Source organism: Carassius auratus, unplaced genomic scaffold, assembly GCF_003368295.1.
Source record: "Carassius auratus strain Wakin unplaced genomic scaffold, ASM336829v1 scaf_tig00217119, whole genome shotgun sequence".
NCBI classification, from domain to species: domain Eukaryota; kingdom Metazoa; phylum Chordata; class Actinopteri; order Cypriniformes; family Cyprinidae; genus Carassius; species Carassius auratus.
The window spans coordinates 1-119,588 of NW_020528903.1; the positions used below are offsets into that span (position 1 = coordinate 1).

General features: G+C 40.5%; 1 protein-coding gene across 2 annotated transcripts; it reads right to left on the reverse strand.

Moving 5' to 3' along the window:
• Positions 1-42,708: 42,708 nt before the first annotated feature.
• Positions 42,709-82,334, reverse strand: nol11 (nucleolar protein 11). 2 transcript variants are annotated; one of them, XM_026264899.1, is made up of 18 exons: positions 82,157-82,334; positions 81,841-81,954; positions 81,700-81,756; positions 76,893-77,041; positions 62,717-62,774; positions 62,473-62,614; positions 62,176-62,376; positions 59,339-59,415; positions 59,110-59,233; positions 58,896-58,984; positions 48,258-48,305; positions 47,537-47,721; positions 47,321-47,446; positions 43,653-43,883; positions 43,471-43,549; positions 43,213-43,305; positions 43,007-43,114; positions 42,709-42,919 (listed from the first exon to the last, which is right to left on the reverse strand). In XM_026264899.1, exons 1-18 carry the CDS (start codon positions 82,301-82,303, stop codon positions 42,806-42,808), a joined length of 2,142 nt encoding a protein of 713 aa, XP_026120684.1. In that variant the 5' UTR covers positions 82,304-82,334; the 3' UTR covers positions 42,709-42,805. The 2 variants fall into 2 exon arrangements, with proteins under 2 accessions (XP_026120684.1, XP_026120683.1); XM_026264898.1 differs by having other exon boundaries at positions 58,896-58,987.
• Positions 82,335-119,588: the final 37,254 nt, after the last annotated feature.

A 119,588-nucleotide genomic window follows, 5' to 3' on the forward strand; every position in this document is an offset into this window, starting at 1 on the left:
CATGAAATCGATGATCTGCATATCCGTTACACACTCCCCCTTTCGTCAGATGAAGTCCCTGTGTGGACATCATCGGACGGCAATCATCAGGATGGGCAGATGACAAGTGAATCGTGATGGTCATGCAGCAGGTGGGTCATGATGACAGGTGGTTCCTGAAGCTGAGGATTCAGCTTGATGAGGTTCGGGTATTGTCTTTGACTTTGCGTCCCTTTTCCGGGGATTCCATCGGAGACCTCCAGCCACAGTTGTCGTGAGTTTGGCTGTAGAGGTTTGCATCTCGTTGAGTATCCTGTATAGGATGAAGTCACGCCAAGAGTCAGGGCGGGACCAATGACGGTGGAGATGCACCGTGCAGTGTCGGCAGCATCCAGGCTAGGACCGCAGATGACTGGTTCAGAATGGGCTGTCGAGACAGTGCTTTGAGGGCTGTGTCGACAGGAGTAATGTCAATGTGTTGGGTGGTACCTTTCATACTTGGTCCCAGCAGGTTGGCACGGGTGGCGGTGTCATGCTGGTCGTAGGTCAGTGTAGCTGAGCGCACAGGAGTGTTGACGAGCCATCTGTTACCCACAATCTCTGCTTTGCGTTTCTGTGACTTGTGTACGAGGCTTGGCTTCGGCAGGGCAGCGGGTATCGCTGACCCAGGGTTGCAGCTCGCAGATTCCTTCAGATTGTGTCTGAGGAAGGGTTTGCTAAGGCAGAGATATGAATGTCTTTGGTTAAAGTACACATGTGCAATGTTTGGGCCAGGTACAGCTGTGTGTTGCTGTCGTGGTAGGCCACCACATTTGGAATGTGTGTTTTGGTGTGGGTGTTGCTCTTCCACATCCTGACACTGACAATGTCTTTAGGTCTGTAGACTTGGTTTGACTCGTTGATGAGTTGGTTTCAGGAGGCACGTTCACTTCTCTCTGTTTGGGGTTTGCGTGCCGTAGGAAGGCACTATCCAGAGAGTTGGCCAGGTGCATTCGTAGCAGGTCAGCTGGCATGGTGATGTGTAAGACAACCCAGTTAACACAGGCTTAAGGTATCATGTATGGTGGGGTTTTACTCGTGGTTAGGCTGTCATTGGAGGAGCTACCTCCCACAGCATGTCTGTTGTTAACGCTGTAAGCAGCTGAGTCTGGGTAAAGTTCTTCTGGAAGACAGTAAACAGTGGTTTCAAGGAGTTTACAGTCTGGTTCGCTGCATTGACACTGGACATAACAATGTTAAACATTCTGGCGGCAGCAGCGGCTCTAAGCAAAGCTCCCGGGAATTGTTTGGAGCGGTGGTGGTGTCCACCTAACTACATTTGTGTAACCGTCAATTTCTCATGTTGGCTGAACAGGTGTTTGACATCGGCCTCAGTGTGAAGTGAGGGAGTCCTCTCTCCATCGGAACCTTGTACAGCTGTATTCGGTTACAGTGCTGGGGTAGTGTGCCCTGTCATCGGTAGTCAGGAGTCTCAGCGGTTTTCTCGGTGGCAGCTGTCCTCTCTTTGGCTGACAGCACGGCACGGCAAACCACAGCAGCATCCTGGTACAGATAATAGGGAGAGAGAGAGAGAAAGGGGAGAAAGAAACAAACAAGGCCTGTCTTTGGTTGGACAGGACAGTCTCTTTGCTTCGTGGGTGGCGACTGGGTTTAGCTCGCCCTCGCCCATGTTTTGCCACATCTTGCTGCTGGCATGATGCTTGCTTCAGTGTTTTGTCAGTGGCTCTGGTTGCTGCGTGGTGCAGCACATGCTGCGTCATGGAAATATATTGGCAGTATCCCCCTTTTGCTCCGTGGCATTACACGCCCTGGCATTGTGATGTCAGACGGTGCACAACCCACAATATTGTTCTGTGGACGCAGCATGGTTTGTGTATCATGCAGTGGTCTGGGGCTTTGGTTGTCAGTGACTGTAGACTGGTTGCCAGGGTGGATGGAGGGGTCTGAGAGGTGGTAAAGCAAAGTCATTATCAAGGTTTCAGAAGCCCGCATGTCTGCTATGTTGGTCTGTGTAGACAACGGAGCCTGCGTAAGCGATTCTGAGGTAGGCAGTTTAGCTAGTAAAGTTCTTGTGCTGTGTGTAATCACTTCAACCTTGAATGTGGGTGGGTGGGTTGGGAGTGACCACAGAATGTTGTTTAGTGTGCCAGTTTTGGCAAGGGTGTCAGTGTGATCTTTAAAGTCCTCGTCTAGACTTGGTAACTTCGAGTGTTCTTTTACCTTCTTCCAGTACACGATCACATTGTGTGTTTTTGTGATGTTATCACATTGCTGGAACAGGTGTTGGTGTTTGACATGCTTGTTGTTTGCAAGTGTGAGTCCGAGTTCCACACATTCAGGTGAGGATTGGAAGAAACCCAGCGTGTGGTGTAAGGTTTGACCACCTTGCAGGTTGAGCCGAACAGCGACCCCTTTGGTGTAAGCTGGTACCACCGTACCCTGTTTGTTGACTAAGGTACAGAGGCTTGAACTTGGGCCTGTTGTTAGGGCGTTGTACTCATGGCTGGCTGCTGGGGTTCCCGTGACCTCTGTGACCTGACCGTCTGGCTCTGTGGGAGTTCCCATGACCTCTGCGACCTGACAGTCTGGCTCTAGCAACCTGTGTGGCTGGAGAGAAAGAGGTTCTCGCACTTGAGCAAAGTCTTTTAGCTGTTTGAAGTTCAGAAAAGGGTCAAAGTGTTCTAGCAGGTCTTTGTCGATGAGCAATGTATGTGTGTTCATTGGTGGGACATACATGGGATGTATTAGACTCATCGGAACGAATGTCAGGGGAATGGAAACAACCTGTTCAAACTGGATGTCATCCTGTCTGTACACCTGTACATTCAGTTCATAAGTTTGAGGTGTAAGAGTTCGATCTTGTCTCTTAGCTTCAAATTGGAGTCTTTTGAAAAGGTAAGATGAGATCACCGTCAGGTTTAATCCTGTGTCGATCAGGTCTTCCCTGTTGACTCCTTTTCGGCCCACCCCCTTTTTGACAGGGCTGCCCAGGAATGTTGGCATCAGGGCAGGTGGGACGATCGGTGGGTGGTGAGGACCGGTCTTGTGTAGCTCGCTGCGAAGGCAGGTAGTCAAAACAGCATTTTCTGGTACCTTGTGTTTGTGGTACCTGGCGTGAGGACCTGTGCTGTCTCGTTCAGGGTGTGCAGCTGTTGACTGTGGAGCTTGGGTGTTGCTGTCACCTTGTGCTGTGACAGTTAGCTCTGCGGTCTGTAGATGACGGGCAGTGTTCTGGGTGCTTGGCTCATCTTCCTTGTGAGTTTTCATGTGAAGAAGCACTTTCAGCACCCTCAGGATCTCTGCTGTCTCAGACGTGGCTGCACTGTGTTGCCCTCTGCTGGCTTGGAATGGTATTGACTCTCTGTAAAAATGTCTGTGACTGTGGTGTTGTAGGGCGCCATCTAGGGTTAACTCCAAGCAGTGCTCAGAGACAGAGACTTTGGGGTATTTCACAGTCTTTTCACAAATAGTCTTTTGCTTGGTGCAAGCTTTGTGGGCTAAGTTCCGTAACTCTTGTGTAGTCCTGTTACGGGGACACGCTGGGACTCTGAGATGAAAACTCCAACTGGCATGTAGGTTTAGGAGGAACAGAGTTTTTAAGTTGAAATCCTGTTCCATACCTGGTTCGTTGCATGCTCCGAAGTAGGTGTTTCGTAGCTGACTACAGAAAGTCTGTGGGTTTTCAAATCGGCCCTGTTTGAGGTCCATAGCAATAAGGAGCCCATGGTCTGAGTTTGGATCAGAGAATTCAAGAATCAAAGTCTGTAGCAGTTGCTGGTAGTACGCTTTGACAGTCTCTGGTTGACGATCCAGAAAGCAATGCACATCACGGCTGGCCTAGCGGTAGCCTAGCGGGTCGTGTGATGACACCGGCTGCTGGTGGTCGCTCTACTATTTAACTTCGTTGGTGGCTCCCAGGTTACTGTCTCTATGTGAAATGAAAGAAACAAATCACAACAGAACAGAGGGTAGAAAAAGATCAAAGTGAAACACAACACTTGAAATGAGATGAAAACAATAGAAACACAATGTGTTAGTGAGAATAAGGAGGCCTGAGCCTACTGCTAGGTTTTAAGATAGGGCCAACAGGTGAGTGGGCTATCTGGGTAGGAAACCTAGAAATATGGTGTGGCTTATAGAAGCAAAAGGGTTAAACACTTAAAACATATCCGGGGGAATATCTAATATTCTGTGGCTTATAATAAGTGGATAGGTTTTATCACTTTTGGTTCACCTGGTTGAATTGAAGTCATTCAGGTGGGAACCAGTGGCTTGGTCAACCTCCCCGGTGCTCCCCAAACACTGAACCGCAGTGTCCCCGGTCCTCCGTTACTCTGGCGTGGCGCCGTCTCGAACGGCTTGTGACTTTTAGCACAACCTTTGGAGTGCCAAAATTGCTGATGTCTCTTGGGACAAGAGGAACCGAGTTTCACTCGCAGCTAGTATCGGTAACACCGGTCGGGCAGCCTTGCTCACTGGAAACCTGAGATGACTGTCCAATCACCGAGGGAGTTCTACAATCAAATACACAAAGGATGAACAAAGGAAACTTAAAGTTAATTAAGGTTTGGTTTGTTTAACATCAATTGAGTAACTATATATAGAGAGGAAAGGTAACAGCTTTACCTAATCATGATAAAACAAAACAAAGGAATTATGATAATGATGGTAATTATCAAAATAACCTAAGTCAAAAGAGAGAAGCAAAATAATAATCATCAAATAAAAAAAAAAAAAAAAAAACAGGAATGAAACAAGAGAGAAGGAGTAGCTGGTTTTCACCACAAGGGGGGGGGGGGGTACTGCTTCTCTGTCTTTAACCTGCTGAGCAGAAAACTTAATTCAAATTAAAAATTCAAAACTGGTTTAAATCTAAATTTAAAATAAGCATGTATGAATTAAAAGGAAAATCTGAATAATATCCTACAATAACCATTGATAGCTTGTAAGTTATCATTAATGATCATGAAATTAATCAAACAGTGTGAGATTAATCAAAGAGGGTAAAAGTGGACATGCAATTCAAACAGAATGGAAAAGACAGAGGTCTGTTAGTCGATTTAACAGGAGACTGCCACTAGATGGCTTACCTTCTAAGTGGGTCAAACCTTAGTTGACCTGACACATCTAGATTTCCACTATTAAAACAATTACATTTTAATTCAAATCATGTTTGAACTAAACTCAAAGTAAATGTAAACAGTCAAAGGCAGGGAACATTCTTTTATTTCCCTGTAATAATATTCGCACGAGCAAAGCTGTAAATGCAAATAATTATCGAGAATTTAGACATCCAATTCAAATATACATCACAGGGGATTATAAATTAGCAATCAGAGCGCATTATCTGAAATGGCCACAGGTTGGCAGCTTTGCACTCATGCAAGCTGGAATCAGAAAGCAGGGTGTACCCTGAAATTTCTAACCCACACGTTCCCTCTGGTGTTTAGATAGCGGAACTACAATTTCAATATGACTTAGAAATTATCTGATCGTTTGTCAGGCTGATTTTCTGCATCAAAAATCACAAGTAACAAACCAAAGGTTTTAATCTCTGAGGTGCTATATTAACATAGGTTGAAGAAGGATCCGTTCACTTCCAAAACACAACTGTAATAAAAACAGGAATTTTCCAACTGTTGACTCCAATAAACATTTATCAAAATAGCACTTATGATTTAAATGTTTTAGGTTTAAAAATCGGGTAGCTAAGCCAATTTTAGACCAGGAGTTTTTATCGTTTTATTTTTTAATATTATTGTGGTTTACCACGAATTCGATAACGATATTTTAATAAGCAAGGCCTTTTTAACTGAATCAGAGGAACATCGCTCAGGTTCAGATTTACATGTTGCAACTATTAAAAGATTTCTTTATCTTTTAATTATTCATATTAAAATGTTTTCACTGTAAAACGATTTTGGTCTTTCTTAACAGGATACTTTTAACATTATACTGCAGTTTACTTTTATCAAAAATAACAGTGACTGTACTGTTAAGTTTCTACAAATACCTAGCGCGCTGACTGACCAGCTTTTTGCCTCAGTCAGTAGTGAGTTCGCGTCTTGCGACTTATCTCACAAGTAACATTACATAATTTCATACCGCACGTGCAGAAATTATTAAAAACCATATACATAGATTGATTGCTCACAAAACGAAGTTTGAAATGCCCCGGCATCTCCACCATAATGTAACAACAATGAGTTTTACATAGTAATTAACTCAAATGATATATAGGGAATTTGAATAATTAATCAGGAATTTGATTAATTTATATCTCAGATGACAGTTACATTAAATTTGATTGATTATGAAAAATAGCTCAATTGCCTATAACAATAAATAATCACAGGGCACTGTAACTTACTCATTAATATGTCAATATTACATTCTTCATATCAATTATTGTGATATCTCTTACTGTAAATTACTGCAAATCAAACCGTGGTATGTCCAGCAAACCACTGTAGACCTATCAATTTTCAATAAAGTTATCACACCTTATAATTCAAGGAAAAGTATTCTCTGGCCATGAAAATATTATCCTATCCTTATGATAAATTTAGTTTCTAAATTTAGAGCTTGTAGCTATAGATCAGACACATCTCAGTGACTCGTAATGTGAGTGGGGTGGAGTCCAAGCCAATCGTCAGTATATGGGTTTTTAATAATTAAACTAGTAATACATCAAACTACAAATCACACAGAGTAAATATGCGTACGACAATACAAACAGTAAGCTTTATACAATACATAACGAATCCAAATAAAAGAGAGAAAGAGAGAGAGAGAGAGAGAGAGAGAGAGAGAGAGAGAGAGAGAGAGAGAAAATAGAATGAGATCACATAAGGAGCTCAGGTATGAAAATCATAGTCAGTAACTTTTGGAGCCAACAACAAATCAGATCATAACAACACTTTAAACCAGCATTTAAATCTCCATAGAAAAGTGATACTTGCATGGCCCAGCGTGTGAGCGTGGTCTTTTTGTGAAGCTTTGTGCGCTTGTCCTTTTGAAAACAGCGTGCGTGTGCCGGAGGCCATGTGACGTGCGTGCATGCTTCGCTGGATCTTTGCGTGAGCGTGGAGCACGTGGTCCTTTGTTCTGTCCTCGCGCGGTATTTGAAAGGTTCAACAAACAATGTCCCAGAATTCGTCTTCCTTGCGTGGAGAGGCGAATAGTTGAATAAACTTAGTAAAGAAAAGAAACGAACGAAACGAAAGCTTCTAAAGGAGCCATTAAAATGGCTTTTTCTCTCAGCCCCTGTGCTGAGGGGGTTTGCGCTATGAGCGCGGCCTACGGCCGCGTGGAGGGTCGCACAGGAGAGCAGCGTGTCCGTGAACCAAGAACGAGAAGAAGAGGAAGAAGAAGAGAGGCGGACCTTGTTCGGTCGTTCTTATGGCTTGAAATGGTTCACGCCCCTTTTTCGCGTAAACAGCCAATGAAAGTCCGCGATCTGAAACGGAGGGAAAAGTTCCTTTGTCTCTGTGAAGACAGCCCCCCCCCCCCCCCTGGAGATCTAGGGCTTGTCCAAATTCCAGGGATTATTCTAGCAAGTTTGTAATTCAGGTAACATACATATTTCATTACTTTGCTCTAGATAAATGGGTCTGTCAGAGCATGACGATAAGAACAAGACTAAACATAATAGATATATGTGATCAAAACATGAAGTTACATTCAAATGTAGAATTAAACATTTAAAGATTTGCTTAAAACATGATAACACTGCAGATGTTGGGAAACATCTAAATGTACCAAAAGGGAATACGTAATACATTTATACAACATAAAAACTAACAGGTAACGAATTCATTCCATAGAATGCATTGGGGAGAAGATTTGGCTTCTCTCCTCTCCAGTGTGGTCGTAAAGTTTTACGACCTGCAAAGATGGGGGTTGCAGAAACGTGGCTCTCTTTGAGGAGGTTAAAGTGAGGAGAGACATTTCCTAAAGTATGAGCTTGCAACTTACTCTTCACATAACAAGGATTAACCATTTTATGCAATCCATAAACATAATTAAAATACATATTAATAATAAAATGAAAGTGAGGAACTTATACGAAAAGTTCCTTTGTCTCCAGTGTTGGAATGTGGTTGGGGGGTTTTCATTTCTTCTTTGAAGCTCGCATGGGCATCGTAAATAATTTAAGTCCAGCCAGGCTGGCGCCAGGCCAGGCACTTGGTGCAAAAAGAGTTTCATTTGGAAAATCTGAATTAAACACATGAATCGATGATCTGCATATCTGTTACACCACAATGAGACGGGTGACCACACCATCTCTTGGAAGAACTGCTGGGTGCTTCGTGTCTAGAGGTAGGAAAGCTTTCTTCAATCGTCCTCCCACCCTGAGAACACCATCTTGCAGTACTGGGTCAAGTTGAAACAAAGGGTGACTATTTGACAATTTGCCTTGTTTAAATTTTTGTATCTCATCTTTGAAGGCATCCCTTTGTGCCAATTTTACAAGCCTGATGCTGGCATTTCTCATGTCTTCAACATGTATGGGTTTAACTGCCTTGTGTCTCGCTAACTGCTGAATTCGAGCAACAACTTTCAATGCAGTGTGCCATTCTGAAAACCTACTGAAACGCTCCAAAAAATTTTCATCATTTGCTACCTTTGTTTGTAGCACTTGCGTTGCCATGATTTCAGGATCACCAATCAGAAGCTCTGGAGTGGTCTCTGATGTGATAATTTCTCTTTCCCAGAGAAACTTAGGTCCAGTGAGCCAATTCGAATTTATCAACTCCGACACCTTGAGGCCCCTGGAAGCGTGATCTGCAGGATTTTGTTCAGAGTCTATATAATGCCACTGTTCAGGGTCAGTTGTTTCTCTAATTCTTTGGACTCGATTCGCTACGAAAACGTGAAACCTATGGGCTTCATTGTTATTGTAGCCTAAGACTACTTTTGAATCAGTCCAAAAATATTCTTGATCAATTTTGAGCTCCAACTCCTCCTTTAACATTCTGCTGACTGCTGAAGAGATCACCGCAGCAGTTAACTCAAGCCTGGGTATGGTCACGACTTTTGTGGGTGCAACCCTTGCCTTGCCAATAACAAAGGAGCAGTGCACTTTGTCTTCACTCAATACTCGAATATATGAGCATTGACCACAGCCATAGCTACTCACATCTGAAAAGTGATGGAGTTCGATCCTCTGGACAGTCCCTAGATAGTCAGGAACAAAACATCTTGCAATGTGGAGATTGTGCAGATCCTTCAATTCATTTAGCCAGCTAGTCCATTGTGGCATTAACTCTTTGGGGAGTGGATCATCCCATTCAATGCCCCTTTGACACATCTCCTGTAGTACTTTCTTTCCTAATAGGAGAAAGGGAGCCAGGAAGCCTAATGGATCAAACACAGATGCGACTGTTGAGAGGATTCCTCGCCGCGTTGCTGGTTTCTTATCCAGGGCTACTTTAAAGGAAAAGGTGTCACTATTTACACTCCATTTAACTCCCAACACCGTCTGGACTGGAAATCTTGAACACCGCTGGCTTGCTCACTGACAGGTATAGAATCCATGACCTATTTGTCATTTGAGATGAACTTGTGTAGATGCAATTTCCCATTTGCACACACATTTCGGGCGTCCACATTTTCCACACTAATGAGCCCATCATCAACGTAGAAATTACTTGGAGATAAGTAATCTCTGTCTTCCTGGCTTACATGGAACCTGTGGAACATTCTTTCTACATCACAGATAATTGTTATTGGATATTTGCGAAACCTGCAAAATACCCCTGTTAGCCCGTTAGTGAGATCAGGCCCAGTTAACAAGTGATCATTTAATGCGGTGCCATCATATTTGGCAGAGCAATCGAACACAACTTTTATCTTCTCTGGCTTTCTAGGGTGATATACTCCCTGGTGAGGAATGTACCAGACATTTCCTTCTTTAGGTTGGAGTTCAGCTCTCTCCGCATTACCATCCTTGAAGGCGGAGCATCCACGCACTTTGGAGGGCCCTTCGTGCACTTCGGAGACCGGTCATCGAAGTCCGTGTCCTTCGAAGTGCGTACACTCAACTTTGGGACACAGCTTATATTTCTTCGCGGCTCGGTGAAACACACCCATTTGAAAAACTAACGGAACGCATAGTCGATATAAAAAACTGGATGACGAGTAATTTCTTACTGCTAAATTCTGAAAAAACAGAGGTGTTAATTATAGGACCTAAAAACTCTGCTTGTAATAACCTAGAACACTGTCTAAGACTTGATGGTTGCTCTGTCAATTCTTCGTCATCAGTTAGGAACCTAGGTGTGCTACTTGATCGCAATCTTTCCTTAGAAAGCCAGGAATCTAGCATTTGTAAAGCTGCATTGTTCCATCTCAAAAATATATCAAAATTACAGCCTATGCTCTCAATGTCAAATGCAGAAATGTTAATCCATGCATTTATGACCTCAAGTTAGATTATTGTAATGCTTTATTGGGTGGGTGTTCTGCACACTTAGTAACAAACTACAGCTAGTCCAAAATGCAGCAGCAAGAGTTCTTACTAGAACCAGGAAGTATGACCATATTAGCCCGGTCCTGTCAACGCTGCACTGGCTCTCTATCAAACATCGTATAGATTTTAAAATATTGCTTATTACTTATAAAGCCCTGAATGGTTTAGCACCTCAGTATTTGAATGAGCTCCTTTTACAGTATAATCCTCTAACATCCGCTACATTCTCAAAACTCAGGTAATTTGATAATACCTAGAATCAACTGCGGGCGGCAGATCCTTTTCCTATTTGGCGCCTAAACTCTGGAATAACCTACCTAACATTGTTCGTGAGGCAGGCACACTCTTGCAGTTTAAATCTAGATTAAAGACCCATCTCTTTAACCTGCCTTACACATAACATACTAATATGCTTTTAATATCCAAATCCGTTAAAGGATTTTAAGGCTGCATTAATTAGGTAAACCGGAAACACTTCCCATAACACCCTATGTACTTCGACGCTAATATTTGTCTTTTTCTCTCTTATTCAGAGGTCACCGTAGCCACCAGATCCAGTCTGTATCCAAATCAGAGGGTCACTGCAGTCACCCGGATCCAGTACGTATCCAGACCAGATGGTTGGATCAGCACCTAGAAAGGACCTCTACAGCCCTGAAAGACAGCGGAGACCAGGACAACTAAAGTCCCAGATACAGATCCCCTGTAAAGACCTTGTCTCAGAGGAGCACCAGGACAAGACCACAGGAAACAGATGATTCTTCCTCACAATCTGACTTTGCTGCAGCCTGGAATTGAACTACTAGTTTCGTCTGGTCAGAGGAGAACTGGCCCCTCAACTGAGCCTGGTTTCTCCCAAGGTTTTTTTCTCCATTCTGTCACCGATGGAGTTTCGGTTCCTTGCCGCTGTCGCCTCTGGCTTGTTTAGTTGCTTTGAAGCAATGCATTTTGTTTAAAGCGCTATATAAATAAAGGTGACTTGACTTGACTTGAGGTAAAATACCACCAGTATGTAGACAAGATGAAGCATGAGTTGAAGAGTGCATATCAACTGGCAACCTCGGCAGCTATTAAGAACCATCAGAGGAACAAGAGACTTCAAGATGCTAGGGTCAGAAATCAAAATCTTGAAGTGAATGATAGAGTGTTAATACGTAACTTAGGGATCCGGGGCAAACACAAACTAAAAGACAGGTGGATCCTTTACCTTACCAGGTGATTGGGAAACTTCCCAACTTGCCTGTGTATCGTGTAAAGCCAGAACAGGGTCCAGGTGTTGTAAAGACCATGCACCGTGACCACCTTTTGCCCATTGGTTACATGGTGAGATTGCCGATGATAAGCCAGGGACCAACTAAGAGACAAAGACCAATGACACAAGCATCTCAGGTTAAAAGGATTGAAGAGACAAATGAAAGCGGTCAGTCTCCGAATGTACAAAACATTTGTGAGGGCTGGGCCTCTGAATCGGATGATGAGGATCGTTGTACTTTGCCTCACTTTATTTTCCCTTCTTCTAGTATCATGGATGGGGATGGGGATGGGGAATCTGTGTTCTATGTTCCAAAAATACTCCTTCTGGTTTGTCACAAGTTTCGGCAAGTTTTTTTCGAGTATGGGTCTGTGTGACGTTAGATGGAGCAGAATTTCCTTATATGGGTCCTAAGGGCACTTCTGCCGGAAGAGCGGGCGCTCCCGTAGAGCAGAGCACTGAGAGCAGAGACATTCACTGATCAGAGCAAGAGCGAAATGTCACAAAAGACGTGTGTTTTTGGTTGTCAGGGCAAGACAACCCTGCACAGATTACCCCCCAAAAAAACAGCATTAAGGGACCAGTGGATGGAGTTTATTTTTACAGAGCATCAACGGAGTTGTGCAAGTGTTTTTGTTTGTTCCCTGCATTTCGAAGATGCTTGTTTTACAAACAAGGCCCAGTTTGACACCGGATTTTCATATCGTATATTTCTTAAGGATAATGCAGTCCCAGCTAAAAAGGGTCACGATCGTGTGTTGGAACCGCAGGCGGTGAGTAAAACTGCTTCAAATATCTCTGTGTTGTTAACTTCGCTATCGGTGCGTAAGCACATCAAGTAAACAACATGCGATGTTGTCATCAAACTGCACTTTCCACATGTACACCTTAAAAAAAAAATAAACGACATAGAGTGGAACTTAGTCATTTTCCAAAACCGCTAAGCAAATATATACAGTTTCAATACATACCACATAGAGACGTCGTTGCTGCTGCTCTTGTTAAATTTCAGCCTCTGGATCTGATTCTGGACCATAAATATACGGCTGAATCTGACTGTTAGCCATGGTTTGTTTTGGATGATGTTTTTTTCCTCACGGTAATGTCACAGCTTCCAAATGCTCTCAACGCAAAAGCCTACTCGCGCTCGTGATTCTTTAGCTCCGCCCACACGTCACGCCTCCAGGCGCTCGTGTTTTTCCGGGAAAAAACGGTACAGACTATCTTTCTCTTGTAAATATAATAAAACTAAAGACTTTTTGGAGTTATGAAGGATGCAGTACTACTCTATAGGTACTCAAGATTAACAGTATATTGAGTGAAAACGAGCATTTCACCCCCCCCCCCCCCCTCTTTAAATTATAGCAAAGTCTGATGGGGACATCCAGAGCTTTTAGGAGGGGGAGGATGTAGCCCTGGTTGGTAAAATTAACAATATTAGCAAAAACTTGGCTTCAATGCATGTTTATCTAACTTGATGTTTTCACCTGTGTTCAGCTCGAAGCCTGATTTGTGTTGTAACATGCCTATCTTCTGAGAGGAAAATGTGATTTTTTTGGAACGTTCGAGAGAGAAAAAAAAGATCCGCTGAGATGTGCACACTGAGTGTTGCTCACAGTTTCTTTTAGTTATGCTTTTGTTTAAAGTGTAGTTTACTCTCGTCACTATTAAGTATCGAGGGACTGTCGAGATCGCACGCCATTATATGCGTTTAATGGATCAATTCAATTCAAGTTTATTTGTATAGCGCTTTTTCCAATACAAATGGTTACAAAGCAACTTTACAGAAAATTATGTTTCTACAATATTTAGTAGTAGCTAGTAGTTTGTGCACGTTTGGCAGGATTTTAGAAAAAAAAAAAATAATAATAATAATAATAGTCAGCTAGACGATGAACTATCAATATTATTAATTAATAGTTATTATATGATGCAGTCACACATGTAGCAAGAATTGTTAGTTCTGTTTGTTGATTCAAGGTTAGCATCATCTGGGGTCCTCTGAGGGTCAGCATCATCTCATCTCAGGTGTTCTGGATCCGGACTGGAGCTTGTGTAAATCCTAGTTAATGTAAATCCCGTGGCAAAACATAGAAACAAAATAGAGACATCATTAGCATAGCTGCTGATCCAACAAAGTAAAATTAGTTTAACCCAAGCTAATGAATAAGAATGCACATTTGATCAGATGCAACTACACTCACAATTTAAAAGATACATTATTCGTATGCTTGGCGAAAGAGATGTGTTTTTAATCTAGATTTAAACAGAGAGAGTGTGTCTGAACCCCGAACATTATCAGGAAGGCTATTCCAGAGTTTGGGAGCCAAATGTGAAAAAGCTCTACCTCCTTTAGTGGACTTTGCTATCCTAGGAACTACGAACAGTCCAGTGTTTTGTGACCTTAGGGAGCGTGATGGGTTGTAGTGTGGTAGAAGGCTAGTTAAGGACCGCAGAAGCTAAACCATTTAGGGCCTTATAGGTAAGTAATGATAATTTGTAACTGATACGGAACTTAATAGGTAGCCAGTGCAGAGACTGTAAAATTGGGGTAATATGATCATATTTTCTTGACCTCGTAATGACTCTAGCTGCTGCATTTTGGACCACCTGTAGCTTGTTTATTGATGAAGCAGGACAACCACCTAGAAGTGCATTACAATAGTCCAGTCTAGAGGTCATAAATGCATGAACTAGCTTTTCTGCATCAGAAACAGATAACATGTTTCGTAGCTTGGCAATGTTTCTAAGATGGAAGAATGCAGTTTTTGTAACATTGGAAATATGGTTTTCAAAAGACAAATTTCTGTCTAATATAACACCCAGATTTCTGACTGTAGATGAAGTAGCAGTACATCCATCTAGTTGCAGATTGTAATCTACAATATTCTGTGTAGTGTTTTTAGGTCCAATAATTAATATCTCTGTCTTATCCGAATTTAATTGGAGAAAATTATTTGTCATCCAATCTTTTACATTTTTAACACACTCTGTTAGCTTAGATAATTGGGAAGTTTCATCTGGTCTCGTTGAGATATATAGCTGAGTATCATCAGCATAACAGTGGAAGCTAATTGCGTATTTTCTAATAATATTACCAAGGGGCAACATGTATATTGAAAATAGAAGGGGACCTAGGACGGATCCTTATGGCACTCCATATTTTACTGATGATAAATGAGATGACACCCCATTTAAGTAAACAAAATGGTAGCGATCGGACAGGTAGGATCTAAACCATCTTAGAGCCTGCCCTTGAATACCTGTATAGTTTTGTAATCGATCTATGAGTATGTCATGATCTATGGTGTCGAACGCAACACTAAGATCAAGTAAGACTAGAAATGAGATGCAGCCTTGATCTGACGCAAGGAGCAGGTCATTTGTAATTTTAACAAGTGCAGTTTCTGTGCTATGGTGGGGCCTAAAACCTGACTGAAATTCTTCATACAGATCATTTTTATGCAGGAAGGTGCTCAATTGAGCAGACACAACTTTTTCTAAAATTTTAGACATAAATGGAAGATTTGAAATAGGCCTATAATTTGCCAGTACACTAGTATCTAGATTTGGTTTCTTAATAAGAGGCTTGATAACGGCCAGATTGAATGGTTTTGGGATTTGACCTAAAGATAACGACGAGTTAATGATATTGAGAAGTGGTTCTTCGGCTACAGGTAACAGCTCTTTCAGTAATTTAGTGGGTACAGGATCTAATAAACATGTTGTTGGTTTAGATACAGTGATAAGTTTATTTAGCTCTTCCTGTCCTATAGTTGTAAAGCACTGCAGTTTATCTTTGGGTGCGATGGATGAAACTGAAGTGTTAGACGCTTTAGAATCTACATTCGCTATTGTATTTCTAATGTTATCTATTTTATCAGTAAAGAAATTCATAAAGTCATTACTATTTAACGTTGGTGGAATATTTGAATCAGGTGGCGTCTGGTAATTTGTTAACTTAGCCACTGTGCTAAATAAAAACCTTGGATTTTTTTGGTTATTTTCAATGAGTTTGTGTATATGCTCTGCCCTAGCAGTTTTTAGAGCCTGTCTATAGCTGGACATACTGTTTTTCCATGCAATTCTAAAAACTTCTAAGTTCGTTTTTCTCCATTTCCGTTCAAGACTACGAGTTTCTCTCTTGAGAGAGTGAGTATTACTGTTATACCATGGCACAGTACGTATTTCTCTAACCTTTTTCAATTTGATGGGGGCAACAGCTTCTAATGTATTAGAGAAAATAGTGCCCATGTTGTCAGTAATTTCGTCTAATTCATGTGTATTTTTGGGTACAAATAGCAGTTGAGATAGATCAGGTAGGATATTTGCGAATCTTTCTTTGGTGGCTGGAACAATAGTTCTGCCCAGACGGTATCGCTGAGACATATAGTTATTATCAGTTATATGCAGCATGCACGATACAAGGAAATGGTCTGTAACATCATCACTTTGAGGTACAATATCTATAGCAGTAAGATTGATTCCATGCGATATAATTAAATCTAGTGTATGATTAAAACGATGAGTGGGCCCGGTGACATTTTGCTTGACTCCAAAGGAGTTTATTAGGTCAGTAATACATTAGTGATACATTAGATTTCTTTTGCATGTCTGACAGTGTAACATTTAGCAGAAATATTTCAAAAGAGTTATACCTGTATCCTGTTTTCTGGGTAACATTGAGAATATCACTATATATTGTTGCAAAACCTCCGCCACGACCAGTCTGACGTGGCTCATGCTTATAACAGTAGTTTGGTGGAGTAGACTCATTTAGACCAAAATAATCATTTGGTTTTAGCCAGGTTTCAGTCAAGCAGAGTACATCAAAACTATTATCTGTGATCATTTCATTTACAATAACTGCTTTGGGTGTGAGTGATCTAATATTTATGAGCCCATACTTTAAAGATTGTTTTTGTTCATTTACTTTACATTTTTCTGGTTTAATCACGATAAGATTTTTTCTAGATCCTACATTATATTTATATTTTGACCTCACTATTCGGGGAACAGACACAGTCTTAATAGTTTTTACAGTGCAAGTACTTTTATCATTTAAGCGGGTGGAACAAAACTCATCATAATAGTTATTTGAGAATTGTCTTACTAGTCACAAGGAGCGAAGTGTCCTGGAGATGTTGTCAGAGAGAAGCTCCGTTCTGATTTTGCTGGGGTATAATCCATCAGCGCAAAACAGCCTAGGACGCTCCCAGAAAAGATTCCAGTTATTAACAAATAGCAGTTTCTGTTCTTTACACCATGACAACAACCATTCATTTAAAGCAAAAAGTCTACTGAACCTTTCGTGTCCTCGTCGATACGTGGGCAGTGGTCCTGACACGACGATCGTCGCCGCGGGCGTCGTGCTGCGAACCGTCTCGATCAGGCTGCTGAAGTCCCTCTTCAGCGTCTCCGTCTGCCGCAGCGTGGTGTCGTTAACCCCGGCGTGAAGCACGACCGCTCTGGGGCTCTCGTCGGCCTTCAGGATCGCGGGTATCTGCGCAGAAACATCGAGAACACGAGCACCAGGCAAACAATGAGTGTACCTTCGGCTTACGTAGCACTTACGTGTCAGACGATGGAATCTCCGATGATCACAGCATCGCGTCCTGTCTCGCGGAGGAGAGCGAAGGCAGGAGGGGGAGAAGTCGTAGCCCGCTGTGGATGCAACCAGGGTCCGTGGTGTCCCGGCGTCGCAGTGAAGGACATCTGGGAAGATCGCGTCCTGGGTGCACCGGGCCTGTGCAGAGAAACACACGGAGTAGACGTGGTGGGACTGTTAACAGCACGCTGTATACTTACCCCGGACTTGTGAGCGTCAGCTGGGCCTGCCTTACCTCCAGGTCGCGAATCTGCTTCCCCACGGCCTCGAGCTCGAGCTGCACAGAGTGGAGACATTCATCCGCCATTAAAGCAAGTAACAGTGAGTACAGCAGTGGTAATGTGTGTGAATAGAGTATTAGCAATGTAAGCGCAGTTAGCAGCAACCACACTTGCTGATGCTTACGGGCTAAAAGCTAATAGCGGACCCGGGAGATCAAAATAAAACTAGTGATAGCAAGGCGCTCTGATTGTTTTTGTTGTACAATAGAGGATATATTCACATGTTATATAAACAGAAACGATGATGTATAAAATTGATTTTTAAGTTAAAAATAGTCAATGAAAAGAATATAGTGACGGAGCTCAAACGCAGTACAGCCGCCAACAACAAACAGGAAGCACAACACAGCACAGCAGGATCAAGTTACTCTCAGTTTGTGTGCAGCGTTTGTTCATCGCGGGAGGATGGATCAATAACCAGAGTTTGAGGCCCTTGGACAATGCTAGATTTCCTCATAGTCATGTTCCTAAGACGCTCGCCGTTTCTGCTGACAACGTTGGAGAAGCATTCTCATCCATCTTCTCATCTGCTCCGTTCTCATCTGCTCCGTTCTCATCTGCTCCGTTCTCTTCTGCTCCTCGCGGATCAATCAGACTGAGTAACACTGAAGGATCGCTACAGGTTCGTAAGTACACTGTTTATAATTGCTCATCAGAGTGAAGGGGCATTTTGTTTAAAGCCACAAATTCCCAAGCACCGTCCAGGCCTGCAACCAGGTGTTTGTTAGTTTTTTTTGCCGGCTTAGGTTGACATTGAATCTGGGCCCAGTGAATACCGTTACTGAACATTGAACGAGCATGGTATTGAATTAAGAGAAAACACTCACTTAATGTTTGTGTTTGAACTATGGGGTAAACATTGTGCCAATGAGTGTTTAAAACTATGAATATTGAGTGAATACCACGGTCGAATATTTGATTGAATAGTAAATCAATCAATCAATCACCTTTATTTATATAGCGCTTTAAACAAAATACATTGCGTCAAAGCACTGAACAACATTCATTTGGAAAACAGTGTCTCAATAATGCAAAATGATAGTTAAAGGCAGTTCATCATTGAATTCAGTTTCCAGAATTCAGCCATCTCTGTTCAGTTTAAATAGTGTCTGTGAATTTATTTGCAATCAAGTCAATGATATCGCTGTAGATGAAGTGACCCCAAACTAAGCAAGCCAGAGGCAACAACGGCAAGGAACCGAAACTCCATCGGTGACAGAATGGAGAAAAAAACCTTGGGAGAAACCAGGCTCAGTTGGGGGGCCAGTTCTCCTCTGACCAGACGAAACCAGTAGTTCAATTCCAGGCTGCAGCAAAGTCAGATTGTGCAGAAGAATCATCTGTTTCCTGTGGTCTTGTCCTGGTGGTCCTCTGAGACAAGGTCTTTACAGGGGATCTGTATCTAGGGCTCTAGTTGTCCTGGTCTCCGCTGTCTTTCAGGGCAGTAGAGGTCCTTTCTAGGTGCTGATCCACCATCATGTCTGGATACGTACTGGATCCGGGTGACTGCAGTGACCCTCTGATCTGGATACAGACTGGATCTGGTGGCCACAGTGACCTCGGAACAAGAGAGAAACAGACAAATATTAGCGTAGATGCCATTCTTCTAATGATGTAGAAAGTACATAGGGTGTTATGTGAAGTGTTTCCGGTTCCGGTTCCGGTTTACCTAATTAATGCAGCCTAAAAATCCTTTAACAGATTTGGATATTAAAAGCATATTAGTATGTTATGTGTATGCCAGGTTAAAGAGATGGGTCTTTAATCTAGATTTAAACTGCAAGAGCGTGTCTGCCTCCCGAACAATGTTAGGTAGGTTATTCCAGAGTTTAGGCGCCAAATGGGAAAAGGATCTGCTGCCCGCAGTTGATTTGGATATTCTAGGTATTATCAAATTGCCTGAGTTTTGAGAACGTGGCGGACGTAGAGTTGTATAATGTAAAAGGAGCTCATTCAAATACTGAGGTGCTAAACCATTCAGGGCTTTATAAGTAATAAGCAATATTTTAAAATCTATACGATGTTTGATAGGGAGCCCCAGCAGCGATGACAGGACCGGGCTAATATGGTCATACTTCCTGGTTCTAGTAAGAACGCTTGCTGCTGCATTTTGGACTAGCTGTAGTTTGTTTACTAAGCGTGCAGAACAACCAACCAATAAAGCATTACAATAATCTAACCTGGAGGTCATAAGTGCATGGATTAACATTTCTGCATTTGACATTGAGAGCATAGGACGTAATTTAGATATATTTTTGAGATGGAAAAATGCAGTTTTACAAATGCTAGAAACGTGGCTTTCTAACAAAGATTGCGATCAAATAGCACACCTAGGTTCCTAACTGATGACGAAGAATTGACAGAGCAACCATCAAGTCTTAGACAGTGTTCTAGGTTATTACAAGCAGAGTTTTTAGGTCCTATAATTAACACCTCTGTTTTTTCAGAATTTAGCAGTAAGAAATTACTCGTCATCCAATTTTTTCTTTCGACTATGCATTCCATTAGTTTTTCAAATTGGTGTTTTTCACCGGGCCGTGAAGAAATATAGAGCTGAGTATCATCAGCATAACAGTGAAAGCTAACACCATGTTTCCTGATGATATCTCCCAAGGGTAACATATAAAGAGTGAAGAGTAGCGGCCCTAGTACTGAGCCTTGAGGTACTCCATACTGCACTTGTGATCAATATGATCTTCATTCACTTCTACGAACTGATGGCGGTCATATAAATACGATTTAAACCATGCCAATGCACTTCCACTGATGCCAACAAAGTGTTCAAGTCTATGCAAAAGAATGCTGTGGTCAATTGTGTCAAACGCAGCACTAAGATCCAATAAAACTAATAGAGAGATACACCCACAATCAGATGATAAGAGCAGATCATTTGTAACTCTAAGGAGAGCAGTCTCAGTACTATGATACGGTCTAAATCCTGACTGGAAATCCTCACATATACCATTTTTCTCTAAGAAGGAATATAATTGTGAGGATACCACCTTTTCTAGTATCTTGGACAGAAAAGGGAGATTCAAGATTGGTCTATAATTAACTAGTTCTTTGGGGTCAAGTTGTGGTTTTTTATGAGAGGCTTAATAGCCAGTTTGAAGGTTTTGGGGACATATCCTAATGACAATGAGGAATTAATTATAGTCAGAAGAGGACCTATGAATTCTGGAAGCACCTCTTTTAGGAGCTTAGATGGTATAGGGTCTAACATACATGTTGTTGGTTTAGATCAGGGATTCCCAAAGTGTGGTGCGCGCACCCCCAGGGGTACGCGAGCTGCCACCAGGGGGTGCGCGAGAGGAAAAATGTAATGGCGGTCTGTTGAGTGGGATTTTCCATACAATAAAAACATGAGCCGTAAACATTTCCTTTGTAATCACTTTTATTTTAAATAAAAAACTATAATTTATTAGTTTTCGATGGAAACGTAGAAGACAGATGCTGTCTTCTACGCACTCTTCTTCTTTTATGTACTGCAGACTAATTTGCGTGCCAACTCGTTTCATTCATTCCATAATAACGTTATATGGTATTATAAATATGCTTAACTGGCTGAAATCAGGGAAACTGTCAAGTCAGATATCTTATGATAAAGTTGTTAGTCAGGAGGAGAGGGGCCAAGAGAGAGTAGGGATTTGGAGGCAACATAGATTAGAGTGTGGATCGTCTGTAACTTCATTGCAATTTAATTCAATGTACTGTCGTTCTAATTTCCATAACCATTGTGTTATAGTGGGTCTCAACCTTTTTTTCCACTGGGCCGCACTATGGTCCAAGTGCAAGCGGATTGCACAGGTTCGAGTAGCAATGGGCTTCTTCACACTGCCTCCACATGTGCAATTGTGCTTTTGAAGCCTACTGACCACGTGCACCTGTCCGCGCGATCATAAAAAAATCGGAGGTAACGTTACGCGTTCGTCCTCTCAGAGTCTCCGCACACACTCTCCCAATGACGATGTTTACGTCACGCCTACCTAGCGGTCCAGAACGGTCTCCCCGCAGACGCGGAGAGTTTAACATAGGCTTAGACGCGCACAGGAGCATGATCCTGATGCGTGACATTGCAGAAAATGTGCGTTCACGAATGTAGCCTATGTTGATCCAAATATGGAAAGCACATTCGAATTTATTAATATGAGGTTCTCTCCAGAGATGTTTTGCCACATTTCTTCAATTAACGATGATTGCTATGTAATATATGGTGTTTCCATTTGCCTGAGCTCCTTCAAGTAAAATGCGGGGCAAACCGAAAATCCAGCACTCTCCTTCACTACTGATAATGCAACTATTATTTTTTCTATGTGTTCATTCACTGGCATTTTTCCCATTTCTTTTTTTTTCTCCCTTAAAAACAAAATTGTCCATTCTGATGCTCAATTTTACCGAACTAATGGCTGTTGATGGCTATTTGAATTGAATTCTGCCAAAGTGAGCACTTGTATGTGTTCGTTAAATACGTAATGTTATGTGAGTAGGTCTGCTCATGTCTGAAAATAATATATGATACACAAAATAATTAAACATAAAAAACATTAGGCTATAGCTTATATTTCTTAAGTTCTTGTTCTGGTTATTTGTGCACGATTAAACATGATTCTTTATATGGCGATAAAATACAGCTTTGTTGCATTTTTTTTTTTTTAAGTTGGGATTGGGGGTGCGCCAACCCGGTTGGGACATAGAAGGGGGTGCGCAGGACAAAAGGTTTGGGAACCGCTGGTTTAGATGATTTAACAAGTTTTTACAATTCTTCCTCTCCTAGAGAATGAGTGGAACTGTTCTTCAGGGGGTCTATAGTGCACTGTCTGATGTGATACTGTAGCTGACGGCTGAATGGTTGCAATTGTATCTCTAATAGTATTGATTTTAGAAGTTAAATTGTTAACCTTAAATTGGTTTGGACGTTTTTTGTATTTTCTAGTTCGGGGAACAGACTCAGTCTATATAGTGTGATATCTAGGTGAAAGAGTCTCTATGTGCTGAGAATTAGCTGACCTCTGTGACGGGAGGCATCTAGCAGACGGTCGGTTTAGCCAGTCTGTCTGCTTCCTGACCTGGGCCCCAGTTAGTCAAGTATGAAATCTAAGACTATTTGCCATATTTCTAGAGAGAAGAGTGGCGCCACCTCAGGAGGGATGAAGACCATCTCTTTTAAACAGGTCAGGTCTGCCCCAAAAGCTCGTCCAATTGTCTATGAAACCTATGTTATGCTGTAGGCACCACTAAGACATCCAGCCATTGAGTGATGCCAATCAGCTATGCATCTCATCACCACGGTAAGCAGGGATGGGACCAGAGCATATTACAGTGTCTGACATCGTGCTTGCAAGTTCACACACCTCTTTAAAGTTATTTTTAGTGATCTCCGACTGGCGAAGTCGAACATCATTAGTGCGGGCATGAATAACAGTCTTACTGTATTTACGTTTAGCATTTGCCAGCACTTTTAAATTTGCCAAGATGTCAGGCGCTCTGGCTCCCGGTAAACATTTGACTATGGTGGCTGGTATCTCTATATTCACGTTCCATACAATAGAATCACCAATAACTAGAGCACTTTCATCAGGTTTCTCAGTGGGTGCATCACTGAGTGGGGAGAACCAGTTTAATGTTTTGATCGGAACAGAAGAGCGGTGTTTTGACCCACGACTACGCTGCCTCACCGTCAAACAGTTGCCCTGCTGCAGGGGCTCTGTTTCCGGAACCAAACAATGTACAGGAATCCCTGAGCTAGACATATCCAAAGTCATATCTAGAGCCCTAACATTCTTACTGTCCTCAATTAAAGTTTGGATGTGTGTCTCTAATTCTGAAATCTTCTCTGTCAGCCTAACTATTTCCCTGCATTTATCACATGTGAATCCCTCATCAGCGACAGAGATAGATAAACTGTACATGTGGCAAGAGGTGCAAATAACGATAGCAGGCGAAGCCATTACTCACCGTGCTTGATGAAATATTCTTACTGCGGATGTTTGATGAACTTGTGAAAAACTGGAGCAAGAGAGGGGAGAAAAGAAAACGCTAATGACAAGCTAATGAGTGCTAACGCTTTGCAGGTGTACTGCACTCACGGAAAAGTGACCGATCAAAGTTAATCTGATAAAAGATTGATCGATAATATCAGAAATATGGTGTGAATTAAGTTATATTTTACCACTTTTAAAAAAAACAGACAGTGATAGTAAGATAAAGATTCTAGAGAAAAAATTAAATAAAAACAGCTACACGGAGCTACGATTAGCTACAGAAGGCCAACAGGAAGTAGAGAAAACACTCAAATGTAAACACATTTAAGTGAATTATTTTTTATCCTTTTTTTTTCCATATTTGAATACTGTAGGAAAAATCATTAGAGTTGTGAGGTTTTCCCACACAATCGGTCTTGTGTATATTTCTGGAAAGCTTAGTTGTTTTACTTCTTTTTATGTTTAAGAGCTAATGTATACATCTACAGGGTTAGATTGTTAATTGAAATAAGACCAGTAAATTCACAATTTGAAGAATGTAATTTTATTTTCATTGAATTCATACTGATGTAAGTTTTCCTCACATTTATTTAAATTTATCACATTTCATTAGGCTAAAAGAAAATTAAAGGATCCATTTTGTTAATTTTCAGTGTTGTTGTGTGTTTAATTACAGATCACAGAGACAGGTGAAGATCTATCCATAGAGCTGGTTGAAACTACATCAGTTTATAGAGATATTCTACGAACCCAGAGCCCTCTTCCTCTGTAAAGTGAAGAGAGTGCTACACTCAGATGTTAACTGTAAGGGCTGTGAGTGCTTAACTTCCCCAGTAATGTTCAACAAAGATGAAAGATCCTTTGTAAATAAAACTACAGGAAGGTGACTGTCACTTCCTTTCATTGAGAGAACGTTAAGTACACTCACAGCCTTCAAAGCTATACTAAAGCCCACTCCAGTCACTCCTATTCTTTTTGGGTTATGATGTCTTGTTATGACTGATGTTTCATAAGAGGATGGAGATGTCACACAGTAAAGTTCGCACACCAACTACAGAGACAGACTAGGACACACACAGACCAGTGAGGAGCCCAGGGAAGAACCAAAATGCAACAGGCCTCAGGGGCCAACCCTGTGGTGAAGACTTCCTAATAGGTTTCACTGGTCCATAGGTGTCAAATTACTTAAAAGTAGGTTGAGAAAAACACTATACGATCACCAGACTTAAAACCACTATACCATCTACAGAGGTCTAAAAATGTCTAGGCATGAATACTGCTGGTCTGCTGTATCTTTGTTTTCTTGTGTTGCAGGTATGTGTGTATGAGAAGTCATTTCCATATGTGACACCCTGGTGTAAAGCATCACTTCAGACATCCATGAACAAGCTTCATGAGGACAAAGAGTCATCTGAGTGAATCTACGTGGGAAATGGACTACAGAAAACAGACTTCACAGCTATTCGGACGCCATGGACTTCAAGACTTCCATTCTTATGCTACATGATTTTTTCTGTGTCATCATGTAGTTTGTACAACGTGTTACCATCCATGCCATATGTGTCAACAGTTATGGTTCTAAAAATACACCTAAGTAAATCTAGGACAAGACACAGAATAAGTTATACATGTCTGTAAGCTTTTCAAGTTACATGACTGAAGATGGGGCTTATGTTAACAGACATAGGCCATAGAATGAACTTATGAAAGTTTAAATTTGTATTATGTGAGAGTTATTAGAACTCTCAATGGGAGGATTGTGGGATTACAAATTTGTACTATGTTAAATCTATATTCCAATGTAATAGTATGTACTTTGAGTTTTTACATTCTTACGTTAAGATTATGACATTCTGAGATGATCAAATCAAGCAGACCAGGTTCCTGAGACATTAACCTTTTGTCTTCATGCACATCCTGAATATAGGGCAAGGTCCCAACATAAAGGTGCCTGCTAAACTCAAGGCACAGCTGTGCCTTTGTTTCTATGATAATGTGATAGTAATGGTAATGTTTCTGGGTTCCCAACATTAGCAAAAATCAAATAAAAACATAGTGAAATAAATGAGGCTTTAAACTTCATAAGCTGTACTAGGCTAACTTATTTGATGACAAATCTAAGTATAAATGCTAATTGTAAAGAATTGCATTCTAAAAATCAATAAATACAAAAGTCAGAGGCAAAAATTCAGGATCTTCAGTCAGAGCTAGATAAATGACTAGCTGAACAGTTAGCTCTGAGCAAAATGTAAAAATCACAGGGGCACCATTGCAGATCTCAAGGCTAAGCTAAATGCATAAGAGTTCATGTCTCCTAAAATGGTTAACAGCAACGGGTTTAAAAAGCATTTTCACTTCTTGGAAGAGTTCAGAGGAAGCATGTGCCACTGCTCAAAAAAGCATATTAATGGCGCAGAGTTGTGGACCAGAATGACTAGTGTAGAAAAAAATCATGTCATGGAAATCCTCAAACTTCAGGAGAACACTGTAAACACACTCCCCAACAAATAAAAGTTCTCCTGACAAGATTTTCCAAAAAATTTCACTATGAACATTCACTTTTTTTTTTTTCAAAACACATTCCAACTCTCAATTAGTGTAGTAGGACAGGTGCACAATTGCACATGTGGAGGCAGTGTGAAGAAGCTCATTGCTACTCGAACCTTTGCAATCCATCAATAAAAGAATGTAAAGACAACCAGATGTGCAATAATTCTGGGCAACTGTTTGTTCACATGTTTGTTGCAGAGCGGACCTTCAGTGTGCGCTTTCGGAAGTATAAATGGAGGAAGTCTGTGTCCGCGCTGGCCGCTTCCGCATCTGGATTGTTCATGGGGAAATATAACACAGGCTTTACAATTGCAACTTCATTATGCTGTTACTCCTTTCGAGCTGAATCTCACATAAGCTCCCGACAGCATCAGGTGTTTTATTTATATGGGGAGTAGAATTATTTATTTTAATGAATGTAATCGATTAGATATCATAATATTTATGCTATAATATTATAAATCAGGTTGGTTTGTATTGGTGACGTAATATGTAAATGATATGCGTGCGGCCCGCGAGACTTGCACTTGGACCATAGTGCGGCCCCGTGGAAAAAAAGGTTGAGAACCACTATAACACAACGGTTATGGAAATTAGAACGACAGTACATTGAATTAAATTGCAATGAAGTTACAAACGACAGGCTACACATCATTAAAGAGAATGAGCTCCGAAATAGATAAAATAAATACTAGCATTAATCTGGAATAAATAGTGTTATAACTCAGGCATAAAATGTCCGATCTTCCCCAAACCCCACATGTTCGATAAGAGTCCTGGCCTGAACACATCTGAAGGCCAATATTCCATTATAATGATAGCGCCAACTGCTGGCAACAGGAAGACTGATACATATAAATGATTTTGACATATTCCACTTCTATTTCCGACTTTAAATGCATATTTCTCGCCGTTTGCCAATTTACTAAAGCCGCTCGCTGACGGTGAGCCTGGGTGCGAGGGCCTGTTCATAGCTGCTTGCAGCTTTAATTTGGGCCCGAGCACCGATGGTGTGAGGACCCTATTGTATCTGCTCTGTTTATTATTATTATTCTGGTTCTTCTTCTCCAAAATTAATCACATTTTTGAGGGCTCAACATGCTCAAAAAGTCATGAAACTTTACACACGCGTCAAACCTGGTGAAAACTTTCGTCTAATATAGGATTCAGAAGAGGGTGTGGCAAAATGGCTGGACAGCGCCACCTATACTAAGAAAATAAACAGCCTTCCAGCTATGTTTCAGGTACATGCACGAAAATTGGCACACACATGTAACACACCAATACCTTCAAAAAAGACTCTTGGAGCAAAATTCTAAACCCAACAGTAAGTCAGTTATTTTTTTGTATTTTATTAATACATGAGAATTCAAATTGTGTTACTCTCAGGCCCTTGGTGCATACAGATAACACTAACAGTAGAACATGAAATACAATAAATACAGCTTCCTGACAGCCAGATGAATAAAGCTGTCTTTCAGTCTGCTGGTCCTGGCCTGGAGGCTCTGCAGTATCCTCCCTGATGTCAGCAGAAGCTGTGTGACAGGTGTGTGGGATCACCTGCAATGCAGAGGGCTTTACGAGTGAGAAGGGTGCCATCAATGTCCTGGAGGGAGGGGAGAGAGACACCAACTTTCTTCTCAGCTGGTCTCACTGTGTGTTAAGTCAAGTCACCTTTATTTATATAGCACTTTAAACAAAATACTTTGCGTCAAAGCAACTGAACAACATTCATTAGGAAAACAGTGTGTCAATAATGCAAAATGATAGTTATGGCAGCTCATCACTGAATTGAGTGATGTCATCTCTGTTCAGTTAAATACTGTCTGTGTATTTATTTGCAATCAAGTCAACGATATCACTGTAGATGAAGTGACCCCAACTAAGCAAGCCAGAGGCGACAGTGGCAAGGAACTGAAACTCCATCGGTGACAGAATGGAGAAACAAAAACCTTGGGAGAAACCAGGCTCCGTTGGGGAGCCAGTTCTCCTCTGACCAGACAAAACCAGTAGTTCAATTCCAGGCTACAGCAAAGTCAGATTGTGCAGAAGAATCATCTGTTTCCTGTGGTCTTGTCCTGGTGCTCCTCTGAGACTAGGTCTTTACAGGGGATCTGTATCTGGGGCTCTAGTTGTCCTGCTCTCCGCTGTCTTTCAGGGCAGTAGAGGTCCTTTCTAGGTGCTGATCCACCATCTGGTCTGGATACGTACTGGATCCGGGTGACTGCAGTGACCCTCTGATCTGGATACCGACTGGATCTGGTGGCTATGGTGACCTCGGAATAAGAGAGAAACAGACAAATAGTAGCGTAGATGCCATTTTTCTAATGATGTAGCAAGTACATAGGGTGTTATGGGAAGTGTTCCCGGTTCACCTAATTAATGCAGCCTAAAAATCCTTTAATGGATTTGGATATTAAAATCATATTAGTATGTTATGTGTAAGCCAGGTTAAAGAGATGGGTCTTTAATCTAGATTTAAACTGCAAGAGTGTGTCTGCCTCCCGAACAATGTTAGGTAGGTTATTCCAGAGTTAAGGCGCCAAATGAAAAGGATCTGCCGCCCGCAGTTGATTTGGATATTCTATTTATTATCAAATTGCCTGAGTTTTGAGAACATAGTGGACGTAGATTATAATGTAAAAGGAGCTCATTCAAATACTGAGGTGCTAAACCATTCAGGGGTGCGTTTCCCAAAAGCATCGTTAGCCAACTATGGTCGCAAGTTCCGTCGTTACCAACGTAGTTCAATGATTCGGTGTTTCCCGAAACCATAGTTCAAACAAACATTCGCAAACTGCATCACAAACTTGTGTCGTTGGAACGACAGCTCTCCACCTGTAGTTAGAGGCATAGTTCGTCGTTAGTTTGCTGTGTCGACGTCACTGATTGTGCCGCACCTGGGCTGTGTTCAGAGTTATCGACCCTGTGCCCTATTCCTTTAAAAGATTTCACCATCCACTTTTTTGATTTAAAAGACTTAAAGTTGTGGTTTAAGTTTATCACATAAATCGCCTTTTTATTTTTATTACAAATTCAGTTTGAAACTATATGGCAGCGTGGCCCTCGCTATTATTCTCCCTTCGAAGTGCCCTCTGAAAGCATTAATCTTGCAGATTAGAACGCAGCCATTGTTTCGTTTGTGTGAAGAAACGGTGAGTTTGTCAAGTGAGTTATCTTTGTTTAATTTTAATTTAAAGAGCCACACAGATGGGAAATCAAAAATTACCTGTATTACAGTGTATGATGTAGCTGTCTATCAGTGTAAGCAACGTGCAAAGTAATAAAACCAAAAAGTAAACAATTTATAAAGTTATTGGCTTCTAAAGTAAGGAGTCCACTGAATCGCTGAAACGAGTCGTTATAGATTTCTAATCTTTTGCCCATCTCTATGTACGTCACTAGAACACTTTGCATAATAATCTCCGCCTACCGTCTTGGGAGAAACGGAACTCTGACCTGCCCCACCCCCCCACACAGACGCTCTGGTTGGTGTGATAGCGTCATGTCGAGGAGACCGTGTGTTTTTAATTGTAAAGGCAAGTTTGTTTTATTTTCACTGCCAAAGAATGAAGATCAGAAGAACCAATGGCTAAAATTCATTTTTACCACAATACCAGAGCGGTACAACAAATCCTTGTTGTGTTCACAACATTTCACTGATGACTGCTTTTCTAATATCGGTGAGTTCAAGGTGGGATTTTCAAAGCGTTTGGCCATAAAAGAGGGTTCATTACCAACTTTATTTAGACCAACGAGCATCTCCGAATCACAACGCGAAGTATGATTATGATCAACGAAGAGACATTAGAGAGATATCTATAGAAAGCTTGACATGTCTACTTTAAAACTAAACAAGTGCTGCCGAGAACAGATATTCTGTGATAAAGTAATCCATATGAAAACAACGCGATGTCTGTTTTTCATGTCTCCCTTCGTTGTACCTAATGTGACCACACCCCGCGATGAACGCGCTATTCAGATTCAAACTGAAGCGCGCGGTTTGAATACGCACACACAGAAGAAAAAGCAGCGAGACTGTTCAAGTTTTTTATTTTACTGTTTGCTTCGCGGTGAGAGGAATAAGACATAATTCACCACAAACAGATGCTTACGCATTGTTTACCATGAAGTTGTGTGCGGAACAACCAATCAAAACTATGTCAGTTGACCAATCAGAACACAGTATGCAACCGAAAGGTGGGGTTTAAGGAAACTGAATCTTTTGAACAGCTTCGAAGCTTAGAATTTTCATCTTACTGGCTCTTTAAAAACAGTCCAAAATACATATGTCTCATATAACAATATTGGTAAAAGAGTGTGTTAGAGGTTTTCACTTATATAAAATGTTAACACACTTAAATTACAGTATTTTTATAGTAAATTAATTTTTAAAATTAAATAAATTTTAAATGAATGTAAAGTAACAAAAAATGTATAAAGTGAGTGATTTTGTTGTTTTTACAGAATTAGAACATAGAATACTCTCTACAAATGTGTTTGTGTGTGAATACATATATAGAGAGAGGGAGAGAGACGGTATACACTGTTTGCAAAAGTTTTTTTATGTTTTTAAGTGTTCATTTAATACATATCGGCAAATAAACCAAATATTTAACAGAAATTAATGTCAGATTTAACAAATGTTTTAAACAGCTCGATGCTGCAGGTGACAGGACCTATGGGCGAAGAGGACATGTCTCCAGCAGCCAGCTATCACCAAAGCCGTGCACCCTCTTCAGCCATCTGCAAACTGCAGAATTGTCCCACACAAAAGAATCATGTGTGCTTCCATCACCCACCCATTAGGCCATCACCCACCTCCATAAATTTCCAACAGCATAATAATCCAGTCTAGCTAACAACTGAATTTAAAGCGTTTCTTCTTATTGCCCTCTGAAGATGTGAAACCTAATGTTGAAGGGCCAGACTGGAGAGGGCCTGATGTTGGAGGCCTGGACTTTGAAGGCAAAAGCTTGGTTGATGCACATGTATCCATATCTCCAATGATCTTTCCACTGCAACAGGCCCCAGGATGGCCAAAACTATCTCTTCCTCTGTAGGGACAGGAGGAACTGAACTGATACCCCATCAGTCTTGTTTGCTTCCCTCTTACGTGCCACAGCCCTCTGTTTTGTCAAACTTGCAAAGTCCCTCCACTTATTCCTGACTTTGTCTGGGCTCTGTCCATATCCATAGCCAGCATCATTTATTTTTTTGAGTGATTTCTGCCCAGATTTTATTTTTGTCAGCATTTGTAATGCTATTTTTCAGCTTTGAAAATAGCTGGACTTTACTATTTTCCACCACCTTCTCGAAAATAACTGCAATTTCAAGCATTGAAATTTGGGGTTTTCGTGTCATTTTCATTAACACGTCAGAATAGCAAGGATACATAAATAGCAAAGATTGAGCAAAAAAAGCAATCCACAACAGTACATCACAGTTTTTCAAAACCAATCTTTTTCAATTGTGGTTAAGTAGCCTATCAATATTACATAAGAAATAGTATTTATCTGAAATTGTGAAATTATTGACATTGGGATCAGAAGAGAACAAATTGTTAACTTTCAACTTTTTTTAACGTGTGTGTATAATGTATTGCAGAACAAACGAATGATTTGTTATTGCTTGACTCCTACGTAACGTCATTTCAAAAGCGTAATTCGAGTCGAAGAAAAGAGAAAATAAAACCAAATTACTGTAGGTGGCGGTATGTGCTCGTCTCCAGTCAGCCATTAGATCGAAGAAAAGAACGACGGCTCAAACCAAGGTAGTTTGAACTATTGATCTGCGACATAGGTACCAAGGTTTCGGGAAACAGTCGTGACTAGGTCGTTCGTTTTCATAAAGATGCAGTAATAAGCAATGTTTTAAAATCTATACGATGTTTGATAGGGAGCCAGTGCAGTGTTGACAGGACCGGGCTAATATGGTCATACTTCCTGGTTCTAGTAAGAACTCTTGCTGCTGCATTTTGGACTAGCTGTAGTTTGTTTACAAAGCGTGCAGAACAACCACCCAATAAAGCATTACAATAATCTAACCTTGAGGTCATAAATGCATGGATTAACATTTCTGCATTTGACATTGAGAGAATAGGCCGTAATTTAGATATATTTTTGAGATGGAAAAATGCAGTTTTACAAATGCTAGAAACGTGGCTATCTAAGGAAAGATTGCGAACAAATAGCACACCTGGGTTCCTAACTGATGACGAAGAATTGACAGAGCAACCATCAAGTCTTAGACAGTGTTCTAGGTTATTAAAAGCAGAGTTTTTAAGTCCTATAATTAACACTTGTTTTTTCAGAATTAAGCAGTAAGAAATTACTCGTCATCCAGTTTTTTATATCGACTATGCATTCCATTAGTTTATCAAATTGGTGTGTTTCACCGGGCCGCAAAGAAATATAGAGCTGTGTATCATCTGCATAACATTGAAAGTTAACACCATGTTCCCTGATGAGATCTCCCAAGGGTAACACAAAGTTTGAAGAGTAGCGGCCCTAGTACTGAGCCTTGAGGTACTCCATACTACTCTTGTAATCGATATGATACATCTTCATTCACTGCTACGAACTGATGGCGGTCATTTAAGTATGATTTAAACCATGCTAATGCAGTTCCACTGATGCCAACAAGTGTTCAAGTCTATGCAAAATAATGTTGTGGTCAATTGTGTCAAACGCAGCACTAAGATCCAATAAAACTAATAGAGAGATACACCCACGATCAGATGATAAGAGCAGATCATTTGTAACTAAGGAGAGCAGTCTCAGTACTATGATATGGTCTAAATCCTGACTGGAAATCCTCACATATACCATTTTTCTCTAAGAAGGAATATAATTGTGAGGATACCACCTTTTCTAGTATCTTGGACAGGGAAGGGAGATTCGAGATTGGTCTATAACTAGTTCTTTGGGGTCAAGTTGTGGTTTTTTGATGAGAGGCTTAATAACAGCCAGTTTCAAGGTTTTGGGGACATATCCTAACGACAATGAGGAATTAATAATAGTCAGAAGAGGATCTATGACTTTTGGAAGCACCTCTTTTAGGAGCTTAGATGGTAAAGGGTCTAACATACATGTTGTTGGTTTAGATGATTTAACAAGTTTATACAATTCTTCCTCTCCTATAGTAGAGAATGAGTGGAACTGTTCCTCAGGGGGTCTATAGTACACTTTTTTTTGCGATACTGTAGCTTGACGGCTGAATGGTTGCAATTTTATCTCTAATAGTATCGATTTTAGAAGTAGTTCTTAAAGTCATTACTGCTGTGGTGTTGGGAAATGTCAACACTTGTTGAGGCTTTATTTTTCGTTAATTTAGCCACTGTATTGAATAAATACCTGGGGTTATGTTTGTTTTCTTCTAAAAGAAAAGTAATCGGATCTAGTAGCTTTTAATGCTTTTCTGTAGGATAGGTTACTTTCCCGCCAAGCAATACAAAATACCTGTAGTTTTGTTTTGTTTTCCTCCAGCTGCGCTCCATTTTTCGGGCTGCTCCTTTTAGGGTGCAAGTATGCTCATTATACCATGGTGTCAAACTGTTTTCCTTAAAGAGCCAGTAAGATGAAAATTCTAAGCTTCCTATCACTGTTTATAAGTCCTGTACATTAGGTTTAAATCCATCCAAGGTTAAAAAACATTGTCATTTTGTCAAAATATCATTTTAAAATTACCTCAATTCTCAGAGATCCCCAAACGGTTCGCGCGAAGCTGTTCAAAAGATTCAGTTTCCTTAAACCCCACCTTTCGGTTGCATACTGTGTTCTGATTGGTCAACTGACATAGTTTTGATTGGTTGTTCCGCACACAACTTCACGGTAAACAATGTGTAAGCATCTGTTTGGGGTGAATTATGTCTTATTCCTCTCACCGCGAAGCAAACCGTAAAATAAAAAACTTGAACAGTCTCACTGCTTTTTCTTCTGTGTGCGTATTCAAACCGCGCGCTTCAGTTTGAATCTGAATAGCGCGTTCAGCGCGGGGGTGTGGTCACATTAGGTACAACGAAGGGAGACATGAAAAACAGACATCGCGTTGTTTTCATATGGATTACTTTATCACAGAATATCTGTTCTCGGCAGCACTTGTTTAGTTTTAAAGTAGAAATGTCAAGCTTTCTATAGATATCTCTCTCATGTCTCTTCGTTGAGTATTCACGTAGTTACACTTCATTTTAATGATGTTTTTGTAAATGAAGATCAGCGCAGACAGGCTGCAGACAGCACACATACTGATAAGACGCTCGGGAGAAAACAAACACATAACTTCATAATCATACTTCGCGTTGTGATTCGGAGATGCTCGTTGGTCTAAATAAAGTTGGTAATGAACCCTCTTTTATGGCCAAACGCTTTGAAAATCCCACCTTGAACTTGTTGTACTGCTCTGGTATTGTGGTAAAAATGAATTTTAGCCATTGGTTCTTCTGATCTTCATTCTTTGGCAGTGAAAATAAAACAAACTTGCCTTTACAATTAAAAACACACGGTCTCCTCGACATGACGCTATCACACCAACCAGAGCGTCTGTGTGTGTGTGTGTGTGTGTGGGGGGGGGGGGGTTAGGTCAGAGTTCCGTTTCTCCCAAGACGGTAGGCAGAGATTATTATGCAAAGTGTTCTAGTGATGTACGTAGAGGTGGGCAAAAAATTAGAAATCTATAACGACTCGTTTCAGCGATTCGGAGTCGACTCCTTACTTTAGAAGCCAATAACTTTATAAATCGTGTACTTTTTGGTTTAATTACTTTGCACATTGTTTACACTGATAGACAGCTACATCATACACTGTGATACAGGTAATTTTTGATTTCCCATCTGTGTGGCTCTTTAACCTTCCTTAAGCGTAAAGGACCAACTGTATTTAAAGTGCTAGAAAAGAGAGAGTCCATAGTTTTTGTTACATCAAGTTGTTCTGAGGTTTTGGATATGCTAAGGAATTTGGATAAATCAGGAAGATAATTCAAAAAGCAATCTTTTGTGGTAGAAGTGATGTTTCTACCATACTTGTAACAAGAAGTAGAATTTACAATTTTGGCTATATGAAGTTTGCACAAAACTAAATAATGATCTGAGATATCATCACTTGGCTGCATAATTTCAGCACTATCAACATCAATTCCATGTGACAGTATTAAATCTAGAGTATGATTTCGACAATGAGTAGGTCCTGAAACGTGTTTTCTAACCCCAATAGAGTTCAGAATGTCTATAAATGCTGATCGCAATGCATCTTTTTCATTATCAACATGGATATTAAAATCACCAACTATTAAAACTTTATCTGCAGCCAGAACTAACTCGGATGTAAAATCACAAAACTCTTTCATAAAGTCTGTATGGTGCCCTGGTGGCCTGTATACAGTAGCCAGTACAAACATAACGGGATTTATCATTAACATTTGTTTCTCTGGATAATGTTATTTGAAGCACCATTACTTCAAACTATTATACTTGAAGCCTGCCCTCTGAGAAATCCTGAAAACGTTGTTATAAATTGAAGCAACACCTCCCCCTTTGCCTTTTAGACTCGGCTCATGTTTATAAACAGTAATCTTGGGGGGTGGACTCATTTAAAATAATGTAATCAGGTTTTAGCCAGGTTTCTGTCAAACAGAGCACATCTATATTATGATCAGTGATCATATAATTTACAAAAAGTGTTTTCGTAGAAAGGGATCTGATATTCAATAAGCCAAGCTTTATCGTCTGTTTATCCATATTGCATCTGTTTTTTATTTGTTGAACCTCAATTAAATTGTTAAATTAAATCTTAACTTGGTTTGGACATTTTTTGTATTTTCTACTTCGTGGAACAGACACAGTCTCTATAGTGTGAAATCTAGGTGAAAGAGTCTCTATGTGCTGAGAATTAGCTGACCTCTGTGACGTGAGGCAGCTAGCAGACGTTCTGTTTAGCCAGTCTGTCTGCTTCCTGACCTGGGCCCCAGTTAGTCAAGTATAAACACTAAGACTATTTGCCATATTTCTAGAGAGAAGAGTGGCACCACCCCAGGAGGGATGAAGACCATCTCTTTTCAACAGGTCAGGTCTGCCCCAAAAGCTTGTCCAATTGTCTATGAAACCCATGTTATTCTGTGGGCACCACTTAGACATCCAGCCATTGAGTGATGAAAATCTTCTATGCATTTCGTCACCACGGTAAGCAGGGAGGGGACCAGAGCATATTACAGTGTCTGACATCGTGCTTGCAAGTTCACAGGCCTCTTTAATGTTATTTTTAGTGATCTCCGACTGGCAAAGTCGAACATCATTAGTGCCGGCATGAATAACAATCTTACTGTATTTACCTTTAGCATTAGCCAGCACTTTTAAATTTGCCAAGATGTCAGGCTCCCGGTAAACATTTGACTATGGTGGCTGGTATGTCTATATTCACGTTCTGCCCAATAGAATCACAAATAACTAGAGCACTTTCATCAGGTTTCTCAGTGGGTGCATCACTGAGTGGGGAGAACTTGTTTAATGTTTTGATCGGAACAGAAGAGCTGTGTTTTGACCCACAACTACGCTGCCTCACTGTCACCCAGTTGCCCTGCTGCAGGGGCTCTGTTGCCAGAACTGGACAATGTACAGGAATCCCTGAGTTGGATGTATCCAAAGCAGTATAGAGCCCTAACATTCTTACTGTCCTCAATTAAAGTTTGGATGCATGTCTCTAATTCTGAAGTCTTCTCTGTCAGCCTAACTTTTTCCTTGCATTTATCACATGTGAATCCCTCATCTGCGACAGAGATAGATGAACTGTACATGTGGCAAAGAGGTATAACAATACCAGCAGAAGCGATTACTCACCGTGCTTGATGAAATATTCTTACTGCGGTTGTTTGATAAACTTGTGAAAAACGTGCTTGATGAAATATTCTTACTGCGGTTGTTTGATGAACTTGTGAAAAACGTGCTTGATGAAATATTCTTACTGCGGTTGTTTGATGAACTTGTGAAAAACTGTAGCGAGAAAGAGGAGAAAAGAAAACAGCGATATGTTCGAATGAAAATGCTAATGACAAGCTAATGACAAGCTAACGAGTGCTAACGCTTTGCAGGTGTACTGCACTCACGGATATAAAATAAAAGTGAACAAACAAAATTAATCTGATAAGATTGATCGATAATATCAGAAATATGGTGTGAATTAAGTTATGTTTTATCACTTTAAAAAACAGAGTGATAGTAAGAAAGATTCTACAGAAAAAAAAAACAGCTACACGGAGCTATGATTAGCAACAGAAGGCCAACAGGAAGTAGAGAAAACTGTCCAACAGCGACACCCGCAGTCAGGGATTGGGAAAAATATATATGTTAAAGAGTCTTCCGGCAGGACGCGTTGCAGACACCATACTACACAGTAGCCGCATATCCACTGTCGGGCCAAAAGCCGGCATGCTAGTGCGTGTCAGGGTCAGTCGCGTTTCCACTGTCACTTCCGAGCATTAAAAACTTATTAAAATAAGCTGAGCTTAAAACTCACTTTCAGTCAGCAGCAAGTGTTTGAAATAACTTGATCTGATGTGGATTATAATCAGCATACAAGGCAGAAATATTTATATCCAATGCAAAAGACTACGCCCAATAGGCAATAACATTACCATAGTAAACATGGTAAATATGACCGCTGGGGAAATCAGACGTCAGCTTCTTATTCTCTATCACAATCATGTATTTATTTAGTAACATTTTATCTGTCATCTCGAGTTTAGCTCCGTGTAGCCTATGTCATAATATAATAACCTAATTGTTTTTGTTCGGTAGCTTTTATAAAAATATAGAAATTATTATTCTTTTTATATAGGCTATTATGACTTCAAATAAACAAACTAAACAATAAACAGACTTGACTGAAGAGCATACTATGTTCATAACGTCTTATTTCTGTGTAACTAATTTTCAATCCTGATTATTTCATTACGATCATTACTTATTGTTATTATTGACTTAAAACATCATGCTTTATTTAAATATTTAACGAAGCATGCAAGCAAACGCCCGCTTTTATAGTGTTCGTTTTCTGATCACGCTAGTTTCTGATAACTTCTCTTTGTTGGTGAAATGATGGGGTTGAATGGCGTTGTTCCTGAGAGACGTGTAAAGGGCAGGTTTTAGTGAAACGCAGCAGAGCTTCTGGCCCAACGGTGGAAACGCAGCACTATTTTGGCCTCGGTGCTACAGGGCCGATAGGCTAAGCACTGGCTTACACTGGTCCGACAGTGGAAAAGTGGCTAGTGATGTAGCTAGTCAGGATGCTCTCATTGCGATGGATGATTAAGGGAATTTGAATTTTATTTTCCCATCTATTTATAATTCTGTGAAACAGGAAGCCATGGGTGGATAATTTCATGTTCATAATCACACTGGAGTGCTCAAAATTGTGAATGTGAATATAAAAAAATTATAGGAGTGCCAATAATTGTGTCCAACGTGTATTTGAGAAAAACATTTCATAATGATACAATAATGTGTATTTTTTTACGCACTCATGTTAATGGATTCCAGCGTTCATATACTGCATGCGGTTGCGGGCCGTCAATGCGTTCCAGGAGCGGTGCGTCTGCAGCAGTGCAACGATCGTTTACGTACAGTCTATTTTTGCTGTGCTGCATGTACGGAATTAAAGTGACAGCGCATTGTTCGCGGTAAAAATGAACATGGATTGACACAGAAATGCAGCCATTTCACAATAAATGTATACTAATTAAAGCCTACTGTGTTTCACACGCAACACATGGGTTTTGGCTAGACTTAAAACAAGAAAAATAGCAACTTTAGAGAAACAAGGCAACATTATATATGCGCACTTATAGGGGCAGAAAAACAAAGCTATTTAAAGGTCCCCTTCTTTGTGATTCCATGTTTTAAACTTTAGTTATTGTGTAATGTTGTTGTTAGAGTATAAATAATATCTGTAAAATTCTAAAGCTCAAAGTTCAATGCCAAGCGAGATGTTTGATTTAACAGAATTCGCCTACAAAAAATGACCCGTTTGGACTACAGCCCTCTAGTTCCTGCAGTAATAACGTCACTAAAACGTTTTTTTTTTTTTGACTAACCACCGCCCACATTAGTTCACAAACAGGGGGACGTGGCCTTGTTGCGCTCCCTCCGACGGAGAAGGAAGAGCTGTTTGTGTTTGTCGCCATGTTGTTGAAACGCTGTTTTTTTCATCTCTGAGTCCAATCATCTTTGTTTGGGCTTCCCAGGAACGCTGTACTTTGAGATTAATGGTTACAATTTATGTTTAACTCGGTTCCCGAAAATAAAGCACATGTAAAACTATGTACAGCTCATTTTGCTGAGGACAGCTTGCTGAGGACAACTTTCTCAATCTCAATCAGTTTAATGCTGGATTTGCACAAAGATTATTCTTGAAAGATGGAGCAGTTCCCTCTTTGTCTGGAGAAGGCGTTGTTTATGGACCACAACCTGTAAGTGTATTTTATTATTTAAGTTGGTGCGTTTAACAGTTTCTGTAACTTATTACACAAAGGGCAAGGCTGTTTAGCTTTGTTAACTAGATGTTAGGGCTGTGCAAAAAAAAAAACGAATGCGATTTTCATGCGCAGTAAAAACGCTCCTCCTGTTACTATAAATACATCTCCAGCACGTGCGTTCTAGCCCAATCGCATTACCAGGAGGGCAGCTGCTGTCGAATCACAGCACAGGTACCGCTAGCCCAATCAGAACCCGTTATGTATTTCTGAAGGAGAGGCTTCATAGAACAAGTCATCAGCCCGTTTTTGTTACAGTGGAAACAGCAGTATACAGATAGGTGAATTGTGTGAAAAATACTGTGTTTTTTTTTACACGCGAAACATGAACACATGTTATATTGCACATTGTAAACACAATCAAAGCTTAAAAAAAAATCGTGTAAAACGGGACCTTTAAGACCCGTTGGATTGCGTGTAATAAAGATTTAAATGCAAAAGGCTTGCGAGTCGACAGTTTCTGTTAGTGGGGAGTTTTCATTTTAAATGTTTGTGATAGCCTAACAAGAAAAGTAGACTAGTGTTGTGTTTAAATGTGTAGCAGCTTGTTTCAGCAACTTATTATAAAAAAACTAGCAGTCAAATGCATGAGTAATATGTTTATATTTGCATTTAAACATGTCTATGAAAGATTGTTACTGTACTGTGATGGAAGAGTAGCAAAATTCTGAAAAAGCTTTTCGATTTTTTTTTTTTTTACATGATTTGATATCAAAATAATGGACAAGTGCGTTTTGTGGCTTAAACAGCCGCGGATCAGTAGCAGACTGCAAACATTTCCTGTGTGAAAGCACAATGAGTCTGGCTGCTTCAGCACCAGATACATAACGCACACGGACTGCATACGGATTTTGTGAAACAGGCAGAGCCACTCAGTGACGCACTCGGAAATGCAGCGGAGAGATCAAAACGAAACAATGTTCACTAATTAGAAGTACAAAATTCAAAATTTTAAAAACGAGTGTCAAAGATTTTCGATATACGAGGAGACTGGTTTCCCCTTCCTGAAGTAAGGAAACCTGCGAAACGCTGACCTATTACTTTGTTATACATGCGTCACAATTATTGGTAGTCATAAAAGAAAACATAATCGTACTTGTTAATCATGCTTCGAGCATGATAGCGACATGCTAGTCACTTGTTAATCATGGTAGCAACATGCTAGTTTACCATTTCTTATCTATTAATCGGTCTATTTAACTTTTTTTCTGATTGATTTTACTGACTTCAATTGGATTAAAACTACTTCAAATTAGTTAAAACTGAAAACCCTCAACATTTAATCTTCTAAAACTACAAACTTTCTGGCTAGGTTTTTTTCAAGACAACTTTTTTGTTATCCATATGACATACAAAAGGAGATGTTAGGCAGAAAGATGTCATTCAGTTACTTTTTCATAAAGCCAATTAAATGGTGAATTAGAGTGTTTCTGTGTCATCTCATTTTGTGTGCCAAATATATTTGTACAAATTAAATGTAATAATTGTACGAGCGGTGTTCAACCAAATCTGCCTTTCTCACACAGAACCTCCTCCTTGACAGCAACCAATCTGGCTTCACAAGTAGACATTCAACGAGACAGTTGTTGAAGCCCTAAGACTGGCAAAAACGGAATCCAAATCTTCAATACTTATCTTGCTTGATCGGTCCGCTGCTTTTGACATGTTTTAACCACCAGATACTCCGGTCAACCCTCCTGGCAAAGGTCATATTAGAAACCGCACTCCAGTGGTTTGAGTTTTACCTATCAGATAGGTCCTTCAAAATATCTTGGAGAGGTGAGGTGTCTGACTTGCAAACGCCAGACCACCGTTTCGTCAAACCTGCTTTCCTGCATTCTTCTGACTATTTTGCAGTAAGTAACGAATATACTTGGGGAAATGTGTCAAAGTAAATGTTTTAATTAAAAGTTTTAATTAGGAAACAAAACGTTAGTGGAGTAAAAAAAGTTGGTTAAAGTAGGCCAGTACACCTCCAACTCAATCACCCTGAACATAGGAGCCCCACAGGGCTGGGTCCCCTGCGCTACTCTCTATAAACACATGACCGTGTGCCTTCCCACAGGTCCACATCCATTATAAAATTTGCTGATGATACTGTGGTTCTGGGCCTCATTTCCAACAACAGTGAAGCTGCATACCTGGATAAGGATCGAGAAACTCACATCATGGTGGCAGGACAATCATCTCTCTATGAATGAGTAAAACTAAAGAGATGACTGTGGACTTCATGAAGAGACAGCAGCAGCAGCCTTACACTGATCAGCGTAACCCCTGTGGACAGAGTGAGCAGCTTCAAGTACCTTTGTGTAAACATCTCAGAGGACCTGGTCTACCCACATTCAAACTCAGGTTAAAAAATCCAGGCAAAGACTGTACCATCTGCGTCAGCTGAGAAAATTCTGGGTCTCACCAGCAATCCTGAAAACGTTCTATTCAGGGGCCATAGAAAGGGACTCAGCTGAGCTGATCTCAGGGTCTGCTATCCCCTCTCTGCAGGACATCTACCTCAAACACTGCAAAAGCAGAGCTGTTAAAATAATTAAGGACACAAATCACCTTAGTAACTTTTCATTATGCTGCCATCTGGTAAGCAAGCTCTTCCGTAGCTTGATGTCAAAAACTGAGAGACTTAGGAGCTTCTTCCCCCAGGCCATCAGGCTCTTAAACTCAAAACCAGCCTCTTAACATCTACATGACTACACTTATTGCACTGTCCATGGAGCGGACCTGATTTACATTCCACTGCTGGTCATATGCTCTCCATCTAACCATGTGTGTGACAAAAAAAAAGAAATCTTGAATTAGCATTTTATTTATATTTTAATTTCTATAATGTAATCTCTAATTGTCATACCATTCGACTTTTGGAACATTGGCTGGTTATACTTTCAAATTTATTTCGGATCATTTTTAACCAAAAAAAAGTTATGGACTGCAGCTTTAATCAGTGAAATTATATTTGATAAGTGGATTAATGGTTTTAATAATCTTTAGATTAATTTATCATCAAAATAATCATTTGTTGCAGCCCTAGTTTGTAAAGACAAGAATAAAACACATTGTCCATGATACACTGCAAAGTTTTATTTCAGTAATTTCATGATACATTTCATAACAGGCAGAAAACAGGGCACATTTTTTTAAAAATGTGAAAGTAATCTAAAAGAGCTCAATTACTTGTATGGCGTACATGCCAAAATCTTCAGACTGTTTGGAATTTTTAAGCACTTGAAGACTTCCCTCAATTTTGCCCAGTTCAGCATACAGTTTTACCTGAAAAGGGTTGCAAGAAATTTAAAATGAATATAAAATAAAAAGCACAATTTAAATTTTCCATCAACAATAAGAAACATGCCCTACCTGTGATCTCACAAATTTGTGAAGATCAAAGACCAATCTTTTGGCTTCTGGTGCCACAGCCAAGACGGTGAAATGAGAATCTAGTAGTAAGCAAACCCAGTCTATGATCTACAAAAAAAAAAAAAAAAAAAAAAAAAAAAAAAAAACACCTTACAATATGCAATACGAAAATAGTTTAAAATAAAACACTCAGTTTGATGACTGACCTGAGAAATACTTGGGGTCCGTAAAGCTCTAATTTGTTTGTGGGCATCATGAGAATATTTAAAATAAAGGAACCTCAGATACTGTAAAAAGACCTTAAAAAATGATTTGAGAGAACAGATCAAAGATTATATTTCTCCCATCGGTCCTGTATCAAACAAAGTTAGAAAGGTACAAAGTAACCTCTGTACCACAATTTGGGGGACTAAATAAGTGTATACCCAACATAAGCTAAATGTTTTGGTGTGTCAGATACTCACAATGACCTGTGGAACCGTGAGATCTTTTAGATGTGGCAGCAGGGATCTGTCACTGTATGCTGTATGCAGAACCTCATTTCTATCAGTCAGGTTAAAGGAAACATGCAACCAGAACAACACAAAAAGGCATACGTTTTTTTTTTCTCTTAGTTTTCCTATATACCAGTAAGGACAAAGGATACAGAAGGGCACCCTTGTGTAGCCCCACAGGACAGCTCATATCCAGTGATAAGGGATCTCTTTGTAGCTTGTTGCTGGGGGTATCAGAGGCATCACTCTCTAGTGCTGGGGCGCAGAAGCCGTTCAGCTGCCCACCTTCCTCATCTGATCGACTGTGTGCCTGAGTCAGCTCTTTCATGAAAATTACACTGTCTTTGTCAAGATTCACAGCCTCCATCTCCAAGTCTGGAGTACTATAGTCAGACAAAGGATTAAAAAAAGTTTTACATCAGTTCTTTTCAAAAGTAAAAAAAAAAAAAAAAAAAAAAAAAAGATAATGATATTATATATAAAAAACACAAAAGTTGCATAGGTGTACAATTCGCATGAATCGTTAATACATACAAATATAAGTAGGGGTGTAATGATAAATTGATTTCTATTCTCTTCTCGTGGATATATTTAACGGATATAAGATGCACTTGGTTTTGAGTCAAGCACTTCATTGTAGTAATACGGTGATCTCTCTTCAGCGCACAGCGCGAGCAGGTCAAACAACAATGCAGAATATTAATAACTATGATGGGACTGTAATATACATACTATTATAATAAGACCATTATACTAAAACACTATGAATTTTTTTAATTTAGCTGCAGTGTTTCTGCACATTGTTTTGTGAAGAATGCAAAAGGAGTTCGCATTCAGAGCCCCACAGATAAGTTTTCTATGTTTTCAGATATCTTTTACTTTAGTCTCATGTGCAGATATGTTCATGTGCATTCAGCCCTTTTTGCAAATAGTCTATAAGTCTTAAAGGAACACTCCACCGTTTTTTGAAATAGGGCTTATTCACATTATTTCCTACATTTAGATAGGTGGGCAAATGCATTTTTGTGTCAGTGCATGCATTGTTTTAGTTTGACTGGGTGGGCGTTAGCTTAGCTTAGCACAATGAATGGAATCCTTTGTTGCCAGCTAGCATGGCCTGAGTAAAAGTGATAAAAAAAATAAAAAAAAAACCCCACCTAATTACTTCTTGTGGCCTGCGTATTCACAACGAATACAAATAGCGATCCAGATTAACACTAGGCGATTTCCTAGGCAGATATTGACTTGGGACTATATTATGGGGAAGCACAGGCGAAGCACTGCTGCTTAGGCGAAGCACTGCTACTTCGGCGCAGAGATATCACGCAACACATGAAATCCCACGACTTCCGTCAACATACCGGCGTGAATAGCAGCTGCCTGGCTATTTTCCTTACAGTACACGAATGGCGATGAACATGGCTGATTTTGAGAGAGACGAAGAGGGTGACTTCTCAGACAGTCAAGAACCATACCTATTTGAACCAGAGTTTACAGATGACGAGCTGCGTGCTTTGGAAATAGAACGACAGGAGGAGGAGGTTGAGATCGCTCAACAGCCTGAGGACGTGAGGATGAGAGCCAACATGAACTGGTGGTGTGAATGTGGGGGAATATGCCAATCTATGCCGACGGAAATAGAGTGTCTGTGCTGTAGAGAGTGGGACATGTTTTTGCCATTGATGACCAGGCTCAACACGTCAGATCAAGATGAGCGTGCCCGAAGTTGTGTCACATCTACAGAGGATTTCACGGCGCTGATCCATTCTGCAGTACTCAATTTTTTTTTCCGGTGTGACAAAGTGAACTGGAAAAAACGCCCCACGCCGAATGGACCAAATGGACAGCTGTCCACAGAGTAAGTGATTATTTTAATCATGACGCATGTATAGATCGACCCATATTATACCTGTATTCACATAGAGTTGATGTTTTCATGTGTTGCGTGATATCTCTGCGCCGAAGTAGCAGTGCTTCGCCTAAGCAGCAGTGCTTCGCCTGTGTTTCCCCATAATATAGTCCCAAGTCAATATCTGCCTAGGAAATTGCCTAGTGTTAATCTGGATCGCTATTTGTACTCGTTGTGAATACGCAGGCCACAAGAAGTAATTAGGTGGTTTTTTTTTTATTTTTTGATCACTTTTACTCAGGCCATGCTAGCTGGCAACAAAGGATTCCATTCATTGTGCTAAGCTAAGCTAACGCCGACCCAGTCAAACTAAAACAATGCATGCACTGACACAAAAATGCATTTGCCCACCTATCTAAATGTAGGAAATAATGTGAATAAGCCCTATTTCAAAAAACGGTGGAGTTTTCCTTTAATATTAAATGTTATATTCTATAAATAACGAAGCGTATTCTATATGAAATTATGAGTTGAATCCCATTGATTAAAAATTTGCTATCAATTGCCTCCCTATACTGGTCATCTTCAGTACACGCAGCTCAAAACAGAAAGGCAGAACATTAACTGCTAACGTTTTAGGCTAACGTTATAATGAGAGCATTATTTAAAAAAAATAATAATAAAATTGAGACGTTAAGTGTTAGTTATCTGTTCATCAAAACAAAACATTTACCCCGTTTATATCTGCAAGGTGTTCGTTACACATTTTCCCTGTGTGTTAACATCAGTATTTATGTTAGTCGAATGTCTGACTTGACTCTTGTTAAAGTATTTTGCTCTGCTCCAAATATATGATTAGACTATCAGTCGAATATCAGCAAGATTCTAAAATTCTGATTCCACTATGAAAATCCTTAGTTGGAGACACCCCGAATTTTTTAGTAATGTCATTCTATTTAGCCCAGTCAATGTAGTACCTAGTAGTATAGACGAAACCGACATTTTCTTTTAGCCAAACCCATTTCAAACAAGATTATCTTATTATATTATTGTTACTTTATAGACTCAAGAATACATCCATTCCAGACACGTTAGACTCAGATTTAAACTTAAATTTATTTTACCAACCTAACATGTTAGAGGTACACACATACATTTAAATAAAATAATTAAAAAAATCTGCCCATTTTACTCCCAAAGACAAACCCCAGCTGTACTGACCATAGCGATCTCCTTTCTGTGTCAAGGCTGATTTATACTCTACGTGTCCGCAAGTTTGCTTGGGTAAACGCGGAATATATGACATCATCACGGTGTTGCCGGAAGTTCGCTTTGCGTGCACGCAAACTCATACAATCAACATCCGAACATGCACATCTGTGCCAGTGTTGTGTGAAACAGAAGCAGTTTAAATGTGAAGCTCTAACTCCATCAGGTGCTTTTTGATGGAAAAATGTTTTATGGAAACTTTTTTTTTTGCATAGTTTGTCCAAGGCTTCTTATTTTAAGTACATTTCATTTTTTATTGTATAAAAAATAGAATTCGAATTAATTTAGATATTAATTATAAACGATTTGCTTAAAGTTGTCTTGTGTTTGATGTGAAATACAGCCAATTGTTGACTGTTTTAAGTTTGTACATAAATGATTAATTCATCCACTCATTCATCACAAGACTTGTACTTTCCATACTGGCAAATGACTTCTAAAACAGTTGGAAATCACCGGGGAGAAGATAACATTAACATTTTGTTTCGTCTCGTTTTGATCAATGAAAATGAAGAGACATTTTAGCATAGTTTTTTTTGTAAACCACATTTAGTCTAATTTTTATTTGTCAACCGTTGCATTATAAAATTGTAGTCATCATTACATGAGCAACATTAATGTGTTTTGTTGTTTTCGTCGGAAAACAGTTTTATGGCTAAGTTATTAAGGGTGTAAAGGTCTTAATGTCAGCACAAGACTCACCTGAGAATAGTTTTGAGATAAGCGCAGGTGACAGCCTCAGGAATGTCAGAAAATATTTGAAAAGCAATCTGACAGAGATGGAAATCTTTCTTCACTATTGCCAATGAGAGTAGTCCGGGGCACACACTACATTTCCAAAAAATAAACAAGACAATGAGCATATTTACACAAAACACTAGGAGATGGGAAACAGGGGCGGAGCAGTTGAGTTCAAACCTGTAGCAGAGGTACCGAGTCTCCATCAGCTGTAGAAATGCACACTGAGGGTAGAAGTTGCCATCTTTCTGGGATCTTGAAACTAGCTCTAATGCCACCCTGCCTGCTGCCAGCTGGAGGTCAGCCTGAGAAGTCCGACGAATAAACTCACCCACCTCTGCTTGTACATCCTCTACCGCACTAGTCTAGCAAAAAGCAAAGACTGCATGATCACAATCTAATGAACAATCCATCAGCAAAGGTTCTTAAATATTTTTAAGAATTCAGTAAAATCCAAAAAAATCTGTAAATTGGAAAGGATTTACATTTTTGTGTTCCATAAATTAAAACAAGCAGCAGCCTAGGCTTTCTGCTCATGTACATGCAATTGGCATGCTGAAGGGAGGAATGAGGACTGCATGTGTGGCCAGAACAAACTAACCAATAAGCTGCAATGTTCGTAAAAGTAAAGACACCTTAAGACTGTGCAGTCCATGAGGATGAGTACTGTAATTAAATCAGATTGTTGCTACACCAGATACTGACTGTTAGTTTAGATTACAGTGTTTCTAATGATGGTTTGCAGACTATGCTCTGGCTGTTAACGTCTCGGAGGAAGTGTGGCTTTGGAGAGATATCTGAAGAGTAGATGGGCCCTCTTATATGCTGCCAAAGCTAACTTGCTATTGTCAACCTCTTGAATGCATTAAATAAAAATAAAAAGACTGAGGCAGCCATATACCTTAACGTGTTCAATGAGTTGATCCACAGTCAATGCAGACTTGACATTCTGCAAAAACAGTAAATAATAAATCATAAGTGACAATAACAGATACAACCAAAGCACATCTATATGTACAGTAAAATCAGAAAATATTCAATCACATTTTCTTTGTAAAAATATATACAAATATAAACAATGAGCTCTCTGAGCTTTTGCTTCCATTTAAAAACTAGGCAATAGTCCCAAAGTATATTTGTGTATATGTTATTTAACTTGGGGGTGGGGAGGGGGTTCATGCTTTACATTTTACCCTTTTACCCTTCAGAGATATCATCAGGAAGTAGTGCTGCGTTGAAAATATCGATACGACGATTTATCACAGAGATTAGACAATACGAATATCGATACAGCATTGAACAGTGCTTAATTTGGATACAAGAACACAGTTTAAAATTGAGTGAAAAAGTGCAGGTTTTTAAAAAGTAATGAATGAAGCATAATATATAGGTTACAACTAGAGCTGTAGTCAAGTCCGGCTTTGTCGAGTCCAAGTCAAGTCCAAGTCCAGGACTAGTCGAGACCGAGTCCAAAGAGGTTCGAGTCCAAGTCAAGTCCAAAAGTTTCGAGTCCAAGTCCAAGACCGAGTCCAAATGAGTGAAAAAAGGGTCCTATTCAAGACCACATACTTAACTACTGATAATGTTTGTGATGCGAGAGAAAGCATATCTCCTATTCTAAGAAAATCATTTTACATTATTATTTGTAATGATCAAAAAGCATGTGCAAAGTAACAACTCTGTAGGACAGGGGTCTCCAAACTACATCCTGGATGGCCAATGTCCTGAAAAGTTTAGCTCCAACTGGCCTTAAAACACCTGGAAGATTAGTGTGTCTAGTAAGAGCTTGAGTGTGTATAATTAGGGTTAAAGCTAACAGGGGCGTTAAACAAGATCCTGGGCCCTATGCATAGGCAGTCCTGATGGGCCCCCATGGCCCCCACCCATGAAAATATCCAGGTAAAATAAAATATATTTCAGATTCATACTTTTCAAGGGCCCTCTCTTCCTTTGGGGCCTTGCTAATGAGTACTGGTTTTACCCCCAGTCCGACCCTGGGAGCTAAACTTGGATAAACAAACAAAGTTTGGAACTGTGAGGTCAAATAATTTTTATGTCCTTTATTTTTTGTTGACATTATATCTGTGGTCAAAAATGTATATGACTATGCCTAATTGGCACAGTGCACAGACACACGCAAAGCTCGGGATATGACAAATGCACGCAGCAAGGCTAGAATGGATACGTTTGGCTCTACTGGGCATGCGCACATAAATACAGCGAAATTTTTGTCATACTGTGCTAGTGTTTGCATAGACTAGTCGAGCACTGTCGGAAACAATCGACTACTCCAGCATGCATTAACCATAATTCACACAAAGTACGACGTGAATTTTAGAATTACAATATTGCGTGGAGCTGTTACTATATGACCTTATCTATGTTGCATGTAAAAATAAAATATGTAATGTAATAATTAGGGTTGTGCCTGAAGCCGAATACCTTATTCGGAATGGCAAGGATAATGGCTTAAAAAACTAATAAAGCACAAGGAATAATTCTGCCTGAATACTCGGCTGAAGCTGACACAGTCTGGTGTTTGCTAGAAAACAGGTGAGCCAGGGGATCAGCGCCAGAAGTGAATGAATGTAAACTTTATGAATGAAAAGAGCGCAAATCAAACACCGCATTGTTGTCGCCTCTCTGTGCATCTCTCAGAAATCAGAGCGTTGCAAGAGTAATTTTACCTATAATAATACATCATAGCTACACGTTATATTATTTGTATATATTTAAAAGGCAAATATTGAAAGCTTAGGCTACCATGATACGAATGAATGGAATAAGCACAGCGCGCTCACCAATCAAACAGCCGCGCTGCGCGTCTCAGTCTCTCAAAAACCAAATCAGTTCTCTCTCAAAAGTAGGCTAATAATCAACATAGATATGGATACATTGTCTACTTGTCCTACATGTTTGCATATTTACCTTTTGCTGGTTTGCGCAGAACACACACATCTGTTTAGTGAAGTTCATTAACATTAAGACTCGCTTAAAGTGTTCTGCGTAATGAGAATGTGTGCATTGAATGGATTCAGTCGTGTTCAAATGATCACTAAACGTTTGTCATGACATCTCTCTGCTTGCATGATAAATATTATTTTAGAAATTAATAATTAATTCAGTTTAACACGACATACTTGTTCAGTGATAACTACGAAAAAATATATAAAAAGTCATAACAGTCTTATCAAGTAACTGTACGATGTTGTATCCGAATGCAGATAGGAAACATTTTGTGATTGTTACAGATACAAATACTGGCTGTTACATGAAAATGTAAATATGTAATGTCATATATAAAGTTTTTAAAATTTACATATGTAATTGTTGCATAAGGCTATACATTAATACGCGTTTATTGATAAAAAAAAAAGGCTATCTAGGTGTAGACGTAAATAAAACACAATCTAACAGGTAGAAAATTAAATTAGAAACATCTAAACTTTTCAGGTCGCAGTAAGTGCACCACTGGTCATGCACATCCTTTCCCGGAACAATACTGAAAGCTAAGGCAAGATGGAGAAACAGATGATCAAAGTTGTACAAGGATAGCCATTTTTTCAACGAATCTATAAGCAGAGCTACTGCAAGTGATTTTAAGTGCTGGTATTCCATTTATTCTTTGCTGAAACTTCTGCGTCATCATGGAGAGCGGGTCATGGTTGCCCAGCAACAGCAGACGCCACTGGAGCGCGAGCGCAGATTACAGAGTGCTTTGGATTAAGGAGAGCGGCGCGCCTAGCGTTTTCCACACAGTTTCAGTCGCGACATCATGCAAATGTGGTTTTGTTTTGAAGGAGACATTTTTTATTTTATTTTTTTTCTGGACTCGGTCGAGACCAACTAGAAGACTTGGCGAGTCCAATGGCCAAGTCCGAGACAAGTCCGAGTGCAAATTCAACGAGTCCGAGACAAGTCCGAGACGACAGAAAAATGTCTCGAGTCCGGACTCGAGTCCAAGTCCGGACTCGAGTACTACAGCCCTAGTTACAACAAGGTTTGATCTGGCTGTTGAGGAACACAACCTGGGTTGCCTGATATAAAGAGAGGTTATCAGCGAAACCTTGCACGATATGGAAATATCTGTTAAGCATTTTACTTATCTTAGTCAACCTGGCAACCTTGTGCACACTATCTTTCCACTATAAACACGCTTGCTTTCTTAAAACACCCATTAGCTTGCAGTTTAGCAATCTCCACTTCAATATTCTATACTCATTGTAATTCATCAAGAGTTAATTTACAAGAGAGAGAGAAAGAGTACAATATAAATTTATTAGAATGACGTATGGGCTTAAAAACAAAATGCAAACAATCAGAATGTTGTACCTAGTGGAGAGTGCCCAATGTAAACATTAAACATATGCCATTACCTATATTGTACTGTGGTACAGTTACGGAGGCCTTTCATATTGAAGAGGTCAAATGCTTATAGTAAGCACTGACTCTAAAGTATGCAGTGTTTCATAAACCGCTGTTTTACTAAATTCTAGTGAGGTTCAGTGCAGTCCTGTATCGTAATAACGTATTGTAGCCTCTGTATCATGATGCGTATCATATCATGACTTTGCTGGTGATACACATCCCTATTAGGAAGCATGGTGTTAGCTTTCACGGTTATGCTGATGATACTCAGATCTATATTTCTTAGAGGCCTGGAGAAACATACGAATTCGAAATATTAACGGAATGTAGAGTAAATATAAAAACCCGGAGGAGTAATTTCTTACTGCGAAATTCTGAAAAAACAGAGGTGTTAATTATAGGACCTAATGCATGTAATAACCAAGAATGTCGTCTAGGACTTGATGGCTGCTCTGTCAATTCTTCATCATTAGATAGGAACCTAGGAGTGCAACCCTCTACGGACACCTTGGCAACTGATTTGCCATTGGCTAGTAAATTTTTTAGTTTACTCGCCAGACAGATACACACACATACATATATACATATATATACATAAATACATACATACACACACATATACACAGAGGTGTAGTGGTAAAAAAATAAAAAAAAAAATAAAGAGGTGGGTAAACTATAAATTCTGGGTGACCACATCATGGTCACATCATGGACGTATGATCATACAGAGCTCTTAAATATCAAAGTTTTGGTGGATTCTTGCGCTGAATATAACAAGGGATCTTCAAAGTCGGCCAATTTTTATCTGGCTGATATACCAGAGCACCTGCTCCACCTGAAGGCTGAGCCGGGTAGTTTCGGCAGCTAGCCGCGTCCAGGCTTCAACTAGGTGTGCACTTGTAAATGCAAGATCTGTGATGAATAAATTGTTTATTCTGAAGGATTTCTTCATTACAAATTCATTGGATTTATTTTTTTATTACAGAAACATGGATTAATCTGGGGGAGTCCATTGCCTTTTCGGAACCATTACCTCTCGAGTGTACTTTTATAAACACACCGCATACGACTGGATGTGAAGGAGGAATTGCCACAATATTAAACAGTCGCTTACATTGTAAGCCATTGCCCATGGCTTTTACTTCATTTGAGCTAAGCTGTTTTGGACTGGGTGCACGAAATCCTGTTCTGTGTGCGGTGATGTCGGCCGCCAAAGCATAAGGACTTTAAGGATTTTTCTGATTTTATTGCTGTTATAAGGACAAATTATGATAAGATTCTAATTGTTGGTGATTTTAATGTACATGCCTGTTGCCCTTCAAAAGCTATGGCGAAAGAGTTTTTCGATTTGATTGATGGTTTTAATTTAATTCAACATGTTGCAGGATCTACACAAATACATGGCCATTTATTGGATCTTGTTTTGTCCTATGGGTTATCGATAATGTATTAGTGTCTGATGCTATTTTTTCGGATCATTGTCCTGTCATGTTTGATTGAGTTAACAATTTAGCAAAACCACCCGCGCTCCTGTGCGTCATGGCCGCACTTTTAAACCTTGTGTTTTTCTTCCTTTTTTGCTGCTCATGTGCAAGCAAACCGTAGTTCCGCTGCCTATGATACAGAGCAATTAACAAATGTTTTTTTGTCAACCTGTTCTGAGGTCCTGGACACTGTAGCTCCAATAAGAGAAATTAGCCCTTTTTTTAAATGCATAGAATGCAATGCATACATCAAAAATAAACATTTAATTATTACCCATTGTTTCTCTGTCTGTACTTGTAATGTGAACAATGACAAAGTTGACAAATGAATGAAGTGCATTTAAGTGCCATTCAGTTGGGTTTTTAAATAAAGCATTTTCTGAGATGCACTTTTAACATTAAACATAAAATTTAATTTCTCTTTTAATAATTGAAAGTTAAGCAAACTTAACTTTTTGGTACTAAACCGCAATAACTATGATGATGGGTTGACGTACCTTAACAGTTCTGTGTATGTGATGTGATGCTAGTTTTACTTAAATCAAACGGTCAAATGCTAATGAAGTGACTGTCAAAGCAGTTCTGGAGATGCTGTTCATGTGTTCACATCTTATTTAGTGAGACAGCAGACGCTGAAATCACTTGAGCGTCACGCGTGCTTCAGTGTGTGTTAAAGTCGCGCTTGTATGTTCAGGCTTAATATTTACAGATATTAGTCTATATCGTGATTTGATGTAACTGCAATGACCTATTTTTGATTAATTCATTCAAAATTCAGCGTTAAACTGTAAATTCCATTTTTATAACTGGATTCTGTGATTCCCCCCGCGTTTTCTGCATCGCAGAAATCATAGGGCCCTAGTTGTGCTATGCCAGCGCTATCTTGCAATGGACACACGCCATGACGTTCCCTTTATGTTTTCACGCGCCCTCAAATCAAAACGCTCCTTGTAATATGGGATTTCGGACGCAGCGCTTGGGTCTCCTTCCGCTTTGTGGGTGACGCAAGCGCGTTGTGTCACATTTAAAAAAATCATTGCGAAAGAACCTGAAGTGAGATTCAAAATAAATTAAAAGAGGCTTCGAGGCAGAAGAATTTGTCTCGATCATTTTTTGTAATAGAGTTACTCGAGGAATCGTTTCAGCCCTATTGGACAGTATACCGTACATTTTCAATAGAGGGACAGAAAGCTCTCTGACTAAATTTAGAATATCTTAGACTATGTTCTGAAGATGAACAGAGGTCTTACAGGATTGGAACAACATGAGGGTGAGTCATTAATGACAATTGTAATTTTTTTTGGGGGTGAACTAAAGCTTTAAGGTGCACCAAATACTGATAATCAATTTGCCATTGGCTAATATTAGAACTCATTTAGTCGCCAGAGTGAGGATTTAGTCGCACATGTAAGTGATATACTCGCAATGTAGAGGGTTGGAGTGCTATTTGATAGTAATCTTTCATTTGAAAGCCACATTTCTAGCATTTGTAAAACTGCATTTTTCCATGTAAAAAATATCTAAATTATGACCTATAAGCTCAATGTTAAATGCAGAAACGTTCATTCTTGGATTCATGACCTCAAGGCTAGATTATTGTATTGCTTTATTGGGTGGTTGTTCTGCACGCTTAATAAACAAACACCAGGTGGTCCAAAATGCAGCAGCTACAGCTAACAGCTCTATCAAAACTGCACTGGCACCATATCAAACATCATATAGATTTAAAAATCTTGCTTATTACTTATAAAACCCTGAATGGTTTAGCACCTTAGTATTTGAACAAGCTCTTAGCTCTTAACAAGCACTATAGTTCTACACATCCGCTGCATTCTGAAAAGTCTGGCAATTTGATAATACCTAGAACATTAAAATCAACTGCAGGCGACAGATACTTTTCCTATTCATCCCCCAAATCCTGGATTAACCTAACATTTATCTAACACACTTTTGGGGAAGTTGTGGCCTAATAGTTAGAGATAAGGACTGGTAATCCAAAAGCTGCAAGTTTGGTTCCCAGGCCCAGAGGAATTGTAGGTGAGGGGAGTGAATGTACAGCGCTCTGTCCACTCTCAATACCACGACTGAGGTGCCCTTGAGCAAGGCACCGAACCCCCAACTGCTGCCCAGGCGCCACAGCATAAATGGCTGCCCACTCTTCACAGTGTGCGTTTCACTGTTGTGTGTGTGCACTTTGGAAGGGTTAAATGCAGAACACAAATTTAGAATATGGGTCAAGTTACTTTCACTTTTCTGTCAGTTTAAATCTAGATTACAGACCCACCTCTTTAACCTGGCTTGCACATAACACACAAACACATTTCTAATATTCAAATCCGTTAAAGGATTTTTAGGCTGCATTAATAAGGAAAACTGGAACCAGGAACACTTCCCATAGCACAATGTAATTGCTACATCGTTAGAAAAATAGCATCTACGCTTATATTAAGTCTTAAAGGGATCCCCGGGTGTATAGCTTAATAACATAAATGTCTCTTATTGAAAAATGTAACAGAAAACCTGTGAAACATGTATGTTATTTAAAAGTCGACATTGTTTTTACACTATGGGGGCCGCCATTATTTTATGTGCACAGTACATTCTGCGTTGATGACATAAAATGGTTGCACTTGGTGAGCTACTGGCGCTTTTTACCGCAACACAACTCTAAATAAAATACTAATACGACACCACATTGTGTGGCTTTTGGGTGTAATTTTCAGTCGGAGGGCAACAAGAGGCAATATAGAAATTCACTGATTTCCAAACGATAAGAGAAAAGAATGGGAAGATGCATGTGGATGAATAAAACGTCCTAAAGACCTGCTTCCCCCCCCCCCACTTTAGGCCTGATGCCTTTGAGGTTTTTAGTGGACCACAGCTACTGAAACAGCTTACAAACGGCCAAGACGAGAAGCGCTATGCCATCCTGTTAGGATGTAAACATGCCGGCACTAATCATGATGCTGCATCTGCTAGAGGAGTTTCTCAGCACGGATTTCCCTCGAGATCCGAGACGTTTAGACTCCTTGTGGGTAAAAATCGATGGCACGTCATTTAGTTTAAGCCTATACTTAAATCCATCACCACCTGTAAGCGCTTTAAATAGTTGTAGTCATCATATCATTAATTTCCACGTTGTCTATTCTGACTTGTGTTGCGGTAAAAACAGCAACAGGTAGCAGCAGTAGCTCACTGAGTGCAACCATTTTACATCATCAGAATAATGGCGTCCCTCATAGTCCAAAATATATATAAAACTGAATTTAACACACATCTTTCATGGCTTTTCTATTACATCAGACTTAATTTATGGTATATTAAGCTTTACATGTCTTAATTCTCTCTTATTCCGAGGTCACCGTGGCCACCAGATCTAGTCTGTATCCAGATCAGATGGTCACTGCAGTCATCCGAATCCAGTACATATCCAGCCCAGATGGTGGATCAGCACCTAGAGAGGACCTCTACAGCCCTGAAAGACAGCGGAAACCAGGACAACTATATGTGCCCCAGTGACAGATCCAGTCAAGACTATTGCCGCGTTTCCACCGAAATTACCCGGAACATTTGTACCAGGAACTTTTTTTCCCCCCAGACCTGTTGCTTTCTGCGTTTCCACCACAGTGTAAAGTACCGGGAAGATTAGGCAAATAGACTGGTGACGTAGGTTTGCGCACATTTCTCAATACAAAGTACACTGATTTAGGTCGTGCATCCTCCGGTAGTGCAGACTTTGTGCATTCGACTCGGGAGTGTGATGTCCGCGAAGACGCAAGTCCGGTAATTCTGCAAACAGCAGTGTACTTGATAACATCAGTTAGCTTGCCTTGGCTACTGCAATTTTCCTCTGTACATTTACAATAAAACGAAATCGGATTTCAAATACCATTGACTCCTTTCGTTTTCATTTAAACAGAAACAGCTGCAGAAATGTACTTAGTTCAGGGATATGTGTATATATATATACAGCCATTATAATGAAACAAAATATATAAATTTGCCTTTTTTATTTTCATTTTAACATATAGATAAACTGAATACAGACCAAAGATAACCTGTTAGATTTACCAAAAACCAATTATATGTTATGTTTAACCACTAAAGAGACAGAGCCAGCAGCACATATCAGAAGGTCTAGCCGAGGTGAGGCTGCTACTCGGAGGATAGATGATGACTGAGCTCCCGCTGATCACGTAGAGCTGACCGTCTCCAAAATCAGCGAAACACATTTTTAAATAGGACCCGATTTTAGTTTTAAACAACTACATTCATATCAAATACCACTGCCTCCTTTCGTTTTCATTTAAAAATAATAACAGCTGCAGAAATGGACTTAGTTCAGGGAAATGTATACAGTCATTACAATGAATCTAAATATTATATAAATTTGCCTTTATTTTCATTTTAACATATAAATAAATTGAATACAGACCAAAGATAACCTTCTAGATTTACCAAAAACGAATTATGTGTTATGTTTAACCACTAAAAAGACATCAGAGCCAGCGGCACACATCAGAAGGTCTAGCCGAGGTGAGGCTGCTCTTGGCGGAGACATGAGGACTGAGCTCTTGCTGATAGCGTGGAGCTCACGTCTCCGAGATCGGCGAAACACATTTTTAAATAAGTGCTATCTTTATAAATAAACCACAGATTTGAGTATTAAACAACTACATTCTCGCTTGAAATACTTTTAAAATTACATTTCATGACACAATAACAGTAATATTTTGAAAATGATATGAATAAATGGTGGTTGAACTCAACCAATACTGCATGAACTCAACCAATCAGGATGTTTAGCGCTCAAGTCCCACCCCCGAAAGTTCCAGAACTTTGAAAAAGTACTACCTCGCCAGCAGGGACTTTCTGAGGGGTATTTTTTTACCCAGAACTTTATTTAGTTCCTGGTTCCTGCGGTGGAAGAACACCGAGTACCAGGCCAAAGTCCCTAGTTCCTGGGTAAAGTTCCTGCGGTGGAAACGCGGTACTTGTCTCCTAGATGGCCACAGGACAAGACCACAGGTCAGATGATTCATCAGCACAATCTAACTTTGCTGCAGCCTGGAATTGAACTGGCCCACCTACTTAGCCTGGTTTCTCCCAAGGTTTATTCTCCATTCTGTCACTGATGGAGCTTTCAATCCTTAGTTTAAGCTTAGTTGGGGACACTTAATTTCCAGTGATTTCATTGACTTGATTGCACAGATACTATTTGAACTGAACTGAGCTGGACTGAAAACTGTTTACTATTGTCCTTTTGCATTGACACACTATTTTCCTATTTTGATACTGTAAAGCTGTTTTTACAATCTGTATTTTTAAAAGCATTATATAAATACAAGGGATTTGACTAGAAGATTTTTTTTGTTTAAATGTAGTTGGTAATGCAGTTGACAGGGACTACACCTAATTAAAATACATACATCTCTCCCACTATTACTCTGGAGCCAGTCATTATCCCTCTTTACCCATTCCTTAAGTTGCTGACCCCTGGTTTTACATTTAGTTGAATTAACCTTAATCTATTTGGTAGACGCTTTTATACATTTAGTTAGATTGCAATCAAGGTACACATTTTTTTTAACCAGTTCCTGCTTTCTCTGGTAATGAAATCCATGAATTTGGCATTGCATGAACATCCCCACTATAACTGAAAAACTGGTATAACTGAAAAGTCTTACATTTCTGGTTGACATTCTGCTCTTGATTTCTGTGGTCTGTGTGATGTCATTACAAGTCCAGGAAGTCACAAAGCTGTTTGATTTGGATCCTGCTGAAGATAAGGCAAAAGATTTTTTGAATCGTTTTTCTGTTTTTACAGGTTTACATTTCATATATGTCACTCGAAAAACAGTATATGGCAGATATTCCATATTTCAACTGAAAAGTCTTTACCACTCGGACTAGTCTGCTTCTGTTTTCCCATGGCAGCTGCAAGAGATGACTTCTGGCAATCAAAAGGAATTACTGAGAGCATCTTTCCATGAGGGACATACAGCTTCCCAGAATAACACCACAACTGTATTCAGAAGAAATTATGTGTTTAACTCAGTGAATGATTAAATTATGTATACCTTAATGAAGGGTTTAAAAAGATGCACATAAAATAAGTTTTAAATCACACCTGACTATAGATCCTTCCTGCCATTTCTTTACTAGCCTGAAGAGTTTGAAAATGTGTGTTCCAGATGCAAAGGTAATCTATGGATGACAACTCATTGATAATTACACCAATCAGATACAGAGTGATAAAAGATGTTAGGAAGTGGGGGTGGAGGGAAGTTTAAGGAAAACAAAAAAGTAACAAATTACAATGTCATTAGGGGTGTGCAATAGTCTGTTTTTGTGGAAGTCTTATATTTCACTAGCCACTAGCTCACATTTGTTAATATTTTATTAATTCAGATAACATTACTAAACAGCAATTAATAGGGGGAAAAAATTTAAACACTGAATTAAAAACTTTTTTATGGGGGGGGGCAAGGAACTTTTTTTTGACAGCAGATATATAAACAAGCCATTAAAGCAATAAAGGAAAATGTTAGATATAACACAACAGTCTCATTTTTTAAAAGCACACTATGACTAGCCTGACTATGTCAGAGTTCGTACTTCTGCTCAATTTCAGTTCGCTTCTTTACTCAGTCTGAGATAGCAAACCTGCTCTCAGATTTCCTCCAGCTCCGCACCAGCCATCCAATCAACGAAAAGAGGGTAGACCGAGAGCTGTGACAGATGCTAAGCACCGAATTTAAGACTGTAGTTTAGGTTAAGGAAATTGAAAACGACAGCAGACATGGAGACACGGGATGCTATTCGCTCTGTTGTGGAGAATAAAGTAAATGCTTGTCAATTGTGTACCAGGCTACACTGACAAGCCCAGCAGACAGAACACAAACACATGCTGAAATGAATGCTGTGCCTGCCTGCGATGAAGAGATTGTGAAAAAAAAGATAAAAAATATGTAAGAAATAAAAAGAAAAAAGGAATTAGTCCAATTTAAATTATACATTTATTTGCATTCGATTGCAAAAACAGTGTATTTGAATTTTAGGTGTGTATCAGGGAGCCTTATCAGTGGCACGAGATGCGGTGATTTAAGTGTCGTTGTTGTATTTTAATGCTTTTGTTAGTCTACTTAGTTGAACCCACAAGATGCTGTATTTTCCATTAAAAATACTAGAGAAATATAGAAAAGCAATGCAGAGAAGATGGTTTAAATTAAACCAAGCAATTCACACAGAACGCATATTCAGCACATTTTTAAGATGCAAAATGACTGTTGCACTCATGTCTCACACAAGAGATGAACAGAAAACCATTTGAAGTTAAAGGATGTTTAACTTTTAGAGAAGATTTTTTGAGAATTTGTGAGGGTTTTATTCCATTCGACTGTCTCTCATATGTTTAATGCAATCATGTGATCATCGCTTTGGCTATTTGTATTAAGCTATGCATAAACACTGCTCTTTATTCATAATTGTTTATGCAACTTACATATTTCATTTATAAATAGTTTTAACGTTATGGAAAAAAAAAACTAACTAACGTTATTCTATTGTTTTGAATAAACAGTCTAATGAGGTGCATTTTTTTATTTATATATTTGATAAAATAAATGAATGATATTTTTCTGCACAATATTTCTTTTAAGTCATATGGACAAGAAACAAAAAGGTTAAGTGATAAGATGTCCTATTTTTAGAATAAACTATTTTATTCACCACAATCCCTCTCTCTTAAAATACCTTATAGGATTATGATAAATTGATTATGATAACTATAGGATTATGATAATTGATTTGCAAAGCAAACTATCACTTAAATTTAAAAAAAATAAAAAATATATAAACTTCCCCGGTAATAATAAAGATTTTATAATAAGCTAAATCCACACTAGAGAGTGGTTTTATAACAGAAAATCAAGTTGTAATTCTAACTGAAAGCGACACTGATATATATGTGATTTTCCATTTTGCATTTACTTGTACTTTTATTTCAATACTTACATGAAATAAAGGTAGAAGTAAAAACATTTTTCAATACAAAAAAAAAAAAAAAAAAAAATTACTTAAAGCTGCAGTTGGTAATTTGACACTATAGCGGTTAATAAACAAAAATGTGTGTGTCTTGCGGAAGAGCATTGTAGCCAGAGCTACTTCTCTCTGTTTATGTCTATGAAGAATCCCAAAGATACTGGGTTACTCCCCGTGGAACCCCCCCAAGCAATCTAAAATAGTCTGAATATAAAAACTTATTCTAAGACTTTTACTCAAGTAATATTCTAAATGGTCACTTCAACTTCCACCAGTCATTTTCTGGTAAGATATCTGTACATTTACTTGAATATGACTTTCAGGTACTTTTTACACCACTCTTTTTCATTATTTATATTCATAAGTTTTGTCTGCATTTGATCTGACCTGAAGTGCTGCGTCTTCTCTTGAATTACATTGTCGAAAAAGTATTTTTGAGTTTGACTCAATTGGGTAATTTAAAAATACAGTGGTTAAAATTTACAATCTTTTTCTTTCTACTGCTCAGTTTAAAAAAAAGGTTATCAAACTCAATTTGAATGTGAAACATATCATGATCATTTTTTATTATCGCCCAGCCCTAATTATAAGTGACCCTAACTTACAGACCTTGCAGAGATTTAATTTGTAAGTATTTACTACAAAACGAGCCGTTTAGAAAACACAACACATAAGCTGCTCATTTTCAAAAGAACACAGTGGCACACTTCACGCATTAGACTAAATAATTAAAATCACAGCCTTTGCAATTAGCAAAATCACACCAAGCCATATCAAAACCTTGCATTGTTACAATTTATATCTCAAGAATTTTGTCAGCTTGCATATTGTTAGATCAACAATCAATATATACATTTGTCTGCAATAATACTGCACACCCCTAGTGAAGAGAATATATTATTAGATTTGAAGATGAAGAATGACCTTTACAAGCTCCAGCAGAGGGGTGGGGGAATCCAACCACAGCTACATGAGCCTCATCAAGCACAACAGCAGCACCAGACATCAGTTTTTCTTCCCCAAGAGGAAGACTGAGACATAAGGAGCAAGATAGGGCTTGGACACCAACTCCTGTAGATGAAGTTCTGAATGGCAACACACTCTCATACAGACTGCCATTCGAATCTGAAATGATGCAAAGTAGAGTTTGCATTTTAGAGTTGGGTTGCTAGTACAAAACTGTAATTTGGGTCAGATGATAATATGAATAAAGATACTTACATAGGTACAACAGGTGTATGTTACTACCCCTGCATGTGGCAGAGAAGCTAATAGGTGCAGAGAGACCAGGTTCAGTCTCAAATCTGTGTTTCACAAGAGTGTTGGGGTTAAATCTCTGAACATACAGGCAGTGCTCTCCTCTCTATATATATAAAAAAAATTGGTTTTAGTAGGTTTCATTCATTATGCACTGACAGAACAAAGATCCACAAAGATACAAAGAGACTTCAGAAGGAAAAATAACCTGTTCTGTGCTGAACAAAACTACAAGCTGGTGATCTGCCTTAATGATAGAGCTCCACCTGTGATGGGGATTAAACAAGAAATTTAAACAAATTTAAACAGATCTTAAATAAGCACTGAACATCAGGTAGTGAGCTAATGCCATTATTAAAATTGTTAGCATTAGATGCAAAACAATACGCTGCACAAACCATGGCGCTGTTGCAAGTGAACCCGTATTTAAACTACAAATACGTGTTAATTTGTTTTTGTCTTACCCAGATTCACTATGGTAAATCTTCAAATTATTTAAATTGAGCCCTCAGAACAAACTTGGAAGGAAACTCTAGGCTTACATTATTGCATCACTCACAGTACTCAGAAAACATGACATACCTGCACTGATATCATCACCAGTAATTACAAAGATTTTTCAAACCATCAGATTCTATTGTGCAAGAAAGAGCAGTGCTAAAGCACAATTGATAGAAATATAATAACTACAAGAACAGTAATGTAGAAATTTAGTTTCAAGTACAGATGGTGGATAAAGAAGCCAAAGTCTATGGCCAACTAATTAAGAATAACCAATTAATTACTAATCACAACAGCTACGTCTATAAAGTGAACAATGAGCTTCTTTATGGAAACGTGTGTGTGTGTGTGTGTGTGTGTGTGTATATATATATATATATATATATATATAGATATATATATATATATATATAGCCTATCCATATGATATATGTAATGAGCTCCATTAAGTTCAATGTCTCCAACTCTAATAACTTTAACGTTAGTGATATTATGCTGGGGAGGGCTTCTCTTTAGGAAGTGACAATAAATAACGATGTTCTCTTGTCAAAAAATATTTGCATCCTTCATGAAAACATTGACTGCATTTATAGTATTAAGCACAAAACAACATCTTCCAGATTACAATGTCTGGTAGAATATCACTAGTTCCTCACAGAAATATATGGCTGTACAGTATGTGTCAGATAATTTTATTGTAAATTACTTGTGAAATCCATGACTCATTACTCGAGTGTTACCTTGTCAGTCCGCAGGAACTACTAGTGATCTGGACCATTATTTTAAAGTGAAAGATTTCACTTTAAAGTGAAAGATTTTTTATTTTAAAGACATTTCTTAAAACTACATAACGTTACTGTTATAAACAAACAAATAACAAACAAACAAACGTAACATTAATCATTTATTTTTTGCGAAAATATCAAGTGGTACCAAAAGTAGTTCAAATGATAATGAGTTCCAGTCGCAGTCCTCTATATGGAGGTAATAGTTTTTATAGGGTACAGAGCAGAATTTAATTTATTAATCCATGAAATTATGTATCTGTCTTCTCTCCGTGAAGGCGCACTGGCGCAGTACTCAAATGTCATAAACTGAAACACAACATGTCGCAATCTGTGACGAATTGGATGAGGACCAATGAGCGTTCGATATCAGTGCCGTAAACCATGTCGTAACGTGGCGCACTGGCGCTATTTTCAAATTCGAATCATAACGAGCGCGAGCTTTGACTGTGACGAACGCTGTTGCTGAGAATGAATATGAAGATCCATTGATAAAGGGCTGAATTTGGATATGTTCCTTGCAAACATCTGGATTGTAAAGATATGCAGTACAGCAAACAAATAAAATGGATGTGATTTGTAATTGTATGCTGTGCTTTTGTGTGTATCTATGGTTTGCAGCATGCACAGAAATGTTATTTCCTATTAAATAGATGAGTAAACTGCTTTCAATAAATTGAATAAAAACATGTATTGATATGACAATTAAATACAACAGATTTAAATCATTAAAGCCACGATTTTAATATTAATACATGGGAATTCATATACATTCACACTTTACGTTAGAATATTTACGTTTTTTTAGCTGCTAACACGTAAGTATTTGTAAGTTTTACTGCTATAAATACGTCTAAATTGTACGTTTCTATGTGCATGAAAACGTAAGTAAATATACGTGTGATAGAACCACATTTAACAAATACACACGTATTCTCATGAGATCACGTTGAACACTCGAGTAATGAGTCATGGATTTCACAAGTAATTTACAATAAAATTATCTGACACATACTGTACAGCCATATATTTCTGTGAGGAACTAGTGATATTCTACCAGACATCGTAATCTGGAAGATGTTGTTTTGTGCTTAACACTATAAATGCAGTCAATGTTTTCATGAAGGATGCAAATATGTTTTGACAAGAGAACATCATTATTTATTGTCACTTCCTAAAGAGAAGCCCTCCCCAGCATAACTATCACTAACGTTAAAGTTAATAGAGTTGGAGACATTGAACTTAATGGAGCTCATAAAATATATCATAAGGATAGGAGATATATATATATATATATATATATATATATATATATATATATATATATATATATATATATATATATATATATATATATATATATATATATATATATATATATATATATATATATATATATATATATATATCACACATACACACATTTCCATAAAGAAGCTAATTGTTCACTTTATAGACGTTGCTGTTGTGATTAGTAATTAATTAGTTATTCTTCATTAGTTGGCCTTAGTTCCAAAGTAGTTCTCAATGATGATATTTTTCTTTAGTAATTAATCAAATAACTAATAAGGAACTACCTATGTCCTAAATGAGCTATTACTTACTGCTTAGTTAATCTTGCTTCTATATTAGTTAATAGTATTAAGTTAAGTGTTAATGTAGTACTACCTATTACTTCCTGCGTAGTTACTTATTAACAATGGACCATTATTTTAAAGTGTTACCCGATTTTTTACAAACAAACTGGCCGATTCTGATACCGATTTCCGATATATTTTTTTTTTTTCTTTAAGCAACAAACAAGAAAGGAGGAAAGTGTGCATAAACAAGATTATTTGGTATTTAATAGGCCAAACCGGCTTTTGGCTATTGAAAACAATAACTGCAACCATCTGAAATTAACAGCAGTAACTGCACAATAAGTAGCCTACATTGAATATAAACATAGATATTACAGACATCAGCATTTAGCTTTTGTTTTTGAATTGGGTTGAAACTACAGAGAACTGGCCTTAAATTTAAAGATGAACTGTAACCATGTGAAATTAAAAGGCAATAACTGCATAGTTCTACAATCCAAACAACACAGTCAACACAAATTTAATAAGATGTTTCTTGATCAGCATTCAGTATTTTTGTTTTTAAATTTGGTTTTAAATAAAATGTCTTTACCAATGTCTTTATTTACAGACTAAATAAAAGTATGCTATATAAATAGATTATTCCAAAATGTTAAAATCAAATAATGTTGGTGCGAATAAAACAAAGAGCCAAAGTGTTTTCATTCATCCAATTAAAAAAAAAAAAATAGGGTAATGATTCACATCTATATATTTTTTAACTTGAGCCAATTAAAAATAAATAACTATTCTCTCAAGTAAAAAAAATATAGATGTGAATCATTACCCTAAAATGTTTTAATTGGATGAATGAAACACTTTGATTAATAGAAAGTTCAGAAGATCAGCATTTATCTGAAATAGAAATCTTTTGTAACATTATAAATATCTGTCAATTTAAAGCATCCTTGCCAAACTGAATTATTCATTTCTACAATAATTAAGCTTTTGATTGGTATTGTGTATAATTTTACAAAAGATTTTTATTTCAGATAAATTCTAGGCTTGGGTACCGATTGGAACCGGGACTAGCTTCGTGTTTCTCCCGGAATCGTTGAAAAGTTACAATTTTCGATTCCTAGCTATGAGTCCTAGTCAGCCGACCGAAGAAGAAACCGCCGAACACCAACAAAGCAGCATACACCGGAAGTGTTGGCATAATCGAGCGAGCCAAACATGGATAGCATGCGTCGGCGGTCCTAAGTGTGGCTTAATTTTCCCAAACAGAACAAAATCTCGGCAAAATGCAACATTTACATCAAGATTGTTTTGTGCATAGGAGGGTGCACGTCGAACATGATAAAGCACCTTCAAGTTCATGGAGTACAAAGAAATATGTACCCCCATCTTTGACGCACTGCACAGACCGTCCTTCGCTGCATCTTTCTCCTATTTATTCGTTCAAGCTTCTACACCCAGCGTACGTGTTTTCTCCACAGCAGGATATAATGTTATCTGTCCAGAATGCTCACGCATCCTGCCTGAGAAGGCAGATGATCATTTTCCTAAATAACGGTTTCTGATTTTATACTGTACCTGCTGCTAATCTACGCTGGGTTTTACAAGTTGTTTCTTATAGTAGGACCCTATGATTTCCGCGATGCAGAAAACGCAGAATCCAGTCATAAAAACGGAATTGACAGTTTAACGTAGAAAGTCACAGAATTTGCCAAATTTTGAATTAATCAAAAGTTGGTCATTGCACTTACATGAAATCGCGATATGGACTAGTATCTGTAAATATTAAGCCGGAAAAGTCTATTTAAATATGAATCCTGAATGTTCTGCGAACTGTAAAGGTATTTGCGCCAACTCGTCAAAATAAAAGTCCGGTTTAGTGTAAAGACAAGTGTTTGCAATAAATGTTTAGAAGAATGTACATAGCCTACTACTACTACTACTACTACTACTAAAAGAATCAAACAATTTAAGGTTTAAATCACTCAACATTTCTTACGTTTTATATTTAGTAGTAATTCCCCTTTTTTTACCAAAAAATAAAGTTAGTTTTAGTTCATATATATTTCAAATATAAATGTTTTATGCCTTCATTTGTTAACCAAAAAAAAAAAAAAAATGCAAATACACAAAAGAATACCTGAGAGGGAAAAACATTTCATAAGGCTATTTTAAGGAAAAAAAAAAGAATACAATGCAAGTTGTTTTTATGCATTTAAATAATTAGAAATGCTAAAAACACAGAATAAGATAACAAACATGGTGAATAAAAAAAAAAAAAAAAATTCATAGGTCCACAAATGTGATTTTTGCAAAACTTTTAATAAATTGATGTGAAAAATTTAGAATTTTTATGATTTTAATGAATTAGACTTGCTTTTTGATTAATAAATCTTAGTGAGAAATTCATTGTAAAATTCATAAAAAGCAAAAAGTTCATAGAATTAAAATTGATGGAAAAGGTCAGACTATTTAATTCAGAAAGATCATTGGTTAGCAAGATCATTTAAAATATCCTAACCTTAAAAGAATCGGATTCGAGAATAGTTAGGAACCGGAATCGAAACAAGGAATCGAAATCATTCAAATTCAAAATAATACCCAACACTAATAAATTCTGATCTCTGGATTTTTATATTCATCAAATAATCCTAAAAAAAAAAAAGGTACTCAATCAGTATATTAGAATGATTTCTGAAGGATCAAGTGACTGGAGTAATGACAATAAATTACATTTAAAATATATTCAAATAAAAAAAAAACATTTTAAATCGTAAAAATATTGCACAATATTACTGCTTTCGCTGTATTTTGGATCTAATAAATGCAGGCTTGGTGAGCAGAAGAGACTTTATATTAAAAATAAAATAAAGAAAATAAAACATTAATCTTAATGTTACCATTCAAAATCTTTTGACTGCTAGAGTAATCTCTCTTGAAATACCTTACTGGGTTATGATAATCAAAACAGTCCTGAGCTAGATTAAGTTTTGATCTCTGCAAACCAAACTATCACTTTAATCAAATATTAATTTAACCAGAATTAATTTAACCGGAATTATTTTACATTTTTCGTTATTATATAATTATTATTCGTTATTTTACTTTATTACTTTATTTTATTTCCCAACTAATGACTCATCCGTGATTTCCGATTGCACGTAAGGGGGAAAAAAAGTAGAGTCCTTCCACTTAAAGAGTTGATACAATGGTGTTGGTATTGGTTGCTAAAAAGGGTACTACTTCGCCTATATGGCAATTTTTGGGATTTAGACCTGATGAGAGTGGGCAGCCAAGGGACCTGACTGAAGCTGTGTGCAAGATCTGCTCATGTGTGATCCGCACAGAAGATGGGCAGACGACTAATCTTCATGACCACTTGCGTGTTCACCATCCAGCAGAATATGCCACCTTGCCTGCACATGCTGGACCTAGCAAAAAAGCTAGCCAGGGTCAGCAGACGATAACTGGGGCTTTTGTAAAAGGCACTAAATATAAAACCGACAGTGACAGATGCACTAACTCGCGTCCTGGCCAAAGAAATGGTTTCGTTCAATACAGTGGAGAAGCCGTCGTTCAAGGCCATGCTGCAATACCTTTGATAAACAGTATGAGCTGCCAGATTGGAAATATTTCTCAAAGACTGCGATCACAAACCTTTTCAACGAGGTTAGAAGTAACATCACGAAAGAGCTTGGTAATGTAGAATATTTAGCCCTGACAACGGACATGTGATCCAGCTGCAATATGATGCCCTACATGTCTGTGACAGTGCATTATGTAAATAAAGAGTGGACACTGCAGTCCAAATGCTTACAAACCTGTTTCATGCCCGAAAGCCACACAGCAGATAATTTGGAAGAAGCACTGCGTGAGGCAATTAATGACTGGAAACTACAGGAGAAACAAATTGCCTGTATAACTACCAACAATGGGGCGAATATTGTTGCAGCCATCCGGCAGTTGAAATGGCCATGGTTAAGTTACTTTGGGCACAACTTGAACCTGGCCATAAACAACTCGCTTGCGCAACAGAGGGCCAGCACAGACCGAGCTTTCGGGGTTTGCCGGGCACTAGTCAACAATGCGTTTTCGCACAGCTGGCTAAGGCGAAGTGAACTGCAGAAATCACAAGTGGAAATTAAACTCCCTGAGCACGGTAATTTTTAAAACAGTTATCTAACAAATTTATTTAATTAAAAAAAAAAAAGTAAAAAAAATTACATTGCTTAATTTAATATGTATTTTATTATTTACTGCGTCTTTACTGACAGGACTGTGCAACACGATGGGGCTCAAAACAGCAAATGGTGGAGAGAATGCTGGAGCAGGAGCAAACCATCAAACGTGTGTTTGCCCAAGACAAAAGCCGCCGCCCACTCCCCCAGCTGACATGGCAAGATATAAGTGTTCTGGAATCTGTGAACAACGCGCTGAAGCCAGTAGCGGACTTCACAGACATTCTTGCGTAGAGAGCAGCCACAGCAGCTGCAGGCACACTCACTGATGAGCAAAAGGTCAAGTCAGAAATTACCATTTACCTGCAGGAAATGGCCAACGATGGGGAAGAGGACCCACTGACTTGGTGGAAAACGAATGAAAAAAGGTTTCTGTTCATGGCCAGATTAGCACGGAAATATCTGTGCATATGTGCTACCAGTACTCCATCAGAGCAGGTCTTCAGCACAGCGGGGAGTGTAGTTACTCCAATCTGCAGCTTATTAAAACCAGACAAAGTGAACATGTTGGTATTTCTGGCCAGAAACATCTAAATGTGAACATTGTCTATGTATGTAAATCCCGCGTTTCGGTCCGAGTGTTGTTCCCGTTTTCTTGTTCTTTGTTCTTCTGTGTTATCTGAATTACCTTCATTCTTTCATTTGATTGGACATCATGGCCAAGGAAAATTGTCTTTAACTTTTGTCTGGCTAATAAATAACTTTTAATTGACATTCGCTGAATTCTGGGTTTAAACTGCCGCTTCAGTGCAGTAAAGCCACACATCTATGTAACAATGAGCACGATTTCCTGAGACACTATAATAGGATAATAATTCATTAATAAGGCCTTTTTTCTTGTACAAAATTAAATATTTAAAATAAATGTACAGTGTTTAACGTAAAAAAAACAAGATTCTAACAATGCAAAGATCAAATGCCTCGCACCGTATTTTCACATACTAACACACGTCACGTCTCTGGCATAGACTACAGTGAGTATTTCAAATAGCATATATGCATTAGTAATATTCTCAATTTAATTTACAGAGAAATTCCTGCAAAGATTTTACATTAACTATAGTCTATAGAAGAGACTAGGATTTGTGTGTGTGTATTTTTTCCAGTCTATGGTGTCGACTCACAGCGGGGCAGGGGCGTGGCATCACGATGGTGTCTCTCCATGGATAATGATATCGTCCATCAGCACAACCCTAGTCGACATTGTCGATAATGTCGACTAATCATTTCAGCCCTAGTTGCAGTCAATCACACTGGTGCCAATACCAATTTACCTAACATAAGTGTTGCCATTTCTGTTCCATATGGGAAAGATTAAACAGAAAACAAACCAAAAGCAGAACGAAGCAAAACTATTTATTTTTTTTATAGGTGCCACACATATTTAATAGCTCAGCCCAAAAAACAGCAGTGTGATTAAAACAAATAAAATTACTCACTGACCATCTCAAGTCCACTAAACAGCACTGTGAGATCCAGTGAGAAGCGTTTATGTTTGGCACAGAGGTCTTATACAAACCACAAACGTCCCAGTGATTTAGACTAGTTTAAATTAGGGACGGTTCGCAGAAAAAATAAAAAATTCAAATCGTTTGGTTCTCCGCACACGGTTCGGCACACGCAGGGACCACAGTTCAACTTAAAGGGGGGGGTGAAATGCTATTTCATGCATACTGAGTTTTTTACACTGTTAAAGAGTTGGATTCCCATGCTAAACATGGACAAAGTTTCAAAAATTAAGTTGTATGTTTGAAGGAGTATTTCTGTTCCAAAATCTTCCGGTTTGTCACGAGTTTCTGAAAGTTTTTTTCGAGTATGGCTCTGTGTGACGTTAGATGGAGCAGAATTTCCTTATATGGGTCCTAAGGGCACGTCTGCCGGAAGAGCGCGCGCTCCCGTATAGCAGAGCACTGGGAGCACAACAGACGTTCACTGATCAGAGCGAGAGTGTCGCGAAATGTCACCAAAGGAGTGTGTTTTTGGTTGCCAGGGCAAGACAACACTGCACAGATTACCAAAAGAGAAACAGCATTAAGGGACCAGCGGATGGAGTTTTTTTACAGAGCATCAACGGAGTTGTGCAAGTGTTTGTGTTTGTTCCCCTGCATTTAGAAGATCCTTGTTTTACAAACAAGGCCCAGTTTGACGCCGGATTTGCACATCGTTTATTTCTTAAGGATAATGCAGTCCCAACGAAAAAGGGTCACGATCGTGTGTTGGAACCGCTTGCGGTGAGTAAAACTGCTTCAAATATCTCTGTGTTGTTAACTTAGCTATCAGTGCGTAAGCACATCAAGTAAACAACATGCGATGTTGTCATCAAACTGCACTTTCCATATGTACAGCTTAAAAAAAAAAAAAAAAAAAAGACGACAAAGTGGAACTTAGTAATTTTCCAAAACCGCTAAGCAAATATTTACAGTTTCAGTAAATACCACATAGAGACGTTGTTGCTGATGCTGCTCTTGTTAAATTTCAGCTTCTGGATCTGTGTCACAGCTTCCAAACGCTCTCAACGCAAAAGCCTAGTGGCGCTCGTGATTCTTTAGCTCCGCCCACACATCACGCCTCCAGCCGGTCGTGTTTTTCCGGGAAAAATCGGTACAGACCACTTTCTCTTATGAATATAATAAAACTAAAGACTTTTTGGAGTTATGAAGGATGCAGTACTACTCTATAGGTAATCAAGATTAACAGGATATTGAGTGAAAACAAGCATTTCACCCCCCCCCCCCCCCCCCCCTTAACCATATTAAGCATTTGTAATATGGTTTGCTATAATTAACACGTAAAACAAATAGGGTTCAGCTAACATACGTTTCTGTTGATGGATGTGCATTTTGCAGACCAGCCAACCTTGGACATTTTTATTGTAACATGGCGAGTGGTCAGAAGGGCGGGTGAGGTAGGTAGGGTTTTATGGGTGTTGGAGTGGGGGTAAACAGTCTACGGTCTTTTTATTTATTTATTTTTTTAACTCTTAAATGGTAACCGTCCAGTTAATATTTGCTTTTTTTTTTGTCATTTTGTGTCCAGTAACCTTTCATTAAAACTCCAGCACACTTCTGTATAGGGCTGGGCAATAGGAGCAAAAAAAAAATCATCTGTATTTTCTGGCTGATTTGTGGTATACGGGATCCTATATATTTTGGTATTTTGTATTTGGATTAAACAAAGTGAATGTAAGCATGTAGGCATGTTTGCAAAAAAAAAAGGGTTAAAATTACATTACAACACTACAATCTAAAAACAAAAAATTTTAAGCAGAAGTTACTAAACTAAAAATGGAAAAAGGCTATTTTGATTAACCCATTACACTTTACAGTTAGTGCTATCATACAAACACACATACTTGTAGGTTTAAAATTCTATGTCACATTTATTATCCAACTACAAACATTTCAGCAAAATGTATACTTTAGTCAAGAGTAGACATGGTCCGATAACCAGTGATTTGAAAATGCCACCATTTCAAAACCACTAATATATTCCATTATACTGTTCCTGCGGTATGCTCTTTACCATCTCTCCTCAATGATTGAAAGAGTAGGAATCCCTTAGGCTGAGTGCAGTGTAGAGTAACACTGACCCCTCCTCCTGTTGGTGTGAGCAAACAGTCAGACACGTGTCTGCAGGATGGCCGAACTTAAGGCCTGGGGGCTTTCCATCTCGGGCATAGCCACATCTGCACACCTTTCAAAAGTATACTCAAAATTTAAGTGTACTTAGTATGCGTGTTAGATAAATAAGTGTATGTGTATATAAATAGTGTAGTGTGTTCCACAGGCATTATCAATTGTTTATTAGAAGAATTGCTTGAGGGAAGAAACCGTTCCTGTGTCTGGTCGTTCTGGTGCTCAGTGCTTTGTAGGGTCGACCAAATGGCAACAGTTCAAAGAGGGAGTGTGCTGGGCCTTTTTCACAATTGAGTCGATGTGAATGTCCCACTTCAGGTCCTGAGAGATAGTGGTGGAACCAGAATGACTCCACTGCAGTCACAGTGCTGTTCATGATGGTGAGTAGGGGGAGAGCAGGGGGATTTCTCCTGAAGTCCACCATCATCTCCACTGTTTTGAACGTGTTAAGCTCCAGGTTGTTGAGAGTGCACCAGACAGCCAGCTCTTTGACTTCCTGTCTTGTAAGCAGACTAGTCACCGTCCTGAATGAGGCCGACGAGTGTGGTGTCATGTACAAACTTCAGGAGCTTGACAGAGGGGTCCTTAGACGTGCAACCGTTAGTGTACAGGGAGATGAGCAGTGGTGAATAGAAAGCAGCCCTGGGGAGCTCCAGTGCCGATTGTATGGGTGCTGGATGTGTATTTTCCCAGCCTCACTAGCTGCTGCCCATCTGTCAGGAAGCTGTTGATTTACTGACAGACAGAGGTGGGCACGGAGAGCTGAGTTAGTTTGGGCAGGAGGTGGTCTGGGATGATCATGTTAAAGGCCGTGCTGAAGTCCACAAACAGGATCCTCACATAGTTCTAGGGATGGGTACCGAAACCCAGTATTAACTCCGTCTGTCAGTCACACATACAACAACGAGGACGGCGCACGCACATACATAACAGTACGAAAACTCCCACTTAATAATAAAGAGTGACGATGGCAAAGATATTTGCTTAATGTTATCGTGCACAATTTATCTTACCAAACATTACTAATTTGAGATATTATTAAGATGTTTGTCTGTGAGATCTGCGAGATCTCATGCGCGTTGCGGAGGCTGTCTGTCAGTCACGCATAAAACAAGAACAAGCGCACCGCACGCACACGTATAACAGTACTAAAACTCCTGCTTAACGATGGCGGAGAGAGCAAACATTCCAAAGTGTGGTTATACTTCACTAGACTTTATGCAAACAACGCTTGTTGTCATAAGTGCAACAAAATTTTAGCATGTGAGGGCGGAAACAAGCAATCTGGCAAAGCATCTTTCATAAGTGCATTATGTACAGACAGAGAAATGCTAAGTTTTCAACTGCCTAGCTAGCTCATCTCTGGTTGTTGCCCCATCTACGTCAGGTATGTCTGCTAAAATCATGTTGAATCAACGCTGTTCACGTCATTTAAAATAAATGTAAAATATCCCTGGTTTGCTAACCTTAAGCAGAAATTGTTGATTTCTTTTGGGAGAAATTAGAGAATGAAATCAACATTTTCTACTTGTTTTTAAAAGTCCAAATAAAGAAAAATCAGTAAGTAAACATTTATTTGGCTAACTTAAATGCACAGCACTTCAAGTTAGTTTACAAAATAGCCAATAGTCACATTTTGGAATCTTTTTATTATTATTATTATTATTATTTGTGTATGGGGTGTAACAGTACGTGTATTCATACCGGACCGTTTGGGTACAGGGCTTTTACAGTGCACATATGTACCAAATGACCGAATGCAATATTTTCTGTGCGGAACATAGGTACATTTTCGTGTTTCCAAACGAACATATTAAGTGTCGGAAGTCTCAGTGTTCAGCGCAAATCCCACCCTGCAGCTGATTCTAAGGCGGGTGACACACTGGCTGCGTGGCATGAGCGTGGCGTTTCTGCTGCTTGTTAGTTGCGTGACAGATGCTTCGCGTTTTCTGTGTCTTTACACTTTAGACAGTAAAAGAAACACACCAGAATCGTGCCTGATGCGGCGCTGGTGCGCTGTTGATACTGTAGAGCCCCTTTCACACTGTCATTCCGGCAAATACAGGGGTAAAGTGTTCCTGCAATTGGTCCCTGGTCGCTAGATGTGGCACTTTCACACTGCCAGTGATGACCCGGTATATGTGCGTGCTTTCACACACAACCCTTGAAAATCCCGTTACGACACGTGACATCAGCGCGTGACGTGTAATGTACGAGTCGACAACGCTAGGCACATTATACTTTCACTGAAGCAAGCAAACGGTCTCGGCGTCAGCGCGGAAAGGGAGTAACTAACTGATCTCTGCTTCATTGCAGTTTGCACATATGTTTTCGTTGCGAATGTTGATCTTCCTTCAAAACAGCCGGTAAAAGAGTCGTGCGATAACGCGCGTCATCACTTCGACACGGAATTAGATCTGACTTTTGTTCACACATCGCTCGTCCCAGGTCGAACCCCCCAATGTTACTAGGTCCCCGACCCGGGTTCAATTCGGTAATCAATTCCGGGACGTGGTTGCTTTCACACAGAAGGCGACCCTGCAATGTTCCGGAAATATTGCGGGTCCGACGTGCGGTGTGAAAGGGGCTTAGGTGACAGAGGGAGGCCGCCGACAGACCAGGATCTTGTCTTCACGACAACAATATCAATATTTCATGCGGAGCATAAATATAAAGCCTACTGATAAAGGACACCGTCAACAGTATTGACGGCAAAATAGACTATGTTTGACAGGTGCAATATGCCAGTGTGTCACCGGCCTAAGGTTTTCAAAAGGCATCACGTGAGTGTGATCATCACTACAACTAGGAAAAAAATGATTGTATTTCAGACGCAGCTCCCTTCGGCATTTAAATAGACCTTTGCTCTTAATTCCGATCGGTCCAACGCAATAACAAAATCCGAGCAGGTCTAAAAACTGAAACTGTTGATGCTGCACTTCACACTTTGGAAAAGTTCTATATTTTTATATTTATATATATTTTTTTTAAATATGAGCAGGCCTACAAGCTGGGATTGGTAATCCTGCACTGTAATCATATTTATATTTTTCATTATATTTTATTAGGATATTGGTTTGCAACAGTTTTATTTAGTGGAAAACTTTGCAGCAGTAATCTCTTATTTTTTTTATTTTATATATATTTGATCAAAAAGTATATAAAAAAAGGTGTAAACAAATTGTTTAAAAACAAGTTTATAGTAATAAACAACCTGCGCGCGATTATATATATATACATATGTGTACATACACATATGTGTACATACACATATGTGTACATACATACATATAAACACACACACAGTGCTTTGTGAAAGTATTCGGCCCCCTTGAACTTTGCGACCTTTTGCCACATTTCAGGCTTCAAGCATAAAGATATGAAACTCTTTTTTTTGAAAAATCAACAACAAGTGGTAGTGTTTTATAATTGAAAAAACTATGCAGTGGTATGTTTAATGACTAAATAATTTGTAGAAGCCTTCAATACATTTGTGGGGGGGGGGGTTTGGGGGGGGGTTGTACACGGTCTTATAAAAATAATTGCAGGAGACACTTTTTCATGATATCTTATTCAGATCTGAAATAGAACCTCATGAGACATGTGACTTTAAACCAATTACTTTTCTACTTTTCTGTGATCTCTGACCTGATAATCTCATCCTCTGTCAAAACATCCTCTATGGGCTGCTGTGGCGATGCAAGTAGTGAGTCCAGGAACCTGACAGCCCCACAACAAAACAGCACCACGGGCTCTGAGTCAGTAACTGCCAGCACTCTGAGAACATCAGCTGAAACCTGAAAAAAAAAAAAAAAAAAGTCAGAAATAAAATATCTTAAGGGCTTTTTGCACTGCTTTAATTCCAGAACTAAATACACATTACTTAAAACACTGGGATGAATTTCATGAACTTTTTCCCAGTACAATTTAAAGGGTTGCATCAGCACTTAGAGCGTGTACTAGAAAGAGATGTAAGCTGGTCGACAGTAACGTCATTTTTGCATGGCGTACAACAATGAAAACAACATGAACAACAGGAGGATAGAGGACAGTGTGTTTTAGTTGTGTCTTGCAGGTTTCACAATAATGATGTTTACACAGCGTGTTAAATCATGGCGGGTGAGGGCGTTTTTTTATGCGTTTGGCCAATCAATGTCTGCTTAAGTGAAGTGAAGTGAAGAAGTGACATTCAGCCAAGTATGGTGACCCATACTCAGAATTTGTGCTCTGCATTTAACCCATCCGAAATGCACACACACAGAGCAGTGAACACACACACACACACTGTGAGCACACACCCGGAGCAGTGGGCAGCCATTTATGCTGCGGCGCCCGGGGAGCAGTTGGGGGTTCGATGCCTTGCTCAAGGGCACCTAAGTCGTGGTATTGAAGGTGGAGAGAGAGCTGTTCATGCACTACCGCCACCCACAATTCTGTCCGGCCCGAGACTCGAACTCACAACCCTTCGATTGGGAGTCTGACGCTCTAACCAGTAGGCCACGACTTCCCCGAGTAGTACCAGTTGTGCTGGTTAGACCCTGCTCTGGAGTAGGAGCTAATTTGGTTCTCGAAAAAGGCAGTTCAGGGTATATACAGAACTTCTTAAAGGGTTAGTTCACCCAATAATCAAAATGATGTCATTAACAACCCGTGAGACCATTTATCTTCGGGACACAGTTTAAGATATTTTAGATTTAGTCCGAGAGATTTTGCTATTTTTGGACTAAAGTGTTGGGTTACATTTGATAGTTATAGGTAGGTCTGTTTTGTCAAAGTAAGATCATTGATTCTCCAGCTGTGGTTCAGTATTAGTGGTACTCAGGATACGATTAAACTGTAACAGAAATCAGTCCATCGCTTCACTCCATATTCATTTATGTGTAACCCACACATTCGACTATCACGTTATAATCACTTATTGTGTATGTCTTTTGATAACTATAGGATGCATAGTCATGTCTAGTATCGATATAATCTAATATGCTTGCTTGAATTAGTTCAGACAATCATTTATTTGTCAAATATATCATAACCTGGTTATAGGAATCATGTCCAAAATTAGACCCTGCAAGAGTGGGAAAATTCGGACCAGATGCTTGGTAAGATAAACATATGATTTATGATACCCCCGAGCCAAAACAATATCTGATTGGTCAAGACAACATTTGAGGTGTGGCCAACAGGCCAGTTTAAATACTTAGGACACCATGAAATCTTTGCTTTTAGTTGTTAGCTTTGCTTCTGCTACTAGTCTTAGCTTTTAGCTTGCAGCTTTGCTACCTAGCTTTAGATTTTAGCCATGCTGTTATCACTGTTCTTTAAGCATGGTTCCAGCGTGCTTCTTAGCCACAATGAGAAGAAACACTACCTTGTCTCGTCAAACTTTATTTCTTTTCTTTTCCGTTTCATGTTCGGAGTTAAGTTTTGTAATGTTAAGCCTCTGACGCCTGACCTCGGGTGCCCGTTTTAACTTCAACCAGCCATACAACTCCATCTTCAGCCAACGCCCAACAACCACGGGCTTCCCAAGACGTCACTTCAACGACTACTGAACTCCCAGTCAATCAGCGACAACTTTACACAGGAGATGCAAGTAACCTCCAGACGGTGACCTTTACTGGTGTATCTAATATAATTTTAACCTCATTGAGGAACTCAATGCGAGGGCTAATTACGTGATGGATGGTACTCTTAGACTCCAGAGGGTTAAAAATATATAATCTAAGTTGTTTGTGGTCATTGTCATTGATCAGAAATATATTTTTTTTTGTGAGTTTAGCAGTTTTGGTGAATTTCATGGCATTGGTTTTTGTCTCAACAGCATTTTTAGTTTGACGCATAATAGGCTGCAGATTAGATGGGTCAGCCGTACGGCTTGAGGAAGACCTTAGACTTTCTATCACATGATAAAATAGACACAGCAAAAGCTACCAGGCACACTGGGTTCCCACTTGTGAATTTGTGAATGTTGCTGCTACAAAACCGTTTGAGATTGTGTCTCATTTACATCACATATTTAAGAAATTTCACACGAGCAGTAGGTTAAGAGCAATAATCACACAAGTGCAAATGTGATATCATCTTATAAAACAGTTAATTAAGAAGTTAATAGTGTTATTTTAGACAATGTTGTCCGCTTTGTTCAATTTTGCCAACCAAAAAATGAAGACAAATCAGAACTATTCATCCCGAGCATTCCACAGCAGCACTTAATTTCTTAATCCATGTTTTGAATGAACTGGGTGAACCAGTTGGTGCGTTGAAATATTGGACAAAGTCTCGTTGGATTTGAATGAAATATGCTTGGTAGTCAAAGGAACTTTACATGAACGACAAAGGAGGAACTTCGCCTATTAATAAAACCCATTCACTGTCAGTGTCAACGGTTCGTGCTTGGCAATGATGGCTGTGGCTGCAGTAAACAAAATGTTTGTGGTCACTGTTCAAAGTCATACAGGTTCGGGCACCATAATACTTCTAAAAATGCATTAAACGGCTTGACACCGCTTTAACTGGGCACGAAGTTCTGAAAACAATGTGCCCAGATCTTTTCCCATCCCTTCTCCCATCCAGTCTAAAGCCGTGACCATGTCGACTGTAACTTTATGTTCGAAAATCTATTGCACTAATTGATTGGACCAACCAACACAAGTTTCGAAAACTAAAATAGGAAATTCATTTTAACAACCTTCTCTCGAAGCACGTCCAGGTTTTTTTTTATTTTTTTGGAGCACGTCCGGGTTTTTTTTTTTTTTTGGAACACACGTCACACAGCAACTGCATCTTGGGACACACACAGATAACAGCAAATAATACTTCTGCACAATGTTTCTCTTTTTACAACAGAAATGTGAATTCTGCCTGTATTCAGACAGTCTCATGCATACAGATTCGGGATAGATTTACATAGGGCTGTCAAAATAGCTGAAAAAAAAACTAATTTCGACTTAAATATGATCAAAATTCGATTTGTATTCGAATTTAAAATGGATAATTTCAGTTAGGGTGAAGAAAAGCTTTTTGCTTCTCTTCTGAGGCCTCAAGATAGCACATGGAGCAAAATATTACTGCATGTTTATTCAAAGCATTAGAATACATGACTGTGAAAAAACAACAAATTTAAAATAATTTATGAACCAATTATTATTTAGTTGCTTAAAGAACTATAAACAAAACAGCGTCATGTATGCATGCATTATTAAATAAATAAAAAGGGTGGAAAACCAGTCACACAGGATATTTTTTAACTTTTTTTTTAATTAAATGCATACATTTTACTCTCTTGTGCGAGACGCGAGTCCAGTGGTGTCCCTCTAGAAAATGCACATTAGATGCGTTCTGTGTGAACAGCTTGGAGTAAGTTTTGATGTAAACAAGATCTTCACCACATTGATGCTCTTTTTTTTTTTTTTTTTTTTTTTTTTGTGGCTTCAACTGGATAGGATAACATAACCATATAATGCAATGCCACATACATCGTCATCGCATCTCATGCGCCACTGATAAAGATCAAGTATAATTCGGCCGTCGGCACACTGTCTGCATTATGTCCTCTTCATAATACACGTACAGGCATGAGGACGCAGAACTTTTCTACCAGAACTTTAAGAGTAAGTGACATAATATGGACCTTGCAGACGGACAGCCCAGTTTACTGCATGGTGCGAGGACAATCTGAAAATAACTATGGTGGCTTAGAATGTTTACTCGATTCAGTTCGATTTGGTGAACTGAATGATTTGTTCGCGAACCGGATATCCAGACTGCTTTGATTTGAACTCTCTCTCACACAGACACGGAAGAGAAGACAATGCTGAATAAAGTCGTCGTTTTTGCTATTTCTGGACCAAAATGCATTTTCGATGCTTCAAAAAATTCCAACGGACCCTCTGATGTCACATGGACTACTTTGATGATGTTTTTCTTACCTTTCTGGACATGGACAGTGTACCGTACACACAACTTCAATGGAGGCACTGAGAGCTCTTGGACTAAATCTAAAATATCTTAAACTGTGTTCCGAAGATAAAATGAGGTCTTACATGTTTGGAACAGCATAAGGGTGAGTTATTAATGACATAATTTTCATTTTTGGGCGAACTAACCCTTTAAATAAAAGTTGAGTAAGCTAGAGTGAAACAACAGATGGCAGTAATGCAACGCTATGGATGCCAACTGCCGTAAAAATCTAATGAAGAATACTTATCGCACGCAAACTCACATGGATTTCACACGCACGTCGAGTAAATGGCCGCATCATTCATTAAGTGAAGAAAAATGACAAACAGCAGCTTATAATTCGCCATTAACATTGAAGTATGCGGAGATAAAACAACGCAATTACCGATAAAAGTATTGACCCAATTAAAGTTACGTACGGTCGAAAAAAAAAACTGGTTCTCGTTACCCATTCCATAGACCCAGTTCAAACCTTATGAAATTTAACTTTACTTACTGTTGCTTTAAAACCCTTTTCCAGGTTAACATCATCTTCTTTCCAAACTCTGACGACCTAAAACACAATCATGTCTAAATCAAGTTCTTAACATGTGAAATTGAAGCGGTCTAATGGGGAAAATCATGTCGGTCTTCTTACCCTGTCATCTGTAACGACCACATATTCCTGGGACTGCGTGTTAAACACAGCGGGGCAAGAGATTATCTGTCCCTGTTTCACTGACCAACTGCCCGTTGGCTTCTGATCAGACACCTAGGAATAAGGGGAAAAAACGGCTAAAAAAAGTCATACAAATAGCTCAAAAATCTCGAACGAAATAACATGTAACGTTACAGAATGGATTAAAAGCATATGATGCTGTTGGAGCAATTCCTGGGTTTGCACGCTGTAGAACCGCGTGCGACAGTTTCTAGTTAACTTAGATAGACAGTACGTTACTTCTAAGTAATTTTACCTTGTAACCGGTAATAGATCTCGAAGAGTCAGTAACGAGGACATAGTCGATATCTCTACCCTGTTCAACCCCTAGAATCCCTATATTAGAGGAATTTTGCACTGGTCCAACGCCACACAACGTGTATCCTTCATACAGCGTTGCCATGTTTCTCCAAGTGATTTCTTCTATCGCGAGACTCGTCGGTGAATCTTCTTCTTCTTTTATTTAATGGCGGACCGCAACCAACGTTAAGGGGCATACCGCCACCTACTGTACTGGAGTATGTATAATCCTGTCATTTTACAATTTCTGATTCTATTCCACATTTTTAAAAATTAACCAGTGCCTTCCTGGTGATTCTTATTTCCTCTACCTCTCCTTCTAGTCCCAGTATACCTACTAGATTCAACTCTGAACCTTATTTTTAAACACCCGTCTTTCCACCTCATTCAATTTACAGTACAATATTACGTGTTCAACATTTTCTTTATCCCCACAGTTTTCACAGTTCTCACTATTCCTTTTCCCCATTAAAAAATAATGTGCCATTCAGCCCTGTGTGATCCACTCTCAATCTTGCCATTACAATAACCTCTCATGTAATTCTTTATACTGACAGTTTTTTTTTTTTTTTTTTTGTATTTTATCATATCTCCTACCTTTCCTGTCTTCCTCCCACCATTTCTGCCATATTTCAAGTCTTTTCTTCTTAACCAATGCTTTACCTTCACATTTTCCTAGTGGAATTGTAATTACTATTTTCTTTAGCAGCGCCTCTTTAGCCAGTTTGTCTGCTTTCTCGTTCCCTTTAACCCCTTCATGTGCTGGCACCCAGCAAAACTGTACATCTATGCCACCCTGATGTAATCTAAATAAACTGAGAAAAAGTTCTATTGGTAGATCTTCTCTTACCGATGTCATTGACTGAATACTTTTAATGACAGCTAAAGAATCTGTGCAAAGTACCACCCTATCAGGTCTGACCTCTTCAACCCACTGTAGTGCAATAATGGCTGCCACTATTTCTGCTGTATATACAGATAACCGATCAGACAGTCTTTTGGATAGATTTATTTTAAATTCTGGGATATGTATTCCAACTCCCACACAATCATGTTAGTTCTTGGATCCGTCTGTGTAAATTTTTTAATAATTATAATAACCATTTCTTATGTCAATGCTTGTTTTAATTCCCACTTCCTCCATTCTTCATTCTCTTCCAATATATTAATATCAACCTTTACTTCTGGGAACAGTCATGGTGGAATACTACTCACTGAATTGACCATGGTGAGGTAAGGTTTCCATTTCATATTCCCTAACTCTCATTTCTATAGAGCTAAACGAGTCTCAAAAAAGATAAATGCACTCACTACATTCACATATGCACACACAGGATTCAAACATGCACACACATGATTAATAAATACACACACAGGATACACAAATGCACACAAAATTCATAAATACACACACAATTCAGAAATGCAAACAACATTTACAAATGCACTCAAGATTCAGAAATGCACAGGACAAGATTCCGAAATGTATTTCTGATGCACACACAAATATACCTTGATTTATAAATTGCTTGAGGTCTGTGGACTTCACTGCATTTATGTGTGAATTTTAAGACTCCCCTGACTTGGCTCGACACACAAATGCATTTTTTTAAAAACGGGGAATGATAATGCAACCTATCCAATCAGATATCTCCCTTGTTTTAGCCAATCACAAGAACACACCCCACGCGGGGGATTGTTTACTTCTAAGCCAATCACATGAACGCGTTCACACAGCGCAACATGCCTCTGTCGCGAGCGCCAGTGTTTAGCCTGGGATTGTCACGTCCGGATCCTCCCTTTTTTGTGTTGACGGTGGCTTCAGGTATGCACTGCTGACAGGTAGCATTCGCTAACCTTTAATGACAAACACTGATACTTTTTTTTCTTCTTTATTGAACAAACATTAATGTACAAACAACTTGGCCAAATCAATACATCTTCACATAACAATGTACAGAATAGAATAGGTGCATCTAAATACAACAGAAAGAGAGAGAACAAAAGGAAAGAGGGAAGAGGAAAAAAAATAAAATAATAATCTAGGAGCGGGGCGAGGGTTTTTCTTGTTAAATCATACTCCATAATAGTAGTAAACATGAATATTGCATTTTTCTCTTTCATCATTTTAAGGGCTTTTGAATACAAAATACACTCATTATGAAATGCATAAAAGGCTGGTTTAACTTTCAAGAATCTGGATTTATGAATATAAAATTTTCCCAGCATAAGGATGCTATTGACAAGAAAATCATCTTTGTTATTATTCATTACAAGTCCATAGACAATGTCTCTTAGGTTGAAGTTGACCAGGTAACGTATCTTTGGGTAAAGCCAGTCATGAATATCAGACCATAAAGCATCCACATACTTGCAATGAAAGAACAGGTGATCCGTAGTTTCGATGTCATCACAAAATATACATTTATTAGAATCAAATCCAAATCTAAGTCTTAAGTACTCACTGGATGGATATATCCCATTTAAAACTTTAAAATGAATTTCTTTAATCTTAGGAGATAAAAGAAATTATATGTATTTAGTTCTAAGAATATGAATGGTATCTTTTTGGAAATTATAAGAAATCGAATTTCTGTAAACTGCGATAGGACAAGAAATGTTATTTAACGTATTTCTAATAATTTTGTTGGAAAGTTTTCCTCCTTTAAATTCACAGCCTTCAATTAACAGTGGAGGTAAACACAGGGTCATAGGGTTCGAATAAAGAAGAGTTTCTTTGATTTCTTTGAGTTCCTTTGAGTTAGGAATAGCTTTAAACAATGGATTCAAACTTAGCTTGACTGCAATTTAAATATTTAAAACAGAAATTCTCATATGATATAATAGCACTATTCTTAATTAAATGGGACACTGACCAAATACCTTTTTCAATCCAATCCTTGTCATACAATGATTTGTTTCTAACTGTAATGTATCTCTTATTCCATAATGGTGTATTGTGTGGTGTGAAATTATGGTTATATAAAATCTTCCAATATAACAAGACCTGTTGGTGAAACTGGGATAATTTAACTGGGAGACGTTGAGCAGTGAAGTCACATCTTAAAGGAAACTCTATTCCTCCTAATTTCTTAAATAACTCTCTGGGAATATGAAACTAAAAACTGTATTGCAATATATTGAAAGCGGCAATCATTTGCATATTTTGCAATATATAATATAATATATGTATCATCAATATATTATTAAATGTATTCAAATATATAAAATATTAGAAAATAAAAAGGTAAAATAATATATTACAATATATCACAATATATTTTAAGAAATATATTGGTAAATATATTTTCCTTTCGTAAGGGGAATCAACAATGTGATTGATGTTCGAGGACCAAGATGGGGAGATTTTCACCAGCAACTGTGCAACCGCCTCACGTACTGTATGTCTTCACCTTTCTTCCTTTGGACCACGAATCCTCAGATTCCATCAGCATTTGTATCTCTCCAGCTCCAAGACATGCTCCATCAACTCCTCGTTATCTTTCTTTAAAGCCGATACTTTGCGGACCGAAGACTGTAACTGAGTTTTGCAGTCCTTGATTTCGGCCGCGTTGAACTCAACTGCCTTGGCTATACTTGTTAACATGATGGAATTCTGTTGTAGCTGAGTACCTAGTATGTCTACCTTATCCGTTAGCTACTTTATTGCTTCTAAGACTGCATTCATTCCTTCTTTCCCTTCTGTCCCTGTATCCTTCCTCTTAACTGTTGGTGCATTCTTTACCGGTGAAAACTTCCATACTTGTAGCATACTCATGGCCATCAACTACCTCGTTACTGAAGCAAGATTCTTTTTTGTAGTCATGGTGCACCTTGTTTTCTTTTATTTTTCAGTTTCTTAATATATTAAACTTCTAAATGAACAACTTATAGCGACTGGAAAGTGTAACATGAAAAAAAAAAACTGGGACAGTCCTCGAGAGCTCAGAACATACGATGCACCCTATCTGCCATCTTGCCAGGATTCTCAAACACTGATACTTATGATTTTGTTTTTTGCACCCCAGCCTGTCTGTTTTATTAGGGTTTTCATCTGTTGCCGTGGACTGTATGATTGCCCTTTTTTAGGTAAGCGAAAGCTGTTTTATGGTTAACTTTCTTGCTGAGGGATGGTTTTGATTAATGTGCAGTCCCTGTACTTCAGCTTTGCAGCGAGGTATTTGAACACTGAGTGTCAAGCCTGCGAACTGATAGTTCAGACAGGAACCACTTTGGCAAGTTTACTTGAGTTTATTGAACACAATTTATCTTTGGCGGTATGGTTCCTTATGGGGGTTCTTACTCCCAGAATAATTGACATACGACAGCTTTAACATTAACCCCCCGGAACCATGAATTTAGAAATACATAATAATTAAGACTTTTAATAAAGTCTTTAAACGATGATAATCATATGTGTCAGTGGTATGTCTATCCTGTAGCCTGGTTATGAAGATGGGTGTCTCTCCGCAAAGAGGTCCATGCCAGCTACGATTTTTGGAAGCCTTAGTGATCTGACACAAACAAGACGACAGCCAGAAGGTGAGCAGTAATGTGCTCATGCTTATAATGGGGAGGGAGGGACGGTTGCGAGCCGTTGAGCATACTTACCGAGCAGTAGTGCCATGTATATATAGGTCCCGTGTCTAATAGGAGAGAGGTGGTGATTGGAGCGATTTGACAGCTGACCGCATCAGCTGTTCACAGCCTTGCCTCTGTGGCCTGACTGAACTGACGCTGCGCTCGATTAGGCTCATCTACCCTCGTTGTGCTCATTTGGTAAGTCAGTGTGTTTGTTAACGGGGAATTCCAGCAAGTGATGTCGTGTAACTAATTAGTAACGCTGTTTTTGTCATCCCTATTTGCCACAGGATTCTCCATCTTTTGTCCTGGCGATTATCGTCGCGACTCTTTTGCTCTCTGCTACTGTTGTACACTTCACAAAAACTTCCATTACCACTACCTAGGAAGACTGCTGCTGTCGTTATGGTTGTTCATGCAGATTGTTAATTCTCTTCAGATAACTCGGGGTGCATGAATCTTCAGCTCACGTGACTCCGTTCACTTTGTGAACTGTATGGGCTTGTTTGAATACTTGTGTATTGCTGAGCCCTTACTGTAGTGGCTTTTACCCACATTGTTATGATTGAGTTGTAATTCCATATTACTGGTTTCTGTATGTATTTTCGTTTAAGAGGTTTGTTTATTTTGTTTTTGATTTCCTTTCAGGAGCTGGGGTCCAACGGGTGGAGGATCTTTTGTGGTGGTGGTGGTGCTGCTTCAATGTTTGCCATGTGACCCTTTTTGAAGTGTGTGCATGTGTGATCTGAGTTCACGGTGTGGTAAAAAAAAAAGTTTGCTTTTGGATAACTAGTGCTGGTGATCACTCCGGTGGGTAACCTCAGCCCTGTAAGTTAGTGTATTTTGTTTCTTGTTTCTTGTTTTTTTGTTTTTTTGTTTATGGTGAGCGTATAAACTGATTTTGTGTAATGTTTTGTTTATTTCTGGTGTACATTTCTTTTTTCAATTAATTTAATATTATTTGATTGTTTTCTTTAATGTGAATTTGTTAAAATTTTTGTTTTGTGTATTTGTTTTTCATGGTCATTGGAGAGAGTTGCTGCCAGAGAATGCACCCCATGACCAGACCATTTTAAATGCTTTTTCTATTTTTAAATTCAGTGTTTCAATAAACTTTTTATATTTTTGATATCCACGTTTCCCGCCTACCTTAATTTATGAGAATCGGACCTGTGTGACCTAATAACAAACTTTGGGGTTATTTTTATTTCCCGGGGTGACCCGGGTGGCGTAGTTGACAAACTCAAATGCGTGTTTAACCTGTACCGCTCCCTCCGCCACACAATATTCCTTTTCATGAAACAAAATGTGTTTATTAGAGAGCAGAACAATTTCAGGAGTTTTGTTAAATCTGCCTTAATTACTCTGCCCTTATGTTGATAACATTGAAAAGCTCTGAAGACCTTGTGCTTTTACATCGAGCGTATCAATAGAATGTCAGCGAATTCATACTTCCCTTTATTAAATGCTTTTTATTAAATCTAAACACTTTTTTGCAGATATTCAACAGGATGAGATGTGTCTCCAGAATGAGTTTATTTGGCCCCTTAAACTTGATGCTTATCTTCAATATTTTTTTGTCAAGATGTTTAGATTGGTTGTGATGTGTGTTCACGTTGGTTTCACTGCAACGGTGTCCAACACTCAAGGAAAGACCGAAGTTAAGTAATGTATTAGTTAAGTATTATGTAATGTATTAAATTTTATTTCTTTTATAGTTTTATTTGAAAATATAATGTTTTCTTATTGTATTTTTTATTTGATTGTAAAACTGTGTAAACTTTAAATAAAAACACTTAATGATTTTCCCATCTCATGTCATTCACAACAGAATTGTGTAATAAAAATAAAAATATGATGAAAAGGTAGTACTAAAAGTACATTTATTAGGATAACTGCCAACAGAAGAGTAACATAACATGAACTGGGGTTGTGTAAATGGTTCTGTGATGGACAGTATCAGTGTTAGTAGCAAATAAAACTGCTTTTGCCTGAAAACACACTTTCTTGTAACAGAAAGAGCTTTCAAGTACACAGATACAACAACAGCAGTGCACTGAACCAATTACAGTACAGTAAAAAAAAAAATACACAGATATTATGTACATGGTTGTATGCACGTGTGCTTCATACAGCATAACAATATAATTTACATGAAATACTTTATTTGACATTTGTCAAATTCCAAATTCATAAATAAACTCATTCTTGAGACACATCTCATCCTCAACACGATCAAACACCAATACACAAATTGCAATGTATTACTTACAACTGTCTGTTCCCTTTCATAGGTCACTTCGATGCTGCGGTGACATCACCAGTATGGGAACATCCCTCGGTGTGACGAATGTCTGAAGCCCTATACCATCCCGCCAATCCTATTGGCCAAATAGTGCTTGGCACTGCCCTACGCATGCGTACGCATCATATACCTGAGTGCCGCACACTATTTCACTCAGATTTCATTCCTTCAGGGAAGCAAATCATCTGTGCCCTAAGGAAACCATCTCGCGTTCTCAGCGTTTTTTCTTCGACCAGTGTTTAACTCTTCTTCGCGGACGCGATGAGTCAACGAAAGGTAAGAGCCGTTTAATTGGTTTTGTCACGGGGTGAAGGACCACTCGACAAGAGGTGCGTGAATTAAATGCCCAGGAGGGTGGATTTATTGAAAAGTGAAGGGTGCTTGGTGAATTGTCCTGATCCGCTTTCAGCTGGTTGGTGCTTCCCGTGTGCTCTCCGTGCTCTTCGGTGCCAATCAAGGGGAAAGTGGGGGTCCTGACGTGCTCCAAAGTATGTGGGCTGTCGGTCACTCGCTGCTTTCTGTGAAGATAGAAGAGAGGGGTTAGACCAGCGTTCCATTCGGTTCGAGAACCTCTTCTGAGTGTAACATGTGCTCCTTTTAAATGTGCTGGCTGATGGGAAGCAGCTGTGACCGATCAGCTGGTGACGAGGACGTGCAGGTGTTTTGCTTTGGTTTTCAGGGCGACGCTGATTCCTCTGGGAGTGCTCGTCACATCCCCCCCCCCCAAAGCGTTGTTCTGGTCCTGCAAAGACATGTAGAAAGTAGGGGTGAAATTAGGGGAGGGTGGGGAATGACCCCTGAAAGACCTGCATAAGCTGTACTTCCTCTCGGCGGGGAACAGCTTCCTGCTGATGTAGATGATCGGATGCTCCTCACCTTCCTGAATTTGGGAGAGGACAGCTCCTAGTCCTGTGTCGGAAGCATCCGTCTGCATCAGGAAGGGGCAGCTAAAGTCCGGGGCGCAGAGTACCGGCGAGGACGTGAGTGCTGCTTTCACCTGGGAGAAGGCTTCTTCCGCCGACGGGGTCCAGCATACTTTCTCCAGCTGCCCCTTCCTGGTCAGGGCTGTCAGGGGGGCGGCTAAAGAGGAGAAGTTGGGGATAAAACAACGGTAATAACCCGCCAACCCCAAGAAGGCTCGTACCTGGCCAGCCCAAGTCCAGCCCGCCGGAGCTCCGAGAGCACCCTCCGCAGACGATCCAGATGTTTGTCCCACACCTCGGAGTGGACTACGACGTCATCCAGGTAGGCGGCTGCGTAAGCTTGGTGAGGCCGCAGGAGGATGTCCATCATCCGCTGGAATGTCGCGGGGGCCCCTTGTAGGCCGAAGAGAAGGGTCAGGTACTGCCAGTGGCAACTGGGGGTGGAGAAGGCGGTTTTCGGCTTGGCGGCTTCGGAGAGCGGTACCTGCCAATAGCCCTTGGTGAGGTCTAGGGTGCTTATATACCGGGCCCTTCCTAGCCGGTCCAGCAGTTCGTCCACCCGAGGCATGGGGTACCTGTCGAATTCGGAGACTTCGTTCAGGCGGCGGAAGTCGTTACAAAAGTAGAGGGTGCCATTCGGCTTTGGGACCATCACAATGGGGCTGGACCACGGCCTACGGGATGGTTCTATTACCCCCAACTTTAGCATCTGTTGGACCTCTTCCTCAATAGCCTGGCGACGAGCCTCCGGGACTCAGTAGGGCCGTTGCCTAACGATGACTCCTGGGGGCGTCCGGATATGGTGTTGAAGCACGTTGGTCTGCCCGGGCTGAGAGGAGAACACATCCTTGAACTGACTGACCAGGTGCTGCAGCTCAGTCTTCTGGGCAGCCGAAAGGTGGGGGTTGACATCCACAACCACGGGCTCGGTGAGGCTTAGGGCAGCTACTTGGTCCCGGGTCCCCACCCGTTTCTTTAGGAGGTCGATGTGGTAGAGTTGCTCCGCCTGCCGTCGTCCCGGTTGTCTCAGGGGGTAAGTGACCGGTCCAATCCTCTCCACGACCGAGTAGGGTCCCTTCCAGGAGGCCAGAAATTTGCATGCGGAGCTGGGGACCAGGACCATGACGCGGTCTCCCGGTTGGAACTCCCGTGGTTGGGCTGCCCGGTCGTAACGACGTTGCTGCACCTGTGGGCCCTGGTGAGGTGTTCCCGGACTAACGGCATCACTCGGTCGATCCGTTCCCTCATTTGCCGGACATGTTCGATGACGGTACGATGCGGGGCCGGCTGCTGCTCCCATGCTTCCCGGGCCACGTCCAGGAGGCCCCGGGGTTGACGGCCGAACAGGAGCTCGAAGGGGGTGAAGCCAGTTGAGGCCTGGGGAACTTCGCGGATCCCAAAGAGCACGTAGGGGATCATGAGGCCCCAATGCCGCTTGTCCTCCGCCGCCACACGTCTGAGCATTTGCTTGAGGGTCTGGTTAAATCTCTCTACGAGGCCATCAGTTTGGGGGTGATAAACAGTGGTCCTGGGCGACGTGGCCTGACAGGTCGGGCAGGCTTGACAGAACCGCTTTACCTCGGCGTCCAGGCCTGGCCAATGGAAGCGGTCGCGGATGCGTTGTACAGTATTGGCTGCCGCGAGGTGTCCTGCCATGGGGTGGGAATGGGCCAGCTCTAGAATGGTCTCGGTCTTGGCTCGAGGCACAACTAGTAACTTTTTCTCCTCCCCCCTATGCTGGGCGACACAATACAGCAGGCCATTCTCTACAACAAAATGTGGGAGAGGGTGGGGCCGGGGGAGGAAGCCCTCTCCATCCACGACTCGCATCTGGCTCCAACAGTGCTTGAGTCGGTCATCCTCCCGCTGTTCCTTGGCGAAAGAGCCCCCTCCAGCGGCCTGTTGGTAGACATCATAAAACAGATTAGTAGATTGGGAGGGGGCCTCACCTTCTCTCCCACTGTCAGAGATGAGCAGGGCCGGTCGGCGGCGGGGTCCAGGCGGCCGCCTCGGTCTTCGACGGTTCCCCTTGGGGCTGGCAGGCTGAGTAGCGGTGGACAGCAGCTTCTCGAAGCCGGGCCAATCCCTTCCAAGCAGTACGGCCACCGGCAGGTCCTTCACCAGGCCTACCTCCACCGGCCAGGTGCCTTGGGGGGACGAAATGACCATCTCACGGGCCGAAACTTGGCGAGTGTCTCCGTGCACGCAGGTAATCGGTAGGAAGTTTTTCTGGCCGCTTCGAGGGGCGCACAGCCGCGACTGGATGAGGGTGACCGCACTGCCTGAGTCCAACAGGGCCCGGAACCGTCTTCCATCCACCTTCACGTCTGCTTCGGGGGCTCCCGCCGGCACCCGTTGGTGAAGGATGCAGCCTGCCAGCCAGGCTCGCGGAGGCGACGGTGGTTCGGCACTTGGCATGGGCTCATCTCGCGGTGGGGGAACTGTCGGCCTGCTGACTGGTCGCGCGGTGCCTTCGAGCGGGCGTTGCTCCTGGACCACCCTCCAGGGGAATGGCGGCAGCCGGTCCCCTGCCCCGCTGGGATGGACAGCATCCACCAGCTCGATCGCCTCCACTAGTTCCCGGATGTCATGTGGGTTCCTCATGCCGACGGCCTGTCGGTGGGCGCGAGGTAGTGTGCGCAGGAGCCGATCGACCACCACTTGTTCCGCTACCTGTGTTGGTGTGGGGTTTCCTTCCAACAGCCAGTGCTGGGCGATGCGGCTGAGTTCGGCTGCCTGGGCATGGGCTGGCACCTGGGGCTTGTATTCCCACTCGTGGAACTGCTGGGCGGCGCTTACAGGGGAGAGGCCCAGTCTCTCTGTAAGCCCTCTGTGCTTCACCGGTGAGTAGGGGTGCCAGCGCCCGTGCCCACTCGTCCTCTGGCCATCCCTCTCGGTGGGCAGTGTTTTCGAAAACCTGAACGAAGGCTTCCACATCGTCATCGGCTGTCATCTTAGGTAACAGACGGGTGGCTTGTGCCCGAGGCTCAGGTCGCGATGGGGCGGGGCCGCCCGGACGGCGGCGAGTTCATCCTCCGTCCTGCCCAGGCGAGTGGCGAGGTGTTCCGCTATTTGCTGCTGGCGGATGCTAACTTCAGCGAGGCATTGTAAGATGTCCTCCATCGCGGGGACATGCGTGCCACCTTCCGTGGTGCTTGTGACAGAAACAGGAAAAACAGGAAAAAAATTAGGAGTTGGGGCGGTGATCTTGTCCGTGATTCCTCACTGTACTGCCCGCATTCTCCACCACTTTCACGGGGTGAAGGACCACTCAACAAGAGGTGCGTGAATTAAATGCCCCGGAGGGTGGATCTATTGAAAAGTGAAGGGTGCCTGGTGAATTGTCCTGATCCGCTTTCAGCTGGTTGGTGCTTCCCGTGTGCTCTCCGTGCTCTTCGGTGCCAATCAAGGGGAAAGTGTCCTGACGTGCTCCAAAGTGTGTGGGCTGTCGGTCACTCGCTGCTTTCTGTGAAGATAGAAGAGAGGGGTTAGACCAGCGTTGCATTCGGTTCGAGAACCTCTTCTGAGCGTAACATGTGCTCCTTTTAAATGTGCTGGCTGATGGGGAGCAGCTGTGACCGATCAGCCGGTGATGAGGACGTGCAGGTGTTTTGCTTTGGTTTCAAGGGCGACGCTGATTCCTCTGGGAGTGCTCGTCACAGTTTATCACGAGGAGGTACTCATGAGAGGTTCGTTAGAAGCCTCTACATGTTCTCTCCGTGATAGCCTACGGCTACAGTAAAAAAATAAAATAAAAATGAATCTGCGCTCTGGAGTGTATTTTCTATAAGTCACCTCGCATCTAACCCCCACCGTTTCGCTTCTGCGGTCACCGAGGCCCCATACGAGGTTGTGGTTTGGGGCGATATGTGCGGCTTGACTATGAATACAATAATGCACTGGAGTTTTTCCACCTGCTCGCTCTCCCCCCACTCGAGTGTGTTAATCTGCAGATTTGCTTTTATGTTTGTCCACTGCGGCTTCGAACTCAGAGTAGGCTCTGGCTGGCACATGCGGTTCTCTCCCTCCGAGCGGACAGGAGAAACGCGCCTCCCCTTCCTCAGTGAGCTATTTTATGTGGTTACCCGCATGGTGGATAAATAACCCCTTTTTTGGATTTAATTCTGCCGTGGATATGCTTCAGGATTAGACACAACGAAACATAGTGACTTTTACACATGTGCTTTCCTTGCTTGCGGACGCTGTGAGCTTTTCGTGCTCGGACGTTAATGCATGTGGGAAAGCTGCAGGCAAAGGCTTGGAAACCACTACGTTTTATGGGCTGCAAGGTAGCGCTTGCCCGGCATTTTCACTATGGGTGTAACGCACAATTCATCACGGATACACCATTCAGTTCTTCTTTCAGCTTAGCCTTGGCTTATCGAGTATTTTCAAAATGCATGGACGCAGTTCTGGCCCTGTTGCGGCTCCAGGGCATTTGTGTATTGAATTGCCTGGACGATTGGCTGGTGTTAAGCACAATCGCAGACTCAAGCACACTCCCATCGGGATCTTGCGCTGAATCATCTAAACAGCCTGGGCTTATACACAAATTTCTATAAGAGTGTTTTAATTCCTTCTCAGCGGATAACCTTCTGGAATAAACTTGGACTCTCACGCGATGACAGCAAGACTATCTCTCCCGCGCGCTCAGTCTCTCATGTCATGCGTACGTCACTTCAAGTGGGTCGCACAGTGACGGTGAGTTTGTGCCTCAGACTTTAGGTCTAGTGGCAGCGGCATCCCCTGTAATCCATCTGTGCTTACTTCATATGCACCCTTTTCAGTGGTAGGCGAGAAGCCGGAACATTTCACCCCGTTGTCTTCTGCATCGGTAGATTTCTGTGACACGGAGGTGTGTTATGTCAATAAGACAATGGATGTCAACCGAATTCCTTCTAGCTGGAGTTCGGCTGGGGATTTGTGCTTCCCGAGAGACTGTCACGACGGACTCCGGTTATGGAGCTATTTGTCAAGGGCGCTCAGCTCACGGAGTATGGATGGCAACTAGGGCTGGGACAACGCGTCGAGGTCATCGATGACGTTGACGCAAAAAATACATCTACGCAAAATATGTGCATCGATTCGTCGGGCGCATAGGAGAGAGAGCCCCCGCTGCGCGCGCACTCACAGTCTTCAAACAACACGAGCACTTCTTGCTCTCTCTCTCCCTTGTGCATATTAATCAAAATCATTAAACACGATATAAAAAGGGCGAAACACCAAAGTTTCACGCGCGCCCGCGCACTCACAGTCTTCAAACAACACGAGCGATGTCTTGCTCTCTCTCTCTCTCTCCCTCGTGCATATTAACCAAAATCATTAGACACGATAGAAAAAGGGCGGAACGCCAAAGTTTCACGTGGAGCATTCGGAGATTTTTTTTTTCTCCATGACAGGCTGCTGGCTTCCACTGTTAATTTTTATTTTTTATTTTTTTTGGAAAAGCCCTCTCTGTATTAGCTTAAAGCCCTCAAGTTTACAGTGGTTACTGTATTCTTTCAATTGCTCTAAACAAGTATTTCGGGTGACCTTTTTATTGAATGCTAGACATCAAGTTGTTGTTATTTTCATCTGAAAGAAGAACTTTTTTCAGTAAACTAGGCCCTATGTGTTCAGTAAGCTTGTTTCAGTAAGCTATGTGTTTTCAAGGCTTCAAGGTTTTATTGAATGCTATCTCTATACAAGTGCAAAGTAATGCATTCTTAGTCTTTTATATTGTAATTTTAAGAGCAATAAACATATATTGCAATGTTTAGGAATTCATGTTTTTTTTATTCAGATATGTAAATCAACATTTGTTAGTAGACAATTAATGGGGAGAAAAGAATTGGTCTGAAAAAATTAATCGTTAGATTAATCGATGCATCGAAAAAATAATAGCTAGATTAATCGTTTAAAAAATAATTGTTTATCCCAGCACTAATGGCAACACAATGCAGTTGGCATATAAACAGGTTGGAATTACTCGAATCTGCTGATCGGCTGTCATGTACTACTCAGATCAGACAACATAGCGGTTGTGTCTTATCTGTATCGTCAAGGAGGATTACGCTCTCTCCCCTTGTGCAGGGGGAATGGAGGTTGCACCCCCAAACCGTGAGCCTTTTATGGCAAATATTTGGAGAAGCAAGAGTGGACTTATTCGTGTCTAGCATGACTATGCATTGCCCGCTGTGATTCTCCTTATGCCCTCCATCGCCCTTGGGCTTGGATGCGTTAGCTCACAATTGGCCCAGAACCAGCTTGTATGCTTTTTCCCAGATTCGTCTAATTCCAGCGGTGTTATCCAGGATACGGCTGGACAGAGTGGAGCAGTTGCTGCTGGTAGCTCCGTGGTGGCCCACACAGCCGTGGTTTGCAGACCTGGTCATTCTGCTAGCGGTCTCTCCATGGAGATTCCCCTCAGACACGACTTACTATCGCGAGCACAGGGAATGATTTGGCACTAAGGCCAGATCAATGGAAGCTGTGGGCGTGGCCTCTGAGGGGAGTGAGGTAATATGTCCCGGTCTTTCTGTTGAAACCACTGAGACTATAATGAATTCTAGGGCAGCTTCTACGAGATGCTTTCAAATGGAAACTGTTTACGACCTGGTGTGGAATTCGTAATTCGTAATTCGATCCGGTTTACTGCCCAGTGGCTTCAGTACTGGAGTTCCTTCAAGACCGTTTCTCTGATGGAGTAACGCCAGCCACTCTGAAAGTTTACGTGGTAGCCATTTCAGCTAACCACGTTTATGTATGTATATGTGTATATATATGGAGCTTCAGTGGGCCGTCATCTGCTGGTCTCTCATTTTATACAAGGTGCCTGATGACTGAGGCCTTTCCGCCCTGTGCGAGTTCCTTCATGGGATTTATCCATTGTGTTGCAAGGTTTATCAGGGCATCCGTTTGAGCCCTTTGTAACTAAACACTATTTCAGCATTAGTGTTCTCAGAATGCTGTGAACTGACAAACCTGAGCATTGAGGCTCTAACATAAGTTTATGTGCATAGGAATTCTAACACATTAAAAACGGTCTCTCTGCATTGCAAAGACCATTTCAATTAATAAGAAAGAGGCATCTTTCATTTTGGCAAGATTTGTATTTAACATTGAATGAAGCAACATTCTCTAACTGAGAAAGATGGTTTTTAACATATTTGAGCTTGTTTCAACTTCATTTCAACAGAAACACTATTTCAGCATTAGTGATCTCAGAATGCTGTAAATTGACAAACATGAGCATTGAGGCTCTAACATAAGTTTGTGTGCATAGGAATTCTAACACATTAAAAACTGTCTTTCTGTCTTTCAAAAAGCATTTCTATTCACAAGACAGAGGCATCTTTCATTTTGGCAAGATTTGTATTTAATATGGAATGAAGCAACATTCTTTAACTGAGAAAGATGGTTTTTAGCATTTTTGGGCTTGTCTCCACTTCATTTCAACAGAAACACTATTTCAGCATTAGTGATCTCAGAATGCTGTGAACTGACAAACCTGAGCATTGAGGCTCTAACATAAGTTTATGTGCATAGGAATTCTAACACATTAAAAACTATCTTTCTGTATTGCAAAAAGCATTTCTAATCACAAGACAGAGGCATCTTTCAATTTGGAAAGATGTAGCAACAATGAGTTGTACAGAATAATTAACTCAAATGATATATAGGGAATTTGAATAATTAATCAGGAATATGATTAATATGTATCTAATATGTATCTCATATGACAGTTACACTAATTTTCATATTGATTATGAAAAATAGCTCAATTGCATTCATCAATAAATCAATACAGGGCACTGTAACTTACTCATTAATATGTTAATATTCCATTCTTCATATCAATTATTGTGATACCTCTTACTGTAAATTACTGCAAATCAAACAGTGGTTTGTCCAGCAAATGGCCGTAAGATTGACCTATCAATTTTCAATAAAGTTATCACTTCTTATAATTCAAGGAAAAATATTCTCTGGCCACGAAAACATTATCCTATCATTATGATAAATGTAGTTTCTAAATTTAAAGCTTGTAGCTAGATCAGACATCTCAGTGACTCGTAATGTGAGCGGGTGGTGGAGACAAGAATCATGAATATATGGGTTTTTAATAACTGACTAATAATACACTGAAACTACAAATCACACAGAGTAAAAATGCGTACGACAATACAGACAGTAAACTTTTTACAAGACATAACGGAATCCAAATAAAGGAGAGAGAGAGAGAGAGAGAGAGAGAGAGAGAGAAAATGAATGAGATCACAGAATGAGCTCAGGTATGGAAATCACAGTCAGTAACCCTTCTCAGCCAACAACGACTCAAATCATAGACACACTTTAAGCAGCATTTAAAATCTCCATAGAAAAGTGATACTTGCATGGCCCAGCGTACGTGCGCTGGTCCTTTTGAAAACAGCGTGTGTGTGCCGGAGGCTGTGTGACGCGGGTGTGAACTGCGCTGGATCTTGGCGTGAGCGTGGAGCAGCGGGAGCGGGGCCTTTGTTCTGTCTTCGCGTGGTATTTGAAAGGTTCAACAAACAATGTTCCAGAATTCGTCTTCCTTGTGTGGAGAGGCGAATAGTTTAATAAACTAAGTAAAGAAAAGAAAACAAAACAACGAAAACGAAAGCTTCCGAAGGAGCCATGATAATGGCTAACCTCTCCGCCTCCCGGCTGGTTTTTAGCATATTTGGGCTTGCGCCGAGGGACTCGCGGGAGCGACGAGGGTCGCACAGGAGAGCAGCGTGTCCGAGAACGAAGAACGAGAAGAAGAGAGAGGCAGACCTTGTTCGGTCGATTCTTATGGCTTGGGATGGTTCACGCCTCTTTTCGCGTGAACAACCAATGAACGTCCGCGATCTGAAACGGAGGGAAAAGTTCCTTTGTCTCTGTGGAGACACCCACCCTAATGATTTAGGGCTTGTCAGATTTCATCAGGGATATTCTAGCAAGTTCGTAATTCCATAATAATAATTTTTCATTACTTTGCTTTAGATAAGTGGGTCTGTCAAAGCATGACGATTACAAAAACACCAAACAGTAAATATATATAAATGATAGAAACACGAAGTTACATTCAAATGCAGAATTACACACATTTAAAGATTAACACACGCTAATAAATTGCAGATAATCCCAATTTATATGGGAAACATCTCAAAGCACCAAAAAAACAAAAACAATACTATATACTTTTAGACTACGTCTGAGGTAATAGTTTAGGATACATTGAGAAAAAGGTACCAGTGACTTGGCTTCTCTCCTGTCCTGTTGCCCCGTGGGGTCATAAAGTTTTATGAGCTGCAAAGGAGTGGGGGTTACATAAACATGACTATTTGAGAAAGAGTTAGAATGAGGACAAACATTTCCACTTATAAGTCAGCACTTTAACCATTTACCCAGGATTAACCATTTTTATGCAATACACAAACATTCAAAATATATATTAATACTAAACTGACGAAGGTAAGGAACTTCTAAGAAAGGTTTCTTTGTGTGTGTGTGGAATGTTGGGGGTTTAGTTTCTCCTTTGAGGCTGCCCACGTGACTCTGGAATTTCTTGTCTTAAATAACTGTCACTCAAGGCAGGATGTGGCCGACTTCAGGGCGGCCAAAATGGTGAATTATGTAAACAACGAAGGTCCTTGTTTACTCACGTTCTGGTCTTTAAATTCAGAATGTGTTAAGAGTCAGGATTCATTAATATGGAACAGATGGCTGAAATACCATCAGCTCATTAGTGTTACATCTCCCCCTTTTCCGTCGGATGAAGTCCCTGTGTGGACATCATCAGACGGCAATCATCACTATGGGCAGATGAAAGGTGAATCATGACGGCAGGTGGTTCAAGATGGCAGGTGGTTCCTGGAGCTGAGGATTCAGCTTGATGAGGTTCGGTGTTGTCTTTGACTTGGCACCCCCCCCCCTGGGGATTCCATCGGAGACCTCCAGCCACAGTTGTCGTGAGTTTGGCTGTAGAGGTTTGCGTCTCGTTGAGTATCCTGTATAGGATGAAGGTCAGGCCAAGAGTCAGGGTGTGACCAATGACAGTGGAGATGCACCGTGCAGTGTCGGCAGCAGTCCAGGCTCGGACTGCAGATGACGGGTTCAGAACGGGCTGTTGAGACAGTGCTTGGAGGGCTGTGTCGACGGGATTAATGCTGGTCGTAGCTCAGTGTAGCTGAGCGCACAGGAGTGTTGACGAGCCATCTGTTACCCACAATCTCTGCTTGCGTTTCTGTGACTTGTGTAAGAGGCTTGGCTTCGGCAGGGCAGTGCGTATCGCTGACCCGGGGTTGCAAACCGCAGATTCCTTCAGCGTTGTGTCTGAGGAAGGGTTTGCGAAGGCAGAGATAATGAATGTCTTTGGTCAAAGTACACATGTGCATGTTTGGGGCCAGGTACAGCTGTGTGTCGCTGTCGTGGTAGGCCACCACATCTGGAATGTGTGTCTTGGTGTGGGTGTTGCTTTTCCACATCCTGACACTGACAATGTCTTTAGGTCTGTAGACTTGGCTTTACTCGCTGATGGGTTGGTTCAGGCGCACATTCACTTCTCTCTGTTTGGGGTTGACGTGCCGTAGGATGGCACTATCCAGAGAGTTGGGCAGGTGTATTTGTAGCAGGTCAGCTGGCATGGCGATGGTGTAAGACAGCACAGTTAACACAAGGCTTAAGGGTATCATGTATGGTGGGGTTTTACTCGTGGTTAGGCTGTCATTGGAGGAGCTAACCTCCCACAGCATGTCTGTTGTTAATGCTGTAAACAGCTGAGTCTGGGTAAAGTCCTTCTGGAAGACAGTAAACAATGGTTTCAAGGAGTTTACGGTCTGGTTCGCTGCATTGACACTGGACATAACAATGTTAAACATTCTGGCGGCAGCAGCGGCTCTGAGCAAAGCTCCCGGGAACTGTTTGGAGCGGTGGTGGTGTCCACTTAACTCCATTTGTGTAACAGTCACTTTCTCATGTTGACTGAACATGTGTTTGACATCGGCCTCAGTGTGAGTGAGGGAGTCCTCTCTCCATCGGAACCTTGTACAGCTGTATTCGGTTACAGTGCTGGGGTAGTGTGCCCTGTCATCGGTGGTCAGGAGTCTCAGCGGTTTTCTCGGTGGCAGCTGTCCTCTCTTTGGCTGACAGCATGGCACGGCAAACCATAGCAGCATCCTTGTACAGATAATAGGGAGAGAGAGAGAGAGAGAGAAAGGGGAGAAAGAAACAAACGAGGGCTGTCTTTGGTTGGACAGGGCAGCCTCTTTGCTTAGTGGGCGGCGACTGGGTTTAGCTCGCCCTCGCCCATGTTTTGCCACATCTTGCTGCTGGCATGACATTTGCAGCACATGCTGCATCATGGAAATATATTGGCATTATCCCCCTTTTGCTCCGTGGCATTACAAGCCCTGGCATTGTGATGTCAGACGGTGCACCACCCACAATATTTTTCTGTGCACGCAGCATGTTTTGTGTATCATGCAGTGATCTGGGGCGTTGGTTGTGAGTGACTGTAGACTGGTTGCCAGGGTGGATGGAGGGGTCTGAGAGGTGGTAAAGCAAAGTCATTATGGAGGTTTCAGAAGCCCGCATGTCCGCTATGTTGGTCTGTGTAGACAACGGAGCCAGCGTAAGCGATTCTGAGGTAGGCAGTTTAGCTAGTAAAGTTCTTATGCTGTGTGTAATCACTTCAACCTTGAATGTGGGTGGGTGGGTTGGGAGTGACCACAGAATGTTGTTTAGTGTGCCAGTTTTGGCAAGGGTGTCAGTTTGATCTTTTAAGTCCTTGTCTAGACTTAGTAGCTTCGAGTGTCTTTTTACCTTCCTCCAGTACACTGTCACATTGTGTATTTTTGTGATGTTAACACATTGCTGGAACAGGTGTTGGTGTTTGACATGCTTGTTGTTTGCAAGTGTGAGTCCGAGTTCCACACATTCAGGTGAGGATTGGAAGAATCCCAGCGTGTGATTTAAGGTTTGACCACATTGCAGGTTGAGCCGAACAGCGACCCCTTTGGTGTAAGCTGTTGTACTGATGGCTGGCTGCTGGGGTTCCCGTGACCTCTGTGACCTGACCGTCTGGTTCTGTGGGAGTTCCCGTGACCTCTGTGACCTGACAGTCTGGCTCTAGCAACCTGTGTGGCTGGAGAGAAAGAGGTTCTCGCACTTGAGCAAAGTCTTTTAGCTGTTTGAAGTTCAGAAAAGGGTCAAAGTATTCTAGCAGGTCTTTGTCGATGAGAAATGTATGAGTGTTCATTGGTGGGACATACATGGGATGTATTAGACTCATCAGAACGATTGTCAGGTGAATGGAAACAACCTGTTCAAACTGGATGTCATTCTGTCTGTACGCCTGTACATTCAGTTCATAAGTTTGAGGTCTTGTGTATCTCGCTGCGAAGGCAGGTAGTCAAAACAGCATTTTCTGGTACCTTGTGTTTGTGGTACCTGGTGTGAGGACCTGTGCTGTCTCGTTCAGGGTGTGCAGCTGTCGGCTGTGGAGCTTGGATGTTGTTGTCACTTTGTGCTGTGACAGTTAGCTCTGTGGTCTGTGGATGACGGGCAGTGTTCTGGGTGCTTGGCTTATCTTCCTTGCGAGTTTTCATGTGAAGAAGATCTTTCAGCACCCTCAGGATCTCTGCTGTCTCAGACGTGGCTGCACTGTGTTTTTCTGACGTGGGCTCAGGATTGAGCTTACCAGTGTCATGTTGAGAGTGGTTCCACTGCTGGCTGTCGGGGATTTGTGTCCTGGACGGTGGGGATCAGTTGTTTTTGGGTCGCCGGTTCCAGAATCACTCGCTCTGGTGCATTGGACGAGCACCACCACGATTGTGTTGCCCTCTGCTGGCTTGGAACGGTATTGACTCTCTGTAAAAATGTCTGTGACTGTGGTGTTGTAGGGCGCCATCTAGGGTTAACTCCAAGCAGTGCTCAGAGACGGATACTTTAGGGTTTTTCACAGTCTTTTCACAAATAGTCTTTTGCTTGGTGCAAGCTTTGTGGGCTAAGTTCCGTAACTCTTGTGTAGTCCTGTTACGTGGACACGCTGGGACTCTGAGATGAAAACTCCAACTGGCATGTAGGTTTAGGAGGAACAGAGTTTTTAAGTTGACATCCTGTTACATACCTGGTTCATTGCATGCTCCGAAGTAGGTGTTTCGTAGCTGAATACAGAAAGTCTGTGGGTTTTCAAATCGGCCCTGTTTGAGGTCCATAGCAATAAGGAGCCCATGGTCTGAGTTTGGATCAGAGAATTCAAGAATCAAAGTCTGTAGCAGTTGCTGGTAGTACGCTTTGACAGTCTCTGGTTGGCGATCCAGAAAACAATGCACATCATGGCAGGACGTGATTTTTAACAGGTACAATGTGTTCACATCTGTCACGTTGGTGACAGTTTGCAAATGAAAGTCAATGGCTTGTAAAGAAGCATGAACGTCATGTCCTCCTGCAGGATCTGGATTGAATGTAGAGGTGGTTCTGGCTAGCTTGTCAAGTTCTCTGTGAGCAGTGCAGGGTTTAGTGACATGCGTTCTCTGGAAGGGTTCTCTCCCCTCCGTTGTTGACAGATGTTCTTGTAAGCTGGCTGGTGATTTCCTTAGAAGTGAGCTTACACCCCTTTTTCAGCTCTGGGTTCTTGGCTGAAAGGGTTGGAGTGGCGGGCCGGGAGAAACTTTGTGGTGTGCGTTTCTCCGATGCAGCCACTCTGTAATCTTTGAGATTGTCTCAGTTCTGTGTGAACAGTGTCAAGTTCATCTTGGAGCTTGTCTCTCTGCAGAATAAGCTTGTTGAATTTAGCTCAGGCCGCTTGCAAGTGTGTTTTGCAGGCCCAGGTTTTATAGTCTCTTTCTTTCAGTTCAGTTTCTGCTCTTTTTAGGAGAGCGTCACCTTGCTGGGGTTTTTTATTGAGTTCTTTTCTGGCTTCTCTCTCCAGCTGTTCTCTTTGGTCTGTGTCGAGGCAAAGATCTTGCAGGGCATTGTGAAGTCTTTCAACTCCTTTCTGTAGCTCTGGATCTGTGTCGTCCTTTTTCTCGCGCTGGTTCTGGGTCTCGAGGAGGAGCTGATCAAGATGACTCTGGGTTGGGGCCTGGTCCTTCCAGTCCTCCTCCGCGATGTTGCTCTGTTCACTGAGCCGTGCCTGGGTGACGAGAATGTGAACTAGGCTTCCGAAGATCCTGGCGAGTTCTTTGTAGTAGTCGCTTTGGTTTGGATCGCGTGCCATCAGTTCATCTAGCTCGGTGTCTAGTTGCTCTGGGTGCTGCAGGTTACTGGCGTCCTTGGGCAGGAAGGGGGTCATCACTGCATTCAACAATGTGACTGCTGGACTGGATGCCTGGAACATCCTGACTCTCTGTTGGTGAGAGAAGCACAGCACACACACACAAAAAGACCAATGCAAGTTCGTTCTACGTTTAACGAGCTATATTCATACAGGCTGTGCCGTTAATGAGAATTTTGGGGCTAACTGATGCAAACAGTCAGGCAGTTAAGTAGCCAATTAACTTGGGTCAACGAAGGACCTGAAATGGAGATTTGACAGGCAGTAGCCTAGCGGGTCTTGTGATGACACCGGCTGCTGGTTGGCTCTATTATTTAGCTTCCTTGGTGGCTCACAGGTTACCGTCTCTATGTGAAATGAAAGAAACAAATCACAACAGAACAGAGGATAGAAAAAGATCAAAGTGAAACAACACTTGAAGTGAGAGGTCACTTGAAAAAAGGGTCAAACACTTAAAATATATGGGTAATATCTAATATTCTGTGGCTTATAATAAGTGGATGGGTTTTATCACATTTGGTTCACCTGGGTGAATTGAAGTCATTCAGGTGGAAACCAGAGGCTGGGTCAACCTCTCCGGCGCTCCCCAAACAATCAACCGCAGTGTCTTCCGTTACTCTGGCGTGGCGCACTTTCGAACAGCTTGTGACTTTTAGCACAACCGCAGCCAGTGGTCGGGCACCGGTCGGGCAGCCTTGCTCACTGGAAACCTTAGATGACTGTCCAATCACCAAGGGAGTTCTACAATCAAATACACAATGGATGAACAAAGGAAACTTAAAGTTAATTAAGGTTTGGTTTGTTTAACATCAATTGAGTAACTATATATGTAGAAATGAAAGGTAACAGCTTTACCTAATAATGATAAAACAAAACAAAGGAATTATGATAATAATGGTAATTATCAAAATAACCTAAGCCAAAAGAGAGAAGAAAAATAATAAAGATGGGAATGAAACACGAGAGAAGTAGTATCTGGTTTTCACCACAAGGGGGGTTACTGTCTCTCTGTGCTTAACCTGGCAAGCAGAAAACTTAATTCAAATTAAAAATTCAAAACTGGTTTAAATCAAAATTTTAAATAAGCATGTAAGAATTAAAAGGAAAATCTGAATAATATCCTATAATCCAATGATAGCTGTAAGTTATCATTAATAATTCTGAAATTAATCAAACAGGGTGAGATTAATCAAAAAGGGTAAAAGTGGACATGCAATTCAAAACAGAATGGAAAGACAGAGGTCTGTTAGTCGATTTAACAGGAGACTGCCACTAGATGGCTTACCTTCTAAGTGGGTCAATCAGTAGTTGACCTGAAACATCTAGATTTCCACTATTAAACAATTACATTTTAATTCAAATCATGTTTGAACCAAACTCAAAGTAAATGTAAACAGTCAAAGGCAGGGAAAATTCTTTTGTTTCCCTGTAATAATATTCGCACGAGCAAAGCTGTAAATGCAAATAATTATCGAGAATTTAAACAGCTAATTCAATACCTCAAGGGGAAAAGATTAGCAATTAGAGCGCATTATCTGAAACGGCCACGGGATGGCGATTTTGCACTCATGCAAGCTGGAATCAGAAAGCAGGGCGTAACCTGAAATTTCTGAACCACGAGTTCCCTCTGGTGTTTAGACAGCGGAATTACAATTTCAATATGACTTAGAATCTGATCGTTTGTCAGGCTGATATTCTGCATCAAATCACAAGTAACAAACAAAAGGTTTTAATGATGTCTGAGGTGCTATAGACTGCACAAGAGTGTAGGGACAGGATTCGTTTCACTGTCAAGACACAAATGTGAAAAACAGGAATTTTTACATCTGTTGACTCCAATAGACATTTATCAAAATAGCACTTATGATTTAAATGTTTTAGGTTTAAAATCGGGTAGCTAAGCCAATTTTAGACCAGGAGTTTTTATCGTTTATTTTTTTGAATATCATGTGGTTTACCACGAATTCAATAACGATATTTAATAAGCAAGGCCTTTTTAACTGAATCAGAGGAACATCGCTCATGTTCAGATTTACATGTTGCAACTAATAAAAGATTTCTTCATCTTTTAATTATTCATATTAAAATGTTCTCACTGTAAAAAGATTTTGGTCTTTCTTAACAGGATACTTTTAACATTATACTGCAGTTTACTTTCATTTTCATTAAAAATAACAGTGACTATACTGTTAAGTTTCTATAAATACCTAACGTGCTGACTGATCAGCTTTTTTGCCTCAGTCAGTTAGGAGTGAGTTCGCGTCTTGCGACTTATCTCACAAGTAACGTTACATAATTTCATAGCCCACATGCAGAAATTATTAAAAACGATATAGACAGATTGATTGCTCACAAAACGAAGTTTGAAATGTGCGCGTTTCTCAACCAAAACTGTAGCAACAATGAGTAGTACAGAATAATTAACTCAAATGATATATAGGGAATTTGAATAATTAATCAGGAATATGATTAATATGTATCTCATATGACAGTTACACTAATATTTTATTGATTATGAAAAATAGCTCAATTGCATTCATCAATAAATCATTACAGGGCACTGTAACTTACTCATTAATATGTCAATATTCCATTCTTCATATCAATTATTGTGATACCTCTTACTGTAAATTACTGCAAATCAAACAGTGGTTTGTCCAGCAAACGGTGAATTATGTAAACAACGAATGTCCTTGTTTACTCACGTTCTGGTCTTTGAGTTCAGAATGTGTTAAGAGTCAGGATTCATTAATATGGAACAGATGGCTGTAATACCATCAGCTCATTAGTGTTACAAAGATTTGTATTTAACATTGAATGAAGCAATATTCTCTAACTGAGAAAGATGGTTTTTAGCATATTTGGGCTTGTTTCCATTTCATTTCAACAGAAACTATTTCAGCATTAGTGATCTCAGAATGCTGTGAACTGACAAACCTGAGCATTGAGGCTCTAACATAAGTTTATGTGCATAGGAATTCTAACACATTAAAAACTGTCTTTCTGTATTGCAAAAAGCATTTCTAATCACAAGACAGAGGCATCTTTGATTTTCGCAAGATTTATATTTAACATGGAATTAAGCAACATTCTCTAACTGAGAAATATGGTTTTTAGCATATTTGGGCTTGTTTCCACTTCATTTCAACAGAAACACTATTTCAGCAATAGTGATCTCAGAATGCTGTGAACTGACAAACCTGAGCATTGAGGCTCTAACATAAGTTTATGTGCATAGGAATTCTAACACATTAAAAACTGTCTTTCTGTCTTGCAAAAAGCATTTCTAATCACAAGACAGAGGCATCTTTCATTTTGGCAAGATTTGTATTTAACATTGAAAGAAGCAACATTCTCTAACTGAGAAAGATGGTTTTTAGCATATTTGGGCTTGTTTCAACTTCATTTCAACAGAAACACTATTTCAGCATTAGTGTTCTCAGAATGCTGTGAACTGACAAACCTGAGCATTAAGGCTCTAACATAAGTTTATGTGCATAGGAATTCTAACATTAAAAACTGTCTTTCTGTCTTGCAAAAAGCATTTCTATTCACAAGACAGAGGCATATTTAATTTTGGCAAGATTTGTATTTATCATGGAATGAAGCAACATTCTCTAACTGAGAAAGATGGTTTTTAGCATATTTGGGCTTATTTCCACTTCATTTCAACAGAAACACTATTTCAGCAATAGTGATCTCAGAATGCTGTGAACTGACAAACCTGAGCATTGAGGCTCTAACACAAGTTTATGTGCATAGGAATTCTAACACATTGAAAACTGTCTTTCTGTCTTGCAAAAAGCATTTCAATTCACAAGACAGAGGAATCTTTCATTTTGGCAAGATTTGTATTTAACATGGAATGAAGCAACATTGTCTAACTGAGAAAGATGGTTTTTAGCATATTTGGGCTTGTTTCCACTTCATTTCAACAGAAACACTATTTCAGCATTAGTGATCTCAGAATGCTGTGAACTGACAAACCTGAACATTGAGGCTCTAACACAAGTTTATGTGCATAGGAATTCTAACACATTGAAAACTGTCTTTCTGTCTAGCAAAAAGCATTTCAATTCACAAGACAGAGGAATCTTTCATTTTGGCAAGATTTGTATTTAACATGGAATGAAGCAACATTCTCTAACTGAAAGAGATGGTTTTTAGCATATTTGGGCTTGTTTCCACTTCATTTAAACAGAAACACTATTTCAGCATTAGTGATCTCAGAATGCTGTGAACTGACAAACCTGAGCATTGAGGCTCTAACACAAGTTTATGTGCATAGGAATTCTAACACATTGAAAACTGTCTTTCTGTCTTGCAAAAAGCATTTCTAATCACAAGACAGAGTCATCTATCATTTTGGCAAGATTTGCATTTAACATGGAATGAAGCAACATTCTCTAACTGAGAGAGATAGTTTTTAGCATATTAGGGCTTGTTTCCACTTCATTTCAACAGAAACACTATTTCAGCATTAGTGATCTCAGAATGCTGTGAACTGACAAACCTGAGCATTGAGGCTCTAACACAAGTTTATGTGCATAGGAATTCTAACACATTGAAAACTGTCTTTCTGTCTTGCAAAAAAGCATTTTTAATCAAAAGACAGAGTCATCTATCATTTTGGCAAGATTTGTATTTAACATGGAATGAAGCAACATTCTCTAACTGAGAGAGATGGTTTTTTGCATATTTGGGCTTGTTTCCACTTCATTTAAACAGAAACACTATTTCAGCATTAGTGATCTCAGAATGCTGTGAACTGACAAACCTGAGCATTGAGGCTCTAACACAAGTTTATGTGCATAGGAATTCTAACACATTGAAAACTGTCTTTCTGTCTTGCAAAAAGTATTTCTAATCACAAGACAGAGTCATCTATCATTTTGGCAAGATTTGTATTTAACATGGAATGAAGCAACATTCTCTAACTGAGAGAGATGGTTTTTAGCATGTTTGGGCTTGTTTCCACTTCATTTCAACAGAAACACTATTTCAGCATTAGTGATCTCAGAATGCTGTGAACTGACAAACCTGAGCATTGAGGCTCTAACACAAGTTTATGTGCATAGGAATTCTAACACTTTGAAAACTGTCTTTCTGTCTTGCAAAAACCATTTCACTTCACAAGGCAGAGGAATCTTTCATTTTGGCAAGATTTGTATTTAACATGGAATGAAGCAACATTCTCTAACTGAGAGAGATGGTTTTTAGCATATTTGGCCTTGTTTCCACTTCATTTCAACAGAAACACTATTTCAGCATTAGTGATCTCAGAATGCTGTGAACTGACAAACCTGAGCATTGAGGCTCTAACACAAGTTTATGTGCATAGGAATTCTAACACATTGGAAACTGTCTTTCTGCCTTGCAAAAAGCATTTCTAATCAAAAGACAGAGTCATCTATCATTTTGGCAAGATTTGTATTTAACATGGAATGAAGCAACATTCTCTAACTGAGAGAGATGTTTTTTTAGCATATTTGGGCTTGTTTCCACTTCATTTCAACAGAAACACTATTTCAGCATTAGTGATCTCAGAATGCTGTGAACTGACAAACCTGAGCATTGAGGCTCTAACACAAGTTTATGTGCATAGGAATTCTAACACTTTGAAAACTGTCTTTCTGTCTTGCAAAAAGTATTTCTAATCACAAGACAGAGTCATCTATCATTTTGGCCACATTTGTATTTAACATCGAATGAAGCAACATTCTCTAACTGAGAGAGATGGTTTTTAGCATATTTGGGCTTGTTTCCACTTCATTTCAACAGAAACACTATTTCAGCATTAGTGATCTCAGAATGCTGTGAACTGACAAACCTGAGCATTGAGGCTCTAACACAAGTTTATGTGCATAGGAATTCTAACACTTTGAAAACTGTCTTTCTGTCTTGCAAAAAGCATTTCACTTCACAAGGCAAAGGAATCTTTCATTTTGGCAAGATTTGTATTTAACATGGAATGAAGCAACATTCTCTAACTGAGAGAGATGGTTTTTAGCATATTTGGGCTTGTTTCCACTTCATTTCCACAGAAACACTATTTCAGCATTAGTGATATCAGAATGCTGTGAACTGACACACCTGAGCATTGAGGCTCTAACACAAGTTTATGTGCATAGGAATTCTAACACATTGAAAACTGTCTTTCTGTATTGCAAAAAGCCTTTCTAATCACAAGACAGAGGAATATTTCATTTTGGCAAGATTTGTATTTAACATGGAATGAAGCAACGTTCTCTAACTGAGAAAGATGGTTTTTAGCATATTTGGGCTTGTTTCCACTTAATTTCAACAGAAACACTATTTCAGCATTATTGATCTCAGAATGCTGTGAACTGACAAACCTGAGCATTGAGGCTCTAACACAAGTTTATGTGCATAGGAATTCTAACACATTGAAAACTGTCTTGCAAAAAGCATTTCTAATCACAAGACAGAGTCATCTATCATTTTGGCAAGATTTGTATTTAACATGGAATGAAGCAACATTCTCTAACTGAGAGAGATGGTTTTTAGCATATTTGCTATTCACTATTCCTAAGGTACCGACCGTTGTTTCGAGACCTATAGTTCTGCAGGCTTTCTGTCCTCCCCCGTTTGCATTAGTGATCTCAGAATGCTGTGAACTGACAAACCTGAGCATTGAGGCTCTAACACAAGTTTATGTGCATAGGAATTCTAACACATTGAAAACTGTCTTTCTGTCTTGCAAAAAGTTTTTCTAATCACAAGACAGAGTCATCTATCATTTTGGCAAGATTTGTATTTAACATGGAATGAAGCAACATTCTCTAACTGAGAGAGATGGTTTTTAGCATATTTGGGCTTGTTTCCACTTCATTTCAACAGAAACACTATTTCAGCATTAGTGATCTCAGAATGTTGTGAACTGACAAACCTGAGCATTGAGGCTCTAACACAAGTTTATGTGCATAGGAATTCTAACACTTTGAAAACTGTCTTTCTGTCTTGCAAAAAGCATTTCACTTCACAAGGCAAAGGAATCTTTCATTTTGGCAAGATTTGTATTTAACATGGAATGAAGCAACATTCTCTAACTGAGAGAGATGGTTTTTAGCATATTTGGGCTTGTTTCCACTTCATTTCCACAGAAACACTATTTCAGCATTAGTGATATCAGAATGCTGTGAACTGACACACCTGAGCATTGAGGCTCTAACACAAGTTTATGTGCATAGGAATTCTAACACATTGAAAACTGTCTTGCAAAAAGCATTTCTAATCACAAGACAGAGTCATCTATCATTTTGGCAAGATTTGTATTTAACATGGAATGAAGCAACATTCTCTAACTGAGAGAGATGGTTTTTAGCATATTTGCTATTCACTATTCCTAAGGTACCGACCGTTGTTTCGAGACCTATAGTTCTGCAGGCTTTCTGTCCTCCCCCGTTTGCATTAGTGATCTCAGAATGCTGTGAACTGACAAACCTGAGCATTGAGGCTCTAACACAAGTTTATGTGCATAGGAATTCTAACACATTGAAAACTGTCTTTCTGTCTTGCAAAAAGTTTTTCTAATCACAAGACAGAGTCATCTATCATTTTGGCAAGATTTGTATTTAACATGGAATGAAGCAACATTCTCTAACTGAGAGAGATGGTTTTTAGCATATTTGGGCTTGTTTCCACTTCATTTCAACAGAAACACTATTTCAGCATTAGTGATCTCAGAATGTTGTGAACTGACAAACCTGAGCATTGAGGCTCTAACACAAGTTTATGTGCATAGGAATTCTAACACTTTGAAAACTGTCTTTCTGTCTTGCAAAAAGCATTTCACTTCACAAGGCAAAGGAATCTTTCATTTTGGCAAGATTTGTATTTAACATGGAATGAAGCAACATTCTCTAACTGAGAGAGATGGTTTTTAGCATATTTGGGCTTGTTTCCACTTCATTTCCACAGAAACACTATTTCAGCATTAGTGATATCAGAATGCTGTGAACTGACACACCTGAGCATTGAGGCTCTAACACAAGTTTATGTGCATAGGAATTCTAACACATTGAAAACTGTCTTTCTGTCTTGCAAAAAGCCTTTCTAATCACAAGACAGAGGAATCTTTCATTTTGGCAAGATTTGTATTTAACATGGAATGAAGCAACGTTCTCTAACTGAGAAAGATGGTTTTTAGCATATTTGGGCTTGTTTCCACTTCATTTCAACAGAAACACTATTTCAGCATTATTGATCTCAGAATGCTGTGAACTGACAAACCTGAGCATTGAGGCTCTAACACAAGTTTATGTGCATAGGAATTCTAACACATTGAAAACTGTCTTGCAAAAAGCATTTCTAATCACAAGACAGAGTCATCTATCATTTTGGCAAGATTTGTATTTAACATGGAATGAAGCAACATTCTCTAACTGAGAGAGATGGTTTTTAGCATATTTGGGCTTGTTTCCACTTCATTTCAACAGAAACACTATTTCAGCATTAGTGATCTCAGAATGCTGTGAACTGACAAACCTGAGCATTGAGGCTCTAACACAAGTTTATGTGCATAGGAATTCTAACACATTGAAAACTGTCTTTCTGTCTTGCAAAAAGTATTTCTAATCACAAGACAGAGGCATCTATCATTTTGGCAAAATTTGTATTTAACATGGAATGAAGCAACATTCTCTAACTGAGAGAGATAGTTTTTAGCATATTTGGGCTTGTTTCCACTTCATTTCAACAGAAACACTATTTCAGCATTAGTGATCTCAGAATGCTGTGAACTGACAAACCTGAGCATTGAGGCTCTAACACAAGTTTATGTGCATAGGAATTCTAACACATTGAAAACTGTCTTTCTGTATTGCAAAAAGCCTTTCTAATCACAAGACAGAGGAATCTTTCATTTTGGCAAGATTTGTATTTAACATGGAATGAAGCAACGTTCTCTAACTGAGAGAGATGGTTTTTAGCATATTTGGGCTTGTTTCCAATTCATTTCAACAGAAACACTATTTCAGCATTAGTGATCTCAGAATGCTGTGAACTGACAAACCTGAGCATTGAGGCTCTAACACAAGTTTATGTGCATAAGAATTCTAAGACATTGAAAACTGTCTTTCTGTATTGCAAAAAGCCTTTCTAATCACAAGACAGAGGAATCTTTCATTTTGGCAAGATTTGTATTTAACATGGAATGAAGCAACATTCTCTAACTGAGAAAGATGGTTTTTAGCATATTTGAGCTTGTTTCCACTTCATTTCAACAGAAAAACTATTTCAGCATTAGTGATCTCAGAATGCTGTGAACTGACAAACCTGAGCATTGAGGCTCTAACACAAGTTTATGTGCATAGGAATTCTAAGACATTGAAAACTGTCTTTCTGTATTGCAAAAAGCATTTCTAATCACAAGACAGAGTCATCTATCATTTTGGCAAGATTTGTATTTAACATGGAATGAAGCAACATTGTCTAACTGAGAGAGATGGTTTTTAGCATATTTGGGCTTGTTTCCACTTCATTTCAACAGAAACACTATTTCAGCATTAGTGATCTCAGAATGCTGTGAACTGACAAACCTGAGCATTGAGGCTCTAACACAAGTTTATGTGCATAGGAATTCTAAGACATTGAAAACGTCTCGGTTACATCTGTAACCTTGGTTCCCCGAGAAGGGAACGAGACGATGCGTCGATAACGCTTTGGGAACGCATTCTGCGTGAGTGCGTCTGAAGCATCCATGTCAACTAGTCCAATGGCGAGAGTGAGTGTCAGGAGTGACGTCACGACCAGGAATTGATAAAAACCCCAACCGGAGCAACCGGTGTTAGCTTCGACAGTGCCGAAGCAAGTCGATCACAGGAACGAAGGAAGTATGGCAGGGAGACGCATCGTCTGTGTCGATGTGACGATGCGTCGATAACGCTTTGGGAACGAGAATACCCAAACCGCCATATTACAAGTGCCTGAGTGTCAGACAGAAAACCCAACGCGTCTAGAATTAAAAACCTGAGACCCGGGAGTAGCGTCCAGGTCTAGGCTATAAAACCTGACGAATGTGAGTGGCGAGGACCAGCCTGCCGCATCACAAACATCCTGAAGAGAGGCCCCAGATAATAAGGCTCTAGAGGCCACCATACTCCTAGTAGAATGAGCTCTGACCCCCAAAGGGCACGGTAGGTCAGAAGACTCATAGGCAAGAAGGATAGCCCCAACTATCCACTTACTAAGTGTCTGTTTAGTGGCAGGAAGACCTATCTTAGGTGACCCGAAACAAACAAACAGCTGATCGGATTTCCGAAAAGAAGAAGTCCGATGAACATAAGTGTCCAATGCTCGCACCGGGCACAAGAGGTTAGACTTTTCCTGGTCCGATGATGCAAACGGGGGAGGACAGAAAGCCTGCAGAACTATAGGTCTCGGAACAACGGTCGGTACCTTAGGGACGTATCCCTGCTTCGGGTAGAGAAATGCTTTGACCATCCCAGGTGCAAATTCAAGGCAGGTAGGAGAAACCGAGAGAGCCTGAAGGTCTCCGACTCTTTTAAGGGACGAAATAGCAAGGAGAAAAGTAGTCTTAAACGAAAGAAACTTCTCAGAGACCGAATCTAGGGGTTCAAACGGAGCCCTAGAAAGGCCTTCTAAAACTATAGCCAGGTCCCAGGCCGGCACTCTAGAATGAGTTGCAGGTCTCAGCCTCAAGGTGCCACGAAGGAAACGAGAGATAAGAGGGTCTTGACCCAGAGATGCACCACCCACTGGGGCGTGGAAAGCCGAGATGGCCGCCACGTAAACTTTTAAGGTGGATGGACATAGACCAGAAGTGAAGCAGTCTTGTAAAAACTCAAGAACTGAGCCAACAGAGCAGTGGACGGGGTCACACTGATGTTGGTAACACCAAGAAGAAAAAACATTCCATTTGAGTCTATAAAGTTTCCTCGTAGCTGGAGCTCTGGAGCTAAGAATGGTCTCCACAACCTCAGTTGAGAGACCAGTCTCTATGAGTTGCGCCCCCTCAGAGGCCACACCCAAAGCTTCCAAATCTCTGGCCGGGGGTGAAATATAGTGCCCCCGGCCTGAGATAGAAGGTCTTTCCTGATCGGGATCTCCAAGGGAGAACCGTCGAGGAGATGAATCAGGTCTGCAAACCAGATTCGACTCGGCCAGTGTGGAGCTACGAGAAGTAGACTTACTCCGTCCTGGCGGACTCTCTCCAGAACTCCTGGGAGCAGAGCAACAGGGGGAAAGGCGTACAGACGTAGCCTCGGCCACGTCTGTACCATAGCGTCCAACCCCAGGGGGGCTGGATGAGTAAGGGAGAACCATAGTAGACAGTGCGTCGTGTACTGAGAAGCAAACAGATCCACTTCTGCTTGGCCATAACATTCCCATATGAGCTCCACCACCTCCGGGTGAAGCCTCCATTCCCCTGGCCTCAGCACCTGCCTCGACAGGGTGTCTGCTCCAATATTCTGAGTCCCTGGTATATACATCGCCCTCAGAGAGCGTAATTTCCCCAGAGACCACAGGAGGATCTGGTGCGCTAATTTGCAGAGTGGGCGCGAGCGCAGACCCCCCTGACGGTTGATGTAAGAGACCACCGATGTATTGTCTTTGCGGACCAGCACATGATGGTCCCTCAGGTCTGGCAGGAAGTGCCTCAAAGCTTTGAAGACAGCCATCATCTCCAGGCAGTTGATGTGCCAAGAGTGATGATGGCTCTCCCACAGACCCTGAGCTGAGCGGCCTTCCATTACCGCTCCCCAGCCGGTAAGGGAAGCATCTGTCGAGATGGTAACCCGATGACAAAGAGCTCCCAATACCGGACCCTGGGACAGGAACCAGTGTTCTCTCCATATGACCAAGGCGCGGAGACACCGCCGCGTGATCTTGATCATACGAAGTGGGTTACGAACCCTCTGGTCCTGAGCCACCACTGTAAAGGTCTCATGCCCAGCAGGCCAAAGGGGATCACATTGGACGCTGCTGCCATGAGACCCAACAATCTCTCGAACTGTTTTACAGGGCGTGACTGGCCTAGCTTTAGCTCCGAAGTGGCTGCGAGGATGTTGGCTACACGAGCGGGCGAAAGAGAGGCTCGCATCGTGACCGAATCCCATACCAACCCAAGAAAAGTGGTCCTCTGTAATGGAGATAGCACACTCTTCTTGGTATTGAGCCTCAAACCCAACTTTTGCATATGAGCGAGGACGACATCTCGATGCCGAACCGCCAACTGTTCTGATTCTGCTAAAATCAACCAGTCGTCCAGGTAATTCAGAATACGTATGCCCTGCAGCCTGAGCGGGGCCAGAGCTGCATCTACGCATTTCGTGAATGTGCGGAGTGAGAGAGCTAGACCGAAGGGAAGTACCCGATACTGGTATTCTTTGCCCCCGAAAGAAAACCTTAGGAACTTCCTGTACTGAGGGAGGATGGAGATATGGAAGTACGCATCTTTTAGGTCTATTGTGATGAACCAGTCCTCGGATCTGATTTGAGTCACGATCTGTTTGAGTGTCAGCATCTTGAATTTTAATTTCTGAACTGTACGATTCAACAGACGAAGATCTAAAATGGGACGCAGCCCTCCATCCTTTTTTGGAACAATGAAATAACGGCTGTAAAAACACGATGCCCTGTCGGGAGGATACACCTGCTCTATAGCATTTTTCGCTAAAAGAGATTTCACTTCTTGCTCCATGACCAGAGCCTGCTCGGGATGCACTACTGTGAGCAACACCCCGTTGTAGCGTGGGGGACGAGAACCGAACTGGATTCTGTAACCCTTCTCTACTATCTGCAGGACCCATTGAGATATATTCGGCAGACTTTTCCATTCTGTCAGACATTCTACTAAGGGAACCAGCCTCTTGAGGCTGGCCTCTGGTGTAATTTGAACAGCTAGTTCGGGGACCTGAAGCTGAAGCGCAGGAACCACCCGAGCTAACTGCTCTTGGACCCCCCTCAGAGGGAGCGAGCCTGACGCAGCGTCTGGGAGACACAGCGCCAGAGACCCGCTGGAGACCGCTGCGCCCCGAGGCACCAAGGGTGGCGGGGTTGGCAGGACGGCCCCGTGAGAGCACCGAGACCGGACGGGCACCGTATACTGAGGTGTACACCGCACCGTCTCGATTGGGGCTGCCCTCACAGGTCTGACCCATTTGGCGTCAGGACCTTTTCTTCTGAGCCGAAGCTTTCTTAGCGAGAAGAACGGTCCTCAGATCCGGCTTCTGCTTAGATTGCTTTGGCTGTGAGTGCTGGCTCGGTCCCCGTGATTTTTGAGGAGGAGCGCGAGACGCAACACTCTCTTTTTGAAAAACACGATATGAGGAGCATGATGGCTGGGGCTGCCTTGCACACCCAGCAGCATCAGGATTAGAACGGCGAGGGAGAAAACTTTTAAAAGCTTCAGATTGCTTTTTATTTTCTTGAAATCTTTCAACCACTTCATTCACAGCATCACCAAACAGACCTTCATGAGAAATGGGAGCGTCTAAAAGAAAAGATCTATCTTTATCTTTAATATCTGAAAGATTAAGCCAAAGGTGTCTTTCTGTAGAAACCAAAGCAGCCATAGATCTACCAATAGCACATGCTGTTTCTTTAGTCGCCCTGAGAGATAAATCCGTAGCCCGACGAAGTTCGCGAATTTCGTCACGGCTGACTCCCTCACTGTTATCTAACTCCCCCAGCAGCTCAGCCTGATAAGCCTGAAGCAAAGCCATCGAGTGAAGGCAAGCTCCAGCCTGACCTGCTGCTGTGTAAGCTTTACCCACTAAATTAGATGTGATCTTTAAAGGCTTCGTGGGCAAAGTCGGGTTCTTAATAGATGACGCTGAACCAGGGGAAAGATAGCTCGCGAGCGTCTGCTCCGCCCGGGGCATCGCTTCATAACCATTTTCTTTCAGCCCTCTTATATCAGAATAAATGCGCACTTGAGGGCTGAAAAGACGTGATGAATATGGCTTATTCCACGATCTAGACAGCTCACTGTGAAGATCAGGGAAAAAAGGGAGACCCCGTGATGTAGGCGATGTTTTAGAAGACAGAAAACGCTCGTCTAATTTGCTTTTAGGACGAGCGCTCTGTTTATCAGATGGCCAAGATATATGTAATTTATCTACAGCTCGTATTAATACATCAACCAACTCCTCATATGCTGGGGAAAGAGATGGCGAATCCTCTTCCCCCCTGATTGTGTACTCGGAGCTAGAGCAACGAAGCAATGGGCTCTCCCCCCGGGCGGAAGAAGCCGCGGGGCGGGCTTCCGACACCGGAGTTTGAGCTATGGATCTCCCAGGTAAGGGAGGAGAAAGAGCCCTCGGACCCGTCTCCAACCCCGCTGAGAGATCCATTTGCGAACCCCAGGAATGCATTCTCCGTTCTGCCTCGGCAGAAGCGGGTCCTGCACCCTGAGGAGCGCGAGGCTCGCCGCTCTTCTCATCAAAGAGTGACAAGCGGGAGCGGAGCATGCGAAGCGAAAGCTTCTCACAATGCGGGCAATCAGTCTCCTCGAAGGCTGATAACGCATGCTCCACTCCCAAACAAACTACACAAAGCTCGTGTGTATCCCCACCCGTTAAATAACGCGGGCAGGGAGAAGCACACGGTTTGAATAGTTGCTTAGCCATAGTATATAAACTTTGCACAAGACAACAGTAAATATGACAGACAGGTTTGACACAGATCGCTTGCTGAGGCACAGAAAGCTAACACCGGTTGCTCCGGTTGGGGTTTTTATCAATTCCTGGTCGTAGGGCTGTAGTACTCGAGTCCGGTCTTTGACTCGAGTCCGGACTCGAGACATTTTTCTGTCGTCTCGGACTTGTCTCGGACTCGTTGAATTTGCACTCGGACTTGTCTCGGACTTGGCCATTGGACTCGCCAAGTCTTCTAGTTGGTCTCGACCGAGTCCAGCAAAAAAATTAAATAAAAAATTTCTCCTTCAAACCAAAACCACATTTGCATGATGTCGCGACTGAAAACGTTTGGAAAACGCTAGGCGCGCCGCTCTCCTTATTTCCGAAGCACTGTAGCCTGCGCTTGCGCTCCAGTGGCGTCTGCTGTTGCTGGGCAACCATGACCCGCTCTTCATGATGACGCAGAAGTTTCAGCAAGGAATAAATGGAATTCCAGCACTTAAAATCACTTGCAGTAGCTCTGCTAATAGATTCATTTAAAAAATGGCTATCCTTGTACAACTATGATCATCTGTTTCTCCATCTTGCCTTAGCTTTCAGTATTGTTCCGGGAAAGGATGTGCATGACCAGTGGTGCACTTACTGCGACCTGAAAAGTTTAGATGTTTCTAATTTAGTTTTCTACTGTT

Excerpts from the sequence above, each read along its gene's own strand:
- nol11 (XM_026264898.1), bottom strand. The coding sequence starts at position 82,303 with ATGGCAACGCTGTATGAAGGATACACGTTGTGTGGCGTTGGACCAGTG. Across the intron at positions 47,722-48,257 it reads AACTCATTGAACACGTTAAG|ACTAGTGCGGTAGAGGATGT; the intron begins GTATATGGCTGC and ends GCTTTTTGCTAG. Across the intron at positions 43,884-47,320 it reads TATCTCAAAACTATTCTCAG|TACTCCAGACTTGGAGATGG; the intron begins GTGAGTCTTGTG and ends GTCTGACTATAG.